The sequence below is a fragment of the Ostrea edulis genome, chromosome 7 (genome assembly GCF_947568905.1).
Source record: "Ostrea edulis chromosome 7, xbOstEdul1.1, whole genome shotgun sequence".
In the NCBI taxonomy this organism is placed as follows: domain Eukaryota; kingdom Metazoa; phylum Mollusca; class Bivalvia; order Ostreida; family Ostreidae; genus Ostrea; species Ostrea edulis.
The window spans coordinates 49,769,699-49,913,877 of record NC_079170.1 but is presented as its reverse complement, the minus strand read 5'-3'; the positions used below and the strand labels follow the sequence as shown (position 1 = coordinate 49,913,877).

Sequence of the window (144,179 nt, the reverse complement as noted above, 5' to 3'; positions counted from 1 at the left end):
CGACCTACGTCTAGCTAAACGTAAAATGTTGCTATTATTTTTTTTAATGATCTAAATTAAAATGATTTTTAAAACCGGTATACAAGGTATTTAAGCTATAGCATGTGTATCTCATAGATATGTTTTACTCTGGTACATGTACTTTAATTGGCTGTATCAAATGACAATTATACAGACTACATTTTGTTGCATGTACTACTGTATTTATGAATATAAAAATTCAGCATTGAACAGATACACTTACTGTGTGTAAAACGTTGCAATATTATACAAATCTTGATTTATATACGAAACTCTTTAATCATATTCGATAATCTTGTTATTCATGTGCGAAATTTTAATTATGTTCGATAATCTTAATATTTATATGTGAAAATTTTGATTTATATTCGATAATCTTGTTATTTATTTACATTTGGTAAACTTGTTATTTATATTCGATATAATATTTGATTCGTATTTGATAATGTTGATGTACACGTGCTAGATGTACGCATGGATTTAGTCATATTGATTGTAGGTGAAATGCATAATTTCAAAACTTCATAAAAGAATTGGCTTCATTGACCATGACCTAACCTCGGGTATCTTAAATCTAACTACAGGATCTACTCTGCTAAAATTAAACTTTAATAAATTATATACAGCACTACCTGCCGTGAGACATTTGATCTACTGCCTGAATTGAATAGTTGACCTTGCCCTAATATGCTGAATAAATATGCGCTTAGTATATAACTTTTCAACACTTTATACGACCTTTCCTCGCAATACATTGAAGTCTAGACTTAGTGACATCATAGAAGGTTGCTTCTTTAATAAAAAGTGAAAGAGAAATCAGTCATTGTATTATTTTGTTATGCTCCACCACCCTGATTCTACGCACAAGAACTCAGATACCGGACTTCATCATTGACAATATCTTCCTATTCTTTGGTAATGGGCCTAGGTCTTCCAACAGTCTGTTGGAAATGCTATGGACACGAATTGGGCTCTTTTATTACCTGGCCTATTTTGATTTTCTTACGAGACAAAATCTATTTAAAAGCTTCCACATGAGAAGAAAAAATATCTTGCTATGGTCTTCAGCTCGACATTTATATATCTCAACGACGTATCATTGGGCCAAATGCTGTCTGACGTGTTTCATACCGATTGTTCGGTCGTTCTTGGCACACTGATTTTGACTACGGATAACTCCATTTTCCTGTTCAGGATATAGGGCTCACGGCGGGTGTGACCGGTCGACAGGGGATGCTTACTCCTCCTAGGCACCTGATCCCACCTCTGGTGTGTCCAAGGGTCCATGTTTGCCCAACTATCTATGTATTACTTATAGGAGTTATGAGATTGATCACTGTTCGTTATCTTCACCTTTCATCTATTATTTTCATCCATGTCGATTCAATATATCCCAGTACACTTGAAATAAAACACCCCACAGAGTATTCCACATCTGCTTCATACTTAGAATTTTTTTTATTGATCATGGATGTTAGCGACAAACTAACAATTCAACTTTATGACAAACAGGATGCTTTTAGCTTCACCATCAACTTCCCATATTTATGTAGCAATATTCCATTATCACCTGCATATGGTGTTTATGTATTTCAATTGATCCTATACACAAGAGTTTGTTCTGTGTATGCTCAGTTTTTAGAGCGAGACAGGCTACTGACAAATAACTTGAAATAAGTAGATGTTACAAGGATTTCAAGTCTCGTTTAAAGTCAGCATTTCGCGAATTGTATGGTCGTTATAACGATCTAATTTACTCATACAATCTGCCATTGGGTCAAATGCTCTCTGATATGTTTCATACCAACTGATGCCGTTCTTTACACACTGATTTCGACTATGGATCGAGATAGAGGGTTAACGGCAGGTGTAATCGGTCGACGGGGGATGTTTACTCCTTCTACATGTAGGGACCTGATCCCACCTTTGGTATGTTTAGGGGTCCGTGTGTGCCTTATTCGAAGGTTTATCTTTGTTAGTTGTCTTGATCTTTTCATTTTCACTAATGATACATCGAAACTTTCACAAGTTATTTGACCTTAAGCTTTTTATTTATGAGTATACATGATATGTGAAAAGAAGAGGTTAAAATGTCGTAGTTAGCTTTGTAGTGACATCAGAATGTACAGGCATTACTTTAAAAGTTTACAGCATCTGCGATAAAGGATAAGGGTAATTAACAAGCAACAAGAAAAGGCTCATAATTACAAAATAAGATTCATAATTTGTTATTTGTTAATTACACGTAAACAAAATATTTCGAAAACCAACAGCGTCTAAACGTACGATTTTCCAACCCTTTACAACATCATTATGCACAATAAATCAATGACCAGTGGGCTTTTTGATGTCATAGAAAGCTGCTAATTCAGTACAAATGGAACTCGGAAATATTCATACATAAAACCTACTTTGATAAATAACACCCAGACTGATTCTACACATAAGTACAATGGGGATGATACTGACTAGATGTTGGAGTTCCTTATCGACAATATATATGTTGTCTTTGATGATCATTCTTCCAACAGTCTGCTGGAATTTCCGGGGGAGGGGGGCTAATTGTGCTGCTATATCAGGTTACCTGCTTAAGTATTCATGTTTAAATAATTTTAACATAGCTTTTAACGGCAAAGTAACAGCTCAGCTTTATATATATAAAGAAAACAAACAAGATGACCTCAGCGTCTCCGTCGCTAACTTTCCATATTTATGTAGTGATATTCCATTCTTAACTGCATATGATGTTCATGGCTCTCAACTGTTTCAATACGCGAGAGCATATTCTGCGTATGATAAATTTTTGAATCGAGACAGGCTAATTACAAATAAGTTGTTGTAACAAGAATTCTTATAGTTTCGTTTGATAAGTAATAATTTCTGAAAATGTTTGGTCGTTATAATATCATATTTTGCACATACTATCTGTCATTCGTTGTAATGATGTCTGATGTTTTTCGTACCAGTTCTTAGGTGGCTCTTTAAGTACTGATTTTGACTACGGATCACTCCATTTATCTGATCAAGATATGGCGCTCACAGCGGGTGTGACAGTTCACCATGAGATACTTATATGTAACATGTATTTCTCCTACTCTATCCCATCTCTGTTGTGTCCAGGGGTCCTTGTTTGTCCTACTTTAAAAATTGTATTCTATTTAGGATTTATGAGATTGATCACTGCTCATTATCTTCACTTTTTCATTCAAAGATTATTTGTGAATTACACTTTATACATGTTATGCTTGGTTTACAGACCCTTGCTTTGAAAAAAAAAGAAGTTTTCGCTTTGATTTTAAATTCAATTTCTTTATAGATTGTAGGTAATGTGACAGTTTACATTCATATTGATCAAGTGGTAATACACAACACGACAGCAGTCAAAGATGGATGTCATAACTGTGGGTTGCACATCTATTTTTGTATTAGGTAGAGTTTATGTTTATCATTCAATTTTACAAGTATTTTAAGTTATTAATGCGGTTTTTACTGGGCAAAATAACATTCCATTGTACTAACACCTAAAGCTTCCCGTAATACTGAACAAAATGTATGGATATTGTGTTTCATTTAACAAACAATTGTCAATAATTGGTTATTACTGGTAAGATTAGGGAAATCTAGTTTTTTGTTATTTTGCAGAATAGTTGATATATCTTTAAGACAGAATTTAAATATATCAGTATACCGTTAATAGATGCAGACCTGTTTGATATTTTACCCATGCAGGGGTAGCAGTACACAGTGTGACGAGTCGACATCTGCCTGGATCAACATGACGGGGTTCCAGTCCCGGGTGATTGGAGAGGATATCGGCGACAAACTGAACCCCATTCAAATGGATGTTAACCATACGGTACGTGTAAAACCATTGTTTGTTGAACCTTTTATCCTATGTTATATACTTCTACGTGGTACATATAACTTGTTTAACATCAAAGTATGAAATACTAGTTGAATATTCAACTGCTTGCTATATTGGAATTGACGTACAGGCCATTGGATGTATATCAGATTTTGGTCTAGGCCATTAAGTACATGTAGGTCATTAATGTTCACGTATATGCGTACGTACATTTGTGTTGATCGTGTGTCTTACTTATTCACATCTTCTATACTATCATTTGCTAAAAAGCATGGCATCATTTGACCCTGAAACAGTCTCCACTTGATATTTATTGTTATCTCAGAAAGTGCAAACAGACACAAGCAATACGTGTTTATAATTTTATTTGGCGATAAAGGGCACGGCTGATTAAAGTATCAAAAGCAAACAAAATACGTGTTTATAATTTTATTTGGCGATAAAGGGCACGGCTGATTAAAGTATCAAAAGCAAACAAATCAAGTTCAAATTGTGGGCTGCCTCACACAAATGGCAAGCCTCAAAAGCATCATATCAATGTCAACATCAATTAGGGATGACCTTGACCCTGGGAGATGCAGAGGTCAAGGTCAAATTCAAAAACAAATTCAACATATGACCTTGACCCTGGGATATGCAGAGGTCAAGGTCGAGATTAAAACACATCAAACAAACATGGCCTTAAGCCTGGGAGGAGCAGAAATCAAGGCCGAATTTTCAAATCAAATGTCATATATTTCACATGTCCATAATAAGCCGCTCGTTGGGCCAAAAGACTCAACTGCAAGAGCTTTGCATCAAAGCCCTTTCAGTTGGGTCTCCGCCACCGATTGGGTGGGGGTAAGAGCGGCAGCCGTGCCCTGTCAGGTTACGTGTGGGAAAACTTATAGTGGAGGGTAAACTTGGGCCTTGAATTTCATGATAGATTCCAGCCCGCCTTGCAAGGTATTCAAGAATATTTGATTGCCCAATTGTGATAAATGTACCCCATCGGATTGAAAAAATTGAGGATGGTCGGATATGTCAGGGTAGTGAATGATGGAACCCCCAACCTCGCACACTCTACTCTGAATAAAGGAATTAATTCGTTTTCTAGCTTTCTCCATAGCTTTTGTGTTTTGTGTGTATCGCCAGGCAATTCTGGGCAAAATAAGAGACCATATGATGTGTGCACTACAAAATTCTTGTCTTAAATAATGAACCAATTGATTTATTGCCAATCTTATTTTTCTCACAGAAGTTTTACCCAAGTCGTTACCGCCACAGTGGATTAACAAGGCGGTAGGGGAAGGGCCTACTTGCCGTAGGGTCTTTATCTTGTTAACGGCTTTGATCAATTCGAGTCCTCCATAACCCTGCCACCACAATGAAACTTTTATCCTTTCTAAATTGAGATTGGTCCCTACAGGCCTATGTAATGACTCTACATGTGCACGTTTTATGATAGATGACCCAAACATCCAAATGAACTGTTCATCTGAAATTACACGATACTGATTTTAAAATTTTGGTATGCGTATATAAGTTTTATAACAATTTGATGCCCATCTTCCTGAGGATTGTATAACACTGGGTGGAAACCCTCTTACTGCCAATTCCGTGCTGGCCCCTATTCTAAAGGAATGAGATTTATAGGCTTTTGTATCCAATTTGAGAGCTGATATTGCCTTTTCCAAGACGGATGTAAATTGATACCTAGTAACAGGGGAACCACAAAAATGACAAAAAAGTGGACCTTTATGCTTTGGCCTCATCATCAAGAACTTTGTGAGTATTTTGTAAGGGCAAGCAATATCACCCGTGCTTTGGATTTGTAAAGTTGTTCCCCTGCCAGCTTGGTCAGTTTTGGAAAATTTTACTTCCAGCTGCAGGCATGAATTGATGTGATCAATCTGTAGATTTTCCCTCAGTAAGACCCTTTGATTGTTTTTGTGTGATACCACTACTTCACTAACTCTCAAGAACCCATGAAAGGCAGTAGTGAAGGCAGCAGAAAACAATAGTGTTTCATAGTTGTTTGTGCATACACTGGGCAGTATTGCTATTATATCTTGCAAAAGTTGCTTTGTAATTGGCAATCTGCAATCCTGCGTATGGGCAATACATTTCAGACCTTGCAATAACTTAGTTACCAAGAATTGGTTGGTCGGATCTTGGTAGCCTTGCAATTTTACAAAGTGGGATAAACCTGCTAGGTAGGAACGCACTGTTGCATAGGTAAGACCCTTGAGTGACAAGTATGCTACAAACTGAACTACTGAATCGAGAGAGGGTGGCCATGGGGAATTATGACCCTGTTCACTACAAAAACTATTATAAGCCTGGAGACCAGTTTGGTATGCCTTGTGCGTATTTTCAGAGAGGGCTGCATGAAGAAGTTTGTTTACTTCAGCTTGGAGATGAGAGACTGGAAGCTGGCTGGAACGCTCAGCGGTGAGGTCTGTGCATGAGGTGCGACCTGGTGGAAGCGTTGCCACTGTTTACGAGATATTGAATCAGCAATTTCGTTACATTTTGTATTTATGTATACTGCCCTGAACAACAAGTTGTTCAACATACATTTTATTATGAAAGGACGGAGCAAACTCATCACTCTTTTTGATTTGGATGTTTGCTTGTTGAGGATAGTGACCAGTGCCTGGTTATCAATGTGAAACAGTACCTTCCTATTTTCAAGATTTCTCCCCCATAGACTTATGGCTAATAGCACTGGGATCAACTCAAGTGTTGTCATGTCTGAAAGGATGTCTGTTCTATCCCAACCCGAAGGCCAAGGAAAGTAGCACCATTCCCCTTGAAAGTATGCCCCACAGCCCAGATCCTTAGCACCTGAGCTGTCTGTAAACAAATCTAGCCCTAAGTTGGAAGACCACTCCGACTCACAAAAGTACACTTTCCCGTTAAAGTCTTGTAAAAATGTTAACCATAAGTGCATATCTTCCTTCATTTCTTGATTCAATTTCACTGAGTGGTGTGGCTGCCGCACACCAATGGTTGCATCATGCATTCGCCTAACAAAAGCCCTGCCTGGTGCAATAGCTTTAGTAAAGAAATTGAGCTTCCCTAACATTGACTGTAATTGACGTAATGTTACCCGCTTTCTGCCTACAAGTTGCTTTAGCAATAGATTAAGTTCTATGCACTTTGCAGTTGGAACCCGTACCATAATGTCAACGGTATCAATTTCTAGCCCTAAAAACACTAGACTATGTGTGGGACCTAAAGATTTGTCCTCTGCCAATGGAACCCCTAATTCCTGACTTGTTTGTTTAAATGTAACCATTAACTTTGAACAATTTAAAAAATCCTTGCCAGCGAAAATAAAATCATCTAGGTAATGATCAATGGTAGTCAAGCCACTCTTTTGTTCCACAACCCATTGTAAAAAAGTAGCAAACTCCTCGAAAACTTTGCATGATAAAGAACAACCCATTGGAAGGCACTTGTCTATGTAATAATTTCCATCTACCTTGATTCCCAGTAGGTCAAAGTCACCTGGATTAATAGGTAGCAGTCTAAATGCTGATTTAATATCCATCTTCCCAATATAAGCCCCCCTACCTACTTTAGCTAACATTTGGACAACAGCATCAAAAGATGTATAATGCACTGTGGATTCTAAAGGGTCAATATACAGGTTCACGCTATTATCTGGAGGAAATGACAAATGAGTAATAAGGCGCCACCCTGAATTATCACCTTTCGGAACAATTCCAATAGGAGATATGCACAGATTAGATATAGGCAGTTTCTTAAATGGTCCTCCAATCCTTCCTAATTTAACCTCATTGTTTATTTTTTCCATAATTTCGTGGGGATGTTGACATGCTGAAACTAAATTACTATTTTCTAAATGGGTTCTTGGGCCTGAATAATGTAAATGGAATCCAAAAGAAAATCCTGACAATAATTTGTTTGCTACAGATCTATTGGGATAGTTTACCAGGTACTTTTTTAGCACCGATTTATTGATTGGGGTTTTTCCTAGTTCCCATATGTTTTTGGTTGCCAGCATTACTGAATTTGTGTGGTTGTGGTGACTGTTGTCTCCAATATTGATGTTGGTTTTGAAACCCTGCATGGTGATTGGACGAGGTGTACGAGGGGCTTGGGCGACGAAAAGATGATTGACCCGATTTTTGTCCATAAGGTGTGTAGAACTGGGGCTTATTTGGATTGCAATTAACTTGTGGGTGCAGGCCACTACAACGAGTGCACGAATGAGAATAATGGCATTGCATTTTTGTGCAAATGCCCTTAAAGTTGTAGTCGAAGCACTTTTGTGTTGTTTGTGATGGAATGTAGGGCTTAGGTGACATATAAAGTAGCCATAATTCTGTATCAACTTCCCCCCAGGAGCTGACTGGATTGATAGCCTTGCGAAGTCGGTATTGGGTGTCATAATCAAACCAACTTACTGCCCCTCTTGCTGCCCCTAGCCTTAGGTGTGAGGCCAGATATATTGATGCAAATATTAGCATTGCATCGGTCCATTTATCAATGGAGTCAATCTTTTTTGTCGCCTCTTTGGTGATTATCTCCCCTGCACTAGTGAGTACCAAGTTTCTTTGACTTGTATTAGCCCCATGACCCCCAGCAGATGGGATGAGGGATTGAAGTTCAATAAATTTCCCTTGCACTATATTGTGCCTAACTGACTCACTAACATGCATGCCTAAATTATGCACTGATTGCATAGGTACAACATCATTACCTTCTGCTGGCTGCTGTACCCCTGGTGGGCTCTGCTGTGGGGGAAGTGAGATTGTCTGTATATGCTGCTGTGGAATCTGCAGATTGTGTTGGTCCTCTGTACCCTGCAGCGGGGCCGGTAAACTTAACTGGGAATGAGAAGGGTACTGTGGGGTCTCCATCGATTGACGACTTTTATCCTTGTCAGGTTGTGGATCAGGCGGTGGCATAGCTTGGCCGTCTTGCCGTCTCCCCCCTTTTGGCCCTTTTGGGTGGTTGGTCGGATGTCTGTCGTTTGCGTGGCATGACAGTTGACCGCCTTGTGCAATGATTCCCTCAATGAAAATTCAACTCATTTAAATCATATACATGTACCTACATATATCGGTAAATGAAGATCGAATAATACAGATCTCTAGCTTTTCGGTCCGGGGTAATGCATATTGCTTATAGGAAAGAATTGACCGAAATCCCGTAACTGCTAGAGGCTATGTATTATTTTGTAAATCAACTTAACAGATATAAGATAATTTCTAGTCCAGGTAACTGCACCAGGGTATTGACTAGGCATGCAAAGGTAAAAAATACTCAACGTGTTATCCATGAAAACCCCAGTAGCTAAAAATTTCGCATCTCGATCCCGATTTGAATTTATGACGTCAGTCGCCAAGTCCTGCGAGTGTAGCTCGCGCGTAAATATATAATGACCACGATATATAACCATTACATTGTACAGAAATTTCAGTCTGACTAACGCCAGTCGCTACTAATTCGCTTCTTGTAGGGATAATTTTATAATTAATATATCTGTAATAGTTTGCATGCGAACAAAAGGAATTAATAAATTCCTTTTGATTTGTACGATAATCCCCCCCCCCCCCATTAAAATTGGTAATGAATCATAAAAATAATTAATTCGAATCGTTTTCCATTGTACGTACTTTTCACTGTATCAAAATGTCTAGAAAATTTAACAATCAATGTTTGATCAATTAAAAAAAAAATTAAAAAATGTAATGAGGAAACCAGCATGGCCGGTGATCAGAGACACAAGTAAATTAGACAAACAATCCTATGCCATCGTTACATCTTATGTACTAAAAATGACAAATATATCAATTAAACGCAATAAACAATTGTGCTAAACCAAATTTGAGGTTTAGTGTATTTGAAAATTCAGATATTAAATACAAATTCTTATGAAATAGGGGAACACCAACCTGTGTGTAGCAGTTATAAATGGAAAAGGTTGATTTAATCCAGGGCACTTAATTTATATATGCCCAAGGGAAGTAATTGTAGAGCAATGAAAGACAACTCAAATGGTTTGCAGCCTTCGATAACAGCATCTTATGTGAACATGCGTAACACATAGATGCCAAATTAATTCGGATTTCAAACATTTCGGTTGAGCATCACTGAAGAGACATTATTTGTCGAAATGCGCATCTGGTGCATCAAAATTGGTACCATATAAGTTTTACATTATGACCCCTGGGTCGAGGCCTCTGCTGGTGGACTGTTAGTCCCCGAGGGTCTCTACAGCCCAGTAGCTAAGTACTTCGTTACTAGCTTGAAAATACGAATGTATATTTAATTGCTGTGATAAAATTTAGAAATTCATTTCAAAATTAAGAATTATCTCCCTCATGCATAGCTCTTATCCTTAGACGAATTTGACTCCACTTTTTTGGCACTCTGTTTTCCCCTATAATAGCTCTAGCAAGTTTATTGTTATTTCGGATTTCAAACATTTCGGTTGAGCATCACTGAAGAGACATTATTTGTTGAAATGCGCATCTGGTGCATCAAAATTGGTACCGTATAAGTTTTACATTGAAAACAAATCACCCTAAGGTCATGTGATCACCTACAGTACTTTGTGAATTGTTCCTGACCACTGGTCTAATGCATTATTCTAGTATATTATGTACACTAACAACTCAACTTAATGACAAACTGGATGATTCAGCTTTTCCATCGTCAACTTCCCATATTTATGTAGCAATATTCCATTATCACCTGCATATGGTGCTTATATTTCTCAACTGATTCGATACGCAGGAGCTTGTTCTGCGTATAGTGAGTTTTAAATCGAAGCAGGCTACTGACAAACAAGTTGATACTACTGAGGCTCCAGTCAGCATTTCACAAATTCTATGGTCGTTATAACGATCCAGTTTGCCAATACAACTTATCATTGGGTCAAATGCTGTCTAACGTGTTTCATACCGATTGTTAAGCCGTTCTTGGCACTGTGATTTTGACTACGATTACTCAATGCTCTTTTGAAATGTGAATTAAGACGTGTTTGAGAAATGACATCAGTAGGCACGTGTACCCAAACTACTTGTCCCTGTAATCTGATATCATGTATCTGAACCTTTCACATTATGTGGGTTACGCTAATTGGGGCGTAACTGTAAGTATACAATATCTGCCCTCACTGGGCACCTCTGTTCTAAATTCAAATATTCATTGAATATTAATCTTTTAGGTAATGGGATTCTAGCTGTATTTTTGTAAATTTTCTGATATTATACCGGTTAAAAAGAAGAGGGCGATTTGCATGTATTGGTACTACAACCCACCATGAATTTTATGTTTCATATCTTTATTCTAGATGGGACCTTCGTCTATTCTAAAAGTGTCAGTTTACAACAACGATACTTCAAGCCTCGTTTTGGAGCAGACATTGAATGGAGCTGATCAGTGGACTAACGGAAGTCAGTACATGCTCTCATACGACCAATACAAGACACTGGATCTACATAACAATTTTATTAGGTAAATATTTGACATGGACGCTATGTATAAGTCTATGTGTACATTTATGAAAAAGTAAAAATAAGCAACGTGATTAATGTCGTAAATCCTATAAAGAATACAGAATTGAGAGTAGAACAAACACGGAATCTTGGAACATGGACTTTATAGTATTGTACAAAACAGTCAGTTTTCTACTCTAATGTTTCTGCTCGTCGGTTTGTACTCGTAGTGTTATTCTAACACCCGTGCTGTTTTTGTTTTACATGCAATCGCAACTTCTCCTATCTTTCCAGCAAGCTTGGACAATATACATTTAAATTATTACCTTCACCGGATATACGATATTTGTACAAACTTGATGCTCCCAACCACTATATAAGTCACTAGATAGTAGTTATTAGCATAACACCTTATTCTTTGGCCTTTTTAACGGGATAGTTTGTCAATCCAACTTCTTATTGGGCTAAATGCTATCTGCCGTGTTTCATATCAATTGTTAGGTCGTTTTTGGCACACTGATTTTGACTAGGGGTGACCCCGTTTACCTAATCAAGATATACGAGTCACGGCGAGTGTGACCGGTCGACTGGGGATGCTTACTCCTCCTAGGAACCTATTTCCACCTCTGGTATATCCATGGGGTCCGTGTTTGCCCATTTAATTTTGTATTTTGAGAGTTATGAGATTGATCTTCTCCTTTCACCTTACTAATAGTAGATGCCATCGTTTCTGGCAAAATATTTATTGCGGGAAAAACACAGCAAAATTTAAAGAGTTGTATTTTGATTTGATCAAACAATGTGGCTTTCGTGATATGTTTGAGGTAGTTTTTCGGCTTGCGGGTTTAAGCTGCTTTGCTACTTAACATCCAGGGTTTTTCGCTTTACTTGCTGTACTCTTGTAATGGTCAGAATGATTTGTTTTACACGCACTGTTCCTCTATCCGGATTCTTTTGATTTACTTGCAGTGTTACGCTAACATCCTGGTTCTTTTGCTCTGATGGTTACCATGGACCAAAATGCTCTGTGTATTGTCCCGGAGATCCTCATAAATGCGTAGTCAGTGGTGTGCAGTATTGCAAGAATGGTAGGTACATGTATTACGCCTCTTTACCACTTTGTACGACTTTCATTCATTGTCACTCAAATTTACAGTTTTTGGGTATCATTTACCTGTGCCATGTAGAATCATATTTATTTAGCATCGGCCAATTATTTTTCAATGATTAAAATGTCACCAATGCGTACCAGTAAACATTTAAATCAAATTTTCGTTTAAATCTCCTTGACGTTCAAAAGTTTAATTTTGTGGTGAATGAAGATTTGCAAAAATTTAGTTCTCTAGATATAATGATTGGAAAGTGTTTATGTGCTAATTTTGACGGTTACAAAACAGCTATTATTTTATTGATACATCTGCACAACGCTTACTGGACACGGAAAACACTAGCCATAATTATATTTATTTCTGAAACTGAAAGCCTCAAAAATTTATTTTACAATTGAAAGTAAGAAAACAGTATGTAATGCAAAACAAATACCTGCATATGCTATTTTCACCAGATTGTTTTTAATGAGAAATGATACTCGTATACAGTGTATTGATTTTCTAGGGTTTATAAGATCATTCCCATTTTCAAAATTAGAATTCAAATTAATTTCAAAGACTATTAAAGCTAATTATGATTTTTTTTTCTGAATATAATTTGTTGTGTGTAATAGTACTATAAGTGATGTTATCATCTGCAGCAGGTGTCTTACCTAGTATTCAGTAAAATTTGAAAACTTATAAACATGTTATACCTGGGTGTCGCTCTTAAATATTGGTTAATATCTGAGAAATATACGAGTCACATCTGATGTATATTTCATATGCTGGTCAAAAAGGAAACGACATTGCAGTACTTTGCCGCTGAATCTTTTCAGATAACTTTTGCAGACATTGTTTGGTCTTGAAGGAATCGCATGATTACTCCTTGTTACATCTACCGCTATTGTTTACTCAATAGATATTCTATAGAATTTGAGAACAATAAAACGTGTTGTCATAAAATCCTATAATAGGTCTCTGTAACTCGAGGTTGTTTTAACTTCCTCATGCGGGTGATTCACGCACCATTGGCCATTGGTCTATCAAATGCACGGGTTCTCCATTTGTGATTGCGTTGTATTTAAATGCAACTGCCTTTTAAGAAATTCCGCGTTGGTTCACAAACAGGGTACTTTGACGGTTCAACGGTTGTCACACAACCACACATGGTTCCAATAATGCAGCATCCCGGAGCAGTTTTCCAATATGACAACGTCAGACCACATACTGCTCGTCTAACATGTGAGGTTCTGCAAAGACACAACATCCAGGTTCTTTCTAGGCCATCAACATCACCAGATTAAAACCCTATCGAACATGCATGTGACGAATTCGATAGAAACATCTGCCGCAGCCTCAGACTTTGCATCTGGCCCATGCTCTACAGTTAGAGTGTGATAACATCCCTAGACAATTTTAGAGACTTAATTGCGTCCATTTATCAGGCAGGCATTGCTGCTCGTGGGGGCCATCTAATTAAAATTAAAACCTTTGGTCCGCTCACGTATATCGCTATACAAGGATCTAAAGAAACTACATTCGGAGGTCAAATCTAGTGACCTCTTGATCATGCATATTCATCGAAATGTTCATCCAATCAAAGGACTCTTAATATTTGCATTCGGTAAACGAAGAGTTCGGGAAAATAACAGATATGGCGACTGAATATTGGCGCATGTTATACGGTTTGGAGGATTCAATCTTTATAAGAGGAACAGAAAGATGTGTTAATAGCCGTGCTGAATAATAAAGACTGTATGGCAGATTTTCCTACCCTCCGCGCGCTGCGGTAAATCACCTGTCGAATAACATAAGTCTTTAAGTTTTAATTCTATTTTATATAACTTCTTGATTTGGGAGTTCCCTTCACCGTCGGTCTGTCTTACAAGAAATGAAAATCAACACAAACAAATATTTGTCAGGCTATACATTCTCTGAGGTGTCCTCGGCGTGTCGGGCGTGAGCGCAGGCATATTTTGTTATTACCGGAATACTTCGACAGCTATTCGTAAGATTTCAGTGTTCAGAATTATACGAGTTTACACCATCGATTTTGAATGTGCTAGTTGATGAGAATAAAAGGTCATTAGATTTGACCTCCGTATGTTAAATCTAATATTGGATCTAATTTTACTAACATGTAGATTGTCGTGGGGGCACACTAAATATTGACCTTGAGCTGTTAATGATTATATTTACTATTAGTAGTTGTAATACTTTGATTATTAATCATGCGTTTACATCATTTTTGTGTTATCAATAGATCAATTAAGTATTTCTCATGTTTTAAAATGAATATGAAATTTTACTATGCTTTTCCTTCTTTTTTCTTTTTGATCAGTGTATGTCAATTGATCAATGCGCAAGATCATGCTCTGCGTATGATCATTTTTTAAATCAAGGCAGGCTACTAACAAATATGTTGATGTTACAGGGGCATCAACAGTCTCTTTCAAAATCAGTATTTTGTAAATTCTATGGTAATTATAAAGATCTCATATGCAAATGCCACTGATGTTTGTACCTCTCCGCCCCAAAGGGCAAAATATGACCATTTAACCCAACCAAAACTGGGAATTGAATCTCCAGACTCCCCTTCAGAACCGCCACTAACCAGTATAAGCAAATTGAATCTCACAAATGTCCAAAGCGGTGTACTTTTTACATGCAGATCTAAATATCCATCTAAGTTTCCGGGTTCAACAGTCCTTGGAGTCTTCTTACCCTGCTTATAGTTTGCTCTCCATATCCACGCATCTTTCGCCTCCCGTTGTGAGCGTCCATTAGTTCTACTCACTCGTTCTCTGGGTAATTTGATTCGTTTACGCATTACTGACATATCATGAATAGTACGCACATATCTGTACACGTTTTACGCACATTTCACTCTTTATTCACTCCTTTTTCATCTATTGTAACGCAACACACTAAAGGTGATTAAGCTAATCACTGGTCAAGACTCCTGAAACAGTGAAATCTTCATGACATGTTGTCATTATAATTTCTTAATCAGTGATAAATGATTTAATCATTGCTTAATGGGAGATAGGACAGCTTGACCCCTGGAAACATCAAAGATGGGATTAGGTTTCTAACATGCAAGTTTCACATGCCTCAGTCACATGATCAATACGGATTTGGATAAATTTTAGTAACGATTTCACTCGAAAGATGAAACTTGTAGATTATAATTGATGATTTAGTAAATATGTTCTGAGAAAACAATATAATTTTCAAATATTTGCACGACAAGCTTAGATTTCGTTATGTTTAGTCATTAATTCATTGCTTCTATTAAGATCGAAAATTCGATAAAACATTCGATCATTTACCAAGTGGTCAAAATGCAATTATTTAGTTATTGTTCGATGGTCGTTTGGTAGGGTTAGTATAATTTATTAGAAGAAAACTTACAGACAGTTATTGTACTTTTTTACAGGATGGCATGGTCAGGATTGTGAAAAAAATGTCAACGAGTGCAAGTACGCATGCGCTAATTCCTATGGAAAATGTGAAGACACCTTAGGTGGTTTTATTTGCCATTGTACAGAATACGCCTATGGGAAACAGTGCATCATGGATAAGGACGAATGCGCTGAACATCCGTGTAATACGGGTCACTGTATAAATACTCTTGGCAGCCATAACTGTTCGTGTCCAGATGGTGTCACGGGTGAAAGTTGTCAAAATTTAACTGCTACATCGTGTTCTGTGTCCACGTGTTCTAACAATGGTGCATGCTCCGTGAAGAACGGGAAAGCCCGGTGTTCTTGTCGTTTTGGATTCGTAGGTCCTGATTGCTCGATTGAATGCAGAATAGATTGTCTGAATGGTGGATACTGTGTACGGGCACCTCAGGGCTCTCCCCAATGCGTTTGTCCTCTAGGATTTCGGGGCGTAAACTGTGAGCTTCAGGACTTGTGTTTCAAGCATATCTGTCACAATATGGGTACATGTGTACAAAAAGATTCCTCTGTAAGTTGTCTTTGTGACAAAGGCTCGTTCGGAGATCAGTGTGAATATTACGATAAATGTTATGATGCCCCGTGTAAGAATGGTGGTACCTGTAGAAAGTTGTCGAGAGGACAATACCAGTGCATCTGCCCACACAATTGGACTGGGACAGACTGTGACGTGTATAACTGTCAACGTGCATCTCCGTGTCAAAATCACGGGATGTGTCTACCTACACCGAGGAAACCCGGATATCGCTGTGTGTGTACCTCATCTTGGTATGGAAAACTCTGTGAGCTACATAATGCTTGTGTGTCAGACCCCTGTCAAAATGGCGCAACTTGCCTGAATGTGTTAAATGAGTACACGTGTAGCTGTATGAAAGGTTACATGGGTCGTAATTGCGAGTATCGCGATTTGTGTTACTGGAATGGTAATTCATGTATTAATGGTGGAAATTGCATTGTAAATACGACGACGTGTAATTGTACAAAATCGTGGGCCGGTGTTCAGTGTGAGAAAAATGTCAACGAATGTCTTTATAATCCCTGTGGCGTTTATGGCACGTGCGTGGATACCATCGGTGGATACAAATGCTCGTGTACTACATACTGGACGGGACAAAACTGCGACATCCATATGAATTCGTGTGCATATAACCCCTGCAGAAATAACGGTACCTGTCAGGATTTGGACAATACATATCTCTGTTCTTGCAATTCTCATTGGACAGGGCGAGATTGTGAAAACAATGTTGATGAGTGTACATTATTATCGCCATGTCGAAATGGTGGCACTTGTGTTAATTTGTTAGGTGACTATTCATGTGGTTGTTCACAAGGTTGGACAGGCAAAAATTGTGATATCGATATTGATGAATGTAAATTGTTGAATTCTTGTCCAGCACGTACATTGTGTAATAATACACCTGGGTCTTATGAATGTTTTGACTGTTCAACATATACATGTTATCATGATACAATGTGCTCAGATACTGAACATGGTCCGATTTGCAACTGTTCGTCAACAGGATGGACAGGCCAACAATGCGACAGAAAAGATTTCTGCCATGACACATGCTCTAGTTTAGAAATAAGCAGCGGGCACTGTCCAAGTCGATGCGGAAGATTCTCCGACTGCATAAACAGCGGAGATGGGTATGTATGTCATTACGATCCCTGTAAAAGTAGTCCATGCAAAAATGGGGGCACTTGTTTTAAAACTCACAATGATTTCAATTGCAAGTGTGATATACACTGGGCTGGAAAAGCCTGTGGTCAAATTAACTATTGTGTTAACAATCCCTGTCAAAATGGTGGCTCTTGTATCAACCAAATGGACGGGTACTTGTGTCGTTGTACCTCAGAATGGATAGGGACCATTTGCACAGACATTAATTACTGTTATCCCAATCCTTGCCAACACAATGGTGTATGTACATCGCTAACAAACATGTCTACATGCCTTTGTTCAACGGAATGGACCGGCCGTTTGTGTGAAAGGCGCAATTACTGTAGCAATACACCCTGCCAAAATGACGGAATATGTATCAACGGACTGTCGAATTACACCTGCAACTGCACTGAATTTTGGATCGGAACTAACTGCGAACAATACGACTACTGCTTTTCCAACCCTTGTAAAAATCGAGCGACCTGCCGAAATAATCATGACAATTTTGAATGTCTTTGCCACGAAGGCTTTTCTGGATCGATCTGTGAACAGGCCATCGATCATTGTGTTTCCTCCCCTTGTCAACACAATGCCACCTGCACAAATAACCCGTATGGATACTATTGCCGTTGCACTAGTGGTTATTTGGGTAGAGACTGTGCTCAGGACCTGGATGAATGTAAACGCGACATGTGCCCACCACATTCGACCTGTTACAACTACGATGGTGGGTTTGAATGCCGATGGAGTAAAAGATCAACCAGAAAGGCTATTAGGATAGGTAAACAGATATCCATGATCCTGAAAATTACTTATAATGTTTTAAATTATTTTTTTTATCCTTTATTCAAAATGTGGCTGAAGAAATCACGTCTAAATGTATATCCTTACATCAATAATTTTGAAATCATGGTCTTCATTTCATTTGCGAACTTATGTTTCGTTTTGTATTTCAGTGAAACATGTGTTGATTTCGGAGTTTAACGAAGGAATGTTAAATGGGAGTTTTCTACAATCTTTCAATATAGCTATGTTGAAAGCAACATGTGCTAACTCTAAGATGGGACATGTTATTCCACGTGAAACAGACGTCAACAGGTTAGCTTACTTTCAGTATGACCACTCTATTTTCAATTTATAATTAATTTCGAAAGAATAAAGGGTGATATTTATAAAAATATGTCCATAAAAATACAGAAAATATTAAATCAGTAGATTTAAGCAACTACTTTATGATATAAAGGTTTTGAGACCATTGAATATGTTTTAATCCTATAGTCATAGTATTCTAATTGTGATATCATTTTCTTTCTTTTTTTGTCTTGAATGCTTTACCGTACCGGAATATTCCAAACGCTGTATCTGTCATATGCTTGTTACTGGACAATATAGCTTTGAAAATTATAAGTTTATATTATATCACCACCGTTATATCCCATACATGTATATCATCATTTTTTGTTTGTTTTACGTCTGTTCGATAATTTTTATTTATATAGATACCTGACAGTTGTGTATTGAAGTACCACAAACTTAGCGCTAGGGACCTTATCATTGAAGGTCCGTTAACTCTGTCGCGACACAGGACCCCAATTCTTAAGTTATATCAGAAAGGTCCGTGACCCTAACTCTAAATGTCGATCGTTGAGCGAAGGAGCAATGACTACCCGTGTTTACGTATTGCATTTTGTAGATTTGATGGCTGCCACCCCGGTTACAAATTGAACGCTCTAAAACCACTGAGCTACAACTATGAATGGTTCATATATCATTAGTTGTTTCTTTTGCATATTATAAATGTACTTCAAAACTGTGATGATACATACATGTATCATATTAGATATTTCAATTTCCGCTGGAAAAACTTCTATTTCTTAAAAATATGAAAACCCTTCGTTTTTGTGATATCATATATGATGAGGTTATACATAACCTCATCAGTAGACATAATGATGTTATACTGTATACGCAAGTTCCGAGATACCAGCTCTTCTGTGATGGAGGTACGTTCAGTATTCTATTGAACGCTTGGGTGGGTACATGATGTAAACATATATTATAGACTAGCAATGTACATGTAAATAAGAATAAAAGCTCTTAAAGTGTAAATTTTGTTTATATCAGCCGTTGGTATATATTTAACTGACCCTATGAAGAATAAAATTTGTTTGAATTGGGCCATTAAATTAAATATTCATTTATTTTTTATTCCCTCTTATGCACGAGTAATACTTTAATCAAAGAAAGATGGTGATTATCGATTTTTGTTTGAGCTATTTTATTATCAAATAATCATAAACTTACTAACATTGTGTGTTCCAGCAGTTTGAGTGGTTGCATGATGTCCGATAACCATCCTTTAGGCAATATATGAAGACAGCGATAATCATTTGTACCCACCTCGTGTGGACAAAAGTATGTTTTGCGTCTCACTGTGCGTAAGGGTTCCACAAAGGGACAGAACTATTAGGCAACTTGGAAATTGCGTATTGAACTGTGATAAACGGACCACTTTCTAACTTCTGTAAAAGTCTTTTAATCTTCAATGTCAAAGAAGGACAATTGAACCAACGTCTTCCTACCGATATTTAAACAAAAACCCACCTACTTTTATTCTATATTCTTTATATGAATTACGAAAGTGATCGCTGTTCGTTATATTCACGTTTTGGATTTACACAAACGTAAAATATAATTGTCACCGTTTTTCTCATGATTAAACGTGTACAACTGAAAATGAATGTTTACTTATAGAATGAACATGCTGTGCGTTCATCAATATGGTACAATTCCATTATTTCATTTCAGAGGGAAACTCCGGCTAACGTTTAGTGTCCAGTGTAGAGAACGAAAGCATGGGAATTCTCATCTCTCAGCAGCTGATATCGGCCGTTATTGCGATTCCCTGCTTTGTAGGACAATCTTGGAGAATGCGGATCTGTTAACAATTTAGAGTTACTGCCCTTGTTACATTACCGAAATAGTTGTGTGTATCGTTTCTTTGCGTATACATGTAATAATTTACAATAAAATTGACATGTACGTTTGATATTGACAGATAGAGAGAAATAAAGACATACAAGGTAAATACATAATGAAAGTGTATGCCGTGAATAATCGGATCAATTTGAGTGTTTTAGATGTATATTTCTATATAAATTATTTATATTTACCTCACTAAATTTCTTTTTAACTAGGCACCCTTCAAGGAATTGGATTCTTCAGAGACTTATATAACTTATCGATGTACGTGTGCATATCATGGAGGCATTTAAAGTCTATTCAAACCGCGCATCTGTTTTTAAACACTGATTGCAACTATAAATTCACCATAAAGACTTATATATTTCAGTCATTTATATTACAACATAGATTCTTGTTATTCATTTATTCGTCACCATGATTTACACACATCTTTCCGAAATGTACCATGTGTGTTAGGTAAAATAAATTCCTCTAACATCCGTAGATCAACAACAACCATTAGTTAATTATCTTAATCAGGTGAATTTCATTTGCATGTTCTTTTCTCTTTTTCCTGTCTTTATCCGTGGAACAGAAATAATCCATTACAACTTGTTGGTTAAAATCTTGAATAAGGTAGAATTGAACAAAAATACCATAACTTTGAATTTGCGTTTCATTTAAGGACCTGTACGTACACCTATTAATGTTGCAAGATTCTGCCTCAGAGTGACGGAACGTGTTCTCACATACCGGTCGGAATTCCGATTATGTTTCGAATGCACGCGAAATTTCCATTACCTTTGCAATCTAGTCCAACCTGATATTTAGCTATTGTGTATAATTGGATGAAAATTGGTCCCTTTGGAGAAAATGGTTCATAGATTAATCCCAATAAATCTTGTGCGGGGTCTGACACGAGAAGATAAATATGGGAATTACCTTTAATATACACCAATTAGTCCCGTGCTTGTATACATGGGTGTACTTGAAATGAATGCATATTTGTACCATATGCCATTATAGTGTTCCTGCATGCGTCATAGCATAACGACACCGTATAATACATTGAATCCGACAAAAACAAATGCAATCCACAATATCCATGACTAGTTATGGTTGAATTTGTTTATAAGAATTTGAATGATCCGAAGCTGTCTCTATACAAATGCACACTACTCAACTGGTAAACCCGAATCACTGGCATTTGTTCAATATATTGAAGTTTATTTTACAGTGCACGGGATACTTAATCCTTCCAGACACCCGATTCCACCTCTGGTATGTCCAAGGGTCCGTGTTGGACCTAATCTAAATTTTGTATTCTTTATAGGGTTTATGAGATTGATCACTGTTCGTTATCTTCACTTTTTCTTGTAACATCACATGCAGGCATTGTACCTTGATTGTCAATAATTATGTATCTTGGTCGGAATGCATTTTCCATATGTATCAGTTTTGGGAATATCGAGAGTTCATCTCTGTTGGTAAAATTTGCGCTCATGAATACAATATTTGGATACGAAAACGAGTATAAAACACGTCACTACAGTCCTGTTACTGCATGTCCTGATGTTCTGATCGGTCGACAGCTTACTCTTACCAGACACCTGATTCCACCTCTGGTATGTCCAGGGGCCTGTGTTTACTCTATTCTAAATTGTGTATCTTTAAAGGAATTCTGATATTGATTACTGATCGTTATTTTCACTTTTTTCATATTAAAGATGTATCATATTTAAAATGTGGATCTCTAACAGTCACATTGTATGATTATAATACTGAGCTTGCAATGAACCCTCTTCATTCTACCACACTTCTGACATCCATTGAACATGGATTAAGGCCTATGTTTGGGTCAAGTTGATAATATATTGAAATTTCATTCTATTTCATTAAAATATTCCCGATTTCGAGACAACCAGCAGAAAAAACTATTTGTATTATTATTACAATCTACCAAAAGTATGTAATTGATGTCCCAGGGTAAGGGATAACGTCTTGTCCCAAGATATTGATCATATGTTAACAAATGCATTAACTTCATTTTTTTTAAATTCCTTTTTATTCATTTACATGTACATCAAGGACACGAAGCTTTATAAGCATTGAGATTTCTATTAAATGTTCTGAATATTCAGGGTTTTAGAACTTTAATTTAATAGAAAATTGCATTTTGCTGTGATGTGATAAAACTTAATCTGGTATAATAATTGTAACTTATCATCTGTGTGTGGTAGTGGTACCACTATATCTATCATTTAATGCAAAGCAATAAGAATGGAGAATCATAAACACACACAAGTAACACAATGATTTTAAAGACCAAAAAAACTGTGTATACTCGTGTGCCCTTCGAACCTCGTGTTAACGCTGGTCTTTATGTACTTGCAGTCAAACGTATTGTATCGTTACCAATCATGAACGTTATATTAAGAAGTATATTACTTTTGTAAAACTTTTCTACGTAACAAAGGTATCGTGTACAGAAAACGTATGTCGATCACTACATGAATTAATCATTATCCCTAAATAAATGCTACCTATATTCAATTGCTCTAACTCTCTGAAGTCTAATGATGAAGACAATGAACCATTCGGTTGTTAGTCACCTTTTCTTTATATTACGACGTTCAACGATAAACAGAATGCCCAGAGTACAACGAAGGCCTATATTTATAATCTGATGGACAAAACTTTATCTGGAAATGCCGAAAACATGTCGATTTTTGTGATGCCAGTGGATAGCGTGTGGTATTTGTGGCGTGCTATGTATAGCTGAAGATATATTGGCAGGTTTTCGTTGCTAGAGGAACGCCCCAAAAATGGAAGTTTTTTGCCAGACATGTAGGTCAATGTTCGTTTGAATAGATAAGTACAAAGTTGGAACTAATGTTTCTGTTCTGCAAAATTGTATTGTATGACTCGATAACCGATATGGTTATTGTGCTCCACCATTTGTCTACAATCATATCAAATGAATTCTACTAAACTGTTATTAATAATAGTAGTCTGTCCTTTAGTCGTAAGAATTGTAAACTGTAACATGAAACAAGGAATTACTAGTACTTGTGATGGTAGAATTGTTAAGGTCATTGTTTCCTCAGTTTTTTCTGATACTAGGAACATATAATCATATTTCTTGAACTCATGTTAACCTGTCAACGACAGAAAGCTCCCATGAATCCTATTTCAAGGCGTGTTTTTATAAATAGACAAGACAGTCTTTCCTAGGTAAAGAATTTGTATTTCTGATTTCTTATTGTTTAATGGATTATTATTTCATGGACTGATTCGTTTTCTGTAAAATGCAAATTTCAATAAGCTGTATCATATCAAAAGACAGTGTGATACATATCAAATACAGTTTTGGATATTCGTATTTAGCTCTTGTTATTGCGTATGCAAAATGGTCTATGGAGATCTAGAAACGTTTGTCAGTCATATCGTGAGATATCGTTTAGGTCGTGGTGATCTAGAACTTTACCCATGGCTCTGTTAATTACGCGGTCCACAGAGGTATAAACGTATACAGGAGTGGAGCTCGGTTTCAATATTCGTGGGTCCGTAATGTTGCATACAGTTGGTAAACGTATTCCCCAGACCCTGAAATTGACCAGACAGTAGCTGTAAAAACGATACAGAAGCAAGTAGAGGGAGCAATGTAATTTGGGAAACTTTATAATAGTGATTAATGGCCATGCTTGATTTAGTGGTGAATCGTTCCTTGTGTTTTTTTATCTATCTGTTGATTTGAGCATTTTCCGTGTTAGTGAGTGAAAAGCGTACGTCTGCGGGATACTTAGTTTGAACTAGTACAATTCCAATGAAACACCGGGTATTCTGCCTTAAGCGACATTAAGCAAACACTGATGAATGTTGCTGTAGACGTTCAAAAGAAAATTCAAATACCATACTAAAGGAAAGGTCGGTCATCAAGAAAACAAAAACACATAAGGAAAGCATACACAAATCTTATAATTTTGAAAGGGGTGGGTTAAAATTATCTTTTAAGATGTATGAATATTCGGAGTATGCAGTTTACATGCAGAAAGGATGCACAAGGAAAGGAATGCTTATCCGTTTCCCAATAGATAGAAAAACATTTGACATACTATGGACATTGAATATAACACACACAGGTACAATTAATTATTTTGTTGGTTCCAATACAATATATGATACCTAAGTTTGGTCGGTCCAGTGCCACTGACGATAAATTCCAATGTAAAGTGGATATTTTAATGTATATGGTGCTCACATATCAAATAGGAATGAGATTCTTCCATCATTACCGGTGTATGGTGTTTATGTCTCTCAACTGATCCGATACGCAAGAGCTTGTTCTGCATATGATCAGTTTTTAAATCGAGACTGGCCAGTGACAAAGAAGTTCATGTTATAAGAATTTCAACAGTCTCGTTTAAATACAGCATATCGCATTTTATGGTCGTTATAACGATCTAATTCACCAATACAACACGGCGGGTGTGGCTGGTCGACAGGGGATGTTTAATCCTCCAAGGCACCTGATACCAGCTCTTTTATGCTCAGGGATCTGTGGTTATCCTACTATGAATTTTGTATTCTTTATAAGAGTTCTGAGATTGACAACTGCTCGTTATCTTCACATTTTGAATTTGTTAAGGTAGGTTTTGTAACTATTCTCGTTTTCTTAAGAGGCAATGGTTGCTTCAAACAGTAAGGAGTAAGTGTTAAGATTCTCATGTTGAAGGCAAGATCATTTATTATCACGTCATCTAGGTTAAATGTATGTAGTAAGTCGTTGGTTGCAAAAGTTTTGTGAAAGAATTGTTTGCCTGTGTTATAGGCAGATAGCAAGAAAATAAAATGCCTGGGAAACGTGATATAAAAGAATGAACGTAAATTTCGGAAGAAAATATCACAGATGGAAAATGAGAATATGATGATTGGACTTTGATGGAATTGGTCCTTTTGGAAGGAGTAGGTGGTAGAAGTGCTGCAATGTTAATACACGAAGTGGAACCTGGTACTACAGTACTGTAAAGTCATCGGAAAACAAAGCGGCGGAAAGTAGTTCTAGTAACCATAATCTTAGTGTGAACCATTCCATAAAATTATAAAATAACGACACCGGAGCTTGCAGTAATTTAAATGACTTCATGTAGAGCACAGTAAAGAAATATTTTTACTCACAACTGGTTCTCAAAACATGACCACGACAGCTTCCTCGCTCCCTATTTTGATCACTATTTTAATAACCTTTTCTTTTTTTATATAATGATTAACACTTTCAGGTAATATCTAATAATGGTGATCATTTTACTCAAAAACTATACAATGAACTTGATTACTGCTAATATATGCGAGGACATGATGTAGTATTTAGGTGTTCAGTTTATATTGTATGTATCCGCTATTTTACTACAATGTGAGATGATGAAATGGGCCGCAGTAGGAAGAAGTATTAAGTTTTATTCCTATGAGGATGGTATGAGATATCACCAAAACTCACACGATATTGGCAATGTCCAATTAAAGCAACCCGAAAAATGTATGACCTCACTTTTTCGACCAGACGTAGTCAATCGTGTAGATTGCATACGAATGGAATTTCTTTAAGTACTTGCCCATGAACATCTTCCACATCACGAGGGAGATGAATTATCAGTCTTATGGGATGGAAATTGGACAAACATTGTTTGTTACACGTACACAAAAAGAATGAAACTAGCAGGTGTCTTAATAAAACAAAAATAGCATACATGATTATGCTGTTGATGAATTTATCAATTTTGTAGATTACGAAGATATCGTATTGGTGTTATGCCACCCATATTATCATCCAAGTGTCAAACGATTAATCAGTCTATTTGGATTGTTTTTTAGGTCTAAGAATAGAAATTACTTTCAATATTCAAATTGAAAGTAGGTGTTTGTGTTCGTTTTCATGCGTTTTCTATACAGTTGAAGGCATTTTTATATAATGACTTTCAAAACGAACTCCCAAACTATCATGCTGGTCACGTTATCCACAGAGGGTATACGTGCAAAGCTAGTTGGCGGCAGATGGTGGGGAAGACATGACTATAAAGGTATAATAGTACTGTTGGTAAGGCGGATTGTCAGTTGAAGGACTCCTACTATTTCTTTTGCGCTGTCTCTTGTACATATGTTAATTGCCATTCATTTGGACGTCTGTCACGAAGACACTTGCTAATTCAGCATTCCAAAAGTTTAATTCTGTGACTACTGTATAAAATCAATACCAGGATGTTGCCTTGTGACCTTACGTAGAATAAGAGATAATCCGCAGGTATCACAGACCGAGTACTCGTGCAGAGCCAATACCACGTGACAATACATGCCTGAATAAGCCTCAAAATAGTATACTGTATATCTATATTTATTTATTCCAATGGTATAATCATAGACCAACTGTGGAGCACTGTCTTCTTAAATATCAGCCGGGCCATCCCTTTGACTTTGCAAATCATAACGACAATGTTGGTATATGCATTGGTTTCAAAACCAAATACATATTTCCAATGTTTTTATAATTTAAAGAAATGAAAAATCTAAGATATTGTTTAGAAATGCTACCGGGACGAGATGCACCAAGGCAAAAGTTGGATGAAGTTAGATAAGTGTATGATATTGTTGTGTTGATGTGAAATAAAAGTTGAAATAGGTACATCTACTGATACAGGATTTTATGTACACGGAGTAGCAACCAGTCATCGCAACAGTCAACGACTAAGATATGACACATTTCATGGATATTGTTGGAGTTAGACCACATATACGGGACATGACTATCAGTTTCACCCTCTATATAGATGGAAGAATCAGTATTTATGGTGATGAGCCCAGGAGATCAGATTGTGCTAGTCTGTATCATTTTGACGTGCAGATCTTCTTTCTTCCAGAAAGATGTTTTAACTCTTCCCAGCGCATATATTATGTAAGTTGAATGTAGCGCCTTGGATAATTCGGTGATATTACAAACACATTTTCTTTGAAAAACAAATCTCCCGAGTTTTACGTATTAGTATAGACCTTCTATAGAGAACGTCTAGACGTTGGAATGACCCAATCGAAAAGGGAGTACATTTAATAGAACTCGGCTTTGATTTGTTGCCTTAATGAATAAAGTGACAACTGCATATTGTAGTGAGAAAAATTGCAAAGAAAGTTGCATTTGACGTTTCGTTGGCAAATACATCATACTGCACAAAACAAAAGATTGTATTTGAATGTAAGGTGTTAAGGGGTATCTAAATATGCAGCTTAAACTTAGAATAAAAAAGAGGACCGTTATTTGGTGCTACATTGTACGTCAACTAACGTCAATAACTTCATTAGATTACGTGTATTGTATACTCATGTATTTTATAAACTTTCCACCATTGCATTTCATATTTTTGAATAAATATGCATCACGTGTTTTTTTTGGTTTTTTTTTTGTATGTATGCATTAATTCTATAATACGTAAAAATGTATGTTTGATAAAGTATGGTGTCACAAATTCCAGTATCTAAATTTTAGAATACCTAAATTTCCCAAACCATGGAAATGAACAGGTAAAAGCCATCAACCATGCTGAACATGTATGGATGCATCTTTCAAATAATAATCCGACGTCCTCAAAACATAATACGATAATTATATTAATTATATAAAACATGTAAATGTCAAGACATGATAATGGAAAATCTTTTCATCCTTAATTACTTATAGCGACTTAATGAGGTCCAGACATCAGAAAATGCAGTCTGGGGGATTTGTAATTTGTGCCAAATCGATAGAGCTATATACATGTATAAGCAATTATTAATGAAAATGTAAAGGCTACATAAGGTCAACGATTGTTGACTTATTGATTTCAATTAGTGTTTGAGCACGGACTTGACGTAATCAACGTTGGTACAATTATGTAATATAATGAAGGGAAATGAGGGAGGGCACGGAGAGGTCCACGTGTACATGTATGTATCTTTGTCGCAGCTGTATGCGCATTTGGTTACTTATAGCCAATAGCATGCATTACTCTTGTATTAACTCAAAGTAAACATAATTCCAGCACAACTTGTCATGAAACATTGAATGAACTTAATGTCCTCTATGTGTACTTGCTTTAATTTTATACACTTTATATATAGCCTGCGCAGTATTCCGTACATGCTCTTAAAATTTGCTTGTACTTGTATTATGTTTTATGGGAAAACGTATCAAGTAGAAACTTTGTACAAATACATGCTGCTGACCAGAGATTTCCAGAGTCACAGATCTGTTCATAAGAAGAAGAGGAAAATGAACCATTAGAAGTTTTACCCGGAAGTGTTGATTTAATACTGTATTTCAGTGTATACGGATCGACCATTTCTTACGTGATAAGAACCGCATTAAAAAAGAAACCGCAACAATCAATGTAAAAGCCTTCAAACCAAAATATGGGGATTTCTACTTACATGTTTTGGATCAGTGGTCTTTTCGCTGTATGCTGTCAATGTACCGTGTACGTGGTATGAAATGAGCTTCCCACGACAAAGTCCAATGCTGTTTTGAAAACCCCTGAAATGCACTGATTATACCACGAACAACTCTTATTTTAAAGATATCCCTTTGCACTACCGCATTGCCCTCTGCATAATATGTCTAGTGTAATACTAATAATCAATTACCAAACCACGATCTGCATTTCGTCAGCATGCTTTTAGTTTAAGTACAGAGTTGAAATCTATTGCAAACCATAATCCATAGAACTTAAATGAATTGGAACTTATATTTGATGTATTTCAAATTACTTACAACATAAGTAGTGCCTGGTTGCTCTGCTCTTTCGTCAAGATAATAGTGTCCTCCATATAATAGTGGTGTATGAAGAAAATGGTCAAGAGAAAGAAAATGAGAATTGATGTTTAACAATACACGATATAAAACAAGTGTCATAATGAAATGCAATTATCAATTAAATGCTTTTTGCATTATATTTACTTCTTAACCATGAATACTTGAAATATTGATGTTCCCTTTACGCAGAATGGTGGGAACTTAACCAGGTGGTCTCTTAAAGAGACCAAATGGGGTAGTAATGTTTGATTAAAACTGATGATTGTTTTTTTTTTTTTTTAAAGAATGTTGATCTTCTGTGTTTGTGGAACATGTTGGTCACCTGCTATGAATCAGTCTTCATTCTTTATAAGAGTTTAAATGTACACTTGCATTTGGATGTGAACCTGTACTAAACTTGAACATAGATGTTAACTTGGATTGAACTCTATTGTGGATATGAACCTGTACATGATTTGAATGTGATTATGTGTTTGATGAAAGGTGAAAATAACGAACAGTGATCAATCTCATAACTCCTATAAGCAAACAAAATAGAGTTGGGCAAACGCGGACTTGATGTGATCAATGAATGTGTTCTTATACATGTAGTTACATCTGCAGAGTATGTATTCTATATTCTCTGCATCGTATTGTGTTGAATAACATGAAGTAGGATGGATAATAAATTATCAAAGTATAGGGGAAAAGTTACCACTTTCTTTTCAAAGGTTTAATTCTCTTGGAAAACGTTTTACTCGCAAATTTCAGCATACAATAATTTGCTTATCATTAGGAATTATGTTGTTGGGTTTTTTGTATATAAATAGGCAATTTAAACCGTTTTCGCAAGCGTGAGATCCCGGTTTCGATTCTCGATCCCGGCACTGATTCAACCCCAAGACGCTTAACATACATGTACATTGTAGGTATTGACTGCTCCGTCACCAAGAACCCGATATTACAAGTAAGAGTCACGGGTCTTTCGGGTATGATCTATAAATGAAGATCCTTGTGCCACGGTAGACGTTACCACGATGAAGAATCATTGACACATATGTAGATATTCACTTAAAGCTGGCGATAAGTCTCTACCTGAGTAAAGAAAAAAAAAATTGATCGAAGTGGACCTTTAAAAACGGAGGTCCCAAGTCGCGGCAGGCGTTGGCACGTTAAAGAACCATCACTGCTACGGCCCTGAGCCCTATGTATAGGTCTGAATTTGTGGTACTTCATCTATAGCTGGTGACGTCTCAACATGAGTGAACAATTCTCGCCGAGACGATAAAACAAACAAACAATCAAATTGGACGTAAAACAACAAACAAATTTCTGATTTTCGTGAGTGATTTGATCTCCGCGCCATGTTTTCACCCTCTCAGTACCAGTTAGAAGTAAGAGTTTAATGTTCATATCCTTTTGACGACCGTAGATTTTGAAGAATGTTCCGCTCAAGGGGGTGGGTAGGAAAAAATCCTGTTTAATATGCTACAGAATGAACATCGGAATCTGTTCTCTAGTGTCCAAAGTTAACGGCGCTTGGGTCACTCCGACAGGACGTGTGCTTTTAGGATGTAATTTTTCACCTTTCGTCCTCCCCTTTTGTCACCTTCTAGTGAGTTTTCTCTTTCTTTTGACGCTTGGATTGTATGTGTGCCTATTAACCAAAAGCTATACACTTCCAATTTGAAGGGTATATCAATCCGGAAAAATGTTTTCATGAAACTCCTCTGCTTGTCGCGTATTTAAGGATCTATAACAATTGGCGGAATAAAAGCTGACCTTTGTAAATTAAAAAAAACACGACAGAATGCAACTTCCGTTTCCGTACTATTCCAAATATGTTATGATATCATCCCGTGGAGCCGGGCGGAGGACGGTCACTAGATTACGCATTTTTACGCTATGACTGTGAAAATGATATTTGATTTCACAAATTAAAACAATGAGCGAGAATCCACAATCCATTTATAATACAAGCTTTTGATTCAACATTTGTACTCACCATGGAAATATTCAAAGTCAAGTTACTCGACGCTCGCGTCAAACCTAGGCGAACATATTATAAGCAACAACTGTTCTTTTCCCACACGCCTGGTGTTAGAAGAAGGAGTCACGGGTCTTTCGGATATCACCTGAAAAATGGGGTCGAGTATCATGTGTAAATGTTTGCACGAAAAAGAAACCATCATTGCTACGACATTGAACGCCATATATAGACCAGAATTTGTGGCACCTCACTTATAGCTAGTGACGTATCTACATAGTAGTGAGACATTCTAGAATGGGACGTGAAAAAGCAAAAAAGCAAGCGGTCCGAATATCAAAGAAAATTTTAATGACATGATGATTATGATCATCCAGATATTTTTACATGTATCAAAACATTGTTTGTTTTCGTTGCTGTACTGCATGTTTATTCCTTTTCATTATATTCATATTATCGTTTTGCAACTATTAAAAGTTTAACAATGTTGCAGAATTTATTGCTGAGAAATAGATAGGCATTTCTTCCGCCTTAGAACCTCATATCCTTACATGAAAACTTTTTGTGGAATAAGGAATTCCGTATAATTTTCGTTTCTGTGTGACTGATCCTTAAACAAGGGACTACATTCCTTCCATAGAATGGACCAAACAATCTTGTCAACAAAAATATGCAAGGCATTGTAAAGTTATCTTGCGCAAAAAACATGCTAATGACGTATTATTGAAATTTAAACTGTTTATAGTGATAGACGTTTTACATCTGTCATTCCGAGCTATACATTATTAACTCTGATCTGCATTTGAATATGTTCATGGTATACAAGCATAAAACCATGCTTTTTTTATTTAGACATAATAAATATTAATTGTTATTCAGGAACATATATATTTAATCTTTTCGTGCCAAATCAAGCCCCACAGTATTTAATTATTTCTATTCGGTGTATCTTTTTTCATGTACGTGTCCCTCGTGTGATTATAAGTTGACCAGGAACTAGCACATACATATTAGGGATGCGAGTAATCAACTTTAAATGACTTCCAATTATATGGCCCTTTGTAGATTTAAGTATGGACCAGTCATTTCGCCTATCAGGCGTAGTATATCGATTTCCTATAAATCGTAGTCACATTTTCGTTCCTAACATCTCAATTATCTGCTGTAATTCAATAAAAAGGGTGAATATTAGAGTATTTAGCCTCTCTTACTCTCTCCAAGTAACAGACTGATAAGATGACTCAATAATAGAATCGTACATGCATATCTAGCAATTAGTTTTAAAAACACACACACAAATTAACAGCTTCGTGTTCAATTCAATGTAACTGCTAAATATTCAATTTATCTACAGTTACATATATTTTGTTTACCGGATTTACATCATAATCGTTTCTTTGGAGGACGGAAGTTAGAGACAATCTGTCAAACACAATCTGGCTGCAGTAATACATTCCTCCCACGTGTTCACCAGGGTGGCGCGTCTGGCGTTGTCGGTAGCCGAGGGTTTTAAACTTTTAAACCACAAGGCAGAAACTGTAAGCAACTATCAAGTCCGGAGAAGCTAGCAGCTCCTAAGGTAAATCATCAAAGGACTGGGAGTACTCATGGAAAAACATTTGATTTGAAACTTAGTTTTCAAGGATAAGTTAACTTAAATTCATTTTTAAGGTAGAAAAATGTCAATAGCAACACGCACGAGCAAATTAACTAACATGAAAAGCTTATGTTAATGATGATTTTAATATATATGTATGATTTGAAATAATATGGTAGTTTTAAATGAGATTAACCATACCTTTCATTTTCGGATTTTGTTTTTAGCGATATCGGATTTCAGTACCACCCGGTGGTTCGGTTGGGGGATGGGGTGTTTGGACCTATTTGGTGTCCTTATATCAACGTTGTCTTTGAAGGAAGAGAGATAGCGCGGGCACAACCGAGAGTTGTGAAAAAATCGCATGATCGGCATTCGGTGCTGCAGTAGACCCCGAACCCCCCTAGATTCAGGTGAATCGGGGGGGGGGGGGTAATTGACCCGTGCAAATTGAATTGAGCCTTAAGTTGAAATAACAACAATGGAATGCTCTTGGTGATTTGATATCCTATGATTTCATAGTAAGCAATACACTCTGATGGTTCGTTTGACGCTTGAATTTGTTTTGACGCGAGAGTCGGTTGTGAATTTGTACCAATGAAGTTGTACTTTTGAAGGAAATAACAATCTCGGTTTTATTCTATGTACGATTGCATAAAGGGTGACATGAATTATCACTTGTTTTTCAAAGAAATTTGATATGAATTAAATGATTGTGCAGGTGACCGCCTGTTTCCACAGGGGATTTTGGGTTGTACAGTAAATCAACCAATAAAACAGTTCCACAGCAGATATTCATAATTAAGGTATTTTGATACGCACGGCGTTTTGGGGGGGTGTATTATGATCAATAGTGTCGAATTTCTAGTGTTTAAATCTAATTCCTTTTAAAAACGGTAACATTTTTATTACTATTTCTATAGCCCAATGTGACGTAACTTTATTTTTTTTCTTACAATTACCGAATTTTCCAGCCAATGAGATTTGCCGTTATAAGTAAAATAGTATTTAATGATAAAATAATACATGTTTTCTAAAAGATCGAAATGAACTTACACGTACAATTATGCATACTTTTCCTGAAGCATACATTATTTACAGATGTTTCCTATGTGTAAATAATCGCGTTCGTTTTTGATAAACATTATCTTGTTTGATGTAGTATTCATAAGTTTTTTTTTCAGTTAATATCTTGATCGTGTTAAATAAAATATAAGAATGGCGTGACAAGAAGCGACATATTCATATTCCTCGTGTTATAATACAGTTTATCTATAAAAGTGATAAAATATTACCTCTTTAAAAGTCAATATTAAACTTAAACACTGGAAATTCGACATTATTTATCATAATACACTCTCACAGCACCAACATGCATATCAAAATACCTTAATTATGAATATCTGCTGTTTAGCTGTGTTCTAGCTGAATATTATATTGATATTGATAAAACGTGCATAGAAAAACACCCAATGACAATTTCTAAATCAAATGATAGCATGATGTAAAATTTTCCCACAAAAATTTCTTACAAAATACATAACTTCCCAATAAAATGAAAATGACGGACATTCGATTTCCAACGTGCAGTAGAATGTATTTTTCACATTGCTCTCATTGTTTTAATTTGATCGATCTACTGCACAATCCCAAATCTCCTGCACAATCCAACATTCCCTGCACAATCCAAAATCTCCTGCACAATTCAAAATATCCTGCACAATCCAAAATTTCTTACACAATCCAAAAACTGCACAATCCAAAATTTCCTGCACAATCCAAAATCTCCTGCACAATTCAAACTCTCCTGCACAATTCCAAATCTCCTGCACATTGGTAAAACTTCACTACAAAATATCGCATCAAAACATGTTTACTCAAGGCTGAATTCAATTTACACGGGTCAACTTACCCCCGACTCAACTGAATCTAGGGGTGTCTGCAGGCACAAACGGATGTCGATCATGCGAAGTTTCTTTTACAACTTTCGGTCGTGCAGTAGCTCGATTGATGCCGTGCATAATGCTCACAGGTTGGTAGGGGATCCTATACAGGGAAGTAGTCTGTGATACACATGAAGTGTTGTTTAACTCGCATGAACTTTGACATTTTCCATATTTCATAGGGATTATACGAGTTTAATGACTACTTCTCTAGTGCTAATCATTGAAAAGAAGGTAGAATGAACCCAAGAACAAGATAGAGCACCCCTAGCGTTATCTGCCCTCTCCGTTTGCAGCTGTATGGGTACCACTAGTGGTTCCAGGGGGCCGGGACGGAGTTGAAATCCCTTCCCATACCTTGCCAGGGAAGAAAGGGACAAAATGACCACTGGACAGAAGACAAAACCATGGAAGGTATTCGATGTCATGAACACAAGAGTTCTGTGATGCCCTTAAGTGTTGTTAAGTCAGCCTAAACTTCCGACATTTTCCGTAAGCCTGAACATTGATGTTTTATATATGTCATAAACATTTAGGAGTTACACGGGGATCTGTAATGCAAGCTATTTTTAAAAACCCCGTGAGTAGGGGTCTCTAGTACTATCATTTCCAGTAAATGACATCTATTGATATTGAGGTCACAAGAACAAATGTGAATGGTCAAACTGGGCATACATGTAGTAAGATACTGTTTGCTCATTATCTTGAGAACCCTTGGCTTGACAGATATCAACTTTGTATACAGGTACCCACTAAAGAGTAGATGACTTGAATTAGTCAAAATGTCTTATGGGATCACAGGAGATTATAAATCAATTCACTCTGGATATTACAAAATCTTGATTTTTATCTTTAGAATCCTTTATCTGATAGATATTAAACTTAGTATTGTGGTTGTCCCTGACTAGTAAATAACCCATAGTTTTCAATATAAATACAGAGATTTTAAATTTAAAGATATCTTTCAGTATTGCCACATGAGGAATATACTTATATATGTTTCTGAAATTGTCTTGTTACAATCGGTATCATAAGAATCTACTGCATTAAGAAAATAGTTAATTGAATTTCCAAGCACAGTGTATCATAAGAAATTGTAAAGGAATTTGTCCTGACCCTATGGGTCCATCGGGCCGTACAGTCAGACATTGTACATTCACAACTCTAAATAAGGGAAGGGAACGATAGCCCCTGGAGTCCACCACCTTGCCTTGCCCTTCAATTCATTCGGCCTTATCAAAGATTAGGGCCAGAGTGGCCTTCCAATAATATGTCGATTGACATGAGAAAAAATACCAAAGTTCACACAAAGTAAATTTCAATTTAGATACTAGTACTTTTCGGGTCGCTTACTTGAATGTACATGTAAGCTCAAATGGATCCTACTTTCAATAACAGAGTTGTAAAAGGGACCCAAAATCAGTCCCAACGCCTTAGGACCACATGGTACTACGCAAAGCCAAAGCGTGGAGAATGATAGTTCAAGGCATCCCTTACCTTAACTTCCGGGTTCGTTCCGCCGTATCTTCAAAGATTATCAACAGAATAGCCTTCCTTTATCATTTTTCTCACATTGTGAAAAGGAAAACGTCAATGTTTAGGAGAACTAAACAAATAAACTTTGAGGTAGTATAAGTCTCTTCTATGCATGGCGTTGAGTACCCTTAAGGACTCCCTGTACTGGCCACTGGAGCCTACGGATGGTACCCCTACATTTAATTTCAGGCGAGCTAAATCACGCCTTGCATAGTTACAGACTAACTGTATTCATGTGACGGAGTATTTCCTCGGTTCCCCACCCTGACCAGCGGTCACTTTGTTCCACCTTCCCATGACAGGGTTAAAAAGATCCCTAGGGGGCCTCTACCTTATCCTTGGGTTCGTTAAGTCTTGTTTTCAAAGATTAGCACCAGAAAAGCAATTATTAAACCTATATTTTCTGTGAAAAGCGCAAAATACATGTATCAGAGTTCATGCTAGCTAAGAAACACTACCAAGAATCACAGGAATAGAGCACCGCTTAGGGATCACCTACACCGTGCAGTGGAGACATAGTCCTTTCCTCCCAAGAGAGAGAATAAATAAGGACTCCAAATTCACGTTAGCTCTCTGGGATTATCGGGTTTTACCCTCTTGTCTGCAACTGCATGGAGTACCTCCCAGGATCTCCTACCCCTTCTAGTGGCAACGGTTCCCCTCTCTTCTCCCATCACAGGTTAGAGGTAGAGACTCCACATCTGCTCCGACCCCATGAAACCATTGGATGGTATCCCTACAGCTCAAAAGTGAAGGCATGTAAAGATAGTCCTTTTGTCGCGTACATTACCCATAGTCTCTTTTTGTCTCGTTGTCAATTTTGGAGCTAGAGAGAGGCATTAAACCATAATATTGTTTTTTCAGATACGGAAAATAGCAATGGTCAGGCGAACAAAGCCTCACACAGACCTCTTGAAAGGAGGAAACAGGGACTCCAAATCTGTGAAGACCCTCTGGTGGCACCAACTCCAAACTGTAAGCGGGGAATGATAGTCCTTAAGGTCGTCTACCTTGTCCTTTGGTACGTTTTCGCCTTGTCTTCAGAGATTAGCACTAGAGTAATTAAACCCTTATATTTTCTATGAGATAAGACAAATTGCAAAGTTCATGCAAGCTAAACACATTTCAGGGTATCACATACCTCTTATTTGCATGGGATTCCTTGACAGAGTAGAAATACGGACCTCCAATGGTAACAAAGTCCTTTCCTCCCACGACAGAGAATAAATAAGGACTCCGAATACGTCTCGACTCTCTGGGGTCACCGGATTTTTACCTGGGTTTTTTTCTACAATGACATGGTATCTGTTCAGATTGATTCCAACCCCCTGAAGCCACCGGATTGTACCCCATGTAGGTTCAAAGTATACTATATATCACCATCATCCTTTAAACGTTTCTGCTACTGTTTATACAATGGAAGTACCATAAGTGCTAAAGAATCTGGTCTGAGTACTTACAACGTAACAGTAGTGATTTAGCTCTTCCACATTCTCACAAAAAGATTGGTCATTCTCCAAACCCTCGGCATTTAGAAGTGAAAGTTACAGTTCTTTCGAATGAAACTTTTAGAACCGAAGTCGCGGCAGGCGTTGACACGATCAAGAATAATAACTTTCATTCATATGTCGATTTGATATATCCCTGTGAGGTCGAAATAAAGGACACCACAGAGTCGTCCACTTCTGCTTCATACTTAGGTATTTTACTGAAAGTAGACATTAACGGCAAACTGACAACTCAACTGTATGACAAATGGGATAATTTCAGCTTCCCCATTGTCAACTCCCCATATTTATGTACTGGGATAGCAATATTCCATTATCACCTGCATTTGGTGTCTATATCTCACAACTGATTCGATATGCAAGAGCTTGTTCTGCGTATAGTCAGTTTTTAAATCGAGGCAAGCTACTGACAAACAAGTTGGTGGCACAGGGGTTTCAACAGTCTCGATTGAAGTAAGCATTTCGCAAATTCTATGGTCGTTATAACGATGTAGTTCGTCAATACAACCTATCATTGGATCAAATGCTGTCTGACGTGTTTCATACCGATTGTTAAGCCGTTCTTGGCACACTGATTTTAACTACGGATAACTCCGTTTACCTGATCAGGATATAGGGCTCACGGCGGGTGTGACCGGTCAACAGGGGATGTTTACTCCTCCTAGGCACCTGATCCCACCTCTGGTGTGTCCAGGGTCCGTGTTTGCCCAACTATCTATTTTGTATTGCTTGTAGGAGTTATGAGATTGATCACTGTTTGTTATCTTCACCTTTCATCTATGTTACGGCCATAAGCCACATGTATGTGTCTACATAAAAACTACAGACACTTCATCATGATGAGTTGATGGTGGCTTTATATGAATGAAAAATTCTAGATGGGATGTAAAACTAATATTAAACACAAACAAAACTTTGCCGTTCCTGTGTCTTAAACATACGATAAAGGTTTTCTTCTGGTGGGATATTTAAAGCAGTGTTTCGCATATTTTAGTGTAAGCACACAATGAAGCCATAAGCTGATTCTAGTACGCACATGTATTCTCATTAGGTAATAACGATGGCATGCAAATTAGTGTGATTCAATTATCCGATAGTGGTGGCTGAACTGCAAGAACGAAATTCTGACCAAATATGCCGGGGGTGAAAATGCGAATAGCACAACGGAATAATTCGTTAGCAAAGATGCGTTTCTTGTGGGACTAGAATTCCCTAAGGTTGTTTTATATTAACATAAATGTAACCCAGTTACTTTGGAAAAGCAAAAGAATACAAAAAGTTTTCTTATTTTCACTAAAACGTACAAATAACATAATATCATTCAAGAAACTTTCAGCCACTTCTGATTTTTTATTGGTTCTCCAAAAGCACTGTTGGTCGAAGTCAATGAACATGGGGTGGGCTTCATTTCACATCGGGGAATTAATTACTAAGATATGGAATATTTGCTACACTTGTGGAGCTTATTTAGTCTTAAACACCCAATGTTTTAAAAGTAAGTGAGACTGAAAATATTCATGGATATCAGGAAAATAAAACGGACCTTTTGGAAATATAACCTCTTTTCAGATATGTTACATGTACAATGCAACTTTAAGCAAGAGTTTGTAACAATGAAATATGAAGATAACGAACAATGATCAATCTCATAACTCCTATAAGCAATACAAAATAGAGAGTTGGGCAAACACGTGCACGGAGTTTGTAACAAAGTGTTTAAACTTTTACGTATGGTGTCAATGTTTATATTATAACGCGGTTTTTTTTTTACATTCGCAAATATCTGCAAAAATATTATATTTCAATTATTTTCAAAATGTGATATCCAAATTAATGTACATAAATGCAGTGACCTTTATTTTATAGAATAAAAGACATGAAGGTCTGATAGTCTTATACAGTTGGCCCCATTGTCTAGCTTAGGAAAAAGTAATCAATCAATTGCATGCATAATTAGGCCTGTACAGCCTCACTGCAGCACTGTATACAAGTTTCTGTGTGAAGAATATTACTTTCCTAACACGCATTTCCCCTACACTCAACTCCAGAAGTAAACACAATTATTTTCATAATTTATCTGGCGGGAGATTAGGTCTATAAGAGCAGAATCAATTTGAAATGAATAATAAAGATACAGGGGAAATGAGAAGAAGAAACGAGCCAGAAAAGAACAAACAAGATAAAAATGAATACAAAGGTTCTCTAAACCGATGCGCCAGCACATGTCCCTTTGTCGATACATGTAAGTATATCTGTTTACACTAGGTATATAGTTTTAGGCACTGAGTTGAATACTCATACCAATTGTTAGGCTGTTCTTTCTCTACTTATTTTCACTACGGATTACTCTGTTTACGTGATCAAGATTTAGGGCTCCCGGCGGATTTGATCGGTAAACAGGGGATGCTTCCTCATCCTCATCACCTGATCTCACCTCTGGTATATCCAGGGCTCTGTGTTTACCCATCTTTTAATTTTGTATTCTTTGTAAGATTTATGAGATAAATCACTGTTCTTTATCTTCACTTGTAATAAAATCTAAATAAGTAGGTACATATATTTGACAATGTCTTATTAACACTGTCTAAGCTAGATAGGGGGGGGGGGTTAAATCTTTCCTGTACGGTGTCACGAAATATCTGCAGATCTAGTTTTGATCAAGTACATTACTGTGCATATAATTCAATTGTCTTAATCCCGACGTGTCCATCTTTTTGCTAAACTTATTAAAGGCTTCAGAGTGACGCAGCCAGAATTCACCAGATAAAGAAAAATTAAGATTCATTTTGTGATAAATTTATTCTTTCCATATTCAGGAAGACTGCATAGAAAAAGTGCAAGAAATCTCTAACAACCATATAAATAACTTGAAGAATAACATGATTAGCAAAAACAACCTAACACAGCCACAGAATATAACTGCATCAAATCGAGTAATCACCGCAAACATTTGTATTCAAAAGTTTCCTCCCATGCTTGAAAAAAGAAAACGATTAGATATTATATACATTGGTGATATTATTCCTACAAGTTCACACAGCATGGTGTATTGGCAAATATACATGAATAACAGCACATGGTTTTACATTGTAACGTTCGAATGATGTACACGAGAAACTTCAATCATTAGTGGGTATTGTACACCATTTTAAAACCATATTCATACAAACTAGGCCTGAAACAAATTGCATATGGATTTTTGTAAACAAAACCAATCCATTCTCTCAGTTCGTGTTGTTTAAAGGGGAAAATACAAGTTATAAACACAACTATACATTTGAAATATACATGCAAAACAATCACAATGGTGTTTAATATGTGAAAGTATTGTCGATATCGAATTACATGTATATTACAAGTAGAAAACAAACAGGGCACCAAGTCGTAAATTCTACCGACCGAGGTATGTAAAGTTTCTGCTACTGATTGAGTTGTATTTTTATTTTACAATTCTACTTAAAAAGTGCATTAAGAAACACCAATAAAGTCAATTTCTATCTAGGTGATAATTAAGAGGTGTAAATATCAATGTATTAATTTCAGGTAAAGAGTAGGTTATGAACAGTTAACAATAAAAAAGATTACTAAGAGATTATACAATGTAAAGTCTCACTCCCTGTATGTACTCAAAATGACTGAATTTATGTTACGTCATCATATGTTGTGGTGCTTCAATTCTAAATGTTGTCGGTGTCAAAGAATTCTACAAATGTTTTGTGTTTATCAAACAAGAATATGAATTTTGTACCGAAATACTAAAATGCCACTACACTACAGAGAATTGACATTGATGTACCCTTTTCCTATATTTTAACCATACACAATCTTGTATATAATGAGGTGTCTGTTTACCGTCCCCTCTTCATTTACTTGAGAATCCCTAAGCAAACCAATTGTTAACCTCAATTTCATCATAGTGACCAATATGCAGTCTTGATATAACAAGAATAATATTTTCGCACCAATGTTTGATATTCCGACCAGAATAAAAGAAAGATATTTTCTTCTGAGAATACTGAGCATTAGTGTGAACAAACTTCAATTTCAGATCATAGAACACAAAAATGTCGTTTCTCTGATAGTGTTTATTGTATAACCTGAAAGATAAGTTTACAAAATAAATACGAATGAAATAAAGAAAATGAGTCACTTTGATGAAAGGCACTCCAAACGTGACCGTAAATACAAATCATTTGGAGCTCTAACCAAGATTTAGGACTCATTAAATGAAGTAGGAGTTTTCTGTGTTCACGCTAGATTTCTTAATATTTGACCACACAACAACGTACATCGGTCATCAATACATGGAATGCACCACTAAAAGACGTTTTTGAAGGATTTTGGGTAATGTTTTCTATTGAATTTCCAAGATTTGTGAATAATACAAAAATAAAGGTGATTTCATCAGGAAATTTCGTAAATATTTGATTTAGCAATATCAAAACATTTACAAATAGTTTCACAAAATTCTATGACAAATAATTGGGGAATACAGTGCACATTATGTCCTTAATCATGTTTATGACATAAAGTACGTTTTGGTATAAAGAAATTGAATATATGAATTGGTACCGTATAAGTTTTACATTGTATAAGAATACATATAATTGAAATTTCACTGAAAATAGGGGAAACACTAGATTCTTAATATGAGTACAGTAAACAGGAAATATTAAACGAAATCTTTTAAACTTAATTTTCTCCAAAACCTAACGACTGACAAATCATCAACAATGGATAAACAACATGTTATAGAAAAGCTTTTCAAACAAACGTAATCTTCAGGATTTCCAATATCACAAGTAGAACATTTTCTCTCATTACATGTACCTCGTGTAAATTTTAAAATTCTTCAACCTATCCTTACAGCGATGCGTTTAAACCTATCGATTTCTGAATGGTTCCTACACAGATTGCAGTGAAGCGGTTACTCAAGTAATCAAATATTGAACAGCAAGATTCTGTGGAGAGATCAAGGTTCATTGTTAAAAGATGATTAGTCTCTCAGCTCTAATCTTTTACCTCCCTTTTCATTCCCATTTAATGCCCAACCAAACTTTAAGGCGTGTTGTCTCCATCCTCAACTTAAATTTATTCCAATATTGTTGGCAAAGTTTCAATCTCCCTTACTACTCAGTATTTCAGATCAATCAAGTATTCAAATTTGGATTCTATATTGACAAAAATCTTAAGAGTGAGAAATATTAAATATGATATCATGAATTAATCACCTACTCGTTCAGTTGAAGGTGGGTTTCTGGGAAATGTGAAAAATGTAATATTGGCGGTAATTTAAAACAAGATATTAGAAGAATTCACGTTAATACATTGTAGAATATATCGGATATATGAAAGTAATTATATTTTAGATAGGATTCCTGAAGTTACTTTTCCCGTCATTTTCTTTAAGCAGGCAATTAATCAGCATCCTTGAAACGTGTGAGGCTTCAGAGGCGTGGGTGCTAACAATGATGAAACTGAGGTAGTTAATTTTATACATTTTTATGCTGTCTATGACATCTGGGCAAAATTTGACATCAAGAATTGATATTTTCGACAATTTTCAAACTAAATGTGTAAAAAGTTCTAATTTTTGCAACATCGTACTTCAAAATTAAAAATCTGTAGTATCGTTTACAAGAATCTGCATTTGTCAGTATGCAAAGTACAAAAATGAATGAACTAATAGCTCTGTTCTTTTCTTGAAGACGCCGAAAATAGGTTGTGACTCTTCCTTCGGCAAATGTTCGACGATTGAAATGAAATTTGCGGGTCTTTCGAGTGAAACCTTAATATAACCTTTGGTCCTGTGTCGCCACAGGTGCATACATGTACAATTGTTCGATAAAGAACCCTCACTGATCGAGCATTGAGAGTCCTGCATATTCATGATACTTCATCTACATCTTGTGACGTATCAAGAGCAACATAATCCTTGAAGGGACAAAAACAAACAAACAATTGTATGTATTGTATCACGTCTAGTCCTTTACTAACTGCTATATTTTTTTCTTTTGAATTTATGGGTGGTTTTAACAATGGATTGATGGATCGTTATTTGAGCGAGCCCCTTTCTATGCTACAATCTGTCACCAACATATCTGATACATTGAAACAGTGCATTTCATACCGCTATTGATTAAATGCACAGTATTGTATTTACTTTGATGATAGAAAAGAGAAGGTATCATATTGTTGAATTGTTTATTTTATGGTAACATACTTTTTCCGATCAAAAAGGTTTCACGCATTGAAATTACTATATATTCATTGCATGACGACATAGAAACACCCGTTAGAGCGTCATTGTATTTTATATGCATCTATGAATATCTATATTCACCATGATTTGGCTTCTCGGTTAATTCCTCATTTTAGTGTTTAAAGAATCTTCAACGTGCACACCTTTAAATCCATTTTTAGATGTCAAATCACCTAGGAAATTTAATCTCAAGAGAAAAAGAGAACTGAATTTGGAATAAAAGATGACATTTACGAAAGATGAATAGTATTTTACGGTAGCAAGGCTTCACCTACTCAGGGATTTTTTTTTCTTGATTGAACTCAGAATATTTGTGGTAGAACAATTCCTAGTAAAGATGTAATTGCAAGACATTCATAATGGTTTTGACGACCATACTTGTCTGAAAAGGATGCCAAGTAAGGAAAAAATGTATATTTCAGGGAAAAGACATCGACAGGGGATTAATAACATTGCCTAAACACAGAAAGACCTTTTGTACTTTAAGTCAACGGTAGTGGAAGGTTCTAATGTTTCTGGGTTTATTGAATTGTAGGATAATTGCATTACAAAGTAACTAGTCTGGCAAATTTGATGTATTGGGTCACGTTTTTTGTTTAATAAATCACTTGGTAAACTAAATTCGCTCTCTGAAAAGAAGCTATTGAAAAAAATTCAAAAAGTAAAGATTTGTATTGATGTAAAGCATTACGTGTCTATGGTGTGGAAATTTTTACAGTCAGTAATGATTATTACAGCCAATTATGTATTTGATCTAAGGGGGAAAATAAAATAGTTTGTAGATATAATTGACATTTAATAGGGTATACCAGACAGAGTAGAAAGTCAGCACTAGTATCCCAGATATCGATTTGTGTCTAGTTTAAACACGAGATCCAATGCATAGGATATTCCCTATCAGAATTGAATTCTCCCCTGATGCCTAATTCCATGAGCCAACATGGGCCTCTGCAATGTTTTTAACCGTTGGATGATTAAATTATTCTTAGATCAAACAAATTCACTATGACAGCTGAATTTGATTACCGAATGAATTAAGGCACTACATAGTCCATTATTATTGACGTTCTTTTCACATTTATTTTGGTGGAATTCTAATCTTGGATCTCTATTTATTGTCGAACTGTTTTACACATTTCTGATAGGACTGCCCTCGTGAAGCAAATTAAAGAAATATATCATTGATCATATAAACCACTTTTAAAATTTAACAAGAGAACTTTAAATAGCAATATGAAATATTTACCTTTCAAAACTAAAAACCCAAACATTCCAACGCATATTAATAACAACCACATTAGGGGAAAATTAAAAATGTAAAGAATGAAAATTCAGCTAACGTTCTCGTAGTTTGATTACAATTTCATAATCTCCATGCAAATGCACTCTCACTCGGTATTCCTACAGAACACTTAACAAACATTGAACGATAACGTAAAAACGTGCAACTGTGAAGAAGGATGATATATTTGAATGGTTTCTATGATTGAGCAAGTGACTTGATATTGCAATTTATCACAGATAAAATCACGTGACGAAACTTCTACCCACGGTGACATACAGGATAAAATCATAGTACTGACCGCACTCAGGGTATTTTTAATGTAAGTAAACCTAAATCGTATGAGGTTTGAAAACTAGTTACGAGACAGGCGTAAAACAGTTATCGTTTTTGGATTAATATTACGTAATACAATCATTGTCTTTAATAACTTAAGTCCCAAAAAATCAAAGCATTAAATAATTTCCAATAATCTGTCCTCTCCTTTTATATGGGACCACGGTATCGAATAGAGTCTACTTGTGAACACTTGACATCATAAAGATACAGAAATCATGGTCAGGGATGTACAAATTGCAAACCTTTGAACAACAAGAAGAACCAATAATTACTAAAACACTGGACATTTAAACGCTTGGATTTACGAGCAAAATTAATATATCATGCTTTATTCTGAAACGTTACAGACCATATCTTATCCCGTATGTCGCCGTATACCTACATGATTTCTACTCAAACGTCTCAAATAGCAGGTCTTTAAAAGTACCTACTTCATGCAAAGGCAAAATATCTTATATAAATACTTATATAATCCAGAGTTATCATTCAACACATGGAAAACTCTAGCTAATGTAGAAGGAAAGAAAAGGTTTAACAAATCTCATTGACAAACGTCAAATCACACATGTTAAAAGAAACGCTGTCATGTTTTCTTCTTAGGGGTTTTATTCACCGTGTTGCCGAGGGGTATCTCCGCTGGAGAAAGTGAAATTACTATATTGTGTACGACTTCAATGATTTAAGTGTGAAATGTGATTGCAGTTGCCAGTCGCAAAATGGGTGTTTTTGTCATTACAGTCCTTATATTATTCCTTTACCAGAATTGATGTCTAAACTCAAGCAACAAAATTGTAATTACATTTCATTCTGACATTGCCAATTCGTAGAAAACATTAAATATCTGTGAAAAATCAATGGCTTGAAAATAGGCCGACCTAGTCTATCTCTGGTAGGCAAACAAAAATGTAAAATGTTCTTTACTATGAGGTAATTAAATTCAATAAGACAATAATTAAGTAGCGTGCAATGCTGAATGAGCACTCGATTTGTAGCGACAGGATAGACCCCTTGCTGAATAACCTTTCTGACGATATGATGGTCTCTGAAATCGCATCTGTTTGGGGCTTTGGTGCAATGAGTGTCAATACTCACAATTTACTCACTCAATTCATCCTCGAACTGAAGATGAAAAAATGGCTTAATCAATTCTTCATACATATTATCAAATGCAATTAAAAGGTTGATGAAAAATTGCAACAAAAATCATAGGTTACCATTTATTGTTACTGTTACAGTGTGCAAAAAAGTCTTTGGCAAACACGGTGAAAGATTTCTGTTGTGTCAAATAAAAAGTGAAATACACACCAGATCAGATGAATAATATGAAAAAATAAACTTTTAAAAACAAGAATGAATAAACAAAGTATTCGCATTGCATTTTGTCAAAATGACAATTTTCCAAAGAATAATTCGATAACATATATTCCAGCTTTGACATAAATCTCGATGACATAAATGCGATGTGTATACTTTGAAAGTACTTTCGTTCAACACATTGTTTTTCGATCAAACAAGGAACTTTTATATCTCTTTGCTTTAAAGTAGTCACAACACCAAATTTGATTTGCAAAATAAAGATAGTACAGAAGTTATCAGACACACACAGAGATTATAGTAACTACAAACCGATAATCAAATAATCAAAGACAATATTTCAGATTTCGTTGTGACTGTGAAAATGCTCTACAGGCAGTGTGCTGTGTAAAGATTCTCAAATGGCTGTGTGAATACGTCCTAGATGAAACAAAAAAAAGAACACACGTTACAGCAGACTTATCAACAAAACGAACTGTACATGTCAACTACTAGCAACTATTTCACTACAGTATTCTCCAAGTATCCAAATAATGCACGCTTAAATGTTTTGTGAGTAAGTCAAAACCTCTACAAGAGAGGATCACTAATCCACACAATTACTAAAGTTTAAGACGATGAGCATATAAATGATTAAAGAATGTTCTATTATAGATTTCATCAAATTAATCATTATGATACGCCAATCAGAATAGTTTAAACTCAATTGGTAACAGAATACAACGAGAGAAGATCATTTTCCTAGAAAATCCTATCTACTCTCGGTAATTAAGCGCAGATCCAGAAAGGGGAAGGGGGCAAATAGTTAATTTTTTACTATTGATAAGTTGTTTCAGTTATGAAATACTAATGTAACATTTTAAACCACTGGTATAGGTTACAACCCCCTCCCCCGGGATTCCCCCTCCCCGGGATTGTCAGGGATGAGCTGCACTCCCTCCCCGGGATTGTCAGGGATGAGCTGCACCCCCTCCCCGGGATTGTCAGGGATGAGCTGCACTCCCTCCCCGGGATTGTCAGGGATGAGCTGCACTACTGTGACAAAACCTTTGTACATGTACAGCCTGACGTTATATTGCATTAATCTAATTCAAATATACACGCGTCTTGTGTAAGGATTTACAAATGTATACATATGTACATTGTTGTGTTTTTGTGTAAGGATTTTTAGGAGATTCTGTAGTTAGGGATTAAAGGATTCTTCGATTTGTAAAGCTGGTTATCAGCCATTTTAGACAATTTCCTTTGGGGAAGAAAGCAATTATGGATTAAATTTTGTTTTAGAATGCATTAACCACAATTTCTTATCAACTGCATGGAAGTAAAAGAAACTCGGTGGGATTTCGTAGTGTATATTTTATTTAGTTTGTTTTTGGATAGGAAACGTGTCGAGCTGAAGGGTTAAACTAAAACATGGTATTCTGCTACTCTGACATGTTAATCACCCGAATAAAGATCAATGCTATCGTGTTGTCCGAATCAAATTCCCAAGCTATCGGATACGGCATTAGCTTCCACATATAATGGATTTTTTTTTAAATAATGGTCATCTGATAACAATGCATTCTACAAATTCCACTGCACCTTTGTCAATCCAACGTTCAACATAATCAAAATGTTAACGATGCTGATATCCCAACAATGGTTCCTGGACTCTCATTATCAGAATGGGGGTAATTTCAACCGAAAGTGAGTCTCTTGGGACCTCATTAAGTTTCTGTTATTGACTAGCAGTACATTAACGTATTACGAAACCTGCATTAATGCCAAAAAGGAATTGTCATAATTGCGTGAGTAAATTCAAGTGTAAGCGTGATTTTCTAATCTACAAGTGTGGAAAAACCAAAATGAAAAGAAAATCAAATCGAAGGAAAATGTAAGTGACTTATGCTGATGTAACATTATGGAATGAGCTCTAGGTTATCTTTAAAATGTATAACTGTTTTACATTCGGTGTCGAGTTAGAAGTCTGTTTTCTCATTAAAGCAAACTATTATCTAAGACAAAATTAGCCTTTACCTCTTCCTGTTTTGTGGGCATAAAACTTGTTGAAGTTTTCTGTGATTATTGGTACAGGTATTGCCAAAGTCAAGACCCCGGTCAAGGCAGCAAAACATCCAATTATCTTCCCTAGAATTCCCACTGGATACTTATCCCCGTATCCCACTGTCGTCATGGTGATCACAGCCCACCAGAAGGCATCCGGAATAGACGTGATTTGAGAGTCGGGGTGACTTTGTTCAGCAAAATAGATAGCACTGGAAAATAGCAATATGCACACGAAAATTGCCACCAGAAATAAGAGTAGGCCTTCGACACTGGCTTTGAATGTTAAAATCAGAACCTGTAAACCCGCGGAATGTTTTGTCAATTTGAAGATTCGAACCAGTCGAATGACTCTTAGGAAGGCCAGAGATGTTCCCGCGGAATCGCTATCGCAACCGTCAGGAGAAACAAGATTTGACAGTGTGACGTAGTAGGGTATAACAGCAGTTATATCCACAATGTTTTGGAAATCTTTGAAATATTTGATTTTACTCGGGCACGAAAAAAGACGAATGAATACTTCATAGGTAAACCAGGCTGTGCATATAGTCTCCAGTATAAAATATGGGTCTGCAAAATTTGGCTTTCCATCTTCACAGTCGTGACTTGATAACGACGGCACAGTTTCCACACAGAATAATATTATTGAAAGCACAGTTACAACAACAGAAACTATGGCGATGACATAGGCAGCGAATGACGTCTCCGGATACTCCATTAGCAACCAAATCTTACGTTTACAAGGATTTTCTGGCAATTCCATTTTTTCAGATACATATCCTTCTTCTTTTTTGTAAATTTCAATTTTTTCCTTCTCTATTTGGTAAAAGTCTAACTCCCTGAGAAAAATATCGTCGGGCACGGGCTCCGGGCGTCGGAGTTTACCACCATATTGGTAGTAATTGAAAATAGATTCAAAAGTAGGTCTATGACGATCAAAGAAATATTCGCCTCTATCCTTGTCGAAAAATCGTATTCGTTTCCTAGGATTTCCAAGCAAAGTAGTCGGGTGTTTATTAAGAATGGAGGCCCATATTTCGTAATATTGACCACTAACGTTGATAGTTACTCTCTCACAAGTTTGCAATGAACAGCTATGAGGGGAAGAACCATCAACACAGCAAGTCACCAAATCCTCCAAGGCTAACTCATTGTCGGATCCATCGCTGTCACGGAACTTCTTACTGGAATCAGGAGACTGAAAAAGCCATAACTCGCCTTCGTTTTCGTTGAGTCGGTCCGGGCGACTTACGGGTCTCCGATAACGGGACTGGTTGTTCATAATAGAAACCACCGCCATTTTTATAACGTGTTGTCCACTTTCCCATGCAGATATCTAGGCTAAGTGAAAACTGGTGAGGCAAACTTCCTTTCTAAGCACATTCTCTGCTAGCAAAGCATTTTCTAGTTTACTTAACATATAAAATAATTGATTTTTAGCTGCGATTTTTTTTTTACCTGCTGTACCGCTTATCACGAAGGACCGGCTTGCAAACTTGTATGAATGGCTTTATAGTACAAACAGTCGAATCTCATATTTAATGGAAATCATTAATGCCCTTCACAATCCAAAGAATCATTCAATCATATTCATTCATTGAAACACCTACACACATATGCATCCATCTAAAACTTACGTCCGGCGTACATGTGATATTTTGCCTTCACAACATACAACAACTGGAAAGGTTTGTGATGAAAAAGAAATCACTGAAATAATGAACACCAAGAATTTACCACTCCGGTAACTCTAAGAACCTGTGTGAGTGGACTAGCGGCTTCATTTGACAGAAGCAAGTGAATCGCTGTCTATACAATCGATTAGCTGTCCCGATAAGCACTGTTCCCCGCCGAACCGAACCGAACCGACTCTAAAATTAGTCCGACATAAATTTCGAATGCAGTGCCGATTCTTAAGTAAAACACTAGAACAAACAGATAAATGACATAGCTGTACTTAGAATATTTCCCTATATCGCCATTTAATGTACTGTTAATCCATATTGAACTAAACGGCTTTACCGAAACAGTGGATATAATGATTTAATTTTGAAACGATCCAGTATTTGCATCCAGATATCCTACTATTTGAAGTGAATACACTGTTTAAATTCCAAGTCGCTGCGATTCAACACTTTTACACATGTAGCTAGACTCTCGGATATTAAAACCGTGACCCTGTTGTCAGGAGTATATCAATATTTAATCAGAAGGGAGAATGGAAAGAAGAGAGAGGCCAAGCGTAGCGCCTTGTCTCGGGATCTACATGAACGGGTGTATGTTCGTTCTGACACAATGGGTTAATATTGTAGCACAACACGATAAAGCTAGGATAATACACAATTTATGAACAACATGAATGATTCGCTGTAAAATCAATAAACAAATATTTGTTCAGTTTATACGGGCCCCGTGAGCTTATAATTATGATGTGACTGTTTAATTTGTTCCTCGCAGAAATAATAACAGCAAGAATTTAGTAGTATGGTGCAATTTTAAAGATAATGTTTTCAGTTCATTGACCACAATCGTCAACATTGTACCAGCAGGTTCGTTTTTCTTCTATCGAACCGATTACAAATTTAAAGTACATTCAAACGTGCAATATGTCTTACAAAAGGCAATACACACACTCACCCACACATACACTTGCACACACACATACACTCGCACACACTTGCACACATAAACCCTTTCTTCACATTATGGGAAATGGATGAATATAAAGCCTATTTAATTCATTGAGTTGATTTGTACATTTTAAAGATTTTTTTTAAAATATAAATTTTATAATTTTAAAGAATTTTAAAAAGTATAAAACTTGTTTTACATTATCTAAAAAACCCGTTCAAAACAGTATACATAATTTAATATTGTTACAGTGGTGAATATTGATTTGAATACTTTGCTTTGAATTTCAAAATTCTTTACATGCACCGATAAGCTTTCAATTAGTCGGTACTTACCTCTTTTACAGGAGAGCTACAAGTATTTGTCTCCTGCACACGATAAGCAGTTGGTAATGTCTAATTGCACCTGAAAGAAATCTGATTCTACAACTTTCCAACTTCTGTGCATGTGCATACAGCTGTTGACAACTTATTGGATCACTCAGGTCATACAATAATGTAGACGGTGCTGACATCTGCTTTATTCACCAGACATTGCCTGCGTTAATCACAGTCATTACAAAGTTTAGTGAGGATAACACTATATTTATACATATGTTATGAGCGTACCTAAATGCCCCCGCAATCGAGATTAGGGGATATAGTTTTTAGTCTGACCATCTGTCTGTCAGTCTATCTATCCGGAAAAAACTTTAACCTTGGCAAAAACTTTAGAATGGTTGATAATAGGGCTTTCATATTTGAAATCTTGTACATGTATGTCTTGTGACAAGACCTTTATTTGGGTACCAGAATTACTTTTCTACCATAAGGGGGGGGGGGGGGGGGCTTCAATGTTTCAAAACACATATTGCTGAAATATTCTTTTCAGCAATCTAAAGGGAATAAATCGTCATATACCATACATGTATATATGACACATGCTTGTATTTTTTGTATTTACGTACGTTTACCGGTGCAGGTGCTGAAACAAATGCACAATCACACATGGAATCATGCGTCATTTATTTTTTTTGGGGGGGGGGGGGGGGGTTATTTACATGAACATTCAGCAAAGCATTACTCAATCTAGATCCAAATGTAGCATGTATCTGTAAAACTTAAATTTGTAACAACAATAAACAGCAAAGGATGTAATCTATAGCGCACAGCTGTACAATATTTAAGCGTGATCACTGGCACATTTTATGACTATACATGTATATTATATCTTTTTCAGTAATGGGCAACATACGTATCTTGACCCATGGAGCTCGAATACCTATTCCAGAAACATCAATTTGTCTCAGCACGATAAATCAGTATTCACAGAATTCGTAGTCCAAACTAATCTCTCTCAGGATATGAATATTTAAATCAGAACCCTTTTTTCGCGTGTCCGTACCTCTTGTATCTATTCTCTAATTCTGAATACATAGATGAACTGCATTGAGTCTGAAAACGCAAGAAACACTACAAAATAATCATCAACTAATATTCATTATATTTGAAATATCCATACGTTCCACTGGAGTTAATCATATCTCGAAAAAATAGAAGAAATGGGGGAACTAATTGCATATGGCCGTGGGCCTAATTTCACAAATGGACTATAAATTGATGGCACGAGACAATTCCGCCTTCCTAATTGATTCCCCAAAATTAAGTTAATATTTAATCGGATGTAGATACTTAAGGTGTTAAAGGGGTGCCGCCTTGCCTAATCAAATGGCAAGCGCGTGTCAATGAGACAAATTGAGATGCGAATACAGACTTCTTCCTCTTGTAATTGGATAGATATTGATTAAAGGTACAAATAATGACAATGAACAAGAGTTTGGATTTTTAAAGCTTTTCTCTACCTGTTTGCACTTAATAGCTGAGTTTATGTGGAAGAATACGCATGGAAATAATGAGTAATTTCTCCCTCTATAAAGAAACATCCCTGAATGCACTTAATAACTGGGTATATGTGAAAGAATAAGTCTGGAATGCTTTCATATTATAAACTACGAACAAAAACTTCTCCCTCTATAAAGAAATATATTTTCCTCCCTCAAGTTCAAATTTTCGTAAAATTGGCAAAACAACGCAGGCATAAAAGGTTCCTTTATTTCCTTTTTTAAAATAATAAATAAATATCGAATATAATATATTATATTGAAAATCACATCATGCAATCCGAAATGCCTCGGTCAGTTTTAGCTTCCAATTCCTTCAAACCCATCATTTTCCTTTATACATAAAAAGTTTGACTCCAATCCGATGTGTTCCGTTCCACTTGTTCGCTGTGCAAGCAAGGCCATAAAATATTCTTATACATTTCTGCCATCAATTTACTAGAAATCATTTGTTGTATTGATAACAAGTTACTTTTTACATGATCACTCTAGAGTATTTTAATCACCAGTACCCTATCATAATGCATCGTATATGATAACGGGCATGGTTGAAGAAAAATACTGTCATGTGATCTTTTTGAGATTTACCTTTATTTATTTAAAGACATTCGATATGAGTAGACAGTAAGCTCTATCTTCTCAAATAAACAAAAACAAAACAACACAAAAACACACAACAACAAAAAAGCGGTAGTATATCTCTTAAAATCAATTTTATTTGTTCATCAGTTTTTAAAACGTTTTAGACATAGTTTTATAATTACATTTACCAATTGTTTTGTTTTAAATTTATGATGGATTACCTCAGGGATTTGTGTTAAGACTATTGCCATCTCTCATATGTGTCAATGTTGCTATCAAAATATATATTACTTTCTATTTTATGGCGATAAATATATCGGCATCATAGCTTTTTTCCAGTTACGATATAGATTGGTTTAAGAAATCAGAAATATAGTCAGCAATGTAAATAGAAAAGAAAAAAAAAAACCCACTGAAAATTAATCTTAAATAAAAGCAATGTCTCCAAAATGTATGTTGTATCGTATCTTATCTGATCGGATAAGGGAGATTTTTCTGTTGAAATTAATGTTTGTATTGATCGCTGTGTGGAAAAATAACTGGTCTGTCAATCATATACTCTAGAGATTCTCGATACTGGAAACGGGTTTAAGCAGGTAGGCGGGAAACAGCTAAATCAATTACAACCATTGAAGTCTGTGATGGGGGGGGGGGGGGGGGGGGTCATTAAATATCTAGGTGATCAATTTCAAACATTTCAAAATTACATGTACAATATCAAAAGTGTTTAGACATTGCACCCCCATAAAAAACCCACTGAAAATAGAATGATTTAGATATTATACATGCAATAGGAAATAGCAATAAAAATGTTATGACGAGAAATATCATTGACATTTTTCAATATATTAAAAAATAGGAGTTGCATGTCACTGTAATACTACAACGTATGACGGGTTTTTTTTTTTTTTGTTATTCATAAGAAAGGAATACGTGTGTGAATAGCATCAATAAACGTGACTCATATGCAACTTTTTGTCTTATTCATCTTCATTCATTTATAAGGTTCGATGTGAAAACAACTCTCTCTCTCTCTCTCTCTCTCTCTCTCTCTCTCTCTCTCTCTCATTTGACAGTTGAAAAAACTCTACGGAATAACCTTATTAGTCTCAGCATATGGAATCGACAATATATATTCTTTATTGAAATGAGCAAAATTTCTCTAGTGCATTACTATAAAATCACAATATATATGTTATCTCTACGGAATTCTTGACCAAGCGTTTGTTTATAAAAAACAACTAGGAGAAAGGTAATATATTATTAATTTGAATAACATTTTTGCTGGATTATAATTTAGATTTCACACAATACACAGCAAAACCACTGATTTATAAACGAGAGAAGATGAAAACGAACTACTTTCATTTTATTCCCTAGAGTAAATTCGTGTGAAGTGTTCCCGTCAACTAATGATCACAATGCATGCGAAGCTCTCTGATAACAAAGACAACTCAATATAAATAAACGCATGTATGATCATGAAGATTCAATTGCAAATATACATGAAACTGATGGTGGGTAGCGCGATGTCCTAGTCAATTGAAGAGGTATCGGATAGCAAATACATTGGATATGAATTGTATTTTCCAATCCACTGAACACAGGCCTTTCTATTTCTTGTAAAGGTCCCAAAAGACAAAAACGTGCAGCTTCTGCATAATCTCTATTGGTTATGAACCAGTCATGCAATTTGTATAAATTGCAAATATATTAAGCATCATGTGCCAGAATTGTAGAAACGCAAAGTCAAAGGATTCAAGTGATTTAAAAAAAAGTCAGAGATGAAAAACATTTAAATCATCACTATTAACATTATGCCAAAATTGGACATATTCAATAAAACATAGGACGGCTTTATCCGCGTATTCATTATGCAGTTTTACTGAGTTGAATGAATTTTCGGAAGCTCGGCATTTATGATTGAATTTGAATGGTTTAGATATGCAACGAATGGATAAGATATTATGTACATGGTAGAGTAAATTTAAATATTCAGAAGGTATTCCATTGTTTTTAAACGTGCCATTTGTGTGTGATATCAAGAAAATCTATGAATACATAATTTATCCGCAAATCTGACAAAAGGATTCTATCCCCCCCCCCCCACCCCCCCCCCCCCCGGTGCTCACAATAATCTCAGAGATTGTCAACGTTTGTAATTAGCACTTACAATATGTCCGTTAGAAATACAATGTGTTTGATTTAATAATAGAATTCTAAACCTGTCTCGGATTCTGTTTCCGTATAAATTTAAATGACTACTATATAAAACACCAAGTTTTAAGGGTTCTCCAAGCAGGAATAATTCTTACAAATTTACAACGAAGTCACCCAGAGTGTATCTTCAAATACTCAATATACCGGGGTATGATGAATTACTAGTAGCTGAAAACGAGTTTCTGTTTGAAACACTTTAAACAGTGGGAGGGATCGTGAAAGTAAATCCCAAATATTAATTTATGCTAACAATACCCTACAAGTATCACGACGATAGATATGATAGATAATTTAAAAAAAAAATCAAAATAATAAAATAAATGACTGTTCAATATTCATATATCAGGATACTTTTTGCCTTCTTGTGCCATAGGTTTTGCAAAAAAAATTTATACTTCAAAATGTTAACAATCTTTTCTTACTTTTGGTCGTCGTTTCACATTAAATAACCTTAGACGGTTTACGGGATACGATTTTCAATTTCAACATTGACTGAGCAGTTAACCTGATACTGTTTTGTTTTACATCCATGCTTAATAATTTACATCTAAGGCATAATATAAACGAAAATGGGGATGTTTATCTACCCACTGTGTAAAATCTTGTACCATGAAGGAAGCTCAGGGAGATAAAATAACTCATAAAAGCAATTGGACAGGCCTTGTTGTCTAGAAATCAATGAAGCAGCCAATTTTCCCTCAAAAATGAATACTGGCCGAATATTACCATGTAGGTGGTGTAGCAAGAAAAAAAAAGCTCCGTCTGGAAAGAATTGATTTTCGACAGCAGGGAATTCTGGTTAATATCACAGGGAATTCTGGGAGATATCTGGTGTTACATTTTGTATTATCAAAATGTAAAATTACATATATATACAACATTTATATAAACAACATATTACATCTAAGAATAATTATATACCCAATTTAACGTTAGAATAGTTCGTTGATTTACGGGAGATTGGATTAACATTAACACGGACATGATCCTAATGACGTTTTTTCCCCCAGTAGAATTACTATGTGTATTTGTGGTTCCATATAGAGTTTCAGGGGGGAGGGGCATTTATTTTGCTGTCGTAAAAACCGATGTGCGTTTACACGTACATCTAATTAATTTCGTTTTTATCCAAAGAGTAAATGCCCAGGATATTTGTAATCTGTAGTGTTATGCATCTTCTATGATAATAAAAACAACAAAGACATTTTTTATGTTTATTTAGCGTTATTATATTTGCTTCTTTTTTATATAAAAATATTATGTTCAATTGAAAAGTCACTGTTTTTATCGAGAACTGATAAATAGTACATTGAACAGCACATGCTTAAAAATGACACAAAAGCGGTTACATACCGAATCAATAATGTGTATACGCGTGTATGTGTGTTTGTCTTTGTGTGGGTATATATGTATGTGTGTGTGTTTGTCTGTGTGTGGGTATATACGTCCGTGTGCGTGCATGTGTGTTTGTCTGTGTGTATGTATAAGTCCGTGCGCGTGTATGTGTGTGGGTATATACGTCCGTGTGTGTGGGTATATACGTCCGTGTGCGTGTATTTGTGTGTGTATATATACGTCTGTGTGCGTGCATGTGTGTTTGTCTGTGTGTATGTATAAGTCTGTGCGCGTGTATGCGTGTTTGTTTGTGTGTGGGTATATACATGTGTGTTTGTGTGTGTGTATGTATAAGTCCGTGCGCGTATATGTGTGTTTGTCTGTGTGTGGGTATATATGTGTGTGTTTGTGTGTGTGTGTATGTATAAGTCCGTGCGCGTATATGTGTGTTTGTCTGTGTGTGGGTATATATGTGTGTGTTTGTGTGTGTGTATGTATAAGTCCGTGCGCGTATATGCGTGTTTGTCTGTGTGTGGGTATATATGTGTGTGTTTGTGTGTGTGTATGTATAAGTCCGTGCGCGTATATGTGTGTTTGTCTGTGTGTGGGTATATATGTGTGTGTTTGTGTGTGTGTATGTATAAGTCCGTGCGCGTATATGTGTGTTTGTCTGTGTGTGGGTATATATGTGTGTTTGTTTGTGTGTGGGTATATACATGTGTGTTTGTGTGTGTGTATGTATAAGTCCGTGAGCGTATATGTGTGTTTGTCTGTGTGTGGGTATATACGTCCATGTGCGTCTGTCTCTGTATGTGTGTATCTGTGTGTCTGTCCTTAAGTAATGGCATCTTTTAGTTCACCGCCTGATGATTTCTTTCTGTTTGAATTAATTTGTGTGACTGCCTACTTGTTCAGGATTAGGATTGTGTTGTAGAAGAAGAAAAAAAATGTCTGTGATTACTTACCAGTAACTGGTCTTCTAGCTGGTAAGAATGCAGTGAATATTGGAACGGGTGGTAGTTGCTGAAGCTGGAGTTTTTGGAAGTGTGATGGAATGTGTAGCATTTGTGTACCCCTGAATCATACTACAGTTTTCCATAGCATACTATACTGATGTATTATTACATTATATTTTAATATATGCTTTATACAATGATCTGCTGCTGTACGTACTGCGGCATATATCTACTACTCATGTTTTTGGTTATATACACATGTAGGTGTTGACTTTTATGAGGTCATGATGGCTTATTACATGTAGCTACTTAAGAATGATGTAGGCTATATTTACCAAGCACGAATCACGATGTCAATTCTTTTCTCGGGAGTTAGATAATACATGTACTTATTTTATCATATCGATGAATAAACGGAAATACTTTTATTACGACTGTTTTAATTTTCTATCCAGATAATACATGTACTTATTTTATCATATCGATGAATAAACGGAAATACTTTTATTACGATTGTTTTAATTTTCTATCCAAAGCAGAATACCGTGGGGATCCGGGTTAAATTAGGTCATCAGCACCCCTTGCTTGTCGTAAGAGGCGACTAAATGGGGCGGTCCTTCGGATGAGACCGCAAAACCCGAGGCCCCGTGTCACAGCAGGTGTGGCACGATAAAGACCTCTCCCTGCTCAAAGGCAGTAAGCGCCGAGCCTAGGCCTAAATTTTGCAGCCTTTCACCAGTTATGGTGACGTTTCCATTCGATTGAAAAAAAATTGTGAAGGACGTTAAACAATATACAATCAATGCAAAGCAGAATATGACGAAGCTTTTCATTATTGGACACGAAGAAAACAGAATTAGAAATCTGAGTGTAATGAGGAGGAACCTGATAATTATATTAAGTTTAACATCATGTGAAGTTCTATATAAACATGTACGAATAATTTAGAATTTAAAAGCAGAGGGATTTTAATCAATCAGAATGCAGATAATTATCCATTAACTCAGAATCCATTGACTCTGAAGGAGCAATAATCTAGTTTAAATATGCGGCTAACATCCATGTAAAATCACAAATGAATGTAGAATCTGCATGTAAATTCAATTTGATTTATTAAAGAAATACATGTGCATTATGTATGATGAGAAAATCTATATTGGTTATTAGAAATAAGGGCCAGTTTCACGTTCCTGTGATGGAGAGGTTTATAGTCTCTGAGCGAACGTTCCTGTGATGGAGAGGTTTATAGTCTCTGAGCGCTTTGTTTTAACATTTTATCTTATTTTAGATGTTTAGTTCGGTCATAAATTCTTGCTACGTGGTGAATATCAGTATTCCAGCTGTTAACAAATGATAGATATACATGTAATAATATGTCTTATTATACTTTCATGTAAAATACTCGAACCTGATTGGTCGAGAAGCATTTGAAAAAACATATTGTTACCCTCTGAGAACAGAAAACACGCGACTCAGGGTGATAGTATCTAGCAACGGGTAACAGTACTTGACAACGGGTGATATTATAAAAAATTATCACATGCGTCAAATTTATGCGCGTACGGTTCGCCGTAGATTGCTAGACGCCGTCGTTTGAGCGTTTGTAATAAAAGCGAGTACCCGCATCGAAATACGAAATATCGCACGACAGTGATTGATCAAATGTCAACAGACGTAAGTTTTTTCTGCTTCCCAGTTTACATACCATTCAGTATAATAAAACAAATATTGCATGTATTTGAGGGTAACATTGAAATTTTCACCCCTCGAGAAACCATTGTCAACCTCGGCTACGCCTCGGTTGACAATGGTTTTCTCGGGGTGAAAATTTTCAATGTTACCCTCAAATACATGCAATATTTATATATTACCACATTGCCGTTTTTTATTTGTTCCTTAATGTTGTGAAACGGATATCAATACACGTTTAATTGCTGTACAAACATACACAATGTACTTTTAAAAAACCTGAAATATTTACATTTCGATTGCATTTTGATAATAAACACTTTAGGCAATGTACAGCAGACAGTTGCGCGTCACATATGACCATAGTAAATTACGTCTTTTTCCTATGTTTAACTCTACCTACATGTAGTTACACATCAACTGTACAACACTCTCGTCAACTATCTTGTTATCATCTTCTGTAATTGATGTACATAGGTTGTCTCCCATTTCTGTTTTATTTGTTGATTTCGTATTTTGATATGTATTTTCATATTTATTTGTGTAATTTTCTAATAATTTCATTTTTTATTTTTCATGTAATCTCCCATGGGAGGAAATAAAGAATGAATGAATGTACTCATACGCAGTGAACAGTCCATTTCAAAATTCGAATTTATTTATGAGATGGTCACCTTCAGTTTCAGATAGTAAGGATATTAATTAAATGAGAAATTAGGTGAATACAAATAGATAATAGTTGAAATACCGATATATCCTATTTCTCTGTACGATACATGTACAATGTAATAATGATATAGAGGGTATTTACACGTACGTTACGTCATACTGGTATCGTGTGAATTTCAAAGACGAAAGACATACTCCGATATCGCATACCCAAAACATTTGTTTAGGTGTTAAAAGCCCATACATGTATTTACTACAAACCTTTTCTATGAAACTACCTTTATTTCTGCATTATTCACAGATTTTTTGCTGGTAAATTCAATGGAAAAACATTACCCAAAAAGTTAAATCCTTCAGAAACGTATTTCTATTGGTGCATTTATGAATTAATGACCGATTAACCTTGTTAATTGGTTAGATAATACAAAATCCCACCTACACAGGGAAATCCCACTTCCTTTAATGCGTCCAAAATCTTGGGTATCCTACAGGGAGATAACTCAATGCAAAATAGTGCGATTGCATTGCATGTAATTCTTCCTCTTTTAGTAGATCATGATGCAATATTTAGGCTTCTTTTAGTCATTTGAAGACAGAGCATTGCTTGGAGAAATACGTTTTACGACATTTGATTTTTATTTTTGAATTTTTCAGGACTTTTTAAGACTGCAAAAGGAGCAGGGTCATTTTTCACATTCTTTCAAATTTTAATGAAAATTGATAGTGATTAAGTTTATGTACTAAAGGTCCTCTACACATATTCTTGTTTTTGTCAAAATTTGTCAAACGGTGGTGCCACCAGATTAAAAAGTAGGTCACATACATGTAGAGTACCCTATTTCTGCGCTATTTATAGAAACGACTCCAATTTGCTCAGAAACGAGTTCTGGTACATACATGTATGGGTTGGATTAACACCCACAGCAAATCATGTGCGTGATCTGATGGCATAATATACCGAGGTAGTCAAGCTCACTACAGACCGTGCATGTGACTCCGCACTTCAAGAGGAAATTTGACTATCCTATGAGAATGGTGCGATAGCAATTCTGACCGATGCTCGTCATGGGGGTAGGAGAAATGCGAAAGATACGAACGTTGTGTGTATCGGCCAGGAGACCAACAAAGGTCTGAAAGAGCAGCACATCACAAAATAGGATGACCAGTGTACACAAAGACACGATCTGCTAGGAACAAGGAAATTATATGACTTCTTTGACAGCGAGATATCGTCTGTTGGTGGCCCACTTTCTATCCGCATCCATGCCTATGACAGGAACACGAGCATCAATACGTTTATTCGCGAGGAAAGACCAGACACTATCGCTCAAAACGATACCTGGCACGCTGCGAAGTCCGTAGAAATGGAAATGTGCAAAGTGGCCATGAGTGCGCTCAAACACCACGGAAATACTTGTCATGCGCAGCTTTCTGACAAAGTCCACTCGGTAAGAACCCACGTGCAATAGTCTAAGAGAAACTGCGATTTAGATCCGCACTACATAAATGCCCACCCCAAAGTAGATGTAATAGAGACCCAAACTACGAGCCAAGCAAACTTATCCTCATGGATCCTGCTGCGAAGAAACTTCTTACAGACGCAATTCATAGGTTCGTGGTGTACAAGTTTCTAGAAGATTTTGTGCACTCATTGGACACTTATTATGTTGAGTCGTTCAATAATGTTCTCAACATGTTTCACGACAAAAGGACCCAGTTAGGAGACAATTCCTACAACATGAGAACGGGTTTAGCCATTTGTCACAGGAACGATAATGTCGACAGACAGTCCACCGGAACTTATCAGTATCAGACCGGGAAAACGAAGAGAATCCTTGGGCAAAGAACATTCCAGTATACCGTGAGGATATCTGCAGACACTTTATATACTCCTTGACAGTGTAGCATTATTGAAGATAATTTTATAACAAATTCGTAATCTTCCACTGGCTAACGTCCTCAAACTAATTATACATGAAATAAAATAAAATATGTCATATCTGTATACATGTATTATTCATGAATTGAAGGCGTATAGATTTTTATTCCTCAAGCACGGACAGGTAGATTTCTAACACGTTCCGTCTCAGTGTATTTCTTTGAGTGCCACGGGATATAGCAATTAACACCTTGGAAGACCCTGGCCACTCCAGGTAAAAACATCTGTTCAGGTTAGGCTCCGCCTACACTTTCATCGACCATACGGTCATGAGATGGGTCTTTAAATAGTGGGACGGACAACTCTGGAATGGACATTTTTCCGAAGTTGCGCACCCTTTTCCGCTTTGGCTATGAAGTCGAATTATATACATGTTCCAATCCATGGAGTTTATTTGCAATAAATGAACAGATTTTCATTTACTTTTTCAGATATTTGAAGTCAAAGGTAAAAATCCCATTGGATTTTATGTTTAAAAATAAACTTCTCAGAAAACCCTACAACCCCCCTCCCCCTCCGGGTTCCCTAAAAACCCCACGGGGATACGAAATCTCTCAGACGGGGTGAAAATCCCCATTATCTACAAAACAAATTTATTTGGTGCGAAGAAACCCCATGCCCATGGATTGTTATTTAATTCGACTTGATAGCCAAAGGAGAAAAGGGGTGTAACTCTGATAAAATGTCCATTCCAGAGTTGTCCGTCCCACCGTTTAATATCATAGCTCTATTTGTAGAAAAAAATATATGTTACTGTAGATATTTGGCAAAACATACAGTTGCTATAGTAACCATCAAAATATCAAAATTTTGTATTTTCATGAAAATAGATTCACTATTTTGCAAAAGCCTTTTCTCCAGATGTAAATATCTAAAAATCCTGAAAAACTATTTTTGACATATTTTGTTTTTAAATATTAGTCGTCAGAGACGTAAATAAAGTGTCCAAACCACGTTTTGGAAAGAAAAAACCCAGTATGTACAATGGGCGAAAAGTAGACGTAACTGTTTCGACTGCTTACTCTGAATAGGTGGAAGAGGTGCTCCTCTATCTGTGAAAAGTTCCATTTCATATTGTACTTTTTATCTTCAAATTCGGAATTTCCATATACATGAAGATATATGTTAGATAATTCATTCGTCAACCAAAGATGTTAAGTAAATGTAAACAATCTGATTAAAAGTGTGCCCTTAGATCCGCTTGCACAGCATGCATTGTGTGACAAGCTATGCTAGCAGACTAACCTGTACATAGTCATACAGAATATGTATTACATGTGTGTAGTTAGATATACGTAGATAATTAAAATATTTTTCTTCACAATTTGATATCAAATAACAGTACCTATCCAAATACATTTTATGAAACGAATTAAAAGACGAGTGTGATGATTTAGGTGTATTAGGTTTACATGTAATTTGCCTAGAGTATCCGTGGCTTTGAGTCATACATGTATTAAGTTGGCGAGAGGAGCAGTATGCATAGACTAAGAAGATGTTATAAGTACTATGTACTTGTACATCGCAGGCTGAACGTGTATAAATATTCATGTACGATCAATTTATGTAGACCATTTGTGAATTTTAAAACAGGAGACATTGCCAACTAGGAAATGAGAGGGCGAAAGGACTCAAGCAGTGCAGCCGAAGGTAAACTCTCTTTTTCCTTTCTCTCTGATAATTACAGTAGGAGTGATTTTAAAATAATGATCTATGTTTTTCTCATTTCAATGCTGCATTTGCTATAAGAAAAAAGAAAAAGAAATGAGAACTTAAAGCCTGTTTTGTTTTAAAAATATAGATAACGAAGAAATTTCAACAGATTCCTCAACTAGAAGAACAACAGCAACTCTTGGAGCAACAACAAGAACTCGAACACAAATCTTGACCAGCAGAACAACAAGTTGGACTGGAGTTACTGGAGAAACTGCAAGTTCTCCAACAGGTGCGTCCCACCAATAGGCGGATCATGTATCAGAGTGGTCAGGTACATGTAGTAAATAGGCGGATCATGTAACAGGATGCGCAGGTACATGTAGTATCGAGCGGATGTATATGGCCGAGTCCTACAAAAAGAGTGCATCATGTACACATGGACATATACATGTAGATTCCATATATTTTCTTCAAAGTAAAGGAAATACTTGATCAATAATAAACCTTCTTCAGTTAAAAATTCAGACCGTATTTCATAAGAATAAACAAATATGACTAATTACAAAGTGTATCATCGACCTTCTAAAAATATTTTTAGGAAAGTGCGTCATTTTTTCAAAATGTGCTGTGCATGTCCTGCAGTTTGAAATCAAAGTAAATTTATTCAATAAATGTTTTATTATCCAATTTATTTATCTACTTATCATAGAACCGCGATCGTGTAATTTATAACAATATACAGTTATTTTCAATACAGCACTTGACTTTCATACAAACGTTTATGGACCGGACAATAGTTTAACTGTTACATTGTACATGCACAAGGAAATAAAGAAAGAACAATGTAAAATGATTAAGTACTCTATTAACAGACAGTTGGATAATAAATAGTTATCGTTATACTACATTACCTAATGACAGAATTTTGCGTTTCTCTTTAGAACATACACCGAAAGCATTAAATGTAATTTTCGTGGATTTCGCGGTTACTCCTTTCTCACGAATTTCAAATCGAAACAGATACACATAATTCATATGATGTTACATTGTACATAAAGCATATCCAGGCAATTACATCCCAACGAATCTGTAACTTCTGGGCAACCAACAAAATGTAGCCCCACAAATTTGAATTATTCCATAGTAACATGGCTCAAACCATTATATACTCTATGATATACATGTATGTCTAAATATTTGATTTGACTTAATTCTTATAAATGAAGCCCCTAGTTGTATTTGATCTACACTGCACTATGTAATATAAGAAAAACATGCTCAAATAAGTCACAGTCCATCTAATTCTAAAAATCAGGGAATTTTGTAATTATATGATTTATAGCGCAGAAGGCTTTTAAAATCATTGTTGTGAGTACTATGGGTTTATATCATAAAATCGTATTCATGTTTCATCAACTTCGATGATAAATGCAGTTCCCGTGATACACGAAGTCATGGTTGGATACAATCCTTATATAACTATATAAAGATAATCAAATATCTGCCATCTATGCGATTCTTAAATAGATTGCTATGGTTTGTTTTTTTATTTATTAAAAGAATACATTGGTTGTTCTTTTAAAGAATACATTGGACTGGGTTTGGTATAATGTGCAATAATTCCAATGTTATTTATTACAATTGTTTTGATTGGACAAAGATAAATCTAAACGAGAATTTACACATCAATAAATCCAAAAACGCTATGTATACATACGCGCTTGAAAACAAACAACATAGTGCGGGGAAAGTAGTCAAATTATTGAAGTTGATAATACAGGGAACGAATTGGAATTATAAGAATTGACCATTCTTTTTGAAAAATTTATCGATGTTGAGTAAAATGTCTCGATAAATTCTTCAAAAAAGAATGTTTAATCTTATAATAAGCTACAGTGTACATATACAGACATATTCGATGTGGGTTTTTTTTTTAAAGAATACATTGGACTGATTGATTGATTGATTGTATATTGCTTAACGTCTCGCTCGAGAATTTTCCACTCATATGGAGACGTTACATTGTACTGGGTTTGGTATAATGTGCAATAAGCTACATATTATAGACATATTCGATGTGGGTTTATTTGGTTTGTTTATGATTAGCAGTCCTTTGTAAAAATGTTTTTAATGTTTGTAGCAACGACATCAGGAAGTGGAATCATAGGGAAAAATAACCAAACATGTAAGTTTAATTATACTTATATTATAGCGTATTTCTTTCCTTTTATACATGTATATCGAAACGGATGCAACAAGTGGAGTCACGCATTGTAAATTGTTCACTTCATATTGTACAAATGAATGGACCGAATGTCACGTGGCCTTTACTCATCTGTCATCATTTCCGACATTGTAAATTGAATAGAATGAATCATTCACGTATGTTTGTATGCATGTGTCATGCCTTCTAAGTCATAGGTCTGCTAAAGAAAATGCTGTAATGGCTGCTTGTGCACATCGTTTTATTCTTATATATCTACTTTTTGAATGTGCCTTTGTAATCACACCATGCATGTTCCCTCATTTCAAATGGCAAATTATACAAATACGTATTGTCTAGTATGTTGATTTATTCTACCAAGGTATGATATGTTTATTACCGTACATGTGTATTACACTGTATTTAGATCACAATATAAATATGAACTAATGTCATGTTAAACATTTTCAAATAGTTATAAATAAAGTTACAACTACGATCTACATGTAGAGCAATGTACAGATACAAATATAAAACAATTGAATAAACTATAACTGTGTATGTAGTGTACAGATAAATGATTGATTGAATATTGTTTAACTTCCCTCTCGAGAATATTTCACTCATATGGAGACGTTGCCATTGCCGGTGAAGGACTGCTAGATTTAGGCTTATGCTCGGCACTTATGGCCTTTGAGCAGGGAGTGATCTTTATCGTGCCACACCTACTGTGACACGGGACCTTGGTTTCTGCGGTCTCATCAGAAGGACCGCCCCATTTAGTCGCCTCTTACCACAAGCAAGGCGTAATGAGGACCTATTCTAACCTGGGTCCCCACGGGATGTGAACAGATAAAAATTAGATACATATTTGCATGAAATATCGTACAATATTGTATGATATTCATAGTTTGTATTACACCCATATAGAATATAGTACATACATGTATATACATGTACAACTGTAGTGTACGTATCAATATTGATGAAACTTTTCATCATTGTATAGCTTACAGTGTAGAATTAAGAAAATCTGATTTTTAAGTAGAAAAACACATATGCTGGTGTGCTTACTTGCGGCAATATTTTGAAATAAGGGCACATTTTATTTATTGGCACACTTGTAAGGAATTGCTAGCCTATATCTACAAATTAATACAATTTGATTATAATTCTATCAACTGGTCCAAATTTGATAAACAACTGTCTATATACTTCTAATTGACCTATTTCATACGATAACACTTTGCTGAGAACTTTGAAGAGGAATATTTTGGTTTTTTGTTGTTGTTAACACGTATATATGTGTAGAAACCTTATCTAGAAGTCATTCGTGGTCGCAGTTTGTATCACATATAATGTTTTGGTTAATCCGGGAGATATTTCAAGTTTGTTTGATACATCATTTATGAATTATTGAGAAGCAATAAGCAGTCGCGGTAGCTCAGAGGTTATAGAGCGTTCGGTTCGTAACCTGGAGGTCGTGAGTTCGAGCCACACTCGTGCCATGGCCGCTTCACACCTAAGACGTCATCATAAGTTGTCATTGCGCAATTCTTTGCTAAACGTTTGGCATTTAGAAGTGAGAGTCACGTGTCTCTCGGACATGACCTTAATACGGAGGTCCCCGGTCGCAGAAGGCGTTGGCGCTTTAAAGAACCCTCACTGCCACGGTCATGAGCGCTAAGAATAGGCTGTGGCACTTCTCTCGCGTATTTCTGGTCACTGTTCAATATGAGCGAAAGTTCTTGAAGGACGTAACAAAACGCAGCAGAAATAAATCTCTTGAATGTTTTTTTTTTTTTTTTTAAATATATCTTTGAATGTCTTTTTCAGCCCTGCCGACTGTTAGAGGACAAGAGGACACAGTGGGTTTACATGCCGTATTGATTCCCACTTTCTTTGGTCTTGCCATCATTGTATCCCTGGTCTTTTGTTTGGTGTACAAATCAAAAGTAAAGGATGTTTGGAAACATGTCGTAAAGCCGTCACATGTGAGTAATAGCCTACAACAGAACGGTTAGCCAAGCTTTACTAGCTTGCATCACTCCCGGCGACCGTAATTTATTGTCGTCGAACTCATTTAATTGATACCTCTCTTTTAAACTATTGATATTGATGGTCCTGCTTAAATGAAATATGTAGTTCACAATTATACGCTGGTTTACAGTTGCATATCGAGAAAATTATTTTAGTTTTAAGATAATGAATAAACATACTAGAATATCACTATTGTATTATAATACTAGATTTCGCGTAATTCTAAATTACAGTATCTGGCCTTAAGTGAGTCATCGTTTCATTTCACTATATATTTTATCGAAAAAACAAAACAAACGAATTTTATAAAAACTTATGGTGGGGTCAATTTAGTCCAAATTGTCATGTTTCCACTTATAATGCGATATTGTTCAAAATTTCCTTTCCCGTGATTCTAAGCACATTGTGATACCATGATCATTGAGGATACTTAATGAAATCATTAAGGCAAACTTTTTTTTTTTTTTTTTTTTTTACCTCAAAATACTATAAATTCTTCACAAATTTGTGCCGGAAAATTTCAATTCTACACTTGAAATGTGATTTCACCGTAACGCTTACAAATAACATTATTTTGAAATTATGCGATGAAACTACAAACAATTTTGTACTTTTAAGAATATTATCTCCATTAAGATGAGCAACAAGTAATGTTGCAATATGTTTTTTTCAATGAAATATATAGTGAAACACTTATGGCCAGGTACTATATATTGAGATTGTAATATCTTTATAAAACACAGGGAATAAAGAACAGAGTGAAGCATAATTTCAATACTTTGAACGAAGTGAAAGAAGGAAACCAGCCACATGTTGATCCATCTGTGTATTCAGTGGTGGAGAACCAAGTTGTGGTTTCGTCACTTCCGGTGAACTATCCCAATCACCAGCAAACAGTTGAATTGGATGATAGTTATAGTGCATTAGATAGAAAAAATAACACAGAAGAAAACAAACAATACGATTGCACGGAGTATGATATGTTGAATCATTCGAACCGCAACACAGTAACCAATAGCAGCGGAAATGTCTACAGTAGTGTGAACGCAGCTTGTGTCACTAGGCAAGACATAACACTCAATCCGTACGCCATTTATCAATGATTTTACATTAATGTTGTTTTTACATAAGAATTTTGTTCGTTGAAATTTCAATTTGATATGTTGTACATACTATATATTTTTTTTATATATATATATATATGAAAAGTGATAATAAATATGATATTTAAAAACATTCAAGTTTTGTAAACTGGTATTTTTTTTAAAATGATATCATAATATTTCAAATCAAAGTGTTGTTTGTCGCTAATACTCTGCTAAAACTGAGATTTTTGCATTAAATTCTAATCAAATAAAACGGTATCTGATGTACAAAAATCCTAGGTATTTTACACGACTTGAAGCATAATTAAAATATACATGTAGTCGATGTTTGAAGGACGCCACTGTTAAAGAATTGGTTGCCTTATCTGTATAATATAGACGCCCTGCAACTAAAACATGCAAAGATTGAAAACTTACTTCATAACAGAATGCAAAATTTCTTTAATCGTTGAATTGCATGACATATAAAAATCCATATGGTTCACTTAATTAACAAGAACAGATAGCTTACAATGTACATCTTTTTCTAATGTTAATTAGAAAAGTGGCCACTGGAAATGATTTTCTACCTACAACATATATGTAATTTTTTTTATCAGGATATTGATTCGATGGATCGTTCGAGAATTCTTCTCTATGTCTACATTGGTCCTTCCAATCTCCCTTCGGTGTTTATTCCCAGGCTTGGCAAGGACTAGCTATGTTACGTTTTTAGTCCTAGGTGTATGGTCTAACCCATGCTCTTGAGTTGGTATTGATATTTATTTACAGCATACATGCACACGTAAATGCTCTAGGATTTCTTTTTATTTGTTCAGAGACCATGTCCCGAGACTAAAACGTTGATCGATATATATTCTTTTATTTCCTCATCAAAGGGGATTACTATATCATAAATTTCGGTCCCAGTTTTTAACTTCGACTTTGATGTTATCTCTTTCGATTTCCACATAAAGTTTCTTGAACACGCAGAATGCTGTCCTGGTCTTCATTTGTACAGTACAGGGATATATATAAGCATCGGGGAAAACTTAGTATCAACAGCAAGTACTGCCAGGAATGAGAATCAAGATATATAATATACCAAGTATTTTATCAAACGTAAAGTAGCATTCAATAGTAAACATATCGAATACTTTAACTTGCTTTGATTTTCGATAGTACAAGCGTTGACACTATAGTTACATGCAACTATTCGGAAGGGGAAAAATTGATTCTCTAATATTTTTTCAAGTTTAAAAGCTTTTATAATTTGAAAACATTTGGTGATGAGCTTGATTATATAACTTTGGAGAGAGAGAAAAAATTCAAGATAAAGAAAAAAAAACCTGTTACATTGAATGCTTAAGAAATAAATTTCATTTATGAAAATACGTGAGGGTACGAACTGCAACGCTTCACGCCGGTGTGCTTCATGAAGCGTACTATATTTATCCATATTCATGCGCGCATTGTTTACAGCGCCTTCTTTTAACAAATGAATTTCAATTTTGAAACTACAAGAGAGTGTGCATTGCGAAGTTTCACGTTGGCCTACGTCATGAGCGCATTAACATTTCATGAAAAGTATGCTAGCATGAAGTGTTGCATTTCATACCTCATGTATTTACAAAACTGGAGTTTATTTCTTAAATATACTCTCTTTTCTCGGAATTCCCATTCCTTGAAATAGACGTACTATATATATATATATATATATATATATATATATATATATATATCTGTCTATCTATAATTATCTTTATTTGTAAGCGCATCGCTTACAACTTGAACGCATTCACGAGAAAATGACTATCAGTACAGTTGGTAGGTATATCAAAGGCAAAAACATTGGGAATGTAAATCCTACAAATTAAACCAGCATTTTTTAACATTTACTGGCATTCAAAAGCTGTCAACTTTGCTTAACAGAGACTGAAATAGAAAGTAATGTTTATATGAATATAAGCATAAAGCATGGCTTCAAAATAGGTAATTATGCAAATAGCATTTACAAATCATAACGATTTACATGTATTGCATACTGATCGCGGATGAAAGATGATTGGAAGAAAATATGTTATGCTTCCTGTATACATAGTATTAAACAATGGAGATAACTTATAAAACAAAGATACATGATTAACAATTACAAAAATTTCATTTAATGAAAAAGAGAAAATAACTAACTGCGACTTAGCAAAACAATAACGAATTTCTAATCTTAGTGACAATGATTATAGAGTAATGAATGTAATGTTGATAGTGTTACCCTGAATTCAGACAGCAAAGGTAACATTGAAACAGGATAGAATAAGAGCCAGCAGTTCTTTAAATTCAGCAAACAAAGCATTTTTTTGAAAACATCTAGCATTATTGCTGTAACTTAATCATTACATGTAGATATAATTTAACATTTTTTGTTTAGACAAAGCTGTAAATTCACGATTGTTATGTCCGATTCATATGTACACGTTATGACAAAGTTATATTCATTGCAGATTTAATCTCAGAGCTTTGATCTACCTCGAAAATACCGATAATTAAGCTGCATCGGAAGCAAGGCTATATACAGTAGATACCCGTGCTATATTATTCACCATTTTAGGAAAATAGATTGTGTCATTCAACTCCTTGATATCCATTTATTCATTGGCTTCTCACAAACCCACGTAGCAAATTATGGATCCAGACAGAGCACTTAAAACAACACACACTTATCAATACGTATTAATGTTGTCTGTTACACACAGATGTACTTTTTAAGTTTCTAATGGAGTTGAGGAGTATGTGGTCAGAACATATTATTTCGTCAATACGGAGAGAGAAAATTAAATCTAAAAAACACGATTTCGAGTTTTAAAAGTTTGTAGATTTATAAATTAATAAATTCTTGACGTATTCCAGTTTCTGTTTTAGACTAAAGCATGCATATCATTTGTGTGTTTATTTGCATGCTGCTTGTCATCCCAATCGAGAAGTTTTTACTCCAGTCGCGGTAGCTTAGTGGTTAGAGCGTTCGTCTCGAGACCGGGAGATTGTGCATTCAAGTCCCGCTCGTGCCACGGGTGTGTCAAACCTTAGACGTAAACATAAATAGCGATTGCTCCTAGGACAAATGCTAGGTATTTAGAGGTCTTTCGGATATGACCTTAAAAACAGAGGTCCCGTGTCGCGGCGGACATTGGTATGTTAAAGAACCTTCACTGCTACATGTACAAGCTTGATCGCTAAGCCTGGGTCAAAAGTTTTGGTGTTTCCCCAACAGAGGGTGACGTCTCAATGTGAATGAAATTTTCTTTAAGGAACGTTAAACAAACAAATAAACTGAAGAATGATTTTCATAGACATTACCAACATGCGTATCATTTTTTTACCTATGCATCTTTATTACATGCATGTCTATGCTTACAAGTGCTGTAGTATAGACACCTCCTTCCCCGTGTAGAATTTCTCCCTGGGAAAACGGACACAGGTTCGAGTTACCTCAAGAAAAATGAGCCCAACATAGAGTTTTCCCCTGTGAAGAATTAACCAGTGTCCATTTTTCCCTCTAGGAAAAAAGCGCCCCTGTAGGAGCGAAACAGCGAAAGTCGGACAGTTTTTCGGAGTCCGCCGCTAGAATCGCAACCACTTCTCTCTAGGCTATATTTAGACAATAAAAATGAATCGATGACAACGAATGTTATTTTAAGCTACTTAATATCATTGGATCCCATTTGGTTTATAGCTAAATTACACTACAGATCAAAACGAAACACGGTATGGTATAACAAGGTAAAGTCGGACGTGTACAGTGAATATTTCAAAGTCAATATTCTACATTTCATACGCGATATTGACAAATTAGTGTCATTTTACAAAGTACCAAATAAGTTCATGTTTTCATTGTGTGTGTAAATCTTATGAAATTACCAAAATATGCTACGTATAATAATAATTTGTCATTCTTTCTTCCTTTCTTACTATGTAGAATGATATTTAAAATGCAATATTTTTCTTAGTGATTATTTTTTGACAAATCATCATAAATAGTGAAATCAAATTACACCTAATACTTTAGATCAAACAAATAGATTTTTTTTTTTTTTAAAAATGTTACAAATCGAAATAGTAAAGTAAATAGAAAGTGATATATATTTAATTCATTTTTACACTATGTTACACCAGTCTTTTTAGCAAAACTATTATTTTTTCATCTTGTTATTTTTTCGTTCTTTAAGCAGCTTCTTCAGTTCGTTTAACTTTTTTCTCTGAGATAATACCATCCGATGTTAATATGCGATGGCTCGTCATAGCTTTACATTTCCTCGCTCCGTCAGAACCCTTCGAGTGACAGGGTGGGGTGGGGGGTTAGAAATATGTTTTTAACTGCACTATCCCATACTGAATCAACCGCTTTGGACGTTGGTCTTGTTGGGTGCTTGAAGACTGTCTCCAGAAGCACTAATTGTCGCGGGTGTACAATCACTGATAATTTTTGCGTTGACCAGAAGTGATCCGGGAGAGCAATAGTTTAGGATCGTCAAGAACAAACATTTCATCGATACACTGAAACTCAAATGGAATCGATGATTCCGCATGATCCTGGGTTTCAGAGGTTGATTCAGAATTAGCTCTCTAAGTAGGAGTTGTTGTAGAAGTGACTGTACAGGTGTCAGTGAAGCTATGAATTTTTCCTGTGCGCTTCGAAGCGTGGTCCTGCTCAAGGTTGTCAGTAGCTAAAGACATAGTAATGTTGTATGGGGTCCCAGAGGTGGTTCTTTATCCACCGAGGGGAGACTCTATACGGACGCTGACTGCCTAGGAGAATGGGAGGGAACTTGAGACGTTGGCGATTTTGGCAGTGCTGAAGTTGGAATATCAGATAGAACCGAAGGATGGTAAGTTTCAGGGTGATTGCGTCTGGATAAAAAAGGAACAATCCCACATACTTTTAACCCATTGTGAATGTTCTCTTGCATCATATCTTCGTCAAACGCCTTTTTGAACAGAGAAAGAAAACTGCTTTTGTTTACAACATGATACTGGGACTCGGATAGAAATTCTGAACAAGCTGCATTGTATGCCTTATTAAAGGGTCCAAATGCTGAACGATCCAGTGGTTGTAAAATGTGAGTTGTATGCTGGGACAGACATACGATGTGTCTTTGTTCAGCCATTGCCAACTCTAAAAGACCCAGTGTTTCATAAGAAGAATGCACGTCGAGAATTAATAGTTGAGGGCGCTCTGGACCACATTGTTTTATAAAAACATCCCTGAACCATCGTTCACCGAGCTTCTCATTCATCCAACCGTTTTCTTGGTAGGCGAAAATGATTCCGATTGGTGCATCTCTTAACTTTTAAACCATGCAAAAATGCCGACGTTTTCCCCTTCATGATAATCAGTGGAACCATCTTTTGCCCAGCTCCGTTGACACAGACCGTGATGGTAATGTTGGCCCTGTTCTCCGTAACCCTGCTGAAAACGTTTCGAGACCCCTTTTCAGCAATTAATTTGGCAGGTGTGTGCTGGAACTGCTTACCAGTTTCATCACAGTTTCAGATACAATGAGGCTTATCTTTCAAATTCAGGTTGCCGATTATTTTCCCTAGAACCGCCATGTATTTATTTACTATAGTTGGGCTCAGCATGCGGGCTAAAAATGCCAAGTTTTTCTGGCTTTCCAAGTGAAAGTTCTGAATGCCACTTTTTCAATCCATGACCGGAGCCCCATTTCTAAATGCTGCAACTTTCATGCGTTTGCAAAGAATTCCAGTCCTGGCAAGGAGTTGCCTCCGGGAAATCCCCATTCCTCTTTTCGATGCCTCCAGGACATTGTGCACAACTCTCTCTCCAACAAATTTAGGTAGAACTGGTTGTCGTCCTATTGTTTTTTCAAGGTCACTCCTCCCTGTTAATTTGTCGGATATGGTAGATTTAGGGACATCGTAACTTTTTCGGAAGTCCTGATAGAGTGTTCACCCCTTTTATTGCCTCTACAGCCTCCTGGTCATACTGTAATAATTTTCCTTTTTAAGCCATTTCTTCTGGAAGACTATAGGAGAGCTATCTTTGTGAAATTTCACAATTTTCGTACATTTTTATTTGAAATATTTCTCGACAAATTCTGCAGATTTTCAAGACTTTAATTACTGGAACATTACCCCCCCCCCCCCCTTCTTTCATGTCAGTGTCTTTCAAGGTAAGTGGTATAAGGCCATTGACCAAACTCGTGCACGCCATTCCTATTATATGTAAACAAACTGCATTGATATGAACTTTACTATGATTTATTCAGTCAGTTAAATGCCACAGGCATGAACACAAGCTGAACTCCGGATTGGCTGGGTTTGATAATCTGTGCCCTCAAGGGGAGTTTACCTGTATTCAATAGCCAGGTGAGGGTGTACAGTGAGTAGTATTCAAGTATTATTAGGGTTTTTGTGCACATTCAATATATCTTCATCCATAATTCAAGAGCGTCTGCCTTGTCTTTTCAAATGGATTTACTAAAACTATTCTTTTGGACATTTTCGGGTATGATAGAAAATACTTCCACGTGTTTCCTATATATCATTTCTGAAAATAATCTTGAAAACAGACTATCTTGGTGACCAGCAAAAACATATAACATATGCTGATAGAGTGAGATAAAAATGTCCCTGTGTCTTGTAAATTTGTTTGAAATGATAGATTGTTGGATGTATCGCTTTCTGACCGAACACAAGATGGTAATTGATTGATTGAATATTGTAAATAACGTCCCTCTCGAGAATCTTGTACTCATATGGATATCACCACCGCCGGTGAAGGGCTGGACAATTTAGGCCTATGCTCGGTGCTTATGGACATTGAGCAGGGAGGGATCTTTATCGTGCTACACCTACTGTGACACGGGACCTTGGTTTTTACGGACTCATCCCAAGGAGCGCCCAATTTAGTCGCCTCTTCCGACAAGCAAGGGGTACTGAGGATCTATTCTAACCCCGATTCCCACGATGGTAAGTACACATCATGGGTACACATCATATTCAATATCTATTTCCATGAAGTGTAGTGATGGGGTATAACAGATATATATATATGAGAGAGAGAGAGAGAGAGTCTAATCTCTTGTTTCTGTTAAGTAGCCCAAGCCACCCAAATTTTTTTTTTGCGTTTTTTAAGATTCACTACCAATTCTGGTAACTGAAACACCGTATTCAAAAAGCGCAATGCCCTTTCTTGATCGTTACCAATCATTGATAATTATTGGTTTGATAAGTATAATTGCCCAACCATAAAGCTTGGACTTCGGGTGTACCAAGTTATTTGGTACACGCAAATTTTTGTTGTAAGATTGATGTTTTCCTCCACACTCAACAATTTTTCAGTTACCTGGTGGCGTCCAGTCTTTATTGGTGGAAGAGAGAACCCAGATCCAATGTACCTGGGAAGAGACCACCGACGTTCCGAAAGTAAACTGGGAAACTTTCTCACTTACCGGCGCGAGCGGGATTCGAACCCGCGCCGACAGAGGTGAGAGGCCGTGTGATTTTGAGCACGATGTTCTAAGCACTCGGCCACGGAGGCCCCCCTTTTTCTTTTTGTTTGAGGTGTGAAACAATTACATGTACTAAAATATAAATACGTACCTTTCCTTTTTGTGGTCCCTCTGGTGACATTGAATAATTTACGCGGTCAACTTTTCGCCGGATCTTTGAAATGTAGAGGTGACTCTAAAAGTCTTGGTGACTCTTATAACATCGAAGTTATCCAATGGAAATAAGAGGTTGGTATAACTTCATTTCAAGATACACAAATAATTTTGTCCGACTTTTGATGTCTCTTTGACTTTCGCTGCTTCGCCTCTATATAAGTTTCCCCCAAATAACAGCAGACCTCTTTCTTCCCTTTTTCCTGTGGCCTTTATTGTACTTCTACATGTATCTGTGTACATTACACTAAACCTGTTTCATTTTCAGATTGATTGAATATTGTTTAACGTCTCTCTCGAGAATATTTCACTCATATGGAAACTTCACCAATACCGGTGAAGGGCTGCAACATTTAGCCCTATGCTCGGCACTTACGGCCTTTGAGCAGGGAGGGATCATTATCGTGCCACACCTGCTGTGACACGGGACCTTGGTTTTGAAGCCCCATTTAGTCGCCTTTTACGACAAGAGGTACTGAGAACCTATTCTAACCCGGATCCTCAAGGAACTCATTTATCAGAAGAACTGGGCTTAATATATGATGCTACTCCATTTAAGTCCAATAGTAACAAATATATTTCATAAAACTAAATTTAAGGTATTGCTAATCAAATTGAAAGTTAACCGGTGCAACATGGATACTCCAACACTTAACCTGTACAAAAAAGGATACATGTTTAAGAATATTGTTAATTCCATGCCTAGACAGACTAAACTGCATTATACCAATTAATATTTAAAAGTTCATTTTCTTATACTGACAATCAAATTAAAGTAGGGTTTTCAAAATTATATTTTTGAAAGAACATAGATATTTGTATATAAATTTCATTCAAGTTTATTCAGTGTCATCGTTTTAATAAATTCACAAAGATTGGACAGCAGACAGTCTATGTTAGCCTTCTCACTTCTTTCGGTTTAAAGGTACGTTGTAATAGCAATTTTCACCGGAAAGAGAGAAGATACCCAAAATTACATGAATGTATGCACACACAAAAAAATGTTTTGTAAATTTTTTTTTATTTATTTATTTTTTGCAACCAAATAGTTGAGAGTACATGTACATGGTATACTCAGAATACACTAATCAAAGTTAAAACAGACAAATACATGAAAAAATGCTTAAAACATAGATTTATACGGGCAAAGGTGTTTTCAAAGGAAATTTATCATTAATAATCTGTTGACCACACCGGGCACGCATATTCACAAATTGATCTTATGAGTGATTTGTAAACCTTTATAAGGTCACTCTCAGATACACCTGAATATTTGGGTTGACGTGCATGTAGGTAAAGTAAGCGTTTCGATGCCTTTTCCGTTACATAATTCACATGTTGACCCCATTTGAGATCTTCACTAATAATAACACCAAGTAATTTACTCTCAGACACTCATTCTATTTCTGTTCCATTCATAGAAAGATTTTCCACTTCAGGGTCTTTGGCAAAAGATACGATGATTTCTTTGGTTTTGGTTGCATTTATGCCCAGTTGGTTTACAGCAGACCATTCCATGATTGATTTGATGGAGGATGTCATCTGAGAATTTTCACTTTTTCGTAAAATTTCAAAGAAGGTGGTTTTGTCCACAAATTTAACATTTGGTATATCCGTTTGGGGATCCGCCACCATATGGATGATTAGATCTGGCCTGCTGATGGTTCCCTGTGGTACACCTCCATTGACGGTTGCCCAATCCGATTTTTCATTTCCAATCTTTACTCGCTGCACATGATTTGTTACAAAACTTTGAAACCATTGAATCATTACAGGATCAGCATTACTATTTTGTAATTTTTCCAGCAGTTTTCCATGGTGAATATGATCAAACGCTTTGCTGAAATCAACTAGAAGGAGTATTGCAAAGTATTTGCTGTCATCTAACTCCTTGTAGATTGGTTGGAGGATTTTCAAGAGAGCATGTGTTGCTGAACTACCCTGTATTGCACCACATTTACTGGTGTCAATCCTTGGACATACTTTCCTCAGGTGTTGTACAGGATAACTGTCTAAGAGTTTGGCTAACACGGGTGTTAACAACATTGGACGCAAATCTTTCTTCTTTTTTTTTTGATTGTTTACTGGAATAGCTTTTGGAACTGGGACAATGTCAGCCTTTTCCCAACCTGTGGAACACTACCCTCCCTCAGCGAACTGTTAAAGATGGCACATATTGGTTCAGCGATGATATCCGACAGTTCTTTTAGGATCCAGTTTGGTAGATTATCAGGTCCAGTAGCTTTTTTAGGGTTTATGTTTCGTAGTTTTTTGCAAACAGATTTCAAGGGTATTATAAAATCATCTGGTAGATGGTGAGCTTGTGGTTGTAGGGTTTCAGACAGTGGTTCTAGATTCTTTGATACCGAGACAAACGTTTGGAGCGGGGTGTCACCACTGCAATCGTTTCCTGCAAGGTTTTGTAAGCCGTCAATCTTTTTGTTGAGGCCTAGGAAGCATTTGACAGTTTTCCACCCTTGATAATAGTCAAAATCACACATACATGTATTGTCAACAGAAAACCGAACACAAAAAGTATACGGATATTTTGGGTGTATTCCAATTTTACATTTCAATGTAGATAATTAGTGTGTGTATTTTGGGGAAAATGCAAAAATGAGGGTAGTTATACATGTATAGGAAAATTCTGTGATTCAAGAATATGTCTTTTAGGAATAGTAAAACCTATACAAAATGCTTTACCGATTTCTTTAACATACTTTTTTGTAAATCTTGAAATTCATGTCCTGTAAATGTACATATAGTGACGCATTGAAGGCTTTTGTACAAGTTTTTAATATTTCTTTACACGAGTCTTGCATGTGTCACCACAAACTAATTTGTGTTATCGAATGATGCTTACGCTAAATGAAAGAACAGGTAAGGTATAATTTATTGATTGATTGTTTGTTTTGCGTCCCATCGAGGATTTTTCACTCATATTTAGACGTCACCAGCTGTAGGTGAAGTTCCACAAATTCAGAGATAAGCGTAGCGCTCAGGGTCGTAGCAGTGAGGATTCTTTAACGTGCCAACGCCTGCCGCGACACCGAACCTTCGGTTATTAAGGTCACATCCGATAGACCCCGTGATTCTCCCGTCTAAATGCCGAGCGTTTGGCGAAGAAGCAATCACTACCTATTTTAACGTCTTAGGTTTGACGCAGCCATGGCTCAAAACTCACGAACCCCCCCCCCCCCCCCCCCCCCCCCCCCCCCCCCCCCGGTTGCGAATTGAACGCTCTATCCCCGAGCTACCACGACCAGTAGGTATAAATGAAGATTCTGGTTAAAACAATCCGAACACAAAAAAAGGAAAATTCTACATCGGGGTGATTTTTCCGCCCATTGGGGATCTCTATACTGACTTTGTTCATAGGGAAAAATAATATACTGAGACGGGTTTTTTTGGGGGGGGACTTTACCTGGGCCCTTTTTTTTCTTATGGAAAATTCTACACGAGAGAGAGTATATGCTACAACACCGGGGCATGGGACCCGTGAAAACCCATGGCTTTCACTTGTAATGTCGGGTTGCTCGGCGAAGGAACAGTCCACACCCAAGTGTAAAAGGGGTACCTGGCTATAGACAGTGAAAGGTATTGTTAGAATGTTAGTGCTCTAGCGCTTGTAATGGCAACTTGCACTGCATGCTTCCTAGGAGGCTGAGAAAGTTCTAGATGGATATAAGGTCTGCCGAGGTAATAATGCATTGTAAAGCGCTTTAAGCAGCATACCCTGGAAAAAGCGCTATATAAAAACTAATTATTATGTTGTCAAACGTTTAAGTTTGACGCAATGCCGTAGTCGAAATCAGGCGAGCGAAGCGAGCGCTTTAATTACTAGTTATTGGGTGTCGCGACTGGCAGCATGCTTATGATATTTATATTATGACACATTAAATAAACAGTGTTGGTTGCGGTGACATCCGTTAAGTAGTGAAACACCAGTTCTAGTTTGCAATGATTCATAGAATCACTCTAAAACTGTTTAATATGCATAATAACACATTTATATGATGCACTTGTTCTGTATATTTGTACAGCCGCATTTCGCAAATTCTGTGGTCGTTATAAAGATATAATTTACAACCTGGCATTGAGTCAAACGCTGTCTGATGTGGTTCATACCAATTGTTAGGCCGTTCTTTACACATTGCATTGACTAAGGATTACTCCGCTATAGGGCTGACGGCGGATGGGACTGATTGACAGGGGATGCGTACTCCTCCTAGGCACTTGATATACCGCCTCTGGTATTCCCAGGGGTCCCATTTTGCCCCACTCTTAATTTTATATTCTTTATATGAGGTAGGAGATTGATCACTGTTCGTTATATTCACCTTTTCATTGTTTGTAATTCCCTGAATGAGGATGTGCTTGGAGGAAACGGATGCGGCCCCACTACACCTTCATATGCGACCATTTATTAATCATTTCCGCTGGCATACATTTTAGCACTTAATAGAGGACTCAAGAAAGGTATCAAACCTACAACATACATAGATACACATATAATCATCGTCAAGTACGTCGTTTTACTTAAGAAATAAATATCTAAAGCGTTTCATGAAGTACGCTGATGTGAAATATCACAACTCGGGCAATAATGTATTTTCAAATCGGGATAATTTTTTTGTTTAAATTCACATTCTCCTTTTCATTTCTGTCGGGATTCTCAACCATTAAAATAAGCGTACTATATTGATCTGTATTCATACGCGCATTGTTTAAAACTACATGTACAACGCATTCACGAGGAAATCGCTATCATTACGTACAATTTGCAGAGAACATTAAAAATGTAAATATTTCATAGTGAAAGGTTTCATGAATTTTCATAATTGGTGGTATGTATTTACTTATCTCTATTCATTGAGGTTTACTTAGCTTCCCCCTTCACCTAGTGTTACATTACACCATTGTTAGGCCGTTCTTGGCACACTTATTTTGACCACGAATTACTCCGTTTACCTGATCAAGATATAAGGCTCAATTCGGATGTGGTGCTTACTCCTTCTAGACACCTGCAGATTACACCGCTGATACGTCCCAGAGGTCCGTGTTCGCCCTGGTCCAATGTATTCATTATAGGAGTTGTGAGATTGATCTCTGTTCATTATCCTCAGTTGTTCATATATCTAGGCATTCATGTGTAAAGCTTTGATGGAATTCTGTAACAAAAACCCTATTAGTTACCTGTACCTGTAACCATCCAGCGAGTAGTGTCTGACATTCCGTTCACTTTTTCCAGTATCACGTTCCCATATTTGGTTAACAAAGAAAATGAAATCGGTCAATGCAGATGTGTTTGTTTCTAAAATATGTCATTTATTTTGATTATGAAAAAGAAATGATAATTTATGACCAGAAATGAGATCGACAAAATCGTAATAGCTAAGAACATAAACCATGTATCAATTTGACATATATCTGATCGTATTGAAAGATAGAACCTTTATTTAAAACTAAACTTTAGAAGATGACCTATATTTTCATTCATGAAATTCAATGATTATGAACATTTTATATCAATTTACCAACCTCGCATTAATTTTTCATGAACTGGCAATAATGCAACTTTCACCAGATCAAATGCAACTATTATTCAGAAATATCATTAAATTTTGAAGAACAAAAAACAAAAAAAACCCCAAAAAACAAAGAAAAAACAACAACAAAAAACAAACAAACAAAACAACAACAACTGTAAAGCAAAACGTATGCTCGCATCGAGACTTCCAATAATACAGTACTGCTTTCTGATTGACCTATAATATGTAAATGACAAAATAATATGAATTTGGCTCCACTTTTTTGGCACGCTGTTTTTGGCTATATTTAGCTCTAAAACTTCATAGTTAATTTCGGATTTCAAACATTTCGGTTGAGCATCACTGAAGAGACATTATTTGTCGAAATGCGCATCTGGTGCATCAAAATTGGTACCGTATAAGTTTTACATTAACAACAGCGTTTAGAGATTTAGACTAGGTTGACAACTGAAACATGGGATTATATTTCATGAATTATTTGACTAAATGAAAGTCAAATAAATTATGTTTTGTGAAGTGAAGACTAACGAAGATGTAAACTACTTTAATTAAATCAGGGTTGACAAGAATAAACTGACAACTGACAAAGTGAAGAAATCGAACAGTGATAAAGAAGTGACGATCACTTTATTTGCCGCCCTGTGCCATGTGCTCATTTTCTCGGGCAGGGAATTCACAAAAGATTTTCCATATTCTCAAAGTATTTAATTATTTCTTGGATCATCGCTACTTTCTTTTTTAACCCTGTTACCATGAGATACAAGAGAGGTGTGATGATGGCAAGTTCCAAACATTAATCGAATGGAGGATATAGGAACAAACTTGTATTTGCATATCGTAAAGAAAACAAGATAAAATTCCTGAAAACCTAAGGGGAAAGTATTAAGCTTACATTTCATTTACATGAAATCATTACCGTCATTGCAGTGACATGTTGTATGAACATACCAGAAAATCTATTCTTAATAACTGCAAAACCAGTGGAAACTAATTAACAAAGTGACTAGCATTCATTTCAATTAACTATTTCTTCGTTTGTAGCCAAAGTAATATTAAGAAAAATATTATAATTATGTGGACATTTGACATATGCAATTAGATTAATGTTAAAGATGTATATTTCCTTTCTTCCATCTTGTAATGAAATAAATAGGGATGATCGATGAGGTAGGTTGGGCTCCATGTTGTATGTCAAAGTTTAATATTTCAAATTCACCCAGTCCAAACATTAATCCAGCATTTCTCCCATCACGAAATAAGCTTTCTTTTCTAAAGTTTTATGTTTAAAGTCTGATTTATCCAACCTTATTTTCTTTTTTTAAAATTTACGCTACATGCATTACATGTACGTTTTACCGAATCTCAGTCTTGATGTTCCTAATATTTCAAAAATGTTTTCAGTGTTATCGCTAACCACTTACATATTAGTCATAGAGAATTAAGTGTATAACTGACAAACCATTAAAGGCCATGTGTCATAATCCAGTGTTATATAATCACTTTTTAATTGGGACATGAAACTTATCTAAGGATGTTTTGTGGTATATAACTGACAACCCCTGTGCCATAATCCAGTGTTATATAATCACTTTTTAATTGGGACATGAAACTTATCTAAGGATGTTTTGTGCCAAGCGTGGTTGACATTGCGTCATTGTTCCGGAGAAAAAGTCTAAGAGGTAGATCGTTGTGAAATCAACGAGACAAACAAACACCAAAGCACAACCTAACAAACGACGTCAGTAAAACTCACATGAGCCTTTTCTTCAAGCGAGATGAAACTACAGTTTTAAAACATTGAATATTGCTTATCTGTTTATAGGGCATGATGAGTATGAACAAATACTTTAATATCCTATTGTTGTTACGAGGTAGGCGACATAACTCCATTACGAACATACAATAACCGCATCATCAAGGTTAGATTTCTAAGCGAAGAATGAAATACGGTAACAAACTGTTATTGGATCTTGAATATTATTATTTATTTCTTCATTACCTAATGTATGGACGTGCATGTGTAAAGTTTAGCAATTTTTCTTTTATTCTGAAGACAATGTTCATGATGAAAAAATCGTATCACTACCTTAAACTCCACCGTATATTATTTCGTTTTGCAATGATCATTATAAAAGGCAATATTATACTAATAACTGTGAAGTGAATTTCAAAACAAAGGACATGAACAAATGTAAATCGTCTGAAATGGGAAATACGTTATATCTAGTGCAACCATGCACACGGAATAATTACATGCAACACAAAAATAGGAGAAAACAATTATTGTGTTAGATTTTATGTAAAACACCGAAACTCCAAAACGTTTTCCATACTAATAAAATGTATATGATCCTACAAAATTCCCTATGACTCCAAAGACGTTTGTTTTACGAAATGCATTATATATATATATATATATATATTTATATAATTCAATAAAAAAGCAGGAAAATATGCAGTTCCAAAATATATTTAAATCAGAGGTTTTCAATTTTTGTATTCACCTGAGGATGGATGTTAAAATCCAGAAAGCGCTAGTGATTTAAATATATTTTGGAACTGCATATTTTCCAGCTTTTTTATTGAATTATTTTGACTGTGTGATATCAACTCTTTTTATTTGGATTATATATATATATATATATATATACATGTATATATATATATATATATATATATATATATAAAGCACAGAAAATCTCACATTATTTGGATACCCACTTCCGCCCCTACCCGGGGTTGAACTCACGTCCTGCGGAACCAAATCTCCTAGCAGAATGTAACCAGCGCGCTAGACCGCTCGACCATCTAGGCAAGAGTTACATTAAATGCGTTAACATTAAATGTTATTCGAGTTTTGTGTTTCTTGATTTTTATTATATATATATATATATATATATATATATATATATATATATCTTCACGGAGTAACATATTTTCTCGAGTGCACTATGGGAAAGGCAATGTCGTTAATTTTCCCATGACATCATAGCAATAGCATTCCTAATTTCTAAATATGTGTGGTACGTTGCATGCTTGTTTATAATATCTCCAGTGTATTTATGACATTCTTGTTCTCTAAATCATAAACACTTGAAGCATACCTTAAGTATCTCTCTTGACACAGTACATGCAGAAGTAATACTGACGGCTTAAGAAGACCATGGGGGATTTTGTGGGTCATTTCTTGGGAGGTATACAACATGGACCAGGTCTAAACAAGAGCGGAGTGGACCATATTAGTAAAATATTGGCCTCTCCTGCGAAAGGTTTGTGTATTGAACTTAATTTACGCTGTGCACCTTTCAGAAAAAAACCCAAGTGATTTCAAAGGGATAACTCGGGATGAAAACTCAAAACGTGTTTCAGCACGATCGATTCGCATGCATGATTTAAAGTGATGAGAAAGAGTTCTACAGTCACTGGGAAAGGAGATAAACAGAGAAAAGAAAATAACATGCAAGCCTCCGACATCTTAACATGGCTGTTATAAACATGTTATTTCTCATTAATAAATTGTAATTCAAATCGTTGATATTATAAAAATTACCTACGTACTCCTTATTGATTTGAAATGGGTACATATATCACGTTCTCTTTTTCCGATGAATTCGAAAATTTTAATTGATGGACATTATCAACGTTGGCATTGTTACTTTTAGAGTACATTGTGCATAACTGGAGGAAGAATTCTCATTCTTATACACGAATGAATGCAACGGACTCGGTGAGGACTGACAAAAATCTATCTCATGTTAACATTACAGGTACAACATTATTAGATAATGAATGGCATGTATATGTATAAACATTAGATAACGCATGGCATGTATATGTATAAACATTAGATAATGCATGGCATGTGTATGTATAGACATTAGATAATGCATGGCATGTGTATGTATAAACATTAGATAATGCATGGCATGTGTATGTATCCCATATTGTTCATAAAATGTAAAAACAACAAACTGATGAACAGAACAATTCATTATCTGATTATATATATATATATATATATATATATATATATATATATATATATATATATGTATATATATATATATATATATATATATATATATATATATATATATACATTGTATATAAAAGCTTCTGAAGATTTGAAATGAAAGCGCTAAAGCTTTACTAAACGTCTTCGTGTATCTTTTTTATTTTTTACCTATACTTTTACCGATCATTGCGAAAGCAAGTTTTAATGCCTTGTCTAGATGGTCGAGCGGTCTAGCGCGATGGTTACACGCTGCTAGGAGATTTGATTCCGCAGGTCGTGAGTTCAACCCCGGGTAGGGGCGGAAGTGGGTATCCAAATAAAGTGAAATTTTCTGTGCTTTATATATATATATATAATTACCAATTCTCAATTGTTAAGATGTATCTATACCAATGTCTATCTGTCGATCATTTCATTGTTCCAATGAAAAAGAATTTGGGCTTCTGGTAGTAGCATATATTTACCTATTCTTATAACAAACCCACGTTTGTTTAAATATTATCCTACTTTGAATATCACATTAATGAACATTCAAAATCACTTAATACATGCATCCTATCAGGTTTGAAGTGTACCATCCTCTCTTACAGGTATGACATTTCTGGATGCTCCGGACAACCAGCCCAGTGCCATCATTATAACAATGTCGTTGGTGCTGATAGGGCTCGCTTTAATCTCGATTGTACTGTTCTTCGTTACATTTTGGAGTACAATAGTTTCCAAAACATCACGCTTTTGGCAGGTAACATGCCCCCATCTTTTATATCATTTCAAAGTTGTAAGAATGTAATCTCTATGCATAGCATCTGAATTAAAGCAAACTACCCTACTGTAGAATAACGCTATGCTTCCATTTGTCAAAACATGTAATGTACGCTAAAACAAACAGCTGACAATAAAGAATTTCAAATCAGAACACACGAACACGTCGTAAATGTAGGTCTATACAGTATACCGGTATTTGTATTGTATCATATTCATGTTTTATAGGCAAAAGTGTCATTAGGCCGATCTAACACACAGAACCGGCAATCTGTTATTGATATCGAGGATGAGTACACAGGTTATTGCACAGTTGCCATCGAAGAGACACGTAACAGTATAGCAGGAGATAGTCAGAGACTGAGTGACACCGGAGAACAACACTACAATTACAGCCATTTGAAACGTAACTATGGTAACAGGACAAACAGTGACGAAAGGGGAAGTGAAAATAACTATGACACAGTGGAAATTACCAAGAGTATAAATAAAGTTTATGCAATAGGAGAGGATAAATACCCGGATAAAATTGGTTTTTCCCCTGACATGTATGTTATTAGCCATTTTCCTGAAGTATTTTAGGGCTGAGTGAGGTAATAATTGACTCAAGGCAAGGAAAGTGTGAATATGCTTCAATGCAAATTCCAAGTAAAGAATACGTATTTGTATGTAGATCTGTGCAAAGTGGTTTATAAAGAATCAAAATTTTATTATGAAATTATTTTCACTCTGCATTTCTTTAACTTTGTTAACTGAACAAAATATAGAGAAATACATAAACAATGTACATGTAAAACTTATACGGTACCAATTTTCATGCACCAGATGCGCATTTCGACAAATAATGTCTCTTACATATACAAATATCATATACAATGTATCTTATTTAAAATTTGGAATTTATGAGATTGATCACTGTCCGTTACATGAAAAAGTGAAGATAACGAACATTGTATCGCCATATTTTTCATGTAACAATGTGTAGCGCTGTTTACTTACAATTTGATGAAATCCAGTGAATTACATTTTGGTATTCATATATTTTCTTTTGTTAGAAATGTACATAAATGTATTATTGTGGTAATTTTATGAAATGTTAAATAACTGCATTCGTAATTGATGCCACTGGTCTATACAACATGATGGTGTGACAATATATAACTGAGTATGAAAATGATAATAATAAAATCAGGCTGTATATTTTGAATCGGAGAAGTTGGGTTCACTAAGTCTAGACTGATGTGTTATAAGCATGTGGAATTTTCTGATATAACACATGTTTGTGTGATAGTCTAGAGTGTTTCTTTAGTATTAACTTTGAGCCGGAAGTAAACGATGTGAGACAGGAAAGGTGGTCCCGTTCGATATGATTCAGATACAAAAATAACACATAATATACGCACAATAACCAAGTCATGTTACGCTATTGTTTTTATAATACTTTAACACTGGAGCTGTTCTGTTGATGATGAGCTCAAAGGACTACATTGGATATGCACTTCGAAGTCCCAGCCATAAGACGTCGGGGTCGGATTATAGTAGTTTAAGCCTTTCACAGCCGTTCGTCAAAGGTGGGTAGCACTTTTCACTCAAATATGATTTCACATCACGCATGATATGTAAACAAAGATTATAATACAGCATGTGTTATATAGCGCAATAAACAATCCTGTAAATTATTTCAGTATATGTGGTAAAGCAATATTTTAAACAGTCTCTAATGATGTTCAGAATGTACTTGCATAAAAACTGTTTGAATGCATTCACGATTTACAACCATATGTTGTATGCTTTTAGATAATTTACGGGGAAATATGCCGCTTAAGATCGTTTCGCGGTAAAGCGGATCTGCTTACGCGTAACGACCGAGGACGAGCGTTCTCCCGATGTTTAGTCAACCTTTTCAATACATAATTTTTGTCTCAAATTAGATACAATTGCAATTCTATAAGCATGCGTTCGTTTACATTTTCGATAGGAGACAACACCCGGGTTATCGCGTTATCGGCTATTCGGTTGGTATCGGACATTCGGTTGAAAGTGGTTTCTGACTGGTAAGTTTATTTGTTTAAAATCATTGTGATTGACGTTCTTTTAGGACATAACAACTGGTTTACGTTGAAACGTAAATATTAAAAGTCATGAAAAAATGTGCTGATGTATTCTATAGTGCTGATGTAGAAGAATAGGAAGTTTACAAGGGTAGAATTTATCAATTTTAGTAAGGGTTTTACAGTTTTTATTGTATTTAAATGCAACCCGACATTTCCCGCAATTTATCTTGCTATCAACAATATAGCATGTGGCCAGTGTCTGTTGAAACAGGTTTTGTCATTTTTACAAGCAATAGTTTAGATTTTAATTCGGAAATCCGGTTGATTGTTTTGAATGCTATCGGGAATTCCGGTTTTGGTTATCGGTAATTAGGTAGATGTTAATGTAGAGGATAGTAAGAATCACACGAATTACTCAGTATTGACCATTCAATGAATTGTACATGAAATAAAATAAAGTGGAAGAGTATTAGTATTGTGTCATGGTGCGGTACGTTTCCCTTTGATCTTAGCCATACTTTAAATCAGACAGAAACCCTTTGGCAGAAATCCAACGTACATTTGTACAATAACTTCCAGGGGCGGAGCTTAGCTGTACAATAACTTCCACGGAATCGTACTACAACTTTCAAACTATGAACATAGCTAGAATACAACAATTTAGTAACATTAATCAATGATGAAAACATAGAAATGCAACACATCGATAAAATAAGCATAATTGATGCGTTCAATTAACACACACAGTAGTGGATCCAGGATTTCCGGAAAAAGGGGGACGTATTAGCCAAAATCCTCAGCCATTTTGGGTGCCAAAATCTGGAGTTTTACTCGAATTATTCCTGATTTCATTATGTTCTGTGCAGGGTCTGAATGTTTTGAACCTCATCATCTACATACATGTATGCCATGCAGTAATGCCTTATACATTTGTGGCGAAGGGGGGGGGGGGGGGGGGGGGGGTCTCTCAATCCGTCATGCACATACACTTCAATAGCTTCTGTATAACAAAGGTAATGATTATCAACTGTAAAAAAAACACGTGTTGTATGTAGCTAAAGTCTGCAACATACTTATTGTGCCCAATCCCTCATCCCCGCTTTTTTCATTATCCATTACCATACATGCAAGGTGAAGATAACGAACAGTGATCAATCTCATAACTCCTATAAGTAATACAAAATAGATACATATTTGAGATAACGTAATGTTATCCAACCCACTTTGAAAATCTAAACAGTCAGTGTCACTTATCTCCATGTCGAATCTTTTAATCAACCCCAGATTTATGATGTCACATCGCGTGCATTGATGTTATGAATATTCATGACACAAGACATTTACAGTGCTTTCTGTCGTTTGTATTAAATTTATTGTACAGAGGGGCGTGGCAGTCTCGTCGCTGCGCTACTCGACTGGCTAGCCCCTCTATACAGTAAATTCCATACAAACGAAAAAAGAGGTGGATTGGTCTTTGATAGGTAGTACATCAATGTTTAGTTCTTAGTAGGTTACTATACATGTATTATCGCTTGGGTGTCTCTGGTAAGTTTACGAATTTATGCAGTTTTCTCATTGTATAGCCTTGATTTTTCACGTGTTAAATCATTAATGACTCATTGAATCCGAATTTTATATTTTTGTTTCAGACACCATTGATGATTTTACGTGCTACTACTGTAGTTTCTCGACATGCCATTTCGAATAGTAGGACACTGTACCGATAACCATCCCTACGATGTTATTAGATACAGATAAGAAGTGGATTAGATTTTTTAAATGTTTTCAAAGATCCACATTTCTAGAAAAAGAAGTTTTTTTCACTCGATCATTTTATAACTTGACATCAGTCCAAGCTCCCTCTTCCTAGTATAAAATGCCCCATACCTTACATGTACTACCTTACTATTTTGTCTGACTGTTCATTACATATATACAAATTGCCCGTGGGGATCCGAGTTAGAATAGGTCTCAGGGGTGGGTCCAGGAATTGCGGTTACGGGGGGCGCCACTTTATGAGGCAGTGGGTCTAGGGCGAAGCCCTGGTAGGGGTCCAGGGGGCGAATCACCCGAAAGCTCCTGGATTTTACAGATTTTATGGGGCTTGACATATTTCTCCTGTTTAGTCATTTGTACTATTTTCTATCATTTTAATAAGGTGAAATTAATAAAATAACCCTTGGGGGGGGGGGGGGGGGGGGGGGGGAGGGATTATGTTCTCCCAATAAAGTAATTCAAGAAATCAAAAGATTTTGTCATTTATTTCTCCAGGAGTGGAAAAAATTATTGCTTTTATGGTTTAGTACATTTTCTGAAAGAAGATACCGCGATTTACCTTAAATTTGAAAATTTTAGGGGGGGGGGGGGGGCGGCGGCTGTGTCCCCTCTAAATCCGGATTAGAATAGATCCTCAGTACCCCTTGCTTGTCGTAAAAGGCGACTAAATGGGGTGGTCCTTCGGATGAGACCGCAAAAACCGAGGTTCCGTGTCACAGCAGGTGTGGCACGATAATCATCCCTCCTTGCTCAAAGGCCATAAGCGCCGAGCATAGGCCTAAATTTTGCTGCCCTTCACCGGCAGTGGTGACGTCTCCATATAAGTGAAATATTCTCGAGAGGGACGTTAAACAACAATAAATCAATCCTTGTCGTAACAGCCGACTAAATGGGGCGGTCCTTCGGAGGAGATCGCAAAAACCGAGGTCCCGTGTCACAGCAAGTGTGGCACGACAAATATCCCTCCCTGCTCTAAGGTCGTAAGCACCGAGCGTAGGCTAAATTTTGCAGCCCTTCACCGGATATTGAACAATACGAGTTTCACGAATTTTCTATCACTAAAACACCAATTTAGTGTTCCGTTAATGCTGTACAAGGTATTTTGAAATACGATGGAAACCTTATTTCCAATGGCAAATTCTGAAAAACCGAATGTTCCGATAACATTTACCTTATTGCCGATAACATGCTTTTATCCCACCTGATGTTTTTAATAAAGCCTCCTATTCTCAAGTTTATTTCAATCTATCATTTCCTAAAGGATTTTCTAAGTCTAAAAATGCAAATGAATATCTCCTATTAAATCAATACAATTCTTTATTGCTCTAGTATCACATGTTTGGTACATTTTTACAGAATACATAACGAAATTTGTATTTTCGGTGCTGCTAATCTCTTATAGGGGATTTGCTTGTGCAAAGTGCGCTTTTATCTGTTGAAAGGATGATCCTATACCTATTCAGTATTACAATTACCGCTGCACTGAATGTGTCTATATCAATAAAAACCACATATGAACTTACCCAATGTTTCACAAACATACATCATTGAACCGGATGTCCGATATCAACCGAATAGCCGATTACGCGTTTACCTGTGTGGACAAAGTGTTTACATTCATAATCATTTGTTAACAGATGTGGCATCAATATCGAGTTATGTAGGCAGATGTGACCTCACAATGCTGAAGTAGTCCGCGAGAACGTCCGGACACTTCCCATAAAATCCATGGGGAAAATATCAAATAATAGTATCTCTCTATAAAAAATGTATGCCCTTTTTTTTTCAGAACAAAAACCCAAGGACATGAACAGGGATGATAATCTACAATTCAACGGAACACCGAACAACACATTGACAAACAATGGAAGTAAGCGTCACGAATCACGTATCTCAAACTATGTTTTTATGTTTTATAATTCCATCAGATGTTCAATAAATCCAATTCAGTAATAGAGAATTTATATAATGTGTGTAGTGACAACGAATTTACTACATTTGTAAGATAGAAAGCGTCAATGCTTAAATTATATTCCCGCCCCAACGACTACATTGTTACCATCAACGTTGAATTTGCCGATTCAAAGCGGGTTATCTAACCCCGTGCCATGGACGACTCATCTTTGTATACTTTATTAATTATTAGAATGAAAATTAATTTTGATGCAAGTTTTGCCGTATTATTACCCTGAAATTTCAAGATAATTTTAAATCAAATCAAGAAAACTTTCAAGATTTGTAACATCCTTCAATTCTGTGACATTATTTTCGATGACGCAAGTTGTACTAGTCCATAAATTAGCTACTGTACCGAGAAACTTTTCTATCTGATTTCTAGCAAGAACAACGCCACTTCCTATCACTACTACCTACAGTCCGCAAAGTGTTGGATTCCTGGCAGTGGCGATTCCCCTCCTGATAACAGGAGTAATTGCTATCCTCATTCTCATTCTCGTGTGCATCCGCTGTAAAAGGAAAAGGGAAGGTTATTATGACGAAGCGTATGACTTCTCCCTGGTGGACCAGTCTATAGTAAGAATCAGATCAAGTATAGTACAACAGATGAGGAAAACTCTGAATCTTGTTAAAAGATTTATCAACTTAAAGGTTGATTTAGCAATTGTAATTCATTTCAAAATTAAGGATCATCTCCCCCATGTATAGCTCTGATCCTTAGACGAATTTGATTCCGGTCTTTGGCACTCTGTTTTTTCTTTTTAGTTCTTGCAAGTTTATTGTTATTTCGGATTTCCAATATTTCGGCATGAGCATCACTGAAGAGACATTATTTGTCGAAATGCGCATCTGGTGCATCAAAATTGGTATCGCACAAGTTTTACATGGTAGTACGAGGACCTGTGTATTTTACTGTGACAATTTATTGATATAGGAGTAGTATACAACACGTACTTGGGATGCAATATTTATTATTTGATATCATAAAAGACATATCCCCTTAGTTTTGTTCCAATTTTATAATAATTATTGATTCGCAGTAGGTGTTCCATCTACAATTCTACTATATTTAGATAAATCAACTAGTTTTATCTACATGTAATAACAATATTCACATTTCTCCTTATATCGATTTGATATAAACGAGTGAACTCTAAACAAAAGACACTACAGTCTTCATATTTGGATACTTAATTGAACGTACACGCTAACATTAAACAAATAACTTAACTTTTTAACAAACGAGATTACTTCAGATTCCCATCGCCAGCTTTCCCTATTTATGTAGCAATATTCCACTATTACCTGCATATAGTGTTTATGTCTCTCCACTGATTCGATATGCAACAGCATGTTCTGCGTATGTTCAACTGTGGTAGGCTACTTACAATGTACAAACAAACGATGTTACCGGGGTTTCATCAGTCTCTTTTAAATTTCTTAAGTTTATAGGCTTTAATAAGGATCAAATTTGCAAATGCAACCTGTCATAAGATCGAATGCTTTCAGACGTGTTTCATACCAAATTTTTTACCGTTCTTTACATAGTTTTGATTTTGACTACGGTTTACCTAATTAAGAAATAGTGCTCAATAGTTTTTCTTGCTTTTTGTTGCAGCAGGCAAATCAATCTTCAATCATAGGTCATACAGTATTGATGGCACATGGAACGGAATATCACGAAATCGGTGACACAGAGGAACCCCCACACCAAATGGAAGACAATCAAAATGGCGTCCTGAGATTCTCTGATGATTTACATCAAGATGGAAAAGTCCCAGATGCAGAGGACGCTGGTGATATACATCTTGAAAAGTCAAAATCGTGTCCGCTATCAAACGCTTATATCAATGACTATTTTGTCGTAGATAGTTTGAAACAATCGCCTTATTTTGTATTAGAACCATGCAAGGAACCTAGATATGTAAATGAAAGGTGAACAATGAGGATGTTCCTGGGAAATTGAAGGAACTCGGGTGATATAAGTTTCAGATGCAGTGAGAGCGACACAGACTTCTTATTTATCATAATCATCAATATATGGGCCTTCGTAATAAAACCCTTTATTTTTGTGATATAACAATATATTGCGAGTTGTTTAGTGGGTGGTGACGTTTCATCAAACGTTTATTTTGTAATGACAAAGTATAACACATATGTAAATGTTAATTGCTATCATTGATTGTTGTTTAATATTCCAGAGATGTGGAAATGGCGGATCATCCGTCCGGCGATTCCTTTACAACAGCCCAGTGTACATAAACATTGCAAACAGTTTTGAATTGGGCGTATTGAAGGTTTCTCGTTAAGGGTGGATTCCTGTTATAATCCAATTTCAGACCATTTTATTAATATCATATTCACATGTCTATCCTCCAGTATCAAAGCGTTTTGATCGTAGATACGTGAATACATTATTCTTTCTTACTTAAATTTATGACACGCTAAAATGCCGTCTTGGGAACCGAAATTCTATGGGACTCTACATGTATTTTCGAATTACCACATAAAATAAAATTCGACTCCCCTTTGATATAGACCTCTGCTTGACTGATACAAAGTTTTAAAAGTTGGAAAGGAGGGGGCTAAAAGTTGGAAAGGAGGGGGCTAAAAGTTGGAAAGGGGGTTGGGTGAGTAAGCACAAAGTACATATCGGAAGTTGATTAAATACCATTGTGCAATTAGTTTTCAGACCCGAGGGTTACAGTCTGGGGAAATACAATAAACGAGGAGTGGGGTCGCCGGCGTTGGATCCGCCTTTGGGCATAAATGCATTGTTTGAAGAAGCTGGTGTCTGAGAAAGTTGAAAGCAGGAAGAGCTCTTAACCTCTTATTTTATCTCTAACTGCTGAAGTGCAAATACTTTCAATAAGGGAACAAATTAAATAGTATACCATATTATTTGAATGTTCCTTTGTTAGCTGACCTGTTTCCATATTCATATGAAGCAGAATTTATTCAAAAACCTCTACATGAGAAGAAAAAAAAAACCTTTCACTGTGGCCTTTAATTCGACATTTCGATATATCGATGACGTTTTGTCTATTAACAATAATAACTAGATTTGAGACATCCCTGTGAGCTCGAAATAAAGGACACCACAGAATCGTCCACTTCTGCTTCATACTTAGATATTTTATTGAAAGTAGACATTAAAGCTGTATGACCCGATGATCATGTTTATTTTTGTACATAATTACTTTAAAGCAGATTAATTGCTTTATAAAGTTATTACCTTTCCCTTACATGATTGAAAACATCTGCAGGTAAAAGAAAACAGTGAGAATATTATTTAGAAAGTAAATATGTGTGGTACATAAATAAATCATCCCATAATAGACGTCTATAAATAGACCCACGCGCGTCAGGGGAATCCCAACATGATGTATTAACTCATACGCAACTGTCTAGTTTTAAGGCTGAAAGAGCGTAAAACAACGAATTAATAAGAGGTATTTGATATTTTTATTTCTAATAAACTTGTGGCACGGTACTGTTGTAACAAAATACACAGCACAAAGATAAAGACCACCGATGATCTGAAAGTTTGAACTGGTCACGTGACTGTCACCTAAAATGGCAGTCTGACGCGGATATTTGTAAACATCGATTTAAAATCAAATAGTTTGGGTTAAAACAGGTGAAATAATGTATAATATGTCATACAGCCTCATAACTACATACGTGCGATGATTTAATAGCGTTTTTACGAGATGGAAAATAATATTGTCATTCGGACCATACAGCTTTAACGGCAAACTGACAACTCAACTGTATGGCAAACAGGATGATTTCAGCTTCTCCATCGTCAACTTCCCATATTTATGTAGCAGTATTCTATTATCACCTGCATATGATGTTTATATACATGTATCTCAACTGATTCGATATGCAAGAGCTTGTTCTGCATATAGTCAGTTTTTAAATCAAGGTAAGCTACTGACAAACAAGTTGATGGTACAGGGGTTTCAACAGTCTCGATTGAAGTCAGCATTTCGCAAATTCTATGGTTGTTACAACGATCTAGTTCGTCAATACACAATATTATTGGGTCAAATGTTGTCTGATGTAATTAATACCGATTGCTAAGTCGTTCTTGGCATACTGATTTTGACTGCGGATAACTCCGTTTACCTGAACAGGATATATAGCTCACGGCGGGTGTGGCCGATCGACAGGGGATGCTTACTCCTCCTTGGCACCTGATCACACCTCTGGTGTGTCCAGGGGTCCGTGTTTGCCGAACTATCTATTTTGTATTGCTTGTAGGAGTTATGAGATTGATCACTGTTCGTTATCTTCACCTTTCATATACATGTATTATTAAAAATTATTTTTGATATGTAGTGAGTCTAAAGATAACGCTATACATTTGGGGTGTTGCTAAGACAGGGAATTGAAAAGGGACGGAAAACGGAAATTTGTTATGCAATAATACCAGGAGGAGGTCAGCATTTTGTAAAATCAAAAGGCTTATGAAGAAAAGAAGCAGAAATTACAAAGAGAACGGGGGGGGGGGGGGGGCATACTCAGAATCCACAATTTGATATACTACATACAAATACACAATATCCACATGTATACATAGATTTGTCTTTAGGGCAAACAAAAAAATACTGAAACATGTATTTATGTCCAAAGGCGAATCCAACGCCGGCGACCCCACCCCTCGTTTAGTGTGTTTCCCCCAAACCTTCGAGACTGTAACCCTCCGTTCTGAAATTTATTGACCTGAAACTAATTGCACATGGTATTTAATCAACTTCGGATATGTACTTTGTGCTTATACTCACCCCCCCCCCCCCCCCTCACCCCTCCCAACTTTTAAAATTTTGTATCAGTCAAGCTGAAAGCCTACATCAAAGGGGAGTCGAATTTTATTTATGTGTGGTAACTTTCACAGGGGGTCTAATATACCATTTTTAATTATCATAATTAAAAGAGCTCGGTTATACAGTGTGGTTCGTTTCGTTAAGGTGGGGTTCGTTTCCTTAGAATTCGCACTTTACAATGCACAACTGCGTAAAATCAGAGCGTTGTTTACCAAAGGAATTTTTTGGACTAATCATTGTCTCAGCAAGAAAATTCTAGATCTTCTGCAGGAGAATATTTTGAATAAATTTTGCCTCTTAAGAATGCCAAAAAATAAAATCTACGTGAAAAAGTACAAGTACAATTGGCATGATCTCTAAAGACTACAAAGATGATGTCAATGATGAAATCCAGTATATCTTTTATGATTAATTGATTGTATCTTCTTTAACGTCCCTCTAGAGATTTTGTCACTCACATGGAGCTTTTTAATATCATATTCAGAGTACTTGTGAGTAGGATATGAATGGTGTTGAACATTTTTTTAAAATTCTAATCACAACATATGAACATTTCCTTCTTCCTTGAAGAAACAACTTTCTATGGTGATATAAAGCCCAGTCTTTAAAATGAAAGTGTGCGTGCACTAAATGGTAATTTGATATATAGTTCTTGAATCATCGCTTTCTATGATATAGAAAGATATTCCTAACCAGTCATTTGGATTGTTTCTTCATCCTGCTGACGGTTACATATATGAACGTACATAATCGAACATGTTCCTTTGTATTTCACGGAATTTGAATATGTTATATAGTCCTACGATCATAAACAGGTAGATTCGATCAGTTGTATATGTTTGATATACATATATTTCAAAAAGTATTAGCTTAATGGAACCAAGAAGTTAGAGACATAGCGATCCATCATAAGGGTTGACTTACTTTCATAACAAAAATTAATATTAAGAATTTGTAATTGCATATCTTGTCATTTTACAATGTAATCAAAATTAGATCCCTTAATCCGCTCACTTTCGATCGCTACAGTGACATATTACAATACGGGAGCATGAACAGTCCAATTAATTAGATTGGTCAATTTACGTCTTATTGCCTTGACAGATTGCTCAGTTAAAGTATGATGATAAGAAACTACCAATCTGTAGATCATGAGTTATATTGAAAATACTTCCTACCAAAACTGCACTTGACCGGTCACGGTAGCAGTGGTAGAGCATTCCTTTGTAACCGAGAGGTCGTGATTTCGAGTCCCGCTTATGCCGTAGCCGTGTCAAACTTAAGACAAAAACATAGATAGGGATTGCTCCTTTGACAAGCTCTCGGCATTTAGAAGTGAGAATTACGAGTCTTTCTGGATATAACCTTAAAACTGGAGTATCCGTGTCGCGGCAGGCGCTGGCACATTGAAGAACCCTCACTGCTATATGTACATCCCTAAGCGCTAAGGATAGGTCTAAATTTGTGTTACTTCGCCTACAGCTGCTGACGTCTCAGTATGAGCGAAAAATTCTCAAAGGCAACCAACACCAAACTGCGCTTCACAAAAATGTATACTCTGAAATTTCAAATTATCATAACACGTATGTTTCACCTCTTCCAGATTTTTTAACGACCCCACCCTATTTTTGTGATTATCTCCCCTTTGACGGGGAATGGCTCTTCAACTGAACAAACTTGAATCCCCTTAATTTAAGGATGATTTGTACCAAGTTTGATTGAAACTGGCTTATTAGTTCTGGAGATGATTTTCCTATATATCAGTATGTAAAACTTTGATCCCCTATAAGTGTTGCCCCACCCTACCCTCGGGGCCATGATCTGAACAAACTTAAATCTACTTAACAATCAATCGATCATCTATGGGTTAGAACAATGTGAACATTTTTATATGAATTTCAAAGCTATCCGGTAAGCCATATAAGAGGAGCAAGCTATTTTACATCCTCCACCCCTCTTAGATCCACTATCATAACCTCTGTCATGGCTAGATTGGTTATTTACATTACGTCCCTTCGAGATCCCCCCCCCCCCCCCCCCACTTACATGTACATTCCGACGTACAAAGTAGATGAAGTGCCACTTCTTTTAGACATGCTGCTCAAGGTCACCATAGTGACGGTTTAAATGTATTCATTAAACTTACTATTAACAATATTTACTCCAAACCTCTTAAAACTGCAGAAGACATCCACGCGGTGATTTTCATACGTTTAACCTATATGTATCATAGCTAGAAATAAACAATGACAGTCTTTTATATGATAACACAGTCAGGAAGAAAAGCTCGGAAGACTGCGCCCCGAGACGAACATGATTCATTATTCTATAAGTAATCCAAAGGTTTACACGTAGTAAAGAAAACATACCACTGGATGATAGAAAGAAAAATATCTTGTCGGACACAAAACATACATGGATATGGAGACAACAACACGTTTAAAAGGTAAACGACTTGAAAGAATTTACACAATTCATTGCTCTCTATAGCTTGTATATGTTGATTGTTTATTGTTTACGTCCCTCTCGAAAATTTTACACTCGTATGGAGCTGCAAAATGTAGGCCTATGCTCGGTGCTTATGGCTTTGAGCAGGGAGGGATCTTTATCGTGCTACACCTGCTGTAACACGGGGCCTCGGGTTTTGCGGTTTCATCCGAAGGAACGCCCACATTTAATCGCCTCTTAAGATAAGCAAGGGGTACTGAGGATCTGTTCTAACCCGAATCCCCACGGCCGGACGCTTGTATATAATTATTATGTGAAATTAATGACCCCTTTGGAGAGGTACAAATTCACGAATATACGACATATTTTCAATAAACTTGGCTAAGATTGCAGCTTATTTTAAGCATGTTCCTGTTCTACTGTGTTGTTCACAGATATTAATATTGTTGTCAATCTCTTTATTGCTACAATATAAAATTATGCTTATTCATTCATGAACAAAATCAGGAGACTGAAGTAAGTATGTGATTAGTTCTCTGATTTCCAGCTAAAAGTATTAAGCGGAACACCAAACGCAGTACAACGGGTAAGGCGGCCAACAAACTGACAACAAACCCTCCGACTGGAGAACGTTCAACTTCAGGTAAGAATACTTTTATCAAAAGTTCATTACTTTTTCTCAGAGATGCACCGATTTCAGCTGCAATTCTTAACCCTTTTTTAACATAACAGGTACCAATTTCACAGTACAACGACACGTGAATATCACCATTTTTGCAACTCAATTCTCAAGTATATCAGGTAACTAAATTTTGTACGTTGTGCACATGCAAGTATTGCCATAGATGTAACCGCGTCACTCGTGCATGCATTCACTAGGAAAATCAAATATTATTGAGTCCATCACATCTAGTCTCAAGACAAATTTATTTGATAATTTCACACTTGATTTGTAATGGTATATTACGAGAGAGAGAGAGAGAGAGAGACTAGTATTTAAATGGATGTTTATGTCGCTCTTATGTCTAGGTAAAAGAAATATTTTAATATTCCATTTCACATAGTGACTACAACACCTGACCTTGGTAGTCCTAGAAACCTGTTTGTCTGGCTCCCAATGACAGCAGCTGTTCTCATATTCCTTATCATCATTTGTGTATGTGTTATGGTGTGTCGTCGCCGGAGGGAGGCTACGGCGGAGACGTACAACAACTATTCGCATGTAGATCAGACTGAGGTAAGTGCGAATGGACAGAATAGAGAGAAGGAATAAAGCAGATCTAGATTAAGAGAAAGAGAGAAATTTTGTTAGTATATGCATTTTCCCATGCTATGCTTATGATTTTTATTGGAACTTTGAACTTTTTTTTTCTCAAATCCCAAAACATGTTTTCTTAGTAGAAAAAAGGATAAAGTGAAAATATTTTGAAACCTTTATTTATATTTTCAGTTGTAATTTTAACCATAGTATAGTTGATCATGTTCAAATTTGTAGCTATTTTCATCGACATTGCATATTCTAGATGTGTTAGATTATATTCGGAAACATGTATATTCCTTATATGATTTCAACTCTCAGTTTGTAGATTTTAACCATGCTCCAGACCAGATTTCGAAGGGGGATATCGGATACGAGGATGTGACCATTGCTATGTTTGACATTGTCAATTCTGGGAATCAAGATGTTTCAGAATCGGAACAACTTCCATTAGGGGATAAGAATAGCAATATTCTAGAAAAAGAAAAGTTTAAAAATTCAAACATGACAATGAGTGGTCCACAGTTTTCTGAACCAAAAGAAACTTTTTCATTGGAAAGGGATCAAAATCTCCAATTTTCACCTTCCGAAATAAAAATCAACACCCTTGACGCAATACAGTTTGAGAAACCAGAATCAGAAAATTTTCAAATAGGAGAGAGAAACGACTGTCACAATACTCTTGTAAATGAAAATTTGCTTGGTCCACAGTTTTCTAGGCCAGCAAAGTCTACACTACCAGGAAGTCTTCAATCATCACCAACAGAATCTGAAAAGCCGAAATTTTTTCCAGCAGAAGGAGGAAGTGATAATTATTTTATCCTAAAGCCAGCGACATCATACACCGAGGATGAAATTGAAGACCAAGAAGGAAGTCAAAATTATTTTACACTTGAGTTGTCACCAAAATGATTGCCGATGTTAAAAATGAAAAACAGATACTCGGAACATTAAACGTATCAGTGTATGCTTTCATTATTTTCGAAGTAGTGGATATGAAAAAATAAAGTTAATATTATTTTATGTTGGTGTCCTAAAAGCAACTAAAAAGGAGCTTGCACTATTATTGAATAAACAAAAGACACTGAATAAACAACCAGAACGACACACTAGTTTTTAATTGTATACATGTATTATATAATACAGTTTCATAAACACTGTATCATTGATAGATATATTTAGCATCTTTGCACAAACACTGACGGAATGACAATCTGCGGTAGTGAAATGGACAGGATTTACTCGTGAAGCATAGTCAATCTAGTCCCATATAAATAAGAAAAATATATCAGACGTCCTAGAGAAAACTATTTTTATACATGTACAGTTGTTGAGCAACCTTAAGCTTAATTTAAAAATAAAATTTTGTCAAACCATCTCTGAGAGTTATATATCAAGACTACACTTTCATTTCCCCTTAAAATGTATTATATTGTGGAATATGGAGTCAATGGTATTACATGTATCTGAATGAAAAGGGGGCAAACATATCTAGAAGAAAAAAAAATATATATTATAAGAACGTGTTTAGTGTGTTTATTGCAGAACCATATACACGTATTATAAAGTTCTGTACACTCTAGTCATGCATTGTTTCAGAATTCACTTGATGGAAGGGGTGTCCAATCCACCTACAAGCCTGGTAAACTGTAATAAAATATCTAAGGTCCCGTTTGAATAACTCATATTCATACCTGAATAATGAAACATGATAAAGTCATTAGGCAGAGATATTATCTTGCATGCTCAGAGAAATAGAACAGGATAGGGACATGTAAGTTGTTAAAACTTGTTCCCAATCCTTTTTATATGGTCAATAAAATATGTTCAAAAGAAACAACAGAAATAGAAAGAAATTCAGTCGGCAACAATATACAACATCATTACATAATATTAATTGTAGAAGCTGTCCTCCTCATTGTACATGTAATGATATCTGACAGAAGTGCTTATATAAATGCATTGATATGTCAAAGTCGTGCATTCCTCATCTTTGACCTCCTGACCACAATAATGATGACAATCAGAACAAAAAGAAACAAAACTCCTCCTATGACGCCTCCCACTATCGCTCCGATGTTCAGTTTCTCTGTCAAAGTAAAGCATTAAAATCAGTTTGTAGTGCAAACTACATGAAATTCAGCAGATAATGTACATGTTAATGAAAAGGCACTGTTCCCTTTTACATACATTGCAGCAAATAAAGAATAAAACTGTATATAATGTATCACGTAAATATACGAAGTAAAAACAGACTTTTAATTGTACACGTTGGGAACACTTTTGTCGGCGTTGAAATGAGCATGGATTTTTCTCACATTCCTTGACACGGTAGTCTATACATATTATTTTATTTTTTTGTTTCTGTACTTTGTTTAAATAGGTCCCAATCAAGAAATTTTCACTCAGTCTCGTGTACAGACGATTGTCAGAACATAGACACTTCGGCGCAACTTTTTGAGATATTTCGGCCCAACCTCTTTGCCTTGTGCAAGGTGAAGACAACGAACAGTGATCAATCTCATAACTCCTATAAGCAATACAAAATAGATAGTTCGGCAAACACGGACCCCTGGACACACCAGAGGTGGGATAAGGTGCCTAGGAGGAGTAAGCGTCCCCTGTTGACCGGTCTCACCCGCCGTGAGCCCTATATCCTGATCAGGTAAACGGAGTTATCCGCAGTCAAAATCAGTGTGCCAAGAACGGCGTAACAACTTATATAACCCGTTATTAAGTCTCAACAGCTTTTAGTACAATGATACTTAATCCCAATGACAACTGAATAACAGTAATGAATCAAACAATATTCACAACCGTAACACACCATCCGGGTTAGAATAGACCCTCAGTACCCTATTGCTTGTCGTACGAGGTGATTAAATGGGGCGGTCTTCGGATGAGACCTCAAAAACCGAGGCCCGTGTCACAACAGGTAATGCACGATAAAGATCCCCCCCCCTTCTCAAATGCCATAAGCGCCAAGCATAGGCCTAAATTTTTCAGACCTTCACCGGCAATGATGACATCACCATGTGATTGGAAAAACTCTTGAGTGGGACGTTAAATAATATACATTCAACAGGTAAAAAACAAGGTGTGTTTGTGAAACACAAATGCCCCCGATAATGGTCAATTCCGAAGATGGCCAAGGTCACAAGGACAAATATCTTATTACCAATAGAAAGATCTTGTCACAAGAAATGCTCATGTGCAATATGAAAGCTCTAATATTTACCATTTAGAAGTAATGACCAATGTCAAAAGTAGGTCAAAGGTCAAGGTCACAGGGTAAAAAATTTTGGTACCCACGGAAAGTTCTTGTCACAAGGAATACTCATGTGAAATATCAAACCTCTAAAACTTACTATTGAAAAGTTATTAGCAAGGTTAAAGTTTCAGACAGAATGACAGACAGGACAAAAACAATATGCCCCCCATCTTCGATCTCGGAGGCATAAAAAACACTTACCATCTACTCTCTCTGCTGTTACCCTGAATTTAAACATGGTGGAGCTTATGGATTTTCCTTCCACTAAATTTAGGAAAACGTATAATTTGTCGCCGTTGGGTACACAATATCTAGAATTTATGTTCATGTGACAATCAAATGACTGAAAAGAAATGAAATGATAGAATTAAAAAGAGAGTTTACCCAGACTTAGTGGGCACACAGAATTATTAGAGTTGACCCTATTTATCACCAGATACGTCACATGTTCTCTGATAAATAGGGCAAATCCCCAGTGGGAACCTTTACTTCTCTGGAAAATGAAATGTGTTGTCTATAAACAGTCATCATACAGAGAGTTTGAATTTTCCGTTGTAATAGGTTACCCCTGAGGGTACACCAGTCAATATTCATATCTCGTGGATAATCGTTAAAACACCACTTTAATACTCTGAAGTTCATGCTAAAACTATCCCAGAACTCCTCATTCACACTATTGAAGTAATCTTTGAAGATCACATTTTTCAACATTAATTGCAATTACATGTATCATGGAAACAAATTCCATTCCTGGTGCTTCCTGGGGTTCGTGTTTTTGAATTAGTTTTAGCATTTATGAGATAGATCACTTTTCATTATTTTTACCTGTCTTTTATTTTTAATTTCTTTAAATCTATGGTGAATTTATTAATCCTTTACGAAATTTGCAAAATGTAATTTATAGAAATAATAATTTACGAATGTTTAAAACATTCCACGGGAATTTGTTTAAATTCAATGCATAGAAAATTTATTTTTCGCATTGGAAGATCTACCATAATAATAGTATTGTAAGTAAATTTCGTACCTCTCGAGTAAGTGCCACTTAGTAGTTTGAAAATATGTAAATGATGGCCTATTCAATATTCCACTTTTCTCGAGATGTTTAGGTATCGCACAATTAGGGTAAGGGTTTCCATAGCAAAAATCCACTATAAGAAGATAGTGAACACTGCGAGAAAATTAAATATTCATCGAAATACATACTACAAACATATTTTCTATCACGTATTTGACATTTTTATTGTTTAGAAAAAATAGGGATAAAATCAAAACTTCTTTAAATAAAAGAGAGATTAGAGGAATCAAACTCGTTACCCAAATTGATCTACTTACTGTTCTTTCTTACACAGTTCATGGGGATTTAAATTGTGCTTCATATACAGTCTTCAATGTAAGGGACTTCGATTAGCTTTTACAAAACGCTGTTATTTTGTATAAGATTTTTTACATTTCAATATTTCAAATAACTTAATTACTCGGGTATTTCATTTACAACGTATGGTAAATATAATATATATTTTAAAACTAATTGACGAATTTAACTTTTTTTTCAGAGTGATATTATTTTTGTCTTCCTTATCCATTCACATTTAGGTACTTTGTTCGCCATGTTCATCCATCTTCTTTTGGTGGGAAATTACGAGCATGATTGTAATTATGATGGTGAAACACCGATACAATACTTACTCGTATCACATCGGTAATTGTCCAATCAAAATGAACTTAGTCAATTGTAGTTCCATGTAAAACTTATGCGGTACCAATTTTGATGCACCAGATGCGCATTTCGACAAATAATGTCTCTTCAGTGATGCTCAACCGAAATGTTTGAAATCCGAAATAACAATGAAGTTTTAGAGCTATTATAGGGAAAAACAGCGTGCCAAAAAAAAGTGGAGTCACATTCGTCTAAGGATAAGAGCTATGCATGAGGGAGATAACCCTTAATTTTGAAATGAATTTCCATATATTTAAAGGGATGGTTTTTTTTCACGATTTTTCTTAATTGCTATTAAATTGACACTATATAGATATTAATAAGGGGTAGATAGTCCTTTACCAAAATTGTAAATTTCATGATACCAGGGAGTAAGGGCTTTACTTTCAGGATGCGACCAAACTTATGATAGTGACTACAGTATTTAACATTTGATAATTAAGTTTGCTGATATGGTATTAAAGCTAATGCATGTTTAGAAAAAGCAAAAAAGGATGTACCAAAGTTAGGAATTTCGCAACCTCACGATGGGTCCAAATTAGTCATATCGTGTTAATGAAACATATACTATATCACGTAGTCTTTCCTCGGTATTCAGAACACATCTTGTTTTATACTATTGCCAAATATTAGAATTTAGCGTAGATATTCAGAACAGGAACTTTACCCCTGAATTTCATAGCCTTCGGGGCTGGTGATACTCTTAACTAATGATAAGGTGACTGATGAGTTCTGTGGGACTCGTGTTCATTATAATGGTACATGTCAATTACATTCAATCCAATTGAGAGATAAAATAGAACCAATACGAAATTAGTTTCCACAACAGAAAGCAATTGTTACAAATCCTTAACTGAAGTCAATTAATCATTATTATATTTAATGTTTTAGTATGTCTATCCAGTGTACAGCCACACTATTAAATGTATCTATTCTGACATGATATGCGTTTCATAGATAAATGTCATGAGAGCAAAAACTGCGCATTAAACTTTTATCATGTAATATTATTCAACATATACTATGAATGTAAACTTCATTTACCTGCAAAGGTGATGCAAAGAACCCATTTTTGTAGTCTAACGAAGCAGCACATTTTAAGTCGTTAAAATATATCGGCGATATGCAAATTCTGTATTTGGCATCAGGGTCATCATAGTTCTTTGTCTGGAATATTATCCTGTCGCATTCTTGATACACAGCGTTGCCAGATAATATTTCTTTTCCATCATAGCGTCCATCGAACTCAATTTGTGTCTTACTGTTTTCGTTGATGGTACTAGTTACCCCGCAATCAGTTCCTATTCGATCTGCAATTAATTCATGGTCATATTTAGTATTAAATAAACAGTTTTATGGTATGAAAGGTAAGGGAATCCTTTTTATGTAATGCATGATACTCTGTTGATTACTTGAATATTGTTTAACATCGCGCTCGAGAATATTTCACTCATATGGAGACGTCACCACTGCCGGGGAAGGGCTGCAAAATTTAGGTCTATGCTCGGCGCTTATGGCCATTGAGCAGGGAGGGATTTTTATCGTGCCACACCTGCTGTGACACGGGACCTCGGTATTTGCGGTCTCATCCGAAGGACCGCCCCATTTATTCGCCTCTTACGACAAGCAAGAGGGTACTGAGGACCTACATGTATTCTAACCCGGATCCCCACGGGACTCTGCATAAGATATAAACAATTGAAAAATATACGTTTACTTTACATTTTTTTTTTTTTGATATATACTTTATTGTTAAGATAAGGAAATGGTCTGCGACTCGTGGGAAGTTAGTCTGTGTATCGTTGTCCTGCTGCACTGCTTGATTAATGAAAAGGTAGGGCATCTGTATTTCAATTCCGTATTGGGTGCTTATTATCATCACAATGATAATAGAAAGATATCGATAAATGGAATTATTCCTTGCATGTGAGTAAAAGAATATCGATTTCTTGCCAACGCTACATGTATATGTCGCCAGACTCCAATTGTAATTGTTAAACGTTTACGTTGTCAGATGAGATTTGACCATGATCATTGAGTAGCATTGAATTATTTAGCCCACTAGTACTACATATGCCTGTATGCACTATAATTAATTATTCTACTTCTGGGGCTTTGCTTTGATTAATTGTATCTTGTTTGACGTCTCTCGAGAGAGAATTTTTCTCTCATATGGAGATATCACCAAGACCGGCGAAGGGCTTCAGATTTAGGCCTTTGTTCGGCGCTTACATGTACAGCCATTAAGCAGTGAGGGCCCTTCTGACAGCCACACCTACTATGACGCGGGGCATCCGTTTTTAAGGTAATCTCACACCTAATGCCGAGCGTCTGGCGATGGAACTGTCACTACCAGTTTTTTAACGACTTGAACCCCGGCCTTCCGCATGCAGGGCGATCGCTCTTACCTCTAGAACACCGCAGCGGCGCTTTTCTACTGAGCTTTAATGAATGTATATCCATATCCATTAAAATCGTGCTACTTACTTATACTTGTATGTAGTTTTATTGATGACAAACTAAACAATGAAAATGCGTGTTCCAGGCTTTCTTATATATATATATATTATATAGATTATATTGCATGTCTCCAAAATTCGGCCAATTCTAATGTAGTTGATAAAAATGTGAAAGCCAATATTTCTATCAATCAACAAAATTTAATACAAAGTTTGAGAGGGGATCAATCAATTGTTATTAAAGAAGCGGATAAAGGAGGAGCTATCATAATCATGGACATTGAACATTACAAAGAAATGGTGTTAGATCAGCTCTAAATGACCAGTTCTACAAGAAACTTCAACAAAATGAAAATCACCGAACTATCTCAAAGACTGAGAAACTTACGAAAAAATTCGATGATAACTTCACCAAAAATGAATTAGACTATCTGACCAATTTTGAAATTAAAACCAGCAACTTCTATGGTTTACCAAAAGTTCATAAATCCACAGAAATCCAAGAAAATATCAAAAACTGTAGAGAAACGTATATCAAAATTCCAAGACCTACTGATCTCAAGTTACGCCCGATAATAGCAGGACCCTCTTGTAGCACACATAGACTGGGCAATCTTCTAGACATTATTTTAAAACCTTTAAGTAAGAAAGTGCCGAGCTATGTTCGGGATGATATGGATTTCTTGAACTACATCCCGAAAACAGTGCAACCAGAAACCATTCTTGTCAGTTTCGATGTTTCCAGTTTATACACAAATATTCCACACGATTTAGGCATAGAAGCAGTAAAGTACTGGATTGAGAAATACCCTACAGAAATTAATGAAAGATTCTCAAAGGACTTTATCATTAAAGGTCTAAAAATTATACTAGAAAATAACCATTTCCAATTTGACGACCAATTTTACCTCCAGACTAAGGGAACTGCAATGGGTACCAAATTAGCTCCTACTTATGCTACTCTCTTCATGAGATATTTAGAGGAAAGGATTTATCATACACTACCGGAAATATTTGATGCAGATTTTGGAAAGTGCATACATGAAAACTGGAAACGTTACTTAGACGACTGCTTCATTTTCTGGACGAGAAGCAATGAGGATTTACAAAGATTTCATTCAATTTTAAATAATTTCCATGAATCAATCCAATTCACAATGGAAGCGAGCACTAAAAATCTACCATTTCTGGATTTATTTATCATAAAAGAGGGCACTCACAGTACCACTGATTTATACAGCAAAGAAACGGATACTCATCAATATCTAGATTTTAGATCGTGTCACCCGTCACACACTAAACGTAATATCCCATACAATATGGCCAGACGTATATTCACCATAATTCCAAATTCAACATTACGTAAAAAACGCTTAGAAGAATTAAAGATACATTTGATACGACAGCATTACCCAGAAAACCTTATTGATACTGGAATCCAACAAGCAGAAAAAATACCTATTTCAGAACTTCGGAAAACCTGCCAAAAAGATACCAAACAGAACAACAATGTGCCTTTCGTCGTCACACACAATCCAAGGAATCACAATATCTTAAATACAGCTAAACGTTTTTTTCCAATTTTGGAACAATCCAACAATATGAAAAATGTGGTGAATTCATCTCAAATTATTAACAGCCGACGTCAGGCACCATGCCTAAAAAAAACTACTAACTCGAGCCAATTTCTCCCTGAATAAGGTCAAATACGTCAAAAAATGTGGTGACCCACGCTGCGGGACGTGCGAATACATAGAAGAGGGTGATTCCATTACTTTTAAATCCGGGAAAATATTGAAAGTCAATGCCAACATGAACTGTAAATCCGAGAACCTTATTTACTGTGCCACTTGCCCAACTTGTGGAGAAAACTACATAGGACAAACGAACAAACTTAATGCGCGAGTAAGGGTGCACAAACAACAAGTAAAAGATCCTAGTGTGCGGAACACCCCATGTAGTGAACATTTTGCGGAATGCGGGGGTGGTAAATTTAAAGTGTTCCCGTTCTTTAAAATGTGGATTGAAAATGAAATAACTCACAAAGCCAAAGAGGACTATTTTATTAAACTTTTCAATCCAAGCCTTAATAGAAAATAATTATTTGAATAATTGAACTACAATTTAGCATAATATTTTTACAAAATAGACAATTACCAAACGCTACCAGTTAACGTTATTATGACGTCATAAAGGACTCGTTTAATTGACGTCATAACAAAGACGTTACTAAACAATTTTTGTATACATATTTGAACTGCCTGATGAACCATGTAGACATGGAGAAAGCGCTAGCAGTAAATGATTGTGTTTTATGGAATGTGTCATTCTGATTTTATATATATATATATATATATATATATATATATATATATATATTTATAAATTTACACGCTTGATTAAAATATTTGAAATGCAGTGTGCACACTGTATGATCCTCTTAATTTTTTGTCAAATGACTGTATCCCATTTCCATTCTCAATGACCGTGTAGCGTGTGACAGCGCGGCGAGAATTCTATCGTCATCGAAAGCAAGTTTTTTTTTTACTTGCAGACTGAACGCTGCTAGGAGATATAGTTCCGTAGGCCGTGTGTTCAACCCCGGGGCAGAAGTGGGTATCCATATAAAAGTGAATTTCGCTATGTCTGCCTAAGTTTTCAGATATCCGTAGTAATCCTTAGGCAGACATTGTATATAATTTTATACAATTCCATCGTAAGGTAGACAATATATTTTATATGTGCAGTAGGCCTTGGGCAGACATTGTATATTCATATAAATTCATATAAATTCATACAATTCCACCAAAAGGTGTACAGTATTTTCCAAACCAGCTGAAGACTTTAGAGAGACGGTATTTAAACTACAATTATGCAAAAACTGCATGTGATTAATTTCCAGCACAGATGAAATACCGGTCAATTTTCCAAACATCTATAACCTTTGTTGTGTGGCTACTGTTTTGGGGGACAACCTATCTCGGAATGCGATTTAATTATTCAAGTTTGCTATCACTGAAATTATACCTGACAATGCATATTCATTCAATTTCCACAAAAAATTGTAGAACATTTGCCTCTGATAAATCTCTTTATCTCTTCAACCAGCTTTTCTTCAACAATTTTGACTAATATATAATCTTTACAGAGTCCTATAAATTATCCATAGCAATAGTAATTAACTTTGATCATGTTATTCGCATTCATTTAAATAACCACCATCTGCACTGTACACGAATACTGTTATACAAAATAATTACTTTCAAAACAGTACATAAAAGACAATTTAAAAGTTAGCTTTAACATGAAATTTATTCATTATATAATTGTTACTTTGTAACAAAAACTGGCATGGCATACAAATCATTTTCAAGTATGGTTGCTGGTCAAATATTAATAAAACATATAGGATTTTCATCGATTTTATGAAAAATTACAAAAGACATATCAATCAGAATTTAATGCATTTCATGAAATAAAAGGCCCACAGGCCTTATTGGGTACATGATAATTAATTAAAAAAGTATCACTAGCCCCAAGCATTATGAAATCTTGAGAAAAATTCCTGTTCTGCATACCTAAATTAAATCCTAACATACAACACAGAATAAAAGAAGATGTGTTCATAAAACTTAAATGCCCCGAAAGTGTCTATACAATCCAGACGATTGATTGTGTATTGTTTAACGTCCCTCTCGAGAATATTTCACTAATATGGAGACGTTATATATACAACATTAAATAATATGACTACTTTGGACCTGTGTACAGTCAAAATCCTGGGGTTGTGTAAATCACCACTTTGGTATATCCTTTTCTGCTTCTAATAAGCATGCATTTAGTTATTGACCATATCACAATAAAGACAATAGTTGCTACTATAATCTTGGCCTCATCCTGGTAACTAAACCCTTGTCCAGGAAATCATGAATTTTACAATTTTGGTTAAGGACTACCACATATTAATTTAGTTTCATGTTAATATCAACCTTTAAAAAAGATATTTTATAATTGTGTAACGTATTTCCACTCTCCTGTGATGTCACAAGCTTTCGCAAAGTCAATGATTTGATAAGATTTATGCATGATGGGAACATAAATTTTGTTGAAGTCTTTTTCAATAGTTATTGTAAATAATCTTGTTAACCATAAGATATTTCAAAAGTCACGTATGAGTTTCGAAATACTGAATCCAAGGGTAATAACTCCTTTTTCATTAAATTATTTATCAATTTTTTATGCATAGATTCCCTTTACTTTTCATAAACATATTTGTATATATTTTTTAAAGAAACAGTTTATGAAATTGTTATGAATACCATTATATCGTTTTAACAAGTTTTTGTGATAATGAAATGTATTTAAGGAAAATTGTAATTTTCTGACATCAATAACAGGTAAATGCGTGCTAATTGATAAATCTTTTTATCAATGCTGCAACATACTTATCTTATCATTTTTATTTGTTACTAAGATAACCATTAATCAAATATAAGATTGAACCTATAATTCTACAGGGGTGGAATTACCTTAAAGGCATAGGGTCTAAGATATTGATGAAATGTTGCATGTTCCAAAAAGGTAGCGAAATTTAAGATCATATTAACTAGAAAATCACACAAAGTTCTTCAGAATGTTTACAAACACATTGGATAACGATAGTAATTACAAAATAATTCCCTGTTCTCATTTGCCTAAACTGGTACCCTTGTTGATTTCGCATCTCTTATGTTTGTGTGTAGCCACCAATCAGCGGGGTACCAGTTTAATATATTGTCCTCCTGACAAATATTTTAAATAGGGCTAAAACGTCAAAATGACTTAAATTTCAAAGCGCTGCAGCTATAGATAACTCATAATTAATACTAAAAATTTGTTATTTTGGAGTTCTTCTTGCAAAATATTGTGATGTCATTTTTGAGATAAAAGATAGATCCTGTGCCTATACACATATGCACTATGTATACCAAGTTTGGTCTTACCCCAGAGTCAGAAACCCTACCCCATGGATTACGACATCTACATTTTTAGTAAAGGCCTTCCTCCTCTACCTGACTATGCATAAGTTTTTCTTACAAAATGTTCAATTGCTACCTGAATTTACTCAGAAGACAGGTCACCAGAGATTACCTATGTGGCCTAAAATTCTTATCAAAAACCAAAATTGTAACGAAATAAAAACATTTGGGTAAGACATCAATGTACATTTGAATTACCAGTGCATTACTACCCTAACAAGTATAGCATTGCTTCATTATTATCAAACATTATATTTCAATACATTTGGAAATGAATACACTATAGGTCCAACAATTATGCCTTAAAGCAGCATCATTAAGTCAAAGAGCACAATATATCATCTCAATAAGACAAAACACAAAAGAACATTCTGAACTCAGATAATATACATATGAATCAAACTGTAGTGGTCATTTATCAACATATTTTCAAACCAATTATATTTAAAGAGAAAATATCATAGGCAGTAATGCTCACATGAGATAGTCATAAACACTAAACGAAAATCCTATAACAATACACAGTTTAAACAACAGAGCACTTAGTCCTATTGCATGGCATATATTATGAACGCAAACCAGGATTTACATTTTATTTCTCTGAACAAAATTCTAAACAAAACATGTCAACAGAACATACTAGGTTATGAATATTCAAAATGGTAATGGATTCGTTTGTACCTTCCAGTTTCAGACCAATTTTTAAATTTGGTAATTATGAAAGGCTTTAAACAAGAGGCCCAAGGGCCACATCACTCACCTGAGTCACCTTAGCTCATATTTAAAGATTTTCCCTATATATTTGTAAGTAAAACGTTGATCCCCCTTGTGACCCCATCCTACCCCTGGGGGCCATGATTTTAACAAATTGAAATCTGAAATATATGTCAGAGAGCTTTCATGTAAATATCAGCTTTTCTGGCTGAGTGGTTCTTGAGAACAAGATTTTCCTTATGTATTAGTATGTAAAACTTTGATCCCCTATTGTGGCCCCATCCAACCCCCAGGGGCCATGATTTGAACAAACTTAAATCTGCTTTATGTCAGGAAGCTTCCATGTAAATTTCAGCTTTTCTGGTCCAGTGGTTCTTGAGAAGAAGCTTTTTAAAGATTTTTCCTGTATATTTGCATGTAAAACATTGATCCCCTATTGTGGTTCCATCATACCCCCAGGGGCCATGATTTGAACAAACTTAAATCTGCATTATATCAGAAAGCTTTCATGTAGATCTCAGCTTTTCTGGTCCAGTGGTTCTTGAGAAGAAGATTTTTAAAGATTTTTCCTATATATTTGTATGTAAAACTTTGATCCCCTATTGTGGCCCCATCCAACCCCCGGGGGCCATGATTTGAACAAACTTGAATCTGCATTATGTCAGGAAGTTTACATGTAAATATCAGCTTTTCTGGCTGAGTGGTTCTTGAGAAGAACATTTTAAAATATTTTTCCTATATATTTGTATGTAAAACTTTGATTCCCTATTGTGGCCCCATCAAACCCCCGGGGACCATGATTTGAACAAACTTGAATCTGCATTATATCAGGAAGTTTACATGTAAATATCAGCTTTTCTGGCTGAGTGGTTCTTGAGAAGAAGATTTTTAAAGATTTTTCCTATACATTTGTATGTAAAACTTTGATTCCCTATTGTGGCCCCATCCAACCCCCGGGGACCATGATTTGAACAAACTTGAATCTGCATTATGTCAGGAAGCTTACATGTAAATATCAGCTTTTCTGGCTGAGTGGTTGTTGAGAAGAAGATTTTAAAATATTTTTCCTATATATTTGTATGTAAAACTTTGATTCCCTATTGTGGCCCCATCATACCCCCAGGGGCCATGATTTAAAAAACTTGACTCTGCATTATGTCAGGAAGCTTTCATGTAAATCTAAGCTTTTCTGGCCCAGTTGTTCTTGAGAAGAACACTTTTAAACATTTTTCCTATATATTTGCATGTAAAACTTTGATCCCCCTATTGTGACCCCATCATACCCCAGGGGCCATGATTTGAACAATCTTGAATTTGCATTATGTCAGATAGCTTTCATGTAAATCTCAGCATTTCTGGCTCAGTGGTTCTTGAGAAGAATATTTTTAAAGATTTATCCTATATATCAGTATGTAAAACTTTAATCCCCTATTGTGGCCCCATCCAATCCCCGGGGGCCATGATTTGAACAAACTTGAATCTGCACTATATCAGGAAACTTTCATGTAAATTTCAGCTTTTCTGGTCCAGTGGTTCTTTACAAGAAGATTTTTAAATGACCCCACCCTATTTTTGCATTTTTGTGATTATCTTCCCTTTGAACGGGATATGGCCCTTAATTTGAACAAACTTGAAAGCCCTTCTCCCAAGGATGCTTTGAGACGAGTTTGGTTGAAATTGGCCAGCGGTTCTTGAGAAGAAGTAGAAAGCGTGAAAAGTTTACGACGACGACAGACAACGGGCAAATTTTGATCAGAAAAGCTTACTTGAGGTTTTGGCTCAGGTGAGCTAAAAACTGTAAAAAATATCATCTGTTTACAGAAATTCCATGATATAAGCACTACATCTGTCATTTCTATTCATTGTGTGACCCAACAAAAATGGTTTTATTTACTTCAGATATATATTGCTTTTGAAAAAATATAGGGTCCTTGGGGTAATTTATCAAAAATGTATACATGTGTTGGAGATTTAATTTGCCTGAAAAATCATAAAAGACTAGATTTATCAAGATATTGGACTAAGCAGTAAGCACTTTTAAAGTGTAAAATAACCAACATTTGAATTTCCTCTTTTCTATATTCACAAGAATCGATCCCGAGGCAACCAGAATGGATATCATAGCTCCTGTGTCCAAACACACTGAAGATTTCATAAATTTCCAGAAATGTTCTCCCTCCTTTGTTCTTGTCTTTGCCAGAAGTCTTTCTTCCTGTAATATTATATACATGTAGTACATTTATCTAAGTGTCTGTACAATATGCTAACACTTTCAAAAAGATGACTTTCCCGAAATCTGAATTGATATAACTACGTTACATAATCTATATGTTATTAAAAGGTAAATATGAGATATCAGAACTAGAAAATTTTGGAACTCTTCAGAAAAAGAAGTTACGAAAATTATACGTCACTTGGGAAACTCTTGTATACAAATTAGTGATGGCTAAAGACGACTCATTTCTGATATAAAAATATATGCCTGGTTTAAAAATTATTTTTCAGAATGTTGCAAGTGAATGTCCTTGTACTAAAACATGAGTTATTGGATTAAATTTCTGATGTTTGGTAGCAGAGATAAAAACAAAAGAAAAAGTATATTTCCTACACCGTATGCACTTGTATGGATATTTACTTTATAAGAGTTTCTTGAGTCATAACAACCGACCGCTATAAAATGATATAATTAATCACAATAAATTATTTATAAATATACCTCCAGAAATGTACATATACATGCAGCAACATGTAGTCCCACCTTCCCCCAAACGTTTCTGCTCCCCCCACCCCACCCCCCTCCCCACCCCCCGTTTTCCTGAGATTGCATTAAATTATCACATACAATATTAAACTTTGTTATTAGTACATGTATGCAAAGATCGATTCATTAGCTGGTCACTTGATACAGTAGTGGTGGATAGTACTGGAAATGCAAGGTTAGATTGATTTCAACTCATGAACAGAAGAATACATCTCCCCTCCCTTGAACTGTGACTAAATACATTGGTATCATGTCACAAACGGTGCAACGATTAACCAAGACACGGTATATCACTGTAATATTATGCAACGGTTCGATTCACGATATTTTACACTATACCGCAGTTTGGTATTCTCGATCTGGATTAATTTGAACTGTCCAATTTGGCTTTAAGATTACATGTATGTTGTAACAAGAGTACCACCAATGGTACATAATATGCCCGTGAAAAGCTAATATAAGGTGTTTCCTTACACTATGATTTGTAGAACATGGCTTCAAGTAGTATCAGCAATCAATGTCAGGGTGTGACATACTTTCCTTGCATCATAAAAACAGATCAATCATGTACTCTCTATGTAATATTTTCATTTGGCATAAAGTGTATTTGTACCAAGTTTGATGGTACCAGCTCCAATGGTTCAGTCATTATCCTGCTACTACTATCTTGACCTTTGATCTTGAGAAACAATCAACATTCTCAACTTGGCAAAAGGTGTATGTGTACCAAGTTTGACAGTCTTAGCCGCAACAGTTCAGTTTGTATACTGCCTACAAGGTTTTCCTACTAAGTGATACTGTGAACTTGACCTTGAAAAACAATAGACATCTTCTTCCCATCATGGTGATCGAATGTACTAAGTTGCAATATCCTGGAGTTTATGGTTTGGTCTGTATCCTGCCCACAAAGTTTTCCTACTTAGTGATACTACGACCTTGACCTTTGATTTCTGACCTTGAAAAATGTTAGGCATCTTCCTCTCATTATGGTGATCAAATGTACCAAGTTGCAAAATCCTAGATGTTACGGTTCAGTATGTATCTTGCCCAAAAGGTCTGGACAGACAAACAGACGATGGTTACCATAATACACCCTGTCCAAATAAAGATGGTTTCCGGAAATGGAAAAATGTGGTGCCAGTGAATTATTTCTCGCCCTGTGAACCATTAATCCCAAATATGGGAGCATTTTGGACATGCAGTTGTAACAGTAAGGTGCAATTAAATGATACCAAAACCAGTGTAATTGTTCATTAGTTATCATTCATATTGATACACTTGTAGCATGTTAAAAGTATCATGATACGTATTGTATTGTCAAGTCTGTATCATACAATGTAACGTATCATGAGGCAAGCGTATCGTTGCACCCCTACATGTTACCATGTTTAATACCAGTATTGAATATTAGTATAATAGTTTGATCTTTCACAGTTCATACAGTTGTCTCATATAGTTTTTTTTCAGGAATGAAATAATCTTATTCAAAACTCTATAATTTTCAGACCTCTCTCACCGAGTACAGAAAAATACTTGTGTGATTAACAGATTTCATTCATATTTTTAGGGTTTTCCATCTTTCTGTGGGAAAGTACTATTGTTATTGTTCTGTTTATTATTTTCCTGCCTTCAAAAACTTTTTTCGTCTTCAGACTTATCGAAAAACTTCAAAGTTCATGATATAGCACTTCTTGAGAAACGAATACATTTCAACCTGCGTCATGGAACTTTGACCCCTTATGGAGTTATCTGACCTTTGGCAGAAATTATTGTTATCGCTACTACTTTTTAACCGTAAATGATAGGAGGATGAAACCTTTACAGGTCAATTAGTGGAATCGAAGAACTTTAAATGAAGGGATTAGCTGACCGTTAAAAGGAGTTAATGCCCCCTTATGTTTCACAATTTCTACCTAAAAAATTGACGACTCATAAAGTATTCGTCATAGAGAGACGGAACACACTGGAATGGGTTGGGTGACCTTGACCTTGAAAAGTAGGTCAAAGGTCAAGGTCATCCAAAATGACAAGAAAATGGCACTTTTTATACTCTTTTCCCTCTTCAGATAGCATCGAAATATCCCATGGGTCAGCAAGGAATTCTCGATTGGTCTCGATATCATGAATTACAACTCTAAAACTTTGACCACACTGCGAATGTCGGCGACTCACATCGAAAACCCTGTTATCACTACCCCTACTAGATGGAAAGTCGTGGAGACGCGAGACCTTCGCCGACAAATTCACAATAAAACACTCTACCACAGAGAAGTTGACCGAGGAAACCGAGAACCCTGAAGCACGGTTCTCGCCCCCGAATGTCTCTGACGTTGTCATTCGAGCCCACAACTTTTTCACGGATCTAGATAGAGACGCGGGACCACTTGTGCGAAGCCCCGTGACCTCTGACCTTCAAAATGAGGTCAAGGTCAAGCTTTCCCTCTCATGGAGTTTTCGAGGTTTGACCTTGAACGTGGGTCAAGGTCAAAGGTCAAGGCCACACATCAAGGGGCCAGTCTCCACGAGCAAGGCAAACCCACATCACGCCTGTCGTCCCAAAGGAAGAAATCCCCCATCCTTCAAGTGATATGTATGTTAGATCAGCTGTTTACACCATTTTGACCGGTCACATGCCCAACAACAGGATTCTAGCTAATCTGACCTACACATACACATCTGACCTACACCCATTTTCTCCATTTCTTGACTGTCTTGTAAATCAAATATTTCTATTTGCATTCATGAAAAAACATGTGCCAGATTCCATCAATGTCTGCCTGCATCAACATAAAGACTAAGTTCAGTTGTTGTTTTTATTATGATAATGATGATGCAACTTTACTCGACAGTTGAACTCATTGACATTCCATCCCGACTGTCATTGTAAACAAATAAACACTTACCTGCAGGGTCAGATGGGATGCAGTATTCCTATTCTCCGTTCAGATCCTACACTCAGAAACTTTTTCTAATTCACCAGCCGCCATTTTGTTTGGGGTTCTTTTTCACAGCCTAAATCCATATGCATGCCTCCTTGGGTGAAATGACTGAAAGACATTTTCTCCGTGAATTAGAACACATAGGATGAGCAATTACAAACTGTATATCAAATTCCACAATCCATAACACACATGGTAAAATCCAGTGCACAGACTCCTACCATCTTCTCAACATGAGGCTCATAGTCCCAGCATGCATGAGCAGAGTGTCAGCACTACATGTGTAATCTCTGAAAAAGTCATTTCCGGTTTCTTTACACCTCCAAATATCATATCTAACAGGTCTAAAGTCACCCCCAAACACCTGCACAAGTCCTATTACACTTTTACCCGATATGTGCCAGCTATCCAACACCCACACCCCCTTTTTTCAAATATTTGACCGGTACTATCGTGCCAAACCAAGGCCTCAATCTCCAACACTTCAACACTCAAGGCGGCAAATTTGAATTTCTTTTCTATCCAAATCAAATTGTTTAGCATTTGAACACTACTGAAAAACCGGTAGAAGGTGGGAAGCCCTCTAATTGTTTGCGAACAATTAGGATCATTAGTTATTGATATTTTCCTTTTGCGATTAATGAATTTGAAAAGTGGAATTAATTAAAAGAGTATTTACGCAACCCCAGCCTCGATCTATTCAGATATCCTACTTTCACAGCCTTTCCATTGGAACACATCCCAATCTTGATCAATACAAAGACATAACAATATAATTATGCATCAAAAGATATGAAACTTGAACTCAATCTGTAGTTACTGCACTACAAGTTTCAATGAATTCTCTGAAGAGTTATGCAAAAATATCTGGAAAACCAATGGGACAGACTGATTGACAGAGAGACGGACAGAGAGGAAACCTAAAATCCACTTGACTTTCGTTTTATAAACCGGTAGGGGACTAATAACTGGAATTAGTCTTTGAACTTTATATGGTTATTCTCCTTGATTTTTTTAATTTTTAAAAGATTTCATTTCAAGCAGACTGTTGTGATGTAATGGTGATATGTGATATATAACCTTAGATGTAAATTATGTTCCCTACCTGTTTTGCCTCTAACTCTTCCATTTCAACTAATGATGTTCATGATTGTTCCTCCTAGAAACAAAATTTTACACATCAAACACATACATGTACATAATGCATATTAGGCCATGCCAATTTGTAATCTAGTTCGTCGGATTCACCGCTTCTATTTGAAATAAATCCAAATTATAATATTATCAAAAAATAATTTCCGCCCGCATGTCCAAAAATATCCGTAAAATATTTTCGACTTTTTACAACAAGCACAAAAATGACCTTGATGTATGTGGCTGACAAATGACAGAAGCGCGGGCTCTCGAGAAATTTCCTAACAGTGTAATGCGATGTTTTAAGTTATTCATGATGTCTATCTTAATATGTACGATACTTCATAACACTGGAATGGAAGTTGATCCTTACTGGAATCCTATGGAACTTTTGAAGCGCTATTCGATGCCACTATTTAGAGAACATCGACAGCGTACAATTGATTGATTATATATTGTTTAGTCTCTCTTGAAAATATTTCACTCACATGAAGATGTTACCATTGCCGGTGAAGGGTTGAGAACATCGACAGCGTACGATTGATTGATTATATATTGTTTAAAGTCTCTCTTGAAAATATTTCACTCACATGAAGACGTTACCATTGCCGGTGAAGGGTTGCAAAAATTAGGCCTTTGCTCAGCGCTTATGGGCATTGAGCAGGGAGGGATCTTTATCGTGCCACACCTGCTGTGACACGGGTCTCAGTTTTTGCGGTCTTATCCGAAGGACTGCCCCATTTATTCGCCTCTTACAACAAGCAAGGGGTACTGAGGACTATTTTAAACCCGTCCCACAGTTCACGACACATTCACAAAAGGTTTGGTGACTATTAATTAAGTGTGTTCTATTAAAATTCAAGAAAATGCTAAAAGCGATGCAATGGAGATTTCAAAACTGGACACGTCCCTAATAATATGCATATCTGTGAATCGAAAGTTTGTAGAAATGAAACTTAAATAAAATTCTTCAAAAAGACCTTATCAGTTATAGCTGAAGAACTGTAGCTCTCTGAAAAAATATCTTGTTCCGTCAAAATATTTTTTCAGAGAGCTAGTTCTGCAGCTATATCAGTTAATGTTGCAAAGTACATGTTTTAGTTATAAAGAAAATAAGTCTTTGAAACCTGACATACTTCTTATTTATTGTACACTATATCAACAAAGTTGAAAAATATTAAGTTCAAGTGGTAAACAAATGATATTTGATGATTTTAGATCTTTATTTTTAAGCGCTCGCTTTTTAAAATCACACTTGATTCAATTAAAAATATTTATATTTCTTGTATTCGCTCGCCTCATAATATTCATCTCCAAAATTAAAAATAATATTTGTAAAATAATTTCGCCCTCTCGCCTCATTTTTGTTTGTTTGAAAATCCGAAGAACTATTTTATAAATTGGTGTGGCCTTACAGGTTTTAACACAGTAATGTTACAATGATAAGCAAGAGCTTTGGCTACAATCTCCTAAAACATACAAGATTTAATTAAAAGTTCTTTTAGTTTTTGTCTCTGTGTCATATTCTCCACTTTACCTTATATGTTACCCGTCTTAGGAGGACCTCATTTTATTTTATATGTATATATGTTACCCCACTTAGGAGGACAATATACACTTGCACACATACAATTACAGACACCACTTGTGCCCTTGGCACTTTCAACATTGTAACTTTTTCTAAGCGGCAACCTATGGAACAACACTATTTTACTTAATATCATCAACATATTTTTTCATTGCCATATTTTTCATCTTCCAAAACATACATGCTTATAATATATATGCATATATACATGTATATACATTTTCTACTTTAGGTAGACTTGTCATTGATCCCCAATTGTCACTTCTGCATACATGACAACTTTCCCAATTTGTGCGGGATTTTCCCGATTTGAAGCAGTTGAAAAGGCAAATCCTGATATCCCGATCGGGATTGCAAAAATACCCCGAAATCCCGATTTTCAAAAAATATCTCCCATTTTACGACAACAAACCCCCATTTCCAACCGGAATTTGAAATCCCGCGTCATTTCTGAACTGGCCAATCAGAAATCGGGACAATAGTCAGCCATTGCTGTTTACCTGTGTCGCATGGTATCGGAGTGATGTAATTTACTTGGTCTGCCCGTGTTGGGGTGCTTATTGGACAGTGCGAAGCATGTTTTGATAGTAATTAATTGGGAAGACGGATTTCAAATTGACATATCCTTTACACAAACGTGAATGGCAATGATAATAGTGTCACCATGAAACAATCGGACATTCCCGATTTTTGCCTCTCGCTGACAGCATCCAAAATATGCAATATTAAAGGTACGTAAAATATATGTTTTTCCAACTATATGATAATATAGGCTACCCGAATCTATCTGTCTATAGCGATGTATTACATAGTCTATATAGTGTAGTATTCAATAGACTTTGTGATGCGTAATTTGCACAAGTCTGTACTGAATTTTATATTAGTATTTTACGAGTAAAAACGTATATTTTGATGTGTTTTTTCCTGGTAATTATTTCAGATGTCATGGGTGCAAAGGTTTTGTTCGCTAACTTCATAGCAGGGCAGATCACTCCTTTTCTGATTGCAATGCAGATTGTTCCACCAGACTCTGCAAGCCCATGAAATTGTTTACAGACAAGCAAGATCGCCTTTGTAGTCGTACCTAAATGCATGTGCTTTAATTAAAATGTTGATATATAGACCAGCAAATGTGTATATGGTGTAAAAGGATGCAACTTTAAGTATTATTTGATATGTATGTGACTTGTTGGAGAGGATTTTTTGCAGAATAGATGATTTTAATAAAATACTTATCTATATCTTTCAAAGTTTTTTTTATATAGTTTTGTTAAAGTTAATGGTCAAACACACTTGATGTATGATACATGTATAATGATTAGATTGATATTTTATTTGAAAAGACAAATATTTATTTTCATGGTAAAATGTCGTGAATTTTGAGCATTGAAAAAAGGTCGTTGTGCGCAAAATCCCCCATGGGGATTTTCAAAAGTTGGCATGTATGCTTCTGATTGATTTCAAAGAGACTGTTGCAATGTGATGGTGATATATAATCTTAGATAAAAATTATGTTCCCTACCTGTTCTGCCTCTAACTCTTCCGTTTCCACAAATGATGTACAGGATTGTTCCTCCTAGAGACAAAATTTTACACATCAAACACATACATAATGCATACTACAGGTTTTAACACAGTAATGTTGCAATGATATGCAAGAGTTTTGGCTACAATCCCCAAAAACAAACAAGATTTAAAGTCCTTTTTGTCTTTGTCTCCATGTCATATTCTCCATTTTAATTTACATGTATATATGTTACCCCTCTTAGGAGGACAGTATACATTTGTACACACACATGTACACAGATGCTGTTTGTGCCCTTAGTACTTTCAACATTGTCACTTTTTCTTAGCCAATAAATATTTTTTTTTATTTATCAACATTTTATTTGTGAATTCCATTTCAATCATCTACCAAAACATATCCAAGCATCTGCATTTTCCATTTTTGGAGGCCCGGCTATGTACATGTGTGTGTTTGTTAACTATTATAAAACGGGTTGTTTTCAAATTAATTTTTCTGTAAGTACATGCATACTTTAGACAAGATTTTAAGTAAAACACACACTAGGAAAACATAAAGTCAGCAATCACAACCTGAACACTGAACAAGAAATCAGTGGAATGTATACCTGCATACTGCATGTTTAATACCAATTATTCAGATTCAAGGTAGCTCTACCCTTATGCGACTCATCAATATTAATGGTTGAAATTGGAAACACTGTATTAATTTCCACTCGGTATTGTTTGATTTTATTAATAACCAAAGCAAATGTATATGTTGCCACCTTTTTTAAGATGTCAAACATATAAGAACAGAAGCATAGGTCAACATCAGAAAACCACACATTTTCGTAAAGCAGAGTAATAAAACATGAGAAAAATGTGTTAAAATGACAAATTTTTAATGTAAACAGTATAGAAAAACAGTTTATTTGTAAATATTTGACCTATTGAGTGCCCCTACCCCTAAAAACACCCCAGGGCCTTTTTTCAACTCTCAAAAATTAAGCCCCCCCCCCCCCCCCCCCCCCATCCTTTGAAATACAGTACTACTCACCTTTCTGATAGCAGTTTTTAATCTTTCTAGCAATCTCTTGGTTCTGCACTGAATTTCATAATACATGTACATGGTATCTCTAGTTCACCAATACCGGTACAATGCATTTCAAAGCCCCCCCCCCCCCCCCCCCCCCCCCCCCATGTTGTTAAAAAGAATGCTACAACTTTACTTATTTTTCGAGGCATGTGTCCAACTACTGCACTGTCCTTTACAACAGCAATCGCATATTTATGCATAGGATTGTTGATTTCTATTTTTTTCAAGAGTTCCTCCCTGGAATGGATCCCAGATTATAGATATCTCTGTAAACATGAAATACCCTAAACTATATTCATACTCGGCCATAGTTGTGCTGCGAAAGTGAAACCGAAAGTTTAGTAAATTGTACGTGGTAATAGTCTTTGACACAAACGGTACCAAGTGAAAGTGAAAGTAATAGCTACTACTGTATATTTTAATATAGACAAGAATGGATAAATTATTAGTGTTAAAAAAATGAAATAAAATTTATGTGTATATTTAATGGGAATATTTCAGCATAGAGTACTAAATAACCCCCCCCCCCCCTCCAAAGTTTCTAAGCACCCGGGGTGCTCAATAGGACGCATATGGTATGTATAAACTGATAGTTGATATTAGGGGAATCTTTGTATAAGACATACAGTAGAGGAATGCCAGCATAGGAGTTATCGCCCTTTACCAACTGGGCTATCAGGTCACCGGTGAGCAGCCCGATTGACTGCTGCTGGATATTGTACATGTGTTTTCTATCCTGAAGCCTTTACAAGGACAAAAAATAACAAGAGGTATTGTGAGCAATACTCACTAAGAATACCCCCCGCTTACCCCAATCTCCCAAAGGGTGTTGGTAATAGGTATAAACTACCTCTTTTCTGAGTGTAAAAAACAAATGGCATGACAAACCGAACCATATTGCTACTTCGATGTCCAGTGCATGTGACCTTTGACCTTTTGACCCCAAAATCGATAGGGAACATCTTCATCCCATGGGTAGTCCATATGTATGATAGGGTGACTGTAAGTGGAAAGGATAACGCTTTAGAGCCCGGAAACCATATTGCTACTTCGATGTCCAGTGTGCTTGACCTTTGACCTTTTGACCCCAAAATCGATAGGGAACATCTTCATCCCATGGGTAGTCCATATATATGATATGGTGACGGTAGGTGGAAAGGATAATGCTTTAGAGCCCGGAAACCATTGCATCTACAGACGGACGGACAGACAGACAGACGGACAACCCGATTCCAGTATACCCCCCCCCACAACTTGTTGCGGGGGGTATAAAAACAAACAACTTGTTGGATAAAAACCAATCACAAATTATGGAAGATCTTTTTTAAACATTTTTATCTACTCTTACAGTTTTTATTCAAATGTTGCTGAAATCTTTCTACTTTCCTTTACTATATATGTTTATCCAACATAATATGTAAACAATAATAAGCTTCAAGAAATAGTATAGCAAATAAGAAATGAAATGTGCCTTTTTTAAAAAATGAATCCATATAATTCATGAAAAGAAAATCTTTAAAAACAGATAAAATTTCTTTGAATTTTAATTATAACAAGAAAAAATTAAAACAGTTCATCGTTTCATATGATTGTGATAGCATCAGTTATCTGATCCAATATTTCAAAGATTGCACATGGAATTTTTAAAGGCAGATTTTGAACAGTCATGGACACAATGATTTTGGGATGGTTACATGCACATATCTATACCTCAGGATGTTCCAAATGTAATTTGAGATGCTAATTCATATTTCTTCTGCAATTTGTTTCAAATCGACAGTATATGATTAATCAAAATGTAAATGATCACAGGTCGACCCTTACAGTATATGACAGTTCATTTTACCATGTTTACAAGGAAGTTAAAAGGCACACACAAAAAAACCATCGTGTCATCGTTTCAAATATTTGAAAACCTTTCTAGTTCAACAGGGATTTAAAGTAGATAAAATAAACAAATCAGTGGACCATTAAACCCTTAGAACTCTAGTCTAATTAAACCTACATCTCCACTGGATTTAGAGTGCATTTTAATGCAACCCATATTTGTACATTTTACTTCTTTCTAAATCTAGATAATTTATTATAACAATACTAAATAGTTCATGATATCCATAATGTAATCAATAGATAGATTATTATAGGTCATGTTTTGATTGCATTTTGTATCACTCTAGAATTATAAATATATAATTTATTATATCATTCACTAAAAACCCATGCATGTACCCAGTGTTAAAATAAATCAGAATGGTATATTTTAATCATTTACTATCTATTATCAATTATAGGAACTCAATATGCTTACCATTGTATTTAGAAATGTGTCCAACAGAAAAGCCACTTTTGTACAGATCAGTCTTAACCCAATCGACACTTTCCTCCTCTAAAACAATAAAAACAAGAGATGTTTATAAAACACATATGCCCCCCATGGTGCAAAATTGAAAAGGGTTATACACACACACATCATTTGATTGAGAGTAGTATCATCAATTCAAAATATTGAGCAGACAATATCTTCCTATGTCAAGAGTGGATTGACCATGCGACCTAAAAATCAATAGGGGTCATCAACTCCTGAAGATGTACCAGTGTACCAAGTTTGATATCTGTCAAGCAAAGGGTTCTCAAGATATTGAACGGACAGTATATTCCTATGTCCAATTTGACCCTTGACGTTTGACCATGTGACCTTAAAATAATTAGTAGTCATCTTCTCCTGAAGATGTACCAGTGTACCAAGTTTGATGTCTGTCAAGCAAAGGGTTCTCAAGATATTGAGCGGACAGTATATTCCTATGTACAGTTTAACCCTTGACCTTTGACCACACAACCTCAAAATCAATAAGTGTCATCTTCTCCTGAAGATGTACCAATGTACCAAGTTTAATGTCTGTCAAGCAAAGGGTTCTCAAGATATGGAGCAGACAGTATATTCCAATGTCCAGTTTGACCCTTGACCTTTGACCATGTGATCTGAAAATCAATAGGGGTCGTCTTCTCCTGAAGACGTACCAGTGTACCACGTTTGATGTCTGTCAAGCAAAGGGTTCTCAAGATATTGAACGGACAGTATATTCCCATGTCCAGTTTGACCCTTGACCTTTAAACATGTGACCTCAAAATAAATAGGGGTAATTTTCTCCTGAAGATGTACCAGTGTACCAAGTTTGATGTCTGTCAAGCAAAGGGTTATCAAAATATTGAACGGACAGTATATTCCTGTTTAGTGTGACCCTTAACCTTTGACCATGTGACCTCAAAATCAATATTGGTCGTCTTCTCCTGAAGTCGTATCAGTGTACCAAGTTTGATGTCTGTCAAGAAAAGGGTTCTCAAGATACTGAGCAGACAGTATATTCCCATGTCAAGTTTGACCCTTGACCCTTGACCTTTGACCATGTGACCTAAAAATCAATAGGGGTCATCTTCTCTTGAAGATGTACCAGTGTATCAAGTTTGATGTCTGTCAAGCAAAGGGTTCTCGAGATATTTGATGGACAGTATATTCCTATGTCCAGTTTGACCCTTGACCTTTGACCATGTGACCTCAAAATCAATGGGGGTCATCTTCTTCTGAAGATGTACTGGCGTACCAAGTTTGATGTCTGTCAAGCAAAGGGTTCTCTAGACATTGAATGGTCAGTATATTCCTATGCCCAGTTTGACCCTTGACCTTTGACCATATGACCTCAAAATCAATAGGGGTCATCTACTCCTTAGGATGTACCAGTGTGCCAAGTTTGATGTCTTTCAAGCAAAGGGTTCTCAAGATATTGAGCGGACATTATATTCCTATGTCCAGAGTAGATTGACCCTTGACCTTTGGACCTGAAAAACAATAAGGATCCTCTTCTACTCATAACTAACCCACATATGAAATATCATTATCATCAAGTGAATGGTTCTCAAGATATTGAGCGGACAACACATGGTCTACAGACCGACCGACAGGTGCAAAACAATATGTTCCCTCTTTTTCAAAGGGGGGCATAAAAATGTGTACATGCATTCATTTTGGATGCAGAAAAAAAATGTCATAAATTCTTATTACATGATTTGTTTTATTTTATAAATCTCTAAGAGCAATAATTACTCCTACTCCTTGAAGATTAATTGTATATGTTTAATGCCCCTCAAGAATTTTTCACTCATATGGAGACATGCATCACCATTGCCGGTAAAGGGCTGCAGTATTTAAAGGCCTATGCTTGGTGCTTACGCCCTTTGAGCTTTAACGTGCCACACCTGCTGTGACACGGGGCCTCTGTTTTTGCGGACTTGTCTGAAGGACCCATTTAGTCAACTCTTACGAAAAGCAAGGGGTACTGAGGACCTATTCTAACCCGGTTTTCCACAGGAGTTATGAAAAACATGACAGATGTCATGTAATTGGCACGTTTGGCAAGAGGTACATCACTTTTTATGTCCCAAAATTAAACAATTTTTCCACAGCTATATCACAGAAGAAATTATCAAGAACTAAATATTTCAGGAGAAAGTTATAGAAAAGCATATGCAGTCACAGGAACCATATAGGCGATTCAATATTGAATCAGTGGGACAAGATATTTTTAAAACGTGGATAAATTAGTATTATGTGGTAATGACACATTTAGCTAAGATTCCTAAAACATGAAAATGACAAACGTAAAAAGGGACAACATAAATTGGTGAGAAATACATGTAGGTATATCTTTCGAATTTCCTCCATTGTTTACAATAGTGCGATATCTTTGAAAGAGGCGCCCATGACAGGAACCAGTCATTTTGTCTGTAGTAATAATAGTAAGGAACATAATGGGGTGGTATACTATAGACCCTACTATTATTATTGCAGACAAAACTACCGGTTCCTGTGGTGCAATACGTACACAATCAAAATAAGGACAATGCACATTGCATTGCAAACTGCACGGCGTCTCCTGCATTGTGTCGCTAAGTGCAGGGCATAATGACGACACATTTCTGGGATTCTCTATATCCTAGAAAATCTTTATATTAATGCTAAAACATAGTAAACGACAAATATTGTCCTAGTCGTGTGTCATGGCGTGACGAGACTCGGAGACGGTAGACCCTTCTTTCGCTGCCCAGTGAAGAAAACAAACGCGGTTACTCGTACTCGTAGGGGAAATTGTAATAGCCTAAAACCTAACAATATATACTTTACGAGAAATGTGCCTTGAAATCATTTTTGAAACCAAAATAAGAAAAATTTACTTACACGTGACAACATCTTCGCAGACGCTGGATCCTTTCCGGGTGTCTCCGAAGGTTCCCGAAGTTCATTTCCGTAACATGACAGCAAAACAGAACGCAACAAAAAAATCACGGTGTTGGAAAATTAAAATTTTTTAAATACCATCTTTAAAAATATTAATCTAGATAACCTGACACCTAGTGGTTCAGAATAAGGAAAAAATCAAACGAAATTTAAATATATTTCCGCTTTCGTTTGTGATGCACATTTGAAAAATGACTACACAAGTCGTGAAACGTATATTGCCAAAATAATACACGCTAGTTTTTAACAACTCTAGAATTTACACTTTTATGAATAAAATGAAATCTTTTTGCCCGAAATGTAAAGTTTAGATTCTAAATTTAAGGAAAGAAAACACATTTTACTCAAAAGTTAAGTACATAATTTCATTTTACAAGTAGAAAATTGAGCAGACTTAAAAACGTCTGCCTAATTTATACGTCTGTCTAACGTTGGTCTATAAATACTTTGCGTCCGCTGAAGTCTTATAATAGGTAATATGTATATATGTATATATATATATATACACACTCAAAATCCAAAATGTCGGATCTGAATGTAGACACAACGTCATATAAATAATTAAAAGATATATAAAGCACCAAGAATGACCAGCGACATGAACAATATGAAATTGTAATGGTAGGCTCTTTGAAGACCTCGGTCATTCTTGGGTTAGTATGAAGTCTTCAGAATTTTGTTTAGGTCTTTCAAGGCAGCTAGGGTGGTACACCATTGGAACTCTGTCACTTACCAATTTTTCTTTATATTGTAGTAGGGATTGACTGTCGTCTGTTGTTGATTTATCATCAATAGTGTGTGTATGTGGTCGTGTGTGTACTGCGCAAATAAATGTATAAAACCTATATTAAGAGTGTTAAAATTCCCATGTAATTACTGCATATACACAAATGTATCAATGATTTTAACTACAAACAGCAGACTTACATATTGTTTGTGACTCCGCAAACTGAAATGTGTAGCATATCAACACAGAAATCAAACGCACTATCCAAATCCCGATTTCCATACTCGTCTGTGCTGTAAGCGCGGTAGCGAGAAAAAGAATCTTGATTAGATGTAAGAGAACAATGAGAAGATACACTGGTGGACACCAGGTCGTCACGTCCACCAGATTGTCACTTCAAGTTGATCAACACATTCACTTATTTTCATGACGTAGAAGGAAATCAGCTAAGTGGGAGAAAATGAGGATGAGAATACTCACCTCAGAACGGTCTAGTCATGACCATAACCTAATCATGTTGTTTACACAAACATATTTCTACACTTTTTTGGGAACTCCGATCCCGATGTTTTATGATATATATGAGTCCGAAGTTTCAACATGCGTGTACCAAATACTAACTTTCAGTGTGTAAGCTTATATAATAACTTGATAATAATTCTGGATATGGAATAAAATTGTTTCTTTATTTGATTGAATTTCAATGAATTAATTAGCATATGACACAATTACCCAATCATCACAATCTTTTACTGCTATACATTTAATGCTGAACTTTATCCTGTTCTTAATGATTAAAAGAAAACAAATTATTAGACATTTGTTTGAGTCTTAGATGTACCGCGTAGTGACATCATTACATACATCAATGTAGGTACATGTATTTCGAACAATACATAAAATAGCAAGACTTTTTTGGCTTTGGACAAGATTATGTTTCTAAAGTCTTCCATTAATGCATGTGCACCACCCCCCACCCCCACCCCCCCCCCCACCCCCATATATATCTAGATTGGATTGATTGATTGGGGTTTTGGCAATATTTCAGCCATCTTACGGCGGTTAACTAAATGAATTATGTTTGGTTGTGAGTGTTTGAGTTTCCCTGACGGCCCCCAGTGAGCCTACTCTTTTTCGAACATCAGGGAAACGATCTTTTGCGTGCCAAGGGGTTGTGATCCTTGACAATTTTTTCTGTAAAAGCCGCATTCTTGTAAATATTGTATAATATAATGATTGTCGATATTTGTATAAAGTTCTTTCATTGATTGCACACTATTAAAAGTCTATTTCGTATGGGCGTAAAATCACTACATTCTAAAAGAATGTCATGTATAGTTAATGGACAGTCACAAGATAAGCATTCAGGCTGAGGTTCTCTGTTTAGTAGGTAAGAATGTGTCAATTTTGAATGTCCGATGCGTATTCCTGAAATAATCACTTCGTCTTGGCGTTTCATTATGATGTTACACGATTTGTTTACTTTGTATTGAATAGAATAAGGTTTACTTGTGTCACAGAAATCCCAATAGATTTGCCAAACAGAATTTACATATAGTTTTATGAAATCTTTAAAATCAGTGTATGGAATTTTTGAAGTGTACAATATCACCTTGAAGTGCATTTTTGGCCGCTTTGGTGTTGCCATGGATACCAATGTGACTTGGGATCCAGCAGAACTCAACTATTTTACCTTGTTTAGTTAATAGATAGTACCAGTGTAAGATATCCAATATATATGGATGATCAATATTCATGTTGTTTATTGACCGAAGACATGATAGGGAGTCTGAGAATATAGTAAAATGTTTGTCATTAGAAAAAATAACTTTGTTTAAATACATTAATTACATATATAATTAAGTATAATTAGGGTATACATGTATATGAGATCCTTTCTATAGATTCATACATGTAGATATACAAAATATAGAATCACTTATGAACAAGATTTCCAAGAGAATTGGCATTTTAAGAAGAATAAGATATTTTATGTCAAACGATGCGATGCTGAAGATTTTTAATACTATGATTTTTCCACATTTTACATATTGTTGTACTATATGGAGCAATCCAAGAAATGCTGAAAATGTGAATAAGCTTTCTATATTGCAAAAACGAGCTGCAAGGGTAATTCTTAACATCAGAAATTTTGAAATACCATCTAATGTCATGTTTACAGAACTTAACTGGTTGCCTCTATCAGATTACTTTGTCTATAGAAAAGTCATTTTAGTGTATAAAGTTTTACATGGTTTAATGCCAGATTATTTAAATGTTTTTAAATATGTATCAGAAGTCAGTCAGAGGCAAACTAGAAATTCTTATTCAAATATATTGTATATACCCAGGGCAAAAACAGAATATTATAGAAGATCTTTCAGCATTTCAGGTAGCACAGTGTGGAATGCCTTGAGTCAAAATATAAGAAACTCAACGAGTGTTGCGTGTTTTAAGAGAAATTATCTTAGAGATTATCACCATACTTTTTAAGCTTCATTTTGTTTCTATTTATCTTACATTCATAATTATTTCTTAAGTTTATATGTATTCTACTTCTTTTAATCTGTGTTTATTTTACTAATATCTGTCTGTATGTATGTTATATGCAGGACCATATTGAAAACTAGCGTTATCGCTAAATATGTAATCCTGGATAAATAAAGGCTTTATTATTATTATTATTATTATATCCCAACCTGGAATGAGTAAAATCAGTTTTAAAATTTCATACATATGTGAGCAATTTTTTCCATTAAAGAGCGTGTCCGAATTTAAAAACCAATTTGTTCCCGTTGTAATTAACCCCAGGCTTGCAGGGTAGTCATGATGCAAAACTAAGACTATTTTGATGTCTTCAAAATGCATTTAAATTGATTTTGATACACAAGTAAACTCGATATATAATATACGGTCATTAAATTTATAATTTACGGTCTTCGTTGAAGTGCTAAATATTGTTTGTTACGGTCATCATCCCACACAACTGGGAGGCCGTTTTATCTATAAATAAGTTTGCTTTGGAGAAAACTACAGTGACTAACATTAAGATAACATAAATTATCGTAATATGATGCAAATGAATAGCCAATCGTTTAAAATCGACATTATAAAGTTCTTACCGATGAGGTCATCTGCCATTTTTTGATGACCGTAATATATACTACGGTCATCGGCATGTACAGTGAATGGTGACGTCACCCTATGAGGGATTGATTTTGTACTGTTTAACGTTCCTCTCGATAATTTTTCACTCATATTATGCAATTTTTTAATGGTTATTAGACAGAGGGCATGTCCTCCATGTTTACTCCATGCTATGTACAATACTGTATTATATATTATGAATTACTTCTCTACAATACACATGTTGCATTTATTTGAAAATAAAAAGTTTTCTTGTTGTTCTTGTATAGAGACGTCCCTATGAGTGAAATTCTCGAGCGGGACTTTAAACAATATTCAATCAATCATATTTACATTTGCCAATGCACTTCCTTATATCAGGGATAATTCAGTTTTCGTGAAGTTACTTGTGCTGTTTCACGGGTAAAGCGTGAGCCGATTGATGTCTGAGGCGTTGAAACAGACGAGAAGTGCTATGTAACAAATACATGTATATACATACCTGTGACCGTTTTTGCAGTCAGTATGTTAAATAGTTCTCTTTCTCTCTCTCATTTTATAAAGAGTTTGATAATGCAAGTCTTTAATCCTTTTCCTTAATATTTGTGTTATACAGCCACCAATATGTGATAGATACTGATTGATCTTTTCTTTCCTCTTTGCTTTGCGCTCGGCTCTGTTTTGTGCTTTGAATATTCGTTTCTCGTCTTCCGAGTCGTCGGCAAGTTAATTGGCTTCGTACTCCTGCACTACCCTCCATCCTGCTTCTGAGGTATCGGTCAGTTTGATAAGCTTTTGTCTGTGCTTAATAATGTCAATACCTTCAGATATTTTACGCCGACATGCATCAACGTTGTCGTTACTTGTGGACCCGGTTAAGCTGGTATCTGCCCCCTGTAGCTAAACAATAACCTTGTTATTATGCTTATACTGTTCTTCGTTTCCACGTTTCTTGAACTAGTGAGTGTCACTGATAGTATCTTCAATCTTATTTAGCTGATTTTCCGCCAACTCCTCGGTAAGGGTGTGTAAGCGTCCAACTCCGCTGACAATAATGTTTCTCATTTCAATCATCATGTACTTTGAGACGTTGTTAAAGCATTTTGAACTTCAATACGGATGCTTCGTTGATTGATTGATTGAATACTGTTGAACGTCCCTCTCGAGAATATTTCACTCATATGGAGACGTCACCACTGCCGGTGAAGGGTTGCAAAATTTAGGCCTATGCTCGGCGCTTATGGCCATTGAGCAGAGAGGGATCTTTATCGTGCCACACCTGCTGTGGCACGGGACCTCGGTTTTAGCGGTCTCGTCCGAAGGACCACCCCATTTAGTCGCCTCTTACGACAAGCAAGGGGGTACTGAGGACCTATTCTAACCCGGATCCCCACGGGAATTGCCGTTTATAGAAATAAGGAATCTGGCCATGTATGTATATAAACACGTGAGTATCTGGTTGGATGCATTTTGTGCACAATTCAGTCCCGTGGGAATCTGGGTTAGAATAGGTCCTCAGTACCCCCTTGCTTGTCGTATGTCACATAACAGCAAGTATTATGTAAAGAAGCTTACTAAAAAAAAAACAACGAAAGATTCAAACGAAAAGATATTCTTCTTCCGGAAATTCCATGAATTGGCAAAAGTTCACCGCGACGCTAAGTCTCACTCGGACAACACAGAGAAATTCAGGCCGAATCTACAACCGCATGTACAAGGGTGAGTATAGATTCGGATAAGTGTAGTACAGATATTCCACGGCCAGATGGTACAAATTCTGACGAAAATTATAATGTTCAGTGTGGTTCAAATAATCATGAAAGCGAAAATGACACTATGAGGAAGTGTGACTCAGAATCAGATAATTATGAAAGCAAAAATGACACCAAATGTATATCAAAAAATTCTGAAAAGGTTAAACTTGCCCCTGTACCAGATGCTCGATTGTTCGCCCCTGTGAAATATGAAAAAAGATTTAGATGGCTGTACTTCAGCAGTGCAAAAGGGGGGTACTGTTGCAAACTCCGTGAACTGTTTGACCGTGATATAGGACAATTTGTTGAAGGAGTAAAATCATCGAGTTCTTAGCCTTATGAATTCTCTGTGTACTCCAAAGAGAAATCGTATTGGTCAAGCATCCTTGGATGCGGTCTTGAGGAAGACGTTATTTCTCCAGAAAGATTGAATAGAATTATAAATAATTTCAAAAACACTAGGAATAGAAGAATTCTGCTGTAGTATCTGTATAATAAAATGATGCCATCATGGAAATCATGAAATTTCAATAAAGATGAATTTTCCCAATTTTCTTGTTTTGTCGCTATTTTTCCCGATTGAAAAGGCCCCAGTTCCAAATTGGTGGGGCAAAACACTGTATCGCCGTTTAAACGACCCTAACACTGACAAATGAAGCATCACTTGAGTTAGGTCGCCGCCTCGCCATTCGATTTCTTTGCGCATGACGTCAGCACTTATGTCTTTCATCTAAATCCCATCCCATCCGTTTTATTTGTCGTATTCTGCCATTTATGTCATCTTACCCGAGCTTTTATGTCCATTGACAGCCTTAAAGGAGGTTGTGACATTACTTTGCGTCTCGCGTTATCTGATTGGCTTGCACTTGCGTCATCTTTCTAAAATATACTTTGGATAAGCATTTCAACTTAATTAATTTTGATTCATTATCATCTCCAAACAATTCATTCTATAAAGTTATGTAACAAAACTAGCTTTTATCATGAAATAATCTGGGTTTATATTTCTATTAGTCATCTTCGTTTGTAAAAATATGCGCCTTTGACAAATTTTAAATATTTATAGCTCTTTCGTATATTTTCCTTCATAGCTAAGAAAAAGACCAAGGTGGTCAAAAGATTGAAGAGCCAATCAGATAACTACATAAGCCTGACGGGATTTTTGCAGAAATTCATTCGATAAAGTTGGTTTATACCACGTGAATCGGTCTCAAAGCAGCTAGCCCCCTGTTTGTTTACATGATTTGTTGCACACCTTTACATACAAATGTATATTAGTATCTCACAAGTGGTAATCTATTAAGCTTGCAGAAGGTTGAAACTGACTATTCAGAACGACTTATGAGGGTGATCGGTGGGGAAATAACATATTTTGGATAAATTATTGCTTCTGTATAAAAATAATTTCTTCTAGAATGGGGGTGTACATAAGATCTATACAAACTATCCACACTTCAGGTGCCTGTGATGTGGGCCATCCATGTGTAACGAAAGGTGTTAAAGACTACTGCTTAAATGACAAGAAATGCAGACGAATTTTCATAATTCTTAGTTTGGTTTTGCATCAAGGAATGAGGACTGTTGTGATATCTGCAATCCAGATTTAACGTGTACATGGCAATTTGTACAACTGGTTAATGTTGACAAGAAAGGTGTTGTGAGAAAGGCAATTGATATGTATGTACAATCTCTAGAGCTTCAATGCTCTATTCCAGAATTACATGTGGAACAACTTGTACATAATGCAACACTCTACGATAGCAGGGGACAGTTTCGCATTGTAGGCCAGTGTGCGAAACTAACTTTAAAGTCCTATAGACTTTCAGTCCATAGTCATTTCATTTCCTATAGACCACATCAAATTTCTATAGACCAAAATTTAAGATGCAATATTCATTGTTATTAAAAAAATAAATAATAGACACAAATTCGATTTGGTAATTCGTTCATAGTTTAATTACATTCTTTTTCAGTTTCATGTACAAACTTTTCAATTAGAATTTCGTTTTCTTTTTGTTCCAGCTCAGTTTCACTGTCTGATTCTTCATCTAAGTCACTTCAACTACGTTTCGTTTTCTCATAATTTTCTGCGACTTTAGCCTTGCTGGAACTTGTATTGACCGCTTTCCGTTTGATTCCAGGGCGTGCGCCTTCCACATATTTTAACCGTTCAAAAATAGACATTCCCAATTTGTACGAAAATAGCGTACATTAAAGTAAATGTCAAATTGATCCCCCTGTTGAAAATGGAATAATCTAATTCGAATGATTTGCAATTACATTGTGGAACATTTTATTACAGCTAAGGGGTGAACAAAAACATCAGCATAATATATAAACTGGTCCCACTTCTCATATGTTTAATAAGCGGCGGGGAACCAGTTTTTTTTACTCAGAATTCCTAATAGACAAGTCGGTCTATAGCTATTACGATCGTTATAGACAAACTCGATTTTCTATAGACATTGTCTATCGGTCCATGGTTAATTTCTATACAAACTATCCACACTTCAGGTGCCTGTGATGTGGGTCATCCATGTGTAACGAAAGGTGTTAAAGACTTCTGCTTAAATGACAAGAAATGCAGACGAATTTTCATAAATTCTTAGTTTGGTTTTGAATCAAGGAATGAGGACATTAAGGATACATGTTGTGATATCAGCAATCCAGATTTAACGTGTACATGGCAATTTGTACAACTGGTTAATGTTGACAAGAAAGGTGTTGTGAGAAAGGCAATTGATATGTATGTACAATCTCTAGAGCTTCGAAGCTCTATTCCAGAATTACACGTGGAACAACTTGTACATAATGCAACACTCTACGGTAGCAGGGGACATTTTAGCACTATAGGCCCGGTCAACTTTTGTAAAATAAAAAATGGAAATACCCCATATTTGAAGTGATATTACATATGTAAAAATGTATGGAATAATTTTAGGATATATGTCAAGTGTAGCTGAGTGCTTAATAAAATGTTGATATCCAATATGAAGATGTCACCATGATTCCTAGCATATAGATGGGTGCAAATACGAAACTAAGACACGTGGTCAGTTGCTGAAGAAATTCCGGTGAAAATATGCATGGTCCAGCAAAAGTTTTGTACCTGAGAGGAAGGTGGATGGCCCCATATAAAAGGTAGATATATAAGAAGGGCAGACAGGGTTCTTGAGTTACAGTGATCTAGATCATCATGTTTGGTATTGTGATGGTGTTGGGGTGGTGCGGATTAATCGGATCCCTCCCTGCTCAAAGGCCGTAAGCGCCGAGCATAGGCATAAATTTGGCAGCCCTTCACCGGCAGTGGCGACGGTCTCCATATGAGTGAAAAATTCTCGAGAGGGACGTTAAACAATATACAAACAACCAACGTTATGTTGACCTTTCCTACTGTTTTTGTATGCCAGACATCTTTAAAAAGGTGGCAACATGACATTGTTCGTTGCTTTTTAATTGAATCAAACTATATTGAGTGGAAATTAATAGTTGTGTTTTCCCCACTTTCAACCATTAATAATGATAAGTCGCATAAGGAGGAAGCTACCTTAACTTGTTTGTATTATACATATCTAACCCATTTCTTCCGCTGTTTCAAATCTTATGTATTTGAAAATTTTCAGTCCAATATTTTGGTAATACATGTACATGTATTATTAATTGCAATAAATAGGTTGGGAACAATTTCCTAGTTATAATGATATCATCTCGCTAAAGCGCGATTATCCCTCTTTAAATAGCGGGAGAATAAACATTACCATGAACAAAGATTTTGTTGTTTTGATTTTGAAAAAGTAGAAATCTCGTTCATAGCTAAAAAAAAAAAAAAAAAAAAAAAAAAAAAAAAATCAAAAAAAAATCTGGGAGAATAATGCAATGTGGCGCGAGAAATAACTCCGAGGCAATTAATGTTGCCAAAGCACATTTTGCTCCCCTCTTTTATGTATTTAGATATTTGGTTTTGCGTTCTAAATGTCCCCCTAAATTGCTTAATGTTTTTGAGAATCAGGAGTCCTATTGTGTATCTGGCAACGACTGCAAGGGAGAGGATGGAGATTCTGTTTTAGAAGCATATAACAGGACTGTGAAGCGGTTGCTGCCATCATATCTGCCGGATGAGCAATCTTGGGTTCGAGCATGCAGGAACGTTGACAGAATGACAAAGGTTCAATAAAGTATTTTTTTTTTTTTACAAATAATGTGTGATATTCTCTCTCTCTCTCTCTCTCTCTCTCTCTCTCTCTCTCTCTCTCATTTTCTACACCTTGAAATATTAAATGCAACACTTATAAATGAAATATAATCATTATGAATCATCAAAATTAATGCATAAAAACAAGAACAGCTGAAGCAGAAATAAAAGAGAAATAAATGAATAAATAGTAAAAACCAAATTAAAAAAGCTAAAAACCGCAAACAAAATCAAAAAAGTATTTGATTTTAAAGCTTCTACCCGGTGGGTGGGACAGAACCACTGCAGTCTGAACCACAGGCACTCGACGTTTTAAATATCTATAATAAAAAACATTGTCTTCCTGTAAACATAATATTGACAAGGTATACCACACCGCCATCTTGGTTTTCGTTTTTACAAGCTGCATCGCTTGAAAATTTCGGCGAAAAGTTCGATATAATACAATAATTAGAACCCTACCGTTTAGAAGCAACTCTGTCAAGGTCTTACCTCTCTCATCGTCATGGTGAACTGGAAATAAAGTCCATTTATCGGCTATAATCAACCGTCAAACATCGTCTACTGCTTCTCAAATGCGAGAAATCGCTGAAAGGTGGACGTACGTAGACATAATTTTGGGATAGCTCTTTTTTCATTGGTCGATAAAATTAAAAATAGTAAATATTATAATTAGCAGTAAATATGTTCTAGTCAGCGAGGTAATAGATCTTGAACACTATTCTATTAATACATACTTTATTTATTTTTTTAACGTTAAACATGATAACTTCACTTATTCATGCATTCGTTTCTGTTGAAAGTAAATTTCATAACGTAATAAGAAAACTTCAAAATTGAATTCACACACACACGCACGCGCCCCTACACGTGGGTATACTCTCAAACGTACACAGTAACATTTATACATCCAAATGTCCTGTCCTGCTTATCTGTAAATTTTCAGTGTTGTCACAATAGGGTGAAATGACGTGGGTTGGAGTCGAAGCGGGGGGGGGGGGGGGGGGGTCATGAACATTTCCAATGTTATTTGCTAATGTGATAGATTTACTAAATTTCCCGTGCCAGCCTGTCCCGAAACCACACAATTGTGCCGAGTTTTATTGTTTGCAGGACTGCAACTACCCTGCATTCAGTGCCCCCCCCCCCCCCCCCCCCCCCCGCACAAGCGTCAGTGGGTACATTAGCAAGGGAATTCTCATTTGCATAATGATGTCAACTTCCGTCCCTAGATCAGGAGTTATCGCATTTTGAGGAGCAGTAGACGATAGTTGATGCTTGATTATATCTGATCAATGGACATTATTTCGAGTTTTCCATAACGATGCGAGAAATAAGATATTGACAGAGTTGTTGCTAGACGGTAGGGTTCTAATTATTGTATTATATCGAACTTTTCGCCGAAATTTTCAATCGATGCAGCTGGTAAAAACGAAAACCAAGATGGCGGCGTGGTATACCTTGTCAATATTATGTTTACAGGAAGACAATGTTTTTTATTATAGATATTTAAAACGTCGAGTGCCTGTGGTCTGAACAGGGCTGCCTGGGTCCTTACTTTAAACCCAAGGCAATAGCACCAGTTCTCGCAGGGTGTTTTTCTATTGCCATCACACCCAATCCACTTTACACTTCTGTTGAGCTCCCCCTCCCCACACACTCTGCATTTTTGGGGTTCACTCACACTTGTAATTTCCGCATCCGTTTGAATTGATGCGTGGATTGTTGGCTTCAATGACTGGTTGCCAACAATCCCACATGGGTTGTTACACTAAGGGAGAACAACAAAAAAGAATTATCATTTAATTAAGAACCAGTCAAATTTACAAGAAAATGACTACAACAGCAATTAATTGTAAAAAGAAATCATAAATATTCCACAAAAATTGCGAAACTCAATGAGAAAGTTATATTAAATACTGCATTTTTTATAAGTAAATACAAATACCTCTCCATAGATGAATCTACTTCCAGACGGGCCCTCTATTTTTAAAGATACCCCCCCCCCCAATCTCTAAGTGTCTTGCCTGGAAATAAATTATATCTTATGCATATATTTCCAGATTCATATGGTGGAAACACTTTGCATATCGGATGGAAATGATTTCGATCACACGTATGTATATGGAATAAAGAAAGAGGTTGCGCAGTTCAGGTCTGTCCCACTTCTATTTAAAAAAAATTATTTTGCCAAAAAATAGTTGAATTTACAATTTTGTACTACAATTTATTTATTCATGTAATTTGGTATTTATAACCATCATTCGAGTTCACGGGATCCCGTCTTCTAATAAATTGTGGAGAAAATTAGAAAATAACAGAATTTGGTTCTCAAAACTTGAAGGCTTATGAAGAAGACTATAACACATGACAAAAAATCAGCTAAAAGAAAAAATTGAAGAATTCAATATGGACGAAAACTCAACATCGGAATGGAAATAAATCATAAAGGAGAAAAAAGGATAAAGTTGTGGTTTTTTTTTAAATCTACAGAATTAGTCAAACTTA

General features: G+C 35.9%; 8 protein-coding genes across 16 annotated transcripts in view; 4 read left to right on the top strand and 4 right to left on the bottom strand.

Annotated features, from left to right (window-relative positions):
- Positions 1 to 21,068, top strand: part of LOC125656443 (fibropellin-1-like) — a 29,597-nt gene extending 8,529 nt beyond the window's left edge. Inside the window, exons 2-9 of one of the 2 annotated variants that reach the window (XR_008797080.1) lie at positions 3,338 to 3,450; positions 3,751 to 3,877; positions 11,202 to 11,365; positions 12,316 to 12,434; positions 15,877 to 18,345; positions 18,521 to 18,662; positions 20,373 to 20,647; positions 20,762 to 21,068. Coding sequence is in view for 1 of the 2 variants with exons in the window: in XM_056144638.1 (XP_056000613.1) it covers positions 3,338 to 3,450; positions 3,751 to 3,877; positions 11,202 to 11,365; positions 12,316 to 12,434; positions 15,877 to 18,345; positions 18,521 to 18,662; positions 20,373 to 20,517 (3,279 nt within the window). In the remaining variant the exon portion in view is untranslated. Of the gene's footprint in view, positions 1 to 3,337; positions 3,451 to 3,750; positions 3,878 to 11,201; positions 11,366 to 12,315; positions 12,435 to 15,876; positions 18,346 to 18,520; positions 18,663 to 20,372; positions 20,735 to 20,761 lie in introns of those variants that run through there. The other variant, XM_056144638.1, reaches the window with a different exon arrangement.
- LOC130048224 (uncharacterized) lies at positions 4,301 to 9,962 on the bottom strand. Its single transcript, XM_056144639.1, has 2 exons — positions 8,601 to 9,962; positions 4,301 to 5,363 (listed from the first exon to the last, which is right to left on the bottom strand). Exons 1-2 carry the CDS (start codon positions 8,806 to 8,808, stop codon positions 4,771 to 4,773), a joined length of 801 nt encoding a protein of 266 aa, XP_056000614.1. The 5' UTR covers positions 8,809 to 9,962; the 3' UTR covers positions 4,301 to 4,770.
- A 19,632-nt stretch (positions 21,069 to 40,700) lies between the features above and the next one.
- LOC125655250 (potassium voltage-gated channel subfamily A member 1-like) lies at positions 40,701 to 51,738 on the bottom strand. Of its 2 annotated transcripts, none has more exons than XM_056144637.1 (2): positions 49,131 to 51,738; positions 40,701 to 46,916 (listed from the first exon to the last, which is right to left on the bottom strand). In XM_056144637.1, exons 1-2 carry the CDS (start codon positions 50,455 to 50,457, stop codon positions 46,906 to 46,908), a joined length of 1,338 nt encoding a protein of 445 aa, XP_056000612.1. In that variant the 5' UTR covers positions 50,458 to 51,738; the 3' UTR covers positions 40,701 to 46,905. The 2 variants fall into 2 exon arrangements, with proteins under 2 accessions (XP_056000612.1, XP_048741430.1); XM_048885473.2 differs by lacking the exon at positions 40,701 to 46,916 and adding an exon at positions 46,941 to 47,531.
- Positions 51,739 to 64,487: 12,749 nt separating this feature from the next.
- Positions 64,488 to 70,192, top strand: LOC125655262 (uncharacterized). Its single transcript, XM_048885503.2, has 5 exons — positions 64,488 to 64,707; positions 64,859 to 65,002; positions 66,854 to 66,898; positions 68,753 to 68,910; positions 69,700 to 70,192. Exons 1-5 carry the CDS (start codon positions 64,671 to 64,673, stop codon positions 70,057 to 70,059), a joined length of 744 nt encoding a protein of 247 aa, XP_048741460.2. The 5' UTR covers positions 64,488 to 64,670; the 3' UTR covers positions 70,060 to 70,192.
- An 8,926-nt stretch (positions 70,193 to 79,118) lies between these two features.
- LOC130048706 (uncharacterized) lies at positions 79,119 to 79,769 on the bottom strand. Its single transcript, XM_056145739.1, has one exon. It carries the CDS (start codon positions 79,767 to 79,769, stop codon positions 79,119 to 79,121), a length of 651 nt encoding a protein of 216 aa, XP_056001714.1.
- A 6,564-nt stretch (positions 79,770 to 86,333) lies between these two features.
- On the top strand, positions 86,334 to 96,739 carry LOC125655264 (uncharacterized). Of its 6 annotated transcripts, none has more exons than XM_048885504.2 (7): positions 86,334 to 86,544; positions 86,938 to 87,042; positions 87,881 to 88,032; positions 88,281 to 89,623; positions 93,672 to 93,752; positions 94,221 to 94,414; positions 95,457 to 96,739. In XM_048885504.2, the coding sequence occupies exons 4-7, from the start codon at positions 89,518 to 89,520 to the stop codon at positions 95,775 to 95,777; spliced, it is 702 nt and encodes a 233-aa protein (XP_048741461.2). In that variant the 5' UTR covers positions 86,334 to 86,544; positions 86,938 to 87,042; positions 87,881 to 88,032; positions 88,281 to 89,517; the 3' UTR covers positions 95,778 to 96,739. The 6 variants fall into 6 exon arrangements, with proteins under 6 accessions (XP_048741461.2, XP_056000606.1, XP_056000609.1 ...); XM_056144632.1 differs by having other exon boundaries at positions 86,408 to 86,544; positions 86,938 to 87,002; XM_056144634.1 differs by lacking the exon at positions 87,881 to 88,032 and having other exon boundaries at positions 86,392 to 86,544.
- Positions 96,740 to 100,725: 3,986 nt separating this feature from the next.
- On the top strand, positions 100,726 to 103,754 carry LOC125656444 (uncharacterized). The gene is made up of 5 exons (XM_056144630.1): positions 100,726 to 101,116; positions 101,666 to 101,761; positions 101,851 to 101,919; positions 102,183 to 102,355; positions 102,698 to 103,754. Exons 1-5 carry the CDS (start codon positions 101,086 to 101,088, stop codon positions 103,286 to 103,288), a joined length of 960 nt encoding a protein of 319 aa, XP_056000605.1. The 5' UTR covers positions 100,726 to 101,085; the 3' UTR covers positions 103,289 to 103,754.
- On the bottom strand, positions 103,474 to 133,157 carry LOC125655265 (uncharacterized). Of its 2 annotated transcripts, XM_056144636.1 has the most exons (5): positions 132,800 to 133,073; positions 131,460 to 132,691; positions 128,891 to 128,968; positions 125,503 to 125,556; positions 121,222 to 121,366 (listed from the first exon to the last, which is right to left on the bottom strand). In XM_056144636.1, exons 2-5 carry the CDS (start codon positions 131,514 to 131,516, stop codon positions 121,325 to 121,327), a joined length of 231 nt encoding a protein of 76 aa, XP_056000611.1. In that variant the 5' UTR covers positions 131,517 to 132,691; positions 132,800 to 133,073; the 3' UTR covers positions 121,222 to 121,324. The 2 variants fall into 2 exon arrangements, with proteins under 2 accessions (XP_048741463.2, XP_056000611.1); XM_048885506.2 differs by lacking the exons at positions 121,222 to 121,366; positions 125,503 to 125,556; positions 128,891 to 128,968; positions 131,460 to 132,691 and adding exons at positions 103,474 to 104,465; positions 105,849 to 105,990; positions 108,412 to 108,677 and having other exon boundaries at positions 132,800 to 133,157.
- Positions 133,158 to 144,179: the final 11,022 nt, after the last annotated feature.

Excerpts from the sequence above, each read along its gene's own strand:
- LOC130048224 (XM_056144639.1), bottom strand. The coding sequence starts at position 8,808 with ATGCCACCGCCTGATCCACAACCTGACAAGGATAAAAGTCGTCAATCG. Across the intron at positions 5,364-8,600 it reads GGTACAGCAGCCAGCAGAAG|ATGAACAGTTCATTTGGATG; the intron begins GTAATGATGTTG and ends GTGTAATTTCAG.
- LOC130048706 (XM_056145739.1), bottom strand. The coding sequence starts at position 79,769 with ATGTTGTTAACACCCGTGTTAGCCAAACTCTTAGACAGTTATCCTGTA.
- LOC125655250 (XM_048885473.2), bottom strand. The coding sequence starts at position 50,457 with ATGGCGGTGGTTTCTATTATGAACAACCAGTCCCGTTATCGGAGACCC. Across the intron at positions 47,532-49,130 it reads TGCCCACAAAACAGGAAGAG|GACGTATTCACACAGCCATT; the intron begins GTAAAGGCTAAT and ends TGTTTCATCTAG.
- LOC125655262 (XM_048885503.2), top strand. The coding sequence starts at position 64,671 with ATGAGAGGGCGAAAGGACTCAAGCAGTGCAGCCGAAG. Across the intron at positions 66,899-68,752 it reads AGGGAAAAATAACCAAACAT|CCCTGCCGACTGTTAGAGGA; the intron begins GTAAGTTTAATT and ends TGTCTTTTTCAG. Across the intron at positions 68,911-69,699 it reads ATGTCGTAAAGCCGTCACAT|GGAATAAAGAACAGAGTGAA; the intron begins GTGAGTAATAGC and ends TATAAAACACAG.
- LOC125655265 (XM_048885506.2), bottom strand. The coding sequence starts at position 132,881 with ATGGAAATCGGGATTTGGATAGTGCGTTTGATTTCTGTGTTGATATGC. Across the intron at positions 108,678-132,799 it reads TGCGGAGTCACAAACAATAT|ATCGAATAGGAACTGATTGC; the intron begins GTAAGTCTGCTG and ends AATTAATTGCAG. Across the intron at positions 105,991-108,411 it reads TCTTTGCATCACCTTTGCAG|TCATTTGATTGTCACATGAA; the intron begins GTAAATGAAGTT and ends ATTTCTTTTCAG.
- LOC125655264 (XM_056144631.1), top strand. The coding sequence starts at position 86,439 with ATGGGGGATTTTGTGGGTCATTTCTTGGGAGGTATACAACATGGACCA. Across the intron at positions 86,545-86,937 it reads ATTGGCCTCTCCTGCGAAAG|AGTACATTGTGCATAACTGG; the intron begins GTTTGTGTATTG and ends TGTTACTTTTAG. Across the intron at positions 87,043-87,880 it reads ATCTCATGTTAACATTACAG|GTATGACATTTCTGGATGCT; the intron begins GTACAACATTAT and ends CCTCTCTTACAG.
- LOC125656444 (XM_056144630.1), top strand. The coding sequence starts at position 101,086 with ATGGATATGGAGACAACAACACGTTTAAAAG. Across the intron at positions 101,920-102,182 it reads TCAATTCTCAAGTATATCAG|TGACTACAACACCTGACCTT; the intron begins GTAACTAAATTT and ends CATTTCACATAG. Across the intron at positions 102,356-102,697 it reads CGCATGTAGATCAGACTGAG|TTTGTAGATTTTAACCATGC; the intron begins GTAAGTGCGAAT and ends TTCAACTCTCAG.